Source organism: Hyla sarda, chromosome 6, assembly GCF_029499605.1.
Source record: "Hyla sarda isolate aHylSar1 chromosome 6, aHylSar1.hap1, whole genome shotgun sequence".
NCBI classification, from domain to species: Eukaryota; Metazoa; Chordata; class Amphibia; order Anura; family Hylidae; genus Hyla; species Hyla sarda.
The window spans coordinates 176,498,296-176,600,285 of record NC_079194.1 but is presented as its reverse complement, the minus strand read 5'-3'; the positions used below and the strand labels follow the sequence as shown (position 1 = coordinate 176,600,285).

Genomic DNA, 101,990 nt, shown 5'->3' with positions numbered 1-101,990 from the left:
CTGTGGGCACGCGGCCATAGGTCGCCATGGATGCCTTTCAGGGCACACCGGTTGGCCGGCCATCTGTCTTGGCGGAATGTCTAAAAATGCATACATTTTTTTTAACTTGCGGCTCCGCCCGCTCTATCCCGGGTATCCCCCCTTCCTCTGGCCACTCTATCCCCCCAGTCCTCCGGCCGCTCTATCCCCTCCGGCCGCTCTATCCCCCCAGTCCTCCGGCCGCTCTATCCCCTCCGGCCGCTCTATCCCCTCCAGCTGCTCTATCCCCCCAGTCCTCTGGCCGCTCTATCCACCCTTCCTCCGGGCCCCTCCTCCCCCCTTCCCCGGCCGTGCACACTGCTGCGCTAACGACAGGCGCAGGGGCTGCCCCGCAGCTGCGCACATCTGCTTCCACCTCCTGGGATGATCCTGGCCGCAACTCCTGGCACCGGGTGTCCATTTCTCGGCGTGAGGAAGAAGTGGGCGATGGTGCAAAGTTTGCAGCAGATAGGAGTGGACGCGCCCGGCCTCTGACCCCAACATGGCTGCCTCAGGTGAGAAAAGTGCACAGACTGGGGGTAAGGTGACCGAGGACAGGAGAGGGGTGGAATGTATGTATGATGTGTGTAATATGTATGGTGTGTATTATGTATGTATGGTGTGTGTATTATGTATGTATTATGGATGTATGATGTATTTATGTATGATGTGTGCATGTGTATATTATGTATGTATATGTATGATGTTTCTATTTATGCATTATGTATAAATATATATATATATATACATAATGCATAGAAACAAACATCATACATATATAATACATACATAATATATACATATGCACATCATACATAAATACATCATACATACACACATCCTACATACATAACATACAGTACATATATATATATATATATATATTTTTTTTTTTTTTATATATATGTATATATATATATGTATGTGTATGTGTATATGTATATATGTATGTAGGATGTATGTATTATATATGTATGATGTATGCATGTATTATATATGTATGACACACAGCACCCCGCAAACACACAGCACCCCTCACACACAGCACCCCTCACACACATCAGTATTCTGATTTAATTGCTGTGCTGGCACTTTGAGGGGAAAAAAGTTTGCATGCATTACGGTTTGGTTCGCCATCACTGACCTAGGGGGATCCTGCAGGAGAGCCCTGTGGACTTGAGGGACTCTACCTGAGGGGACTTTAGGAACTGTACAGAACAGTGTTCTGTACCGGGACATGACAGGTTAGTGAACAGTGAACTATGTGCTGATGTATAGAAAGCAGTTGTACCACCACTATATAGGTCAGTGTTTAGTGGTTAGGATACTATGTAAGTTGGTACACTTAGTATAGGCGTTTGTCTGTTAAGAGGTAAGTGTTTAAGGGATAACATAAAGATAGGTATGTGTATAATAGGATACATGGGGCAAAATAAATAAAAAATAAAACTGTGCATGGTATATCAATATAGGGGGGTGAGCATATCTCATACTATATATATATGTGTGTTCCCCAGGCATGATATCATAAGGTCGCATTGGCATCATATATAACCATGTTGTGCTACCGGCATATAAAACAACAGCAAATACAGGTATCTAGAAAAGAGAAAATCCTAAGGGGTACAGTAGTACAGACATGGACCACTATAAGGTGCAATGAGAAAATAAATTAATAGTCTGGTGTGGCCAGATGGAACAAATGAATCACATTAATCACTGTAGCATCAATAGCTGGTGTTAAGAAGTATATAAAAAAAAGGTTACTAGAAGAGATATTAATGAGAAAAAAGCAGAGACACAAGGTAAAACGAGATAAACTGGTCCACAGATATGCCACCATATATATACCGTGCTAATAAATAGATAAATAAATAATTAAAATAAAAGGGTCCACAGAAATGTCCCCATGTTAAAACCGTACTAATAGAAAGATAAATAAATAGTTAATAAATCAATAAATAAACAAATAAATACGGAAACTGGGAGGATTAGTAGAGAAAGCCAGAGGATCACAGGGAACACTCTATAAGGTCATTCAGGCCTGAGGGGACCAAAGTCTGTAATTTATAGATCCAATAGTTTTCACGTTTACGGAGAGTGTTAAATCGCTGAGGGTTGTCTTTTGGTATACTTTCATTTGGGGTCACAGTAATACAGTTAAAATCCTGATTGTGATGTTGGGTCAGGTGCCTTGAGACACTATGCAGTAGAAAGCCATTCTCTGTGTTATTTCTGTGTTTAGTGACTCTCTCTTGAAGGCACCTGATAGTTCTACCCACATATTGGATCCCACAAGCACAATCAAGAAGATAGACTACATATTGCGTAGAGCAGTTGAGGAGAGTCTTCATTTGAAATGTTTCTCCAGTACTTCTGGAGACAAAGGATTTGGCACGATGGTTAATATTGGAACAGCATCTGCAACGAGCATGCCCACATTTAGAGGCTCCAGTAACAGATAAGAATGTACCAGTGGAGCGGGTTTTGGTGTTAAAGTGTACCCGTATAGAGTGTATACTTTTTAAATATATCACTCAGTACCTAATCCTGACCATGTACATCTGATTTTTGTGTCTAGCACCTTTATTTTTTATTACACTTTTAATTTAGCTCACTAGTCTGAATTCCTCTCAAAGGGAGGGGGCGTGGCCTCACTGTGCAGGTCTCCGCCCCCTCCCTCAGTATGCTGTCTGCTCACATCTCCCCTAGCATTAGCAAAACTACAACTCCCAGCTTGTCCTCACTGACAGTAGCGGGACACAAAATGACAATAGGAGGATTTTTCCTCCAGCTGTGAGCCCTGCGCTCACAGCTGTCAATCAAGGAAGTGGGTCCATGATGCATGGACACAGCAGGACTAGTATGTGTCCAAACAGGCAGGGGGGGGGGGCAGTTGTTTGATAGGCTTTTTCAGTATCAAATACTGAAAATTTTCTAATGAAAGCAATTGCAAAACCTGTTGGTATTGCATGCTTTACAACATATACAAAGTTTTTGTATCTGACAGTGGCCATTTAAGTCTGCTGGGTGCTATGATATTAGGGAGTGTTCTTGCTCTCCTAAAGGTAATTCCAGGTCTAGCAGGGAGAAAGTCCTGCAAAAATGGGTCACTTAAAAGAATAGGCCAGTATTTCTGTAGAGTATCCTTGATGTTGTGTTCCCGGGTATATGTGGTGATAAAATTGGTGGTCCAGCTTTGATCAGTATTGTTAGTATTTTTCTTAATCAGACAATCTTCCTGGGATAGGGCGCTAGCTCTCTTGAATGAAGCCTCCACAATGGTTCTAGGATATTTTTTGGTCTTAAAGCGCGCTTTCAAAATATTACTCTGGGTTTTGAAGTCGTGGTCAGAGGTGCAGTTATGCCTAATGTGCTTTAACAGCCTGTAAGGGACATTGGTAAGGGACTTTTTTTTTTTTTTTTTTTAAAGTCTTAGTATTCAATTTACCTAGGCAATTGTGGAAGACTATTATATCCAGGAACTCAGCATTATCCTTGTAAACATGCTGTGTAAACTGAAGACCCCATGTATTATTGTTAAGAGAAGATAAAAATTCATCAAGTAAAAACAGAGAGCCCTTCCAAATAAAAAATAAATCATTAATAAAATGCTTATAATATAAACAGTATTGGAAGAGATGATGTGGGTAGATGGTAGATTTCTCAAACAGGCCCACAAAGAGGTTTGCTACCCGAAACCCCATTGCAGTGCCTGTGTGCTGCGCATAAATATTCTGAAATTGAAAATAATTGTGAGTGAAAATTAAACACAAACCTTTCAGAATACAATTACACTGGACATCAGGTACATACTGATCATTATTTACAAAATGAGCTACAGCATTGATACTAACAGTTTCAACCTTTTTCTTGATGTCAACAATTTTATTAGAAAACTCACTATTAAAAGACATTTTAACATTTACAAGTACAGTTGGGGCCCCCCAATCTAAATTTATCCACACTGACCTTAAACCAAAATCAGGATTTTACCCCCTCCACTCCAGGGGAAATTTCCTTGAAGCTTTTTTTAGCCTGGTATCCCAGGACCTGGTGAACTGACTAAGAACAGTCCTTCCTATACAAACAATCTATCACATCAAGAACAGCGGAGCCTTAAATCATTAGCAAACAAAAGAGATATAGTTACCGTATATACTCGAGTATAAGCCGACCCGAATATAAGCCGAGGCCCCTAATTTCACCCCAAAAATCCAGGAAAAGTTATTGACTCGAGTATAAGCCTAGGGTGGGAAATACATCGTCCCCTCGTCATCATCCAGACTCCCGTCATTAACACCCTCATCATCATCACCCTGTCATCATCCCCCCTTCATCATCATTACCCTGTCATCATCCCCCCCTTCATCATTACCCTGTCATCATCCCCCCCTTCATCATTACCCTGTCATCATCCCACACCACCCCCTTCATCATCACCGCTTGTCAATGTCTGATTTAACAGTGGTCTTCAACCTGTGGACCTCCAGACGTTCCAAAACTACAACTCCCAGCATGCCCGGACAGCCATCGGCTGTCCGGGCATGCTGGGAGTTGTATTTTTGAAACATCTGGAGGACCACAGGTTGAAGACCACTGCCCGGGCCTTCGTCGTCATCCAGACCCCCCCTCCCCCCTTTAGTTTTGTACTCACCTCCGCTCGGCGGGACATTAGGGTGAGCTGGTCTGGGCCATCTGTGCTGCAGGGACCGTCCGGTGGGGAGGGATAGTCTTTCCGGGCTGTCCATCTTCACCGGGGGTGCCTCTTCTCCGCGCTTCGGGCCGGGCCCCGGAATAATGGCGTTGCCTTGACGACGACGCACAGGGACGTTCATGAGCAACGTCACTGTGCGTCGTCGTCAAGGCAACGCCATTATTCCGGGGCCGGGCCCGAAACGCGGAGAAGAGGCATCCCCGGTGAAGATGGACAGCCCGGAACGACTATGCCTCCCCTCCGGACGGTCCCTGCAGCACAGATGGCCCGGACCAGCTCACCCTAACGTCCCGCCGAGCGGAGGTGAGTACAAAACTAAAGGGGGAGGGGGGCTGGATGATGACGAAGGCCCGGGCAGTGGTCTTCAATCTGCGGACCTCCAGATGTTTCAAAACTACAACTCCCTGGATGCCCGGACAGCCGACGGCTGTCTGGGCTTGCTGGGAGTTGTAGTTTTGAAACATCTGGAGGTCCGCAGGTTGAAGACCACTGAGGGCGGAGAGTTCACTCGAGTATAAGCCGAGGGGGGTGTTTTCAGCACGAAAAATAGTGCTGAAAAACTCGGCTTATACTCGAGTATATACGGTATCCGACCAGCAGATAAGGGCGGTGCCATAGTTATTTTAATTACCAATGATTACATCACAGAAGCAAATAGGTTGCTCTTTGATTCAAAATACTACAATATCCTGCCATCTGACCCTACCAAGAAATACGCTAAGAACAAAAAGATTTAGTCAACTAAGTATTCTCAACAAGTCTGAAAGAGATTTTATACTCATTAATGAATCGGCCCTTCCAATATTTTATTACTTGCTGAAGGTACATATAAATAGTACGAATCCCCCCCCGGGCGCCCCATAGTATCTGGGATCAACTCTGTATCTTCAAACCTATCACATTACCTGGATCTTTTATTGCACAAGTATGTTTTTAATCTGGATTCATATCTTAAAGATACTACTGATTTTATATCATCTATTTTAAATGTGGATTGGAAGGATGAGTATTTTTTTGTAACCATGGACATTACATCCCTTTACACCGTAATTGATCATGAACTAGGTATCAATGCTGTAGCTAATTTTGTAAATAATGATCCAGATATACCTGATGTCCAGTGTAATTTTATTCTGAAAGGTTTGTGCTTTATTTTAACCCACAATTATTTTCAATTTCAGAATAATATTTATGCGCAGCACACAGGCACTGCAATGGGGTCGTGGGTAGCACCGAGTTTTGCATACCTCTTTGTGGGCCTGTTTGAGAAATCTACCATCTACCCACATCATCTCTCCCAATACTGTGTATATTATAAACGTTTTATTGAAGATATATTTTATTTGGAAGGGCTCTCTGGTTTTACTTGATGAATTTTTATCTTCTATTTACAATAATACTTGAGGTCTTCAGTTTACACAGCATGTTTACAAGGATAATGCTGAGTTCCTGGATGTAATTGTCTTCCACAATTGCCTAGGTAAATTGAATACTAAGACTTAAAAAAAAGTCAATAGCAATAGCTATCTTTATTTTAAAAGTTCACATTATAAAAAGTGGCACACCAATGTCCCTTACGGACAGTTTAAGTGCATTAGGCGTATCTGCACCTCTGGCCACGACTTCAATATTTTGAAAGCGCGCTTTAAGGCCAAAAAATATCCTAGAACCATTGTGGAGGCTTCATTCAAGAGAGCTAGCGCCCTATCCTAGGAAGATTGTCTGATTAAGAGAAATCAAATGTACAACAAAAATAGAGAAACATAGCCGCACATCCACCATTTGTATTTTGATCAACTTGCTTCTCAACATAATTTCAAAAACTAACAGGTTGTTAGTATACATTGTGATCAAAAAGTACAAGCCCACTCGCCATGTCAAGGCCACCTAGTCAGAGTGGGTCCCTAACCTGACACCGGCGTAGCACCGGGTGGCGACCACTGCCTCCGAGACACCAAGCCCACCAGAGGAATGACCCAGTGGCCAGGCAGCCCAACTGCTGTCCGACCAAGCCCCTGGCTCTGGGCCACCCCACCCCACAGACAAAGCAAGAAACAATGGCCGCCACAGAGAACCACACCAGTGTGAAACCTACCATGTGCTCCCTGCCAGAGGGCTGGGAGAATGCTAGGAGGAATCCCTTATGCAGTCTCCTGCTAATTAAAAACACCTGGGCCGAATGGGTGGAGTGGAGTGCTGGCCATGAAAGGAAGACTGCATAAGGGTTTCCTCCTCACATTTTTCCAGCCCTCTAGTTGGGAGCACATGGTAAGTGTTCACACTGGTGGGGTTCTCTGTGGCGGCCATTGTTTCTGTGATGCTTTGTCTGTTCTGTGGGGTGGTGCGGCCCAAAGCCAGGGGCTTGGTCGGGCAGCAGTGGGGCTGCCTGGCCACTGGGTCGTTTCCACTGGTCTGTGGGGTGGTGCGGCCCAAAGCCAGGGACTTGGTCAGGCAGTGGGGCTGCCTGGCCCCTGTGTCATTCCCCCTGTGGGCATGGTGTCTTGGAGGCAGTGGTAGCCACTCGGCACTATGCCAGTGTTAGGTTAGGGACCCACTCTGACTAGGTGGCCTTGACATGGTGAGTGGGCTTGTACTTTTTAATCAAAATGCATACAAACAACCTGTTAGTTTTTGAAATTATGCTGAGATGTTTCTCTATTTGTGCTGATTAAGAGAAATACTGACAATACTGATCAACGGTGGACCACCAACTTTATCACCACATATACCCGGGAACACAGGCACATCAAGGATACTCACTACAGAAATACTGGCCTGTTCTTTTAAGTGACCCATTTTTGCGGGACTCTCTCCCCTCTAGACCTGGAAATACCTTTAGTAGGGTAAGAACACTCCGTAATATCATAGCACCCAGCCGACTTGCCACCAAAACCCTCTCCACTGGTACATTCCTATCTGTTACTGGAGCCTCTAAATGTGGGCATGCTCATTGCAGATACTGTTCCAATATTAACCATAGTGCCAAATCCTTTGTCTCCAGAAGTACTGGAGAAACATTTCAAATGAAGACTCTCCTCAACTGCTCTACGCAATATGTAGTCTATCTTCTTGATTGTGCTTGTGGGATCTTATATGTGGGTAGAACTATCAGGTGCCTTCAAGAGAGAGTCACTAAATACAGAAATAACACAGAGAATGGCTTTCTACTGCATAGTGTCTCAAGGCACCTGACCCAACATCACAATCAGGATTTTAACTGTATTACTGTGACCCCAAATGAAACTATACCAAAAGACAACCCTCAGCGATTTAACACTCTCCGTAAACGTGAAAACTATTGGATCTATAAATTACAGACTTTGGTCCCCTCAGGCCTGAATGACCTTATATAGTGTTCCCTGTGATCCTCTAGCATTCAAAAGTGACCCAAACATCAGCCAGGAAGCATAGGAACTGAGAAGTGGTCTGTGGTCACCACCTGCTGAACCACTCCTTTATTGGGGGTGTCTTGCTAATTGCCTATAATTTCCACCTGTTGTCTGTTCCATTTGCACAACAGCATGTGAAATTGATTGTCAATCAGTGTTGCTTCCTGAGTGGACAGTGTGATTTCACAGAAGTGTGATTGACTTGGAGTTACATTGAGTTGTCTAAGTGTTCCCTTTATTTTTTGAGCAGTGTACAAATATATCTATAAATGAAAACCTGATCCAGAGTGCGTTGAACCTTAGACTAGACCAAATATTCACCTTCTAACAAGACAATTGGGAGATTTATCAAAACTTGTTCAGAGGAAAAGTTGCCCAATGTAGCGAATCAGCTCGCTTCTGATTGGTTGCTATGGGCAACTGGTAAACTTTTCCTCTGCAGAGGGTTTTATAAATCTCCCCCTATGACCCTAAGCACACATCCAAGACAACACAGTGGTGGCTTATAGGGGTACTCCGGTGGAATATTATTGTAATTATTTTTTTTATTAACTGGTGCCAGAAAGCAAAACAGATTTGTAAATTACTTCTATTTAAAAATCTTAATCCTTCCAGTACTTATCAGCTGCTGTATGCTACAGAGAAATTTCTTTTCTTTGTGCTTTTCTCAGTGCTCTCTGTTGACACCTCTGTCCATATCAGGAACTGTCCAGAGCAGGATAGGTTTGCTATGGGGATTTGCTCCTGGTTGGCTTTTATGTCAGCAAAAATTAGCACCATTAAAAAAAAAAAAAGTGAAAGAGCCTGAAAACTTTACAAACGCACTTTATATGTACCAAAGGGCATATATGGCCTCCTGGCCATGCAAGGGTACGCCAGTAGGATAAATGGCACATGGTATGGTAACTTTTGAATAATTTTCAGAAAGGCAGATGAATGTCGATACCAGTGGAGTCAAGCTTTTACTATTACTGACAGCAGCAGAATGCCTACTAAGGCCAAGTTCACACTGCGGAATGTCCGCACGCAAAATCTTCATGCTGACATTCTGGAGACTGCGGGTGCTAGGGTCACACAGGAATGTGCCATCTCAAAGACGTGCACAGCGCAGCAGAATCCAGTTGAATTGTACGGGACTCAGCTGCAGCGAAATTTCTGTCCAGATTTCAAATGCGGAATTCCGCATGAAAATACTAAGGTGTGAACACAGACTTAAATGGGAGATGTTCATCTGCAAGCTTTTGGAGCAATAATCTTTACATTCAGCCAATCATTAGTCCATGTAAAAGGACCTTTACTTGTTCGCACTAATACAATCTAACCATGTGTGCATTTCTTCCCTAGAAGTCTTTTAGTCTGAACAACTTTCAGAGAATTGTGCATGGTTTAAAATCCTCCACATGAAACTGCTTCTGATTTTATTTTGGCTGATGCAACAGCCTGAAAATGTTGGCAGAAAGCATATGAGGACAGAATTGTTTTATGTGTCACCAGATGTGGTATTTCTTAAAGGGAACCTGTCAGGTGCTTTATGCTGCTCCAAAAACAGCTAACACTGACCCCCAATTATTACCCGGTAACGACTGCCACATGGATACCAGAAAGAGTGGATACCAACAGGCCCGAAGCGTCAAAATTGGCGTTTCTGGGCCTAGGCGGTAATAGGCTGTTGTGATTTAGGCGGGGTAGGGCCAGTAATAATGGTCCTTGCCCACCCTGGTAATGTCAGGTTGGTTGTTATCTGGCTAAGAATGAAAATATGAGGAACCACACACATTTTTTATTTATTTATTTTAAAAAACACGCATGTGGTTCTCCTTATTTTCACTCTTGTGCTCCTGGGCCAAGAAATATGGGTTAGAACAGTTCTTCCTAAGCCAGGCTGTGCCGGATTCTTATCGCCAAATTTCTCTTCTCAATGTACATATAAAAATCCTGGCTAAAATCCTGGCTAATCAGCTTAAGGGGGTCATTGCTTCTGTTGTTCATCCTGACCAGACTGGATTCATGCCGGGCAGGGCTACAGATATTAATGTGAAGCGGCTTCAGCTCAATGTTGTTGCATCGGAGGGGTATGTATCTCCTGGTTATGTTAATAGACTTGATATCTACAAGGCTTTCGACTCTGTGGAATGGCAGCATGTCTGGTACCTGTTGGGTGTTCTCGGGTATGGACCTAAATTGAGAGCTCGGGTAAAGTTGCTGTATTATAGTCCTAGGTCTCCTTCCAATGGTCTCCAGGTGGTTGATAAGTTCCGGTATTTGGGTGTGGAGGCCTCTGCATGTTTGAGTGATTTTTTTGGCCCTCAATTTTCAGCCTGTTGTGTCTTCAACCGCTGACCTCTACAGGTGTGGTCTTCCTTGCCCTTATCGTTGGCACGGATAGTAAATATCTTTAAGATGATCTATCTCCCTAAATTTCTGTATGTATTTCACCTTTCACCAGTGCTTCCCCCCCCCCCCCCAACATTTTACTTCTTCTACTGGCAGGACAAGCCTCCGAGATCGGGTCAGGCTGCACTCCAGGTGCCGAAGCAGTGGCGCAGCTTTTGCGGCTTCGAATATATACAATTATTTTCTCAGCTGTGTACATGGCCTGGTGGATCTGGATCTCTCCAATGTGACTACGGCTCTGGCTGGTGCCATCATGGGTTCGTATGAGACATTAACCAATGTACAGTATAGGTATACTCCTTCTTCCTCCTTGTTGACTCCTATTAAAACAGTGACAGTGGTTTGGTCGGTGGTTTCTGGGTGCTTCCCACAACCAGCAATTTCTCCTAGAGCACCTCTGTGGGGGAACCCTCATCTGGAACACCTGCAGGAGTTGGAGGGGTGGCTGGGATTTGGAGTACCCATGGGGTCAAATTTGCTATGCATTTGTTTGGAGAGATTAATTCTTTCCCATCCTTTGTGGATATCCGTAACCATTATAATGTCCCGCTGAGTGCCCATTACCGGTATCTCCAGCATAGACATGTGGTTCATGCGCAATTTGGCTCCTTGGATGTAGCCACCAACCTCTCCAAGCCGTTGACACAGGTGTATGCCTTGCTTCAGTCTTTGGGTCCTGATCCATGTGCCTTGTAGTGGGTGGAGGATGTGCCTGAGCTTTCGGAGGAGCAGTGGAAAGAGCTTGTATTGACGTACAGTATTATGCCACTGTGGTTAGTGCCCAAGATATGCTTATTCAGTCACGTTTTATTCTCTGGCTTTATTACACCCCTGTTAAACTCTTTCGTATTGGTGTTTCCCCTACGGATGTGTTTTTGCTGTATGATTGATAGAGGGTCGTTCATGCATGCGGTGTGGAGTTGTCCTTGTGTTGTTCCCTTTTGGAGAGTAGTGATGCAATTTCTGGTGAATTATTTCAATTTGTGTTAAACCCTGAGGCTTGTTTTTGGGGCTGATTAATGGTTTAGAGTCAGGTTCCCATAGGCATATTCTCATCCCATTTCTCAGCCTTTGGCTGTCTGGGAATGATGGAGGTTGTAGTTTAGCAAACAGGAGGCTCCCTGTTTGGGAAGACATTGCCAGAAACGGTCTGTTTACATTATGCAAAATGCATAATAAGGACAGAGCCATACTTATCACCCTGGCTCTGGGCTGTAGCTCTGCCTCTAAAGATGTCCTCACTAGGGGTGGGGCTTCACCGCATTAGGTCGGACAGGAGCCAGGTTAATAAATGATCACCTGGTGACTGTATACAGTATATGCGGTACACACAAAGAATTAACCAGAGCTGCTCAGCAACACAAATTAACTCTTTGCTTGGTGGGCTGGGGCATAGTGTTTAACTCACTCCTTACCTCCTTACATTTTGTGTTCCACGCGCTCTGCATCCATTCATGGAGTGTTACCCTGAAGGTAGTGAAAAACTGCCTTATGGTCTATTTATACGTAGAGTATCCTGCGCAGACTTGGTGCGCAGGATTTGTAACTGCAAATTAGAAGCTGCGTTCAGTCATTTAGATTATATTGAGATTGCATTAAATCCTGCGCATCAAATCTGCGCAGGATACTGTACGTGTGAACGTACCCTCAGGGTACAAAATTGGCTGTTTCCACACATCAACAAAAATAAGAAAGCCAGAAAAACAAGTCAGAAAAACTGCTACAACACAGGAAAAAGCCGTGGCGGTTTTATATGGCGTTTTATTGCTGGTGGCAAAAGTTGCAGAGGAAAAGTTTCCCAGTTGCCCATAGCAACCAATCACATTGAGGGAGATTTATCAACACCAGTGTAAAGGAAAAGTGGCCCAGTTTCCCATAGCAATCAATCAGATTGCTTCTTTAATTTTGCAGAGGCCTTGTTTAAAATGAAAGAAGCAATCTGAATTGTTGCTATGGGCAACTCAGCAACTTTTCCTCTTTAAAGGCTTTGATAAATCTCCCCCATTGCTTTTTTCATTTTTATAATGGCTTCTGAGAAATGAAATAAGTGATCTGACTGGTTGCTATGGGCAACTGGTAAACTTTTCCTCTGCTCAGGTTTTGATAAATCTCCCCCTATAAGTAAACAGTAGAAAATAAATATATCCTTTTATAACATATAAAGTCAGTAGATTGCAGTTTAAACTTTACCCAGTTACTTGCATAGACAGTGAACAATGCAGTATAGATACAGAAGAAAAGACTTCACCAATACAAAGCATCACCACAGTGGGTGTTTTTTTATTTTTATTTTGTTGGGTACCAAAAAATATAATGTGGTGTCCCGGTACCGTATAGTATACCGTACCTTATATGGTGGTCCCCAAAGCCAGAGTTACTTCGTTCCAGTAGGATCCTCCTGGTGGGATAGCCCCTAGTCACCTTTTCCTTCTTTAATTTTGTGATGTTGGTATGTATATTTAATTGTATATTTAATTGTGTATATAGTGTCGCAGGACCTTAAGTCATGTGACTAATGTTAATTCTATTAAGGTATGTTAAAGGACCTTCCTAGGTCACGTGTGTGGTCAGATGTCTAGACCATAATTCCTTGTGTAAAGTGATTGACAGATGGTATGGACCAATGAACTCAAGGCCAGCCCCTGCCCATACAAGGGAGCTGCCAGCCAGTCCTCACTCTCTTGGGTTCCAGAACTAGCAGAGAAATCCGTGCAACTTTCAAAGACAAGACCAGGCCAAAGCCTGATAATGCTGCAACTTACCAAATCGTGACTTACAATACAACTCCCCGCTAAAGTCTGCATGACTGCTGGACCTAAACTCAATCCCCCAAATCCAGCGGAACAGCGCATATAAATCTCCTGAGCTTAAAACTCACAAGGTCCCAACCAACTGTCAAGCTCCTAATAGACTCTTCTTGTATAAAGACTGTTCCTGTTTAACTGTGCATAAAACCTGCAGTAAAAGTTCCGACAGTTTTCTGAAACCTCCGGTTGTGGACAATAATTTATTATTCCTCCCTATCGCTCTTGGGACGGGTCGCAATAGGACAAGCATGTACAGAGGAGCCCTCACCCTGGCGTCACAACAGTTAAGGGTTAAACCAGCACCCTTTCATCACTGCACAGCTACACCCCATATACCCTATACCCCCACAAGCTTACCACAATAAAAACAATCATAATAATTATAATAAATGATGCATGCAGTAGGGATAGAAAAAAGAAGAAAAGTTGATCCCTGTGAAGGATTGAGGTGCCTTATTAAAATGTAACTTTTAATAGTTATACGCTTAAAAATCTTAACCAAATAATAGTGCTCTAATAGTGCAACCAAAAAAAGAAAAAAACGCTAGAGAGCTAGTTGACTAGCGTATGGCGCTCATATATCAGCCTCGTGTCACTACAAAGGCTAATTAATACTTGTCAAACTGCTTCTTAGTACTTGTCAACATGTCACCATATCAACACTATTACTGAACGAACAGAATAATTGTATTTAAAATAACTGTTATAGAGTCCCTTGTCCCAACGCGTTTCCATGGGTGGAACTGATAAGTAAATTTGTTCCCACCACTTCATCAGGGGACTAGAAATCAACTTATTGTGTTCATATATATCCAAGTAATAGAATGGAGAGCAGATACATTGTACTCCAAATGATATGCAAAAAAAGAAAAATGGACTATCACTGCCCGTGTCTCTCTAGAAGCTTAAGGCGATCAGTAATCCACCATTCATTGCCCTCAGGGTCCTGGGCGCAACCTAGAATAAACATAAAATTCTCCCTTAGCAACATATTGTAACTCACCAGGGATCGTGCCTGACGGATATAGTGCTTGTACTCACGATTAAGTGTGGATACTGGGCTAATTTGAGAGACCACCGGGTGCTGTAAAGGCAATATGCCCAAGTTAGATAACTATAAAGACGCCATAGGTGTATAGTAAGGAGACCATAATATGGTTACAGACGCACTTACAGTTTGTTGATGGAGATGCACGCATAAAACGCTGCAATGGCAGCGAGTGCCGGAGCGGTGTCCGGAGCTGGTGCGTGTATGGTGAACACGCCGGCGTCTACCTGAAGCCTGCGCGCACCTTATATACGTCAGCGGAGGGCGCTCCCCATGACGCCGTCAATAGGGGCGCTGCCTCCCTGTCAATCATTAGAACTCCGTTCCTACGATTGGAACATGTTCAGACGTCAGGTGCGGTAGGTATCAGAGGTACGTTAAGTAGAATAAATTGTTATACTAGCAACAATCCTGACTTAGGTTAACCATTAGACTAGTAACTATGGGCAAACTTTTCTCCGCAAAAGCATATGTCGGGTAGATAGTACATACATATGAAAAACCATCTCCTTCTCAAACAGAACTCAAGTGCCAGCTTTTATGTAGTATAGCTACCACTAATTCCTTTTATTTTATTTATAGAACGGAATATGTCTTATATCTAGATCTTATATTTGTTCTTTTGTTTATAGAGCATTTAACTAACGGAAATCTTGGTATGATACCCAATTGTTAGTGTATAACGGCTGGAGGTAGGGACACAGGTGTGGTACTAACACGTGAACAGAAAAGGGGGGGGGGGGGGAAAAGGGGGGGGGGGTTTGAAATGAGGGGAGGGGGGGGGGAAGGCAAAAATTGGAGTGTCATCTGACGTTACTTTTTTAGATCCTAGTATGGAAATGACGAGACATCAGTAAAAGGCATATTAAGATTCCAAATTATAAGTAGAGGAGTTCAGGCAGTGATAATAACTACCCATGGTGTAATCTCAGCTCTCTTATGATTAGATGGAAATATGGGAGGGGGGAATTAAGAGAGGTGGCTCACTATCTAAAGAATAGGGGGGTGGGAAGACCTGTCAGGATGTGAGGAGAGTATAGAACAGGGCCTAGTGAGACCTAACTGTTCCCTATTATGATCTATTCTGTTTGACCTATGCCTAAGCGGCATGGACGCCCTAAAAAGGGCGGTACCGGATTGTCAGGAACCTCCTATACGCCCTACTTATCCCTAGCTGTAATGGTGGCTTCTAAATCATAAGGCCCACTGGGACCTTCCCTCTCTACCTAATGCTGCCACCTCGGGGATTTTGATAGATAGTAAGCCCGTTCCTCCATGCAGTTAAATAAAACAGGTATAGGACAATTGCTCATTTAGACCTCCTGGGGCCATAGTTTGAAGTCTATAGATCCATCTGCATTCACGTTGCAGAATGGCTCTATCCCAGTCTCCACCCCTCTGTGATGGTTTGACCAAGTCAATGCCAATAAATTTAACTACTGATGCGTCGCCATTGTGTCTTAGGTTAATATGGTTAGCTACAGGGGTATTCCTGTTATTGCGGACATCTCCCACATGCTCCAATACTCTGCGTCTAAACTCTCTTATTGTCTTTCCCACATACCTCTCTCCACAAATACATTTTGCCAAATATATCACCCCTTTTGAGCTGCAGTTCACAAAGTGTTTAATAGGCATCTGTGTCCCTGATACAGTGTCATCAAAGGTTTTGGTCTTCAGTACAAAAGTACAGGCTCGACAGTGGCCACATTGATAACATCCCACTGTTCTTCCTACATCCAACCAGGTTTGTGGTGTAATGCTTGAAAGATGACTATGAACTACTTTGTCACCTACACTTTGACCCTTACGGTAAGTAATCAACGGTCTTGGGCCTATCACTTCTCTCAGGTCAGGGTCCATTTTTAATATATCCCAATGTCGCTCTATGATGTTTCTCACTTCTTGGGACATGTGGTCAAAGGTACCAATTATACGTGTGAAATTGCTCCCCTCATTTTTGGGTCTCGGTACCAAGAGGGATGTTCTGTCCTGGGAGAGAGCATGTTTATATGCTCTCCTCAGGATGTGATCTGGATAACCACGTTGATGGAATCGATTCCGTAGGTCTTTCGCCTGATGTTGGAATTCTTCCCTGGTGGAACAATTCCTCCTGAGACGGAGATACTGCCCCCGCGGAATGCCCCTTTTGAGGGGCTCCGGGTGGCAGCTCTCCCATCTCAGGAGGCTGTTCGTGGCGGTAGTTTTTCTAAATACGGTGGTGTCCAGACTGCCTCGTAAATTCTTACTTATCAAGACATCCAAAAAAGCTAGTTTCTGTTCCTGAATCTCATACGTGAAACTCAAACCGATTTGGTTTTTGTTAAGATGACATACAAATTTATCAAAAGTTTCTTTAGTGTCAGACCATAATACAAGGATGTCATCAATATATCTAGACCAAAAAGTGGCCTGATTTGACAAGGTCTCCTGCTCACCCACAAATGCGATGGTTTCCTCCCACCAGCCTAGGGTCAAATTTGCATACGATGGGGCACATGGACTCCCCATCGCAGTGCCCCTAAGCTGGTGGAAGTACCGCCCCTTAAATAAAAAATAATTGTGGGTGAGTACGAAGGAGAGGAGATCAAGAACAAATTGGTTATGTGTCTGATGTTGTAGGCCACGTGACGACAAGAAGTGGGCTACCGCTCCCAATCCCACAGTGTGGGGGATTGAAGAATATAAAGCCTCAACATCAAATACTTAGGCAATTTGTCAGTTCCCTACCCTCCTACACTCGCGACACTCTTGACTTATTGGGTAAACTAGAAGATCTCACAGTAGAGGGGGAGACTTTATTGGCCTCGATTGATGTTGAGGCTTTATATTCTTCAATCCCCCACACTGTGGGATTGGGAGCGGTAGCCCACTTCTTGTCGTCACGTGGCCTACAACATCAGACACATAACCAATTTGTTCTTGATCTCCTCTCCTTCGTACTCACCCACAATTATTTTTTATTTAAGGGGCGGTACTTCCACCAGCTTAGGGGCACTGCGATGGGGAGTCCATGTGCCCCATCGTATGCAAATTTGACCCTAGGCTGGTGGGAGGAAACCATCGCATTTGTGGGTGAGCAGGAGACCTTGTCAAATCAGGCCACTTTTTGGTCTAGATATATTGATGACATCCTTGTATTATGGTCTGACACTAAAGAAACTTTTGATAAATTTGTATGTCATCTTAACAAAAACCAAATCGGTTTGAGTTTCACGTATGAGATTCAGGAACAGAAACTAGCTTTTTTGGATGTCTTGATAAGTAAGAATTTACGAGGCAGTCTGGACACCACCGTATTTAGAAAAACTACCGCCACGAACAGCCTCCTGAGATGGGAGAGCTGCCACCCGGAGCCCCTCAAAAGGGGCATTCCGCGGGGGCAGTATCTCCGTCTCAGGAGGAATTGTTCCACCAGGGAAGAATTCCAACATCAGGCGAAAGACCTACGGAATCGATTCCATCAACGTGGTTATCCAGATCACATCCTGAGGAGAGCATATAAACATGCTCTCTCCCAGGACAGAACATCCCTCTTGGTACCGAGACCCAAAAATGAGGGGAGCAATTTCACACGTATAATTGGTACCTTTGACCACATGTCCCAAGAAGTGAGAAACATCATAGAGCGACATTGGGATATATTAAAAATGGACCCTGACCTGAGAGAAGTGATAGGCCCAAGACCGTTGATTACTTACCGTAAGGGTCAAAGTGTAGGTGACAAAGTAGTTCATAGTCATCTTTCAAGCATTACACCACAAACCTGGTTGGATGTAGGAAGAACAGTGGGATGTTATCAATGTGGCCACTGTCGAGCCTGTACTTTTGTACTGAAGACCAAAACCTTTGATGACACTGTATCAGGGACACAGATGCCTATTAAACACTTTGTGAACTGCAGCTCAAAAGGGGTGATATATTTGGCAAAATGTATTTGTGGAGAGAGGTATGTGGGAAAGACAATAAGAGAGTTTAGACGCAGAGTATTGGAGCATGTGGGAGATGTCCGCAATAACAGGAATACCCCTGTAGCTAACCATATTAACCTAAGACACAATGGCGACGCATCAGTAGTTAAATTTATTGGCATTGACTTGGTCAAACCATCACAGAGGGGTGGAGACTGGGATAGAGCCATTCTGCAACGTGAATGCAGATGGATCTATAGACTTCAAACTATGGCCCCAGGAGGTCTAAATGAGCAATTGTCCTATACCTGTTTTATTTAACTGCATGGAGGAACGGGCTTACTATCTATCAAAATCCCCGAGGTGGCAGCATTAGGTAGAGAGGGAAGGTCCCAGTGGGCCTTATGATTTAGAAGCCACCATTACAGCTAGGGATAAGTAGGGCGTATAGGAGGTTCCTGACAATCCGGTACCGCCCTTTTTAGGGCGTCCATGCCGCTTAGGCATAGGTCAAACAGAATAGATCATAATAGGGAACAGTTAGGTCTCACTAGGCCCTGTTCTATACTCTCCTCACATCCTGACAGGTCTTCCCACCCCCCTATTCTTTAGATAGTGAGCCACCTCTCTTAATTCCCCCCTCCCATATTTCCATCTAATCATAAGAGAGCTGAGATTACACCATGGGTAGTTATTATCACTGCCTGAACTCCTCTACTTATAATTTGGAATCTTAATATGCCTTTTACTGATGTCTCGTCATTTCCATACTAGGATCTAAAAAAGTAACGTCAGATGACACTCCAATTTTTGCCTTCCCCCCCCCTCCCCTCATTTCAAACCCCCCCCCCCCTTTTCCCCCCCCCCCCCTTTTCTGTTCACGTGTTAGTACCACACCTGTGTCCCTACCTCCAGCCGTTATACACTAACAATTGGGTATCATACCAAGATTTCCGTTAGTTAAATGCTCTATAAACAAAAGAACAAATATAAGATCTAGATATAAGACATATTCCGTTCTATAAATAAAATAAAAGGAATTAGTGGTAGCTATACTACATAAAAGCTGGCACTTGAGTTCTGTTTGAGAAGGAGATGGTTTTTCATATGTATGTACTATCTACCCGACATATGCTTTTGCGGAGAATAGTTTGCCCATAGTTACTAGTCTAATGGTTAACCTAAGTCAGGATTGTTGCTAGTATAATAATTTATTCTACTTAACGTACCTCTGATACCTACCGCACCTGACGTCTGAACATGTTCCAATCGTAGGAACGGAGTTCTAATGATTGACAGGGAGGCAGCGCCCCTATTGACGGCGTCATGGGGAGCGCCCTCCGCTGACGTATATAAGGTGCGCGCAGGCTTCAGGTAGACGCCGGCGTGTTCACCATACACGCACCAGCTCCGGACACCGCTCCGGCACTCGCTGCCATTGCAGCGTTTTATGCGTGCATCTCCATCAACAAACTGTAAGTGCGTCTGTAACCATATTATGGTCTCCTTACTATACACCTATGGCGTCTTTATAGTTATCTAACTTGGGCATATTGCCTTTACAGCACCCGGTGGTCTCTCAAATTAGCCCAGTATCCACACTTAATCGTGAGTACAAGCACTATATCCGTCAGGCACGATCCCTGGTGAGTTACAATATGTTGCTAAGGGAGAATTTTATGTTTATTCTAGGTTGCGCCCAGGACCCTGAGGGCAATGAATGGTGGATTACTGATCGCCTTAAGCTTCTAGAGAGACACGGGCAGTGATAGTCCATTTTTCTTTTTTTGCATATCATTTAGAGTACAATGTATCTGCTCTCCATTCTATTACTTGGATATATATGAACACAATAAGTTGATTTCTAGTCCCCTGATGAAGTGGTGGGAACAAATTTACTTATCAGTTCCACCCATGGAAACGCGTTGGGACAAGGGACTCTATAACAGTTATTTTAAATACAATTATTCTGTTCGTTCAGTAATAGTGTTGATATGGTGACATGTTGACAAGTACTAAGAAGCAGTTTGACAAGTATTAATTAGCCTTTGTAGTGACACGAGGCTAATATATGAGCGCCATACGCTAGTCAACTAGCTCTCTAGCGTTTTTTTCTTTTTTTGGTTGCACTATTAGAGCACTATTATTTGGTTAAGATTTTTAAGCGTATAACTATTAAAAGTTACATTTTAATAAGGCACCTCAATCCTTCACAGGGATCAACTTTTCTTCTTTTTTCTACCCTTAATTGCCGTGAGGTAATACCCAACTAAGGTTTTTGTATAGCCCCATACTATATACAATCTATCTAATCTATGCAGTAGGGATAGGAGAATTTTTAGGGAATTAATTTTGTTTTTGTTTTTATACGAAATGTGTTTTATTTTGCTATCAGGAAAGGAATTATATGAATGAATTATGAATGGGCAGGGAACTAAAAATGCAGCAGACAATAAAAGAAATGTCAAAGCGGCCCATGTGATTTTTTAATTAAACTATTTTATTCTATTTTTTAGTTAATTTTTTTATTAATAATATATTTTCTTCCTTATAAATTTTCTTTTTAAACAATACACTGTAATATTATTTCCCAACTATATGTGCGTATATTGTTGTGGTATTACTACTACTGAGAGTCTGTTTTCATGCTGGGACCTGTAGTACCTTCACTAAAGCACAGATCGCGCCAAGTCTCACTCTTGAGAATAGAAATTCCTATCACTGATTCATATTTGCCGCTGAGAGTTGTGATTGGCCAGATGGTGCCGATATTTATTCAAAAAAGCTTACTCCATCCCTTTTTTACATCGCTTAAGTAAAAAAATAAAAAAAGCCCGCAAAAATGCCAATGTTAAAACCCACATGGCGTTTTTGATGGCCTTTTTTCACTCCCATAGACTTCTATGGAAGAAAAAAGCCACTTTTTTTTTTTTAAAGAAAAACGCCATAGTCTCAACATGCAGTAATTTTTGAAAAACTGGCACGGAGCCCAAAAAATCTGAAAAAGACCAAAAGGATTTTAAAAAAAACACTAAACTAAAAAATGCCAAGTGGGTATGGCATTTTGCAATTCCCTATTGACTTGCAGCTAACATCTGTCCATTGTGTTTTTTCACTGAAAAAATACTGGGGGAAGTCCAGTGTGTACTTTATGCCAAAATCCAGGATAGAAGCACAAGGAAGTGGCACTCCAAATAATGCCATTCGCATACGTGTCTTTATTCACACATCCATCTAGTGTTTTGATCCTACAATTTGGATCTTTCTCAAACAGCTTGAGAAAGATCCAGAATTGAAACGTTGCACTAGGTGGATGTGTGAATAAAGACACATATTCGATTGATGTTATTTGGAGTGCCACTTCCTTGCTTCTATCCTGGTTAAATTTGGGACTGTGAGTCAAGTCCTTTGAAGTTGTGCACCTTCTGGGACTATAGGGCCATGTTCATACTGCAGAAATTCTGCGCATCTGCATGAATTCTGCATCTGCATTGGTTCGGGGCAGAATTCTGCAGATTTTAACCAGATGTGGAATTGATGCAGAATTTGTGCAGAAATGTTCGCACGGATTCCGCATGATTTTGCCACCAGGACTCCCGCACTGCTTTGGTACTACTACTACTACTTCCATCATGGACCCGACTCATTTCCATAATGGGAATAGTAGTTCCCTCGGCTGGGGGAGTCTGCAGGTGGCTGGGAAGACTACTGTTGTACTAGTACTACTACTTCCCTCATGGAACAGAGTGCTACTACAGCTCCCATCATGGAGAGTGTCTGTTCCATGATGGGAGCTGTAGTAGGATAAATGGCTCCTGCCAGGGAAGTGAGAAGCATTGCGCTGCGATCACTAGCCAGCCATCTCTATAAAAATATAGAATCCCCATTGTAGAATTTAAAAAACCTCACTGGGAGCTCTGAATGGCCACTTGGTGTTGGCCATTCAGGGCTCCCGGCGGGGTATTAGAATTTCAAGTTATGAATATGAAATATACAATGCTGGGGAGCCGAATGGCTGGCATGCCGCTCGCTCCCCAGCTTAATAACTTAGGATTGCAGTGGGTTTTAGAATTGAGACCCAATGCGATCAATCTCTCAGCCCCTGTACTACTATCCCCAACATAGAACAGACTATGTTCCATAATGGGAGTAGTAGTACGAGCGGTACGGTAATCTCCCCAGCTGCCCGCAGACTCACGCAGCCGGGGGAACTACTACTCCTACCATGGAAACGAGACTGGTGCATGATGGGAGTAGTAGTACCTCCAGCTGCGGGGGTCTGTGGAAAAAAATATTGGATTTTTTTAAAACTAAATGACAGTTTGTGCAGATTCTGCCTGGAACCTACATGCATTCTGCATAAATTCGGCACAAATTTGGCAGAAAGTTGGCCCCATTAACTTCAATGGGATTCCGCAACCGAAGTCCGGAAAAATATAAGACCAGACTTATATTTTTCCGTACCGTGGAAAGCAGAATTTCAGCAGCGGAATTCTGTATGTGGAAATTCTGCTGTGTGAATGACAGTGCACATGGCCTTAAGTCCTTCACTGTACCTATCCACCCTACTGGATCTCATGGCAAATTCCATGTGTCATCTGCAATAAATTTTTGATGCACATTTTAGGGGACATTGATGAAAAGCTGTGCAGAGGAAAAGTAAAGCATTTGTGTATAGTGACCAATCAGATTGCTTCTTTTCCCTTTCTGAGGCCTTTTTAAAAATTAAAGAAGAAATCTGATCATTGCTCTGGGCAACTGCTCCACTTTTCCTCTGCACAGGTTTTGATCAATCTCACTAGTAGCTGGTCTAAACTTAGACTATAAAGAGATTCATCAAACAACATGTCCCACATAAATCAGGCCCATTTGTAGCCTAAGTGTCTAAGAATTAGACAGCTTTAGTAAATCTGTGCAGATAAAAAAAAAATAAGTTTATGAACAAATACCGTATTTTTCACCCTATAGGACGCACCGGCGTATAAGACGCACCCTATTCTTAGGTGCAAAATCTAAAAAATTTAAGATTTTGAACCCAATAGTGGTCTTCAACCTGCGGACCTCCAGATGTTGCAAAACTACAACTCCCAGCATGCCCGGACAGCCGTTGGCTGTCCGGGCATGCTGGGAGTTGTAGTTTTGCAACATCTGGAGGTCCGCTAATTGAAGACCACTGCATAGGAGGTAATACTCACGTGTCCCCGCCGCTCCGGACCCGTCACCGCTGCCCTGGATGTCGCTCCATCGCTGTTGCCGTCGCTCCGGAACGTCTCTGCTGCCGGCCGGGTATCCTCGCTCTCCGTTGCCGTCATCACGTCGTTACGCATGCCGACGCACGTACGCGACGACGTGATGACGAGGAAGGAGAGCGCCGGCCATACAGGGGATCCCTGAACGGAGAAGACACCGAGAAGGCAGGTAAGGTCCCTCCCGGTGTCCTGTAAGCACTAACCCGGCTATTCAGTCGGGCTGTTCGGGACCGCCGCGGTGAAATCGCGGCGGTCCCGAACAGCCTGACTGAACAGCCGGGTTAGTGTCACTTTCCCTTCAGATGCGGCGGTCAGCTTTGATCGCCGCGTCTGAAGGGTTAATACAGGGCATCACCGCGATCGGTGATGTCCTGTATTAGCCGCGGGTCCCGGCCGTTGATGGCTGCAGGGACCGCCGCGATAGGGGTGTATTCGCCGTATAAGACGCACCGACTTTTCCCCCCCAGTTTTGGGGAAGAAAAAGTGCGTCTTATACGGCGAAAAATACAGTAGTCATTTTTGGGGGAAAAAAACCTCTGCTGACATCTGGTGGCTAACAACAATATGGCATATCTGCAGGATGAAAACATGAATCTGTTACAAAGAAGAACTGGTTTTGGGGACACAGCGAGATAGTGTATTACAGCAGTGGTTTACAAACAGTGTGTGTTCAGCTGTTGCAAAACTACAACGCCCAGCATGCCCGGACAGTCTTTGGCATGCTGAGAGTTGTAGTTTTGCAACAGCATGAGGCGCACTGTTTGGAAAACACTGTATTACAGGGTTACCCATTGACTTCAATAAGCAGCACATACTAGTATATTTTTCATTTAACCGGCTCAATGTTTCTGCGGACGCCGGAATCGGCATTTCTGCAGCAGAAACATCTGCCGCAGAAATTCTGCTGTGTGCACAGTGCAGCAGAATCCCACTGAAACCAATGGAACTCTGCTGTAGCAGAATTACCGAGCAGAATATTCCTACTCTAAATATTAAATATAAATATTCCCACAGGAAAGACAGCAGATTTTGTTGGAGACAGCAACTATACAGAAATGGGACACAGAAAAATACACAATTGCAATTACAATAGACATTTTCTAGAATCATAGACATCATATATACAGTCATGGCCGTAAATGTTGGCACCCCTGAAATTTGTCAATGTTACCTGGGAGTCACTGTAATTCTACCCTATGATCAAATCAATCTTCAGATGTCACTGATGATGTTTATGGACTTTTTATTAAACACGCCTTACAGTCATGGCTGTACATTTTGGCACCCCTGAAATTGTTCTAGAAAATTAAGTATTTCTCACAGAAAGAATTGCAGCAACACATGTTTTGCTATACACATGTTTATTCCCTTTGTGTGTATTGGAACTAAACCAAAGAAGGGAGTAAAAAAAGCAAATTGGACATAATGTCACACCAAACTCCAAAAATTATTGGCAACCTTAACTTAATATTTGGTTGCACACCCTTTGGTAAGAAGAACTGAAATCAGTCGCTTCCTATAAGCATCAATAAGCTTCTTACACCTCTCAGCTGGAATGTTGGACCACTCTTCCTTTGCAAACTGCTCCAGGTCTCTCTTATTGGAAGGGCACCTTTTCCCAACAACAATTTTAAGATCTCTCCACAGGTGTTCAATGGGATTTAGATCTGGACTCATTGCTGGCCACTTCAGAACTCTCCAGCACTTTGTTGCCATCCATTTCTGGGGGCTTTTTGATGTATGTTTGGGGTCATTGTCCTGCTGGAAGACCCAAGATCTAGCACGCAAACCTAGCTTTCTGACACTGGGCTCTACAGTGCGATCCAAAATCTGTTGGTAATCCTCAGATTTCATGATGCCTTGTACACATTCAAGGCCCCCAGTGCCAGAGGCAGCAAAACAACCCCAAAACATAATTGAACCTCCACCATATTTCACTGTAGGTACTGTGTTCTTTTCTTTGTAGGCCTCATTCTGTTTTCGGTAAACAGTAGAATGATGTGCTTTACTAAAAAGCTCTTTCTTGATCTCATCTGTCCAATAGACGTTTTCCCAGAAAGATTTTGGCTTACTCAAGTACATTTTGGAAAAATGTAGTCTTGCTTTTTTATGTCTCTGTGTCAGAAGTGGGGTCCTGCTGGGACTTCTGACATAGCGTTTCATTTAATTTAAATCTCGTCGGATAGTTCGCGCTGACACTGATGCTCCCTGAGCCTGCAGGACAGCTTGAATATCTTTGGAACTTGTTTGGGGCTGCTTATCCACCATCCGTACTATCCTGTGTTGACACCTTTCATCAATTTTTCTCTTCCGTCCACGCCCAGGGAGATTAGTTACAGTGCCATGGGTTGCAAACTGCTTGATAATGTTGCACACTGTGGACAAAGGCAAATCTAGATCTCTGGAGATGAACTTGTAACCTTAAGATTGTTGATATTTTTCCACAATTTTGGTTCTCAAGTCCTCAGACAGTTCTCTTCTCCTCTTTCTGTAGTCCATGCTTAGTGTGGCACACACAGACACACAATGCAAAGACTAAGTGAACTTCTCTACTTTTTATCTGCTTTCAGGTGTGATTTTTATATTGCCCACACCTATTACTTGCCCCAGGTGAGTTTAAAGGAGCATCACATGCTTGAAACAATCTTATTTTTCCACAATTTTGAAAGGGTGCCAATCATTTTGTCCAGACCATTTTTGGAGTTTGGTGACATTATGTCCAAGGGAATAAACATGTGTATAGCAAAACATGTGTTACTGCAATCCTTATCTGTGAGACATACTTCATTTTCTAGAAACATTTCAGGGGTGCCAACATTTACGGCCATGACTGTAAGGCGTGTTTCATAAAAAGTCCATAAACATCATCAGTGACATCTGAAGATTGATTTTATCACAGGATAGAATTACAGTGACTCCCAGGTAACATTGACATAATGGATTAGTTATAAAGTTTCACAATGCTATGTTATGAAAGTTTCTACATTTCACCATCTGCCCTATAAGTAATCAAATGTGAACATAATCCAATCTGTAGGTAACAATCAATGCTCTGGAAACAACAGCCTTAGGCTATGTTCACACGGGGGGAATCTGCAAAGAAAATATCTGTGTGGATTGCTGACAGAACATGCAGAGCACTGGCAGAACATGCCAGCACTAGGATGCTCGGAAATGGGCCTACTCATAGATGGCAATGCATTTCCATGTGGAGTCTGCAGAAAGAATAGACCTGTCCATGCTTGTTGCAGACACCAAAATTTTAATTTCCACAGCAGATGTTTCAAGCGCAGAAATTCTGCTATGTGAACAGAATCCCAGAATCATCTGCTGCGGAATCTCCGCATGGAATTTCATTGTTTGAACATAGCCTTAGGAGCCAAGGGGAGCAGGCAGCAGATTTGCCCATGTGAACCAACAATTGAATGGGTGGTCTTAGTAAAGTATCACAGAGGGACCATAGAAAAGAATGTAGGGGTAATTCTGCACAATAAAATTATTTATAAATGGACTCGGGGTGCACTAGAAATAAACAAAAAAGTCATACTCACCTGTCCAGATTCCCCACAGCTCTCAGTCTGACATTGATTTAACCGAGTAGCATTTGTTTTGGGGACAAAGGAAGAAACAATGTCAGCGACCTGCAGAAGAGGGAACGTATTAAATACAGTATACAAGGGGTAGAGGACTGCATTACATGGGACCCACTGAAATACTTGGAGATGTTGGGGGGTATTAGGTATGTTGCAGGCGGGAACTCTGCCCTTTATATGTCCTGCAAAAAGGGACAGTGGCAGACAGGGGCCAGATTAGCCTTAAGTCACTTTCCATTATTTCAGTTTACATTGAGATGAGTCGGACACTAGAGTCATGCTGTGCAGCCTCTAGTGTCCGATATTTGGCTGCACTGCCACTGTCCCCTCCCCCCATGGCATGTGTACTCCATCTTGTCGTTGGGCTGGTACGTAATACATATGTACTTACAGCACAGTGCTGTGCTGCTCAGGTTCACCTTATGGGTTAGGAGTACTTCTGTCAATAGTAAACTTAAGGACCACAAGGTACACAGCTGCTTTAGTGCCTATCAGTGGACTGTGCTAACATAAAGTCATCTACTGTACTGTATAATACTTGAAAATGCCACCATATACTGTCTAACTGCTAAATATGCCATTCAGGAGCATAGAAAAGCTAGGTTAGAATGTCTTACCAGACTCCTGCATGGCATATCTGCTAATAGCTGTGTGTGTGAGTGCCAGTGAGACCCTGTAATAATTACAGTCATGAGTCATTATAGGGTCTGACTGTCACACACAGCCTTTCTAGGCTCCTGAATGGCACCTAATTTGCTATGTACTGCAACCAACATAGCCTCCATTACTAGATCTGGCATCATTACAGGGACCATTGTATGAGTTCTGAAGTAATCCTGTGCATAATGTGAAACAGCTATACGCAGATATGCCATTAAGAAGCATTAAAAGTTAGGTGAGAAAATCCTAGCTAATCTATACTTCTGAATGGCATACTGCTCATAGCTGTACCAATTTGTGCACAAGCATACTTCCGAACTCATAATAGTCCATGTTAATTACTGGCAGCCATACTGGTTACAGTACTAAGCAGATGTACCATTTAGGAACCTAGAGAAACTGGGGGATAGTGTTAAGCTGCCTGCACTGCACCTATACCACTCAATAACTAGGTAGTAGTCTTCTTTCAAAAAGCTGTGACAGACTGAGGGAGCAGGCAAGATTGGACACACACGTTGCTAAAGCGGGAAGAATTGGACCCACTTAGTGGGAGCCAGATATTCATCTGTAGTGCAGCCTGCAGTGTAAGGCTATGCTCTTGTAAATACATTACGTATGTCATTGATGTAATGTACATACAGAAGCAGAGGACTGCAGTATTCAGTATTCTGCTTCTCTGTGGGCGCTGCTGCAAGGGGGCGTCGCAGGCCACCCAGACCCCTTACTGGGGTACTGGCTGTACCCCCTGACGGCTGCCCTATGGGGCCCTTTTGCAGCTGCACCCTTGAGACCCCAAAGGTTACACTACAGGAGTCAAGTCATTTACACCTATCATCTCAGGTACAATAGCATCCAGACACCACATTACAGTATACCCTGAGATCAGAGGCGGCTCTAAAACTCAAACATGAGGCCCCACATTATTTTCTGAAGACCCATGGTGATCCAATCGGCTGTGGGATTGCGGTGCAGTCGCCACAGCACAAAGCTCAAGTGGGGGGGGGGGGGGGGTAACTAATGTCCTATGGACCCCATGGCAAATTCTGTCCAGTACACAGAGACCAAATCACCAATATTACTAATATAAAAGTAGGAATATTATCACCATACATATTACCATCATACTGTTACTGACCAATAATACCAGTATACAAGGGACAATATTATCACCTTACATATTACCCTCATCACTGTGTGTATTATCCCTGTACTGTGACATCACTGTGTGTATTATGACTGTACTGTGACATCACTGTGTATTATCCCTGTATCGTGACATCACTGTGTGTATTATGACTGTACTGTGACATCACTGTGTATTATCCCTGTACCGTGACGTCACTGTGTGTATTATGACTGTACTGTGACATCACTGTGTATTATCCCTATACTGTGAAATCACTGTGGATACTAACCTTGCACCGTGACATCACCGTATATATTAACCCTGTACTGTGATGTCACTGTGTATTATCCCTATACTGTGAAATCACTGTGGATACTAACCGTGCACCGTGACATCACCGTATATATTAACCCTGTACTGTGATGTCACTGTGTATTATCCCTATACTGTGAAATCACTGTGGATACTAACCATGCACCGTGACATCACCGTATATATTAACCCTGTACTGTGATGTCACTGTGTATTATCCCTGTACCGTGACATCACTGGGTGTATTATGACTGTACTGTGACATCACTGTGTATTATCCCTACACTGTGACATCACTGTGGATACTAACCGTGCACCGTGACATCACCGTATATATTAACCCTGTACTGTGATGTCACGTCACTGTGTGTATTACCCCTGTACCGTGACATCACTGTGTGTATTATGACTGTACTGTGACATCACTGTGTATTATCCCTGTACTGTGACATCACTGTGGATACTAACCGTGCACCGTGACATCACTGTATATATTAACCCTGTACTGTGATGTCACTGTGTATATTAACCCTGTACTGTGACATCACTGTATATATTAACTCTGTTCCGTGATGTTACTGTACATATCTACCTTGTACTGTGAGTGACAATACAGGGTTAATATGCACAGTGACGGATATTATACACAGTACTGGTAAAGAAGACAGGACTGCACTCACCAAATAAACGGAGCTTTATTGCAGTGTTCCAGGCATGACAAGCAGGTGCACCATTGCACCTGCTTGTAATGCCTGGAACATCGCAATAAAGCTCAGTTGATTTGGTGAGTGCAGTCCTGTCTTCTTTACCAGTATTGTCCAATTTTCTTGTCGGACTTTGCACCACCGTGGTCAACTGCATCCTGGTGTCATCTACGCATTCCACTATTGCACCCTCTCAGATAGTTTGTTGCCTTAATCTTGTTAGTGCTGGACCTCTCCTGTTTCTCCTCTGCATCATATTATACACAGATGTGGTGCCGGGGTGTTGCAACGGTGAAGCAGGGTCTGGTGGTATTAACCCTGTGGGGTAAGGTGTTATTAACCCCTGATTAGTCGTGACGCCACTATGTGGTTGTTTTCTGTATAAGGCCCTGCCGACAACCAACCCAGAAACGGCAGGCAATAAAGGAATGTCCACAGCAGGAATTGTGCAAATAACTGGAACTTTTACTTAAACTTCTTATGGAACAGTCTTTACAGTTATGCAGTTTCTCTAGAGGCAACCGGGATGCAGGATACCTCACAGGCTTGCTGGGACTTGTGGTATTGAGATTTATGCAGGCCACTGTGCTACTAATTGTGTTCTTGAGTTGAGTAGTAGTCACTAGAATTGTAGATAGAGCTTGATGACTCATGTTTTGAAGTGGCTGCAGGTTCTTTAGGCTTTGGCCTAGCGGAGATGAATTTAGATAGTACAGGTATTGTGCATGGCTGAAATCCAGGAGATAAGAGACTACAGCCCCTTATATACTAGGGGGGCTGGACTAAAGCCCATTGGTTGCAAAGCCACTAGGTCCTGTACCCAGGGAACTCTGGGTACATCACATGGCAGTAGATCACATGACCCAGGAAGGTCCTATACATTTGTACAACTTTATATACAAAGAACAATATGTACAATACATTTACAATGCATTTATGGAAGGTGAGCAAGGGGTGAGCCCTGCACGAGAGCCCTATGGACTGCAGGGACTCTTCCTGAGGGGACTTAGGAAGGGTACAGGACCATGTCCTGTACCGGGACACCACACAGTGATGTCTCCGTACAGGGATAATATACAGTTTTGTCACTACAGGGTTTATAAAGGCAGTGATGTCACTGTACAAGGATAATATACTGTGATGTCACTACAGGGTTATTATACACAGTGACATCATATTACAGGTTGAAGCACAGTTGAAGCACAGCTCTACTATTGTACTACTACCCTACTACTCATGTACATGCCTGTGACTGTGCTGTGCTTACTGACCTGGCTTTTCTATGCTATATGTATATAGCATGAGCCAGCCAGGGCAGTGGGAACAGCACAGTCAATGGTATGCACATTGGCCCTGATTTACTAAGAGTGGAGTGTAGGTTTCTATGTCAGTTTTAATTCCCTACAATCTTTTTTTCTAAGCTTTCCCTACATTTTGCACTTTCCCTACACTTTGCTTTTTTTACACATGCTCTGATCTGTCTGTTTTTCCTCAGCTCAAATCCACATTTTCTGTGGAAATCTTAGTAAATATGTTGGGTTTTGTGAAAATGTCGGGAACACGCCCCTTTTCTGTGCCCACACCCCCTTTTCTTGACAACCACGCTGCTTGTTCGAGTTTTCTGGCGCAGACAGAATTCTGGCGAAATGAGACAGAATTCTGGTGCAGACAGAATCTCTGGCACACAACCCAACAAAGTATTATCTTCAAAATACTGGATGAGTTATATACAGCCAGGCACAGGGGGCCGCATGTGGACTGAACATCACTTGACCTGGACAACAGGCACGGAACATTAAACACTGACGGGACTCACAGGAGGGAGAGACAGACACTTCTTCTAAGATTCCGGTGAGCAGCCGGGGGCACTGTCTTAGACAGCGACAGTGTCTGGGGCACCCAGTAGGGGTCACACAAGGACTGTCTTTAAGGTTGCTTGCACGACCCTGATACTGTTTCCCCTCCAATCCCTGACTGGCATAACCTATATAAGGGTGCTCCGCCCTACAATGTACCTGAGCAAACATTGTAGCTTGTCTACTTGTCAAGGTTCTGCTGCTGTTTTAATCTGCTGTGTTCCTGACCATTGCCTATTTCCTGACACTGTTTCAAGCCTGATGCCTCGGTACCTGCCTGTCTTTCCTGGATAAGACTTGGATTGTCTAACATGCCTCTGCATTTTAGCAAGCTTATTACACCTAGATGCACCTGGGCTATTTGTCTCTGCTTGTAAGACTCACCGCAGTCGACTGGAACTTGTGAGGTAGTAGATCCGCTGGATCACAGTAGTCTGGAACACGAGAGGTAGTATATCCACTGTACCTGAGTGGCAGATGATGCAGGCCGTGCCAGGGAGTGAAGTCTAAGGTGCTGCTGATTTTCACAGGAGCCCGCCGCAAAGCGGGATGGTCTTGCTGCGGCAGGCGGCACCCAGGTCGCTACCCCTGGCACGACTCGACCACACAGGCGGCTGAGGTGAAGTGAGGCACAGAAGGGATGAGACAGGACATAGTCAGGATAGCAGGAGGTCAGGTCAGGCGGCACAGGACCATAGTCAGGAACGTAGCAGTAGGTCAATAGGCAGGCAGAAAGGAACACTGTCAGGTCACGGAATGCAAGGTGAGGAACATGAGAAGACAACACAGGAAACACTTTCTCTTAGGCACAGTGGCAAACAATGATCCGGCAGAGGTATGTGGGAGGTGCAGAAACTTTTAACAATGGGACAGGTGAAACCCATGATTATGGGCATACTGGCCCTTTAAATTTCAGAGCTCTGGCACGCGCACACCCTAGGAGGCAAGGACACGCGCACCAGAGCTGAGAGACGGAGGCAGAAGGCGGAGGTGAGTGACGGGCTGGGACCGCATGCGAGCGTGTCCCGCAATGCGAATCCCAGCCCCGCCGGCAGAAGACATGAGAGGGGAGATGCGCTCATGGCCTGCGTGTCCGGCCGGAGCGTAGTGTGTAACACTGCTGTTCTTACAGGACCAGCTCTAAAAGCAATAAAAGTTGGAATTTTATCTAGTCAAGCTGAAGTCACTTTCTTAGCATTTTGGTCTACATATACCCTTGGGTCTGTGGGAGTTCTATCATACTCCACACACACAGGAGAAATTAGTGGACAGATAAAAGTGATAGATTTTCTCTTTATTACCATGAGCACATAGACTTTGCTTAGTGTACTACCACCCCCAGGTGACAATGCACTACAACTTCCATTCCCTTTGTGGGCACCATGCACGACTGCACTCTGTTAATGGTAACTATTCCAATGTTCTGCGCCGTTATGTTATAAAACACAATGGGGGAGATAAACAAAAGAGTGTGTACCAAAATTTTGGTGCATATTGTGCCAAAAATGGTGAACATGTCATTTATAGAACAAATTAGATTTATAAAACAAACCAAAATTTTAGTTAAAGTTTTGCACCAATGGGCAAAGGCTTAGTGAAAACTTAGTGGGGCCTTATATAAGGGTATAAAAAATTTTTTAAAAAAGGGACAGATATCAAAAAATAATGCACAACCAAAATGGTAATTAGTGGTAATACAAAAAAAATAGAAGTTGAAAAATAGTAAACACCAAAAACAAAGGGTTAAAAACTCTAAAAAATAAAAAAGACTTGAAGGAGCCACACTACAACTGGACGGGACCAGATAGTGATCACCCTCAGGACATATGCATATGGTAAGGGAGCACTCCCGCCTTCTGACCAAGTACAACACTGTGACAGTGTCACAGCCCTGTGTTATACAAACTATAATAAATGATGTACAATAGTGCAGTGTAACATGCATAATGAACAACATCATATTTAATGACACAATATAGTCTGACCATGTAGCGCAATGCTAGGAAACCTGCACAATATAAGCAAAAATCACAAGAAATATAACAAAAGGGCTGAAAAAATAAGTGTGAAAAATAGAGCAATAAACATAGTGGAAATAAATGAAAAAACAATGGACAAACTGGTCTGAAGATGGAGGCTAATAATGACGTTAAACACCTGTCCTCCAAAAACCCCCCACGTTCCGTTACACAATGGGACTTCCTCATGGGTGTAGGCAGGGCTGTTTGAAGAAATTTGGGGGCCCCAAGCAAAATAGACATGGAGGCCCCCCCCCCCCCCCGCCGCACGCAGAGCCTACAGTAACCACAGCATAGCCGTACAGTTTATGTTCACGCACACTTTATATAAATAATAAAAGGAGGTTTACAGTGCAAATACTGCTGTTGTATTTAATGTGCATGAAATTTGAGAATTTTTAACAAATTAACATTTGCAAAAAACTCCACTGTACGATACAAATTGTATGATACAATACAAATATAAATTAAAACAGTGCAGAATAACAAAATTCAACATACTTAAAGCACAACCGTTATGAATTTTTAGCCCCCCCAGACTGCTACAATGTTGTTACAGATGTCCATAACGTGAGTGTAAATCATTTGCGCTTTAAAAAACACACATCAATGCTCAAAAGACCAATATATGGCGGGTACGATCGCAATAATTTCCTATAGATCACTAAGTGATCCAAAAATACCCTATTTCCCACATATAACTAAATTATCTTTATTGATTAATCTATAACACAAATTGCCAGTGTTTTTCACTCCATGTAAATGTTATTCGTCATGTAATTAATGCCAGACTGGCTGCTGTATCTGTCATCAAGTAGTTCCCCTATGCATCTGCAGTATGCATATAGGGCTCTGGAGCAATTACTGTATTAAAATCACTGCTCGGCCCTCCTCAACATGTTTTGCTGCCTAACGCAGCTTTGTCAAGAGGACAGAGGGCCCGCTGTCCTCTTGACAAAGCTGCGTTAGGCAGCGAAACATGTCGAGGGGAGCAGAGTAGTGATTTTAATACAGTGATCGCTCCAGAGCCCTATATGCATACTGCAGATGCATAGGGGAACTACTTGAAGATCCAGTCCTGTGAGCCTTTTTTGGCACATGGTGGACCTCATGTAACTTTTTATCATCTTCAAAGCTGAAAAGCTCCTCTCACCAGAGGCCACTGACACAGGGAGACTCAGGAGTATACGCAAAGCAATGCATAAATTACTATACAAATCTAGTAACTTCTCACTGTATATGTAATTAAACATGTCAAATGGGGAAGTGGCTACATGGTCTGGAAAAGTGTAGAGAGATGAATTGATCTCAAGTGCCATCAGCATCAATGTCATGGAGTGTTTGTTCCAATTTTTTGCATCGTTCATGAAGCTTTCCATTCTTTATTGTCTGCTTCATGTTGTCCTTTGAGAACAGAAAGTCATAAAGGTCATAAACACCCTTCAATCTTGAAAACCTGTCACTTAGGCTTGTGAGGGCTGTGTCAACCATGGGCAGAAAGAAGTCTCTTCTGAAAGTCTCATCTGGAGAAGACTGAGTATCCTCTGTACCTTCATAGAGAGACTGTCTTTTCTTTTTACGCTGCCTTTTCTCAGGAAGGGTCATTTCCATATCCAGATTTTCTGCAATATCTTTTGCATCAGTTTGACAGGAGGCAATCCCATTTTCCCTGAAGTCTTCAAGGTAGTCTTTTACTCCTTCTGTTTCTGACCATGGAAACAATTGGACTTTGTAGCAGCTTGCTGACATGATTGATGTGGTACAAAACATTGTACCAGGTCATTGTGCAAAGCAGAAAAGACCAGGTATTCATCTCACCATGTAAGCTTTTAGCACTGGACATGGTCTCTGAGTCCCCTTCTCTATAGCAAACATCTGGAGTGCAGACAATGCATCCAGGATCTCTGGTAACTGGTATCGCACCACCTTCACGCTGTCAATTCCAGCTTCCCATCTTGTTGACAAAGGTTTTAAAGTGAGCTGCTTTACATGTTCCTTTAGAACTGCCCAGTGTTGCACAGAGGAACTGAATAAGTTATAGAGTCTTTGCAACACACCAAAGAAGGAGATGGACAGCACTGAGGACTTGGCAGCATCTGCCACAACCAGGTTAAGTGTATGACTGCTGCATGGAATGCAAAATGCTTTGCTGTTTAATTGCAAAATTCTTGCTTGAACACCCTGTTTATGGCCCATCATATTGCTGCCATTGTCATAAGACTGACCACGGCAGCCAGAAAGACTCAGGCTGTGTTTCTGCAGGTGGTCAAGCAGGACTTCAGTCAGGCCCTTACCAGTTGCGTCTTCAACATCCAAAAATCCAAAGAAATGTTCTGCAATGGACACAGATGGTTCACAATTCTCAGAACAATGGAAAGCTGTTCCTTATGACTGACATCAGGAGTGCAATCCATAATAACAGAGTAATACTTTACTCTGTGTACTCTTCTCACAATCTCTTCCAGTACCTTGTTTCCAATTACTGCAATTATTTCATTTTGAATAGTTCCACTCAAGTAATGCACTCTTGTCTCTTGGTTTTGTATCCTTCTTATGTGTTCAGTCATAACTGAATCGAACTGTGCCATCAGTTCAACTTGTGCCAGAAAATTCCCATTGTGTGGGTCATACAACTCACTTGTGGTCTTTCTTAAAGCCAGGTTGCGTTCTGCTAAGTGACAAATTATAGCAATCACTATCCTTATAACACCTTTCCAATGCTCAATCTCAATCTGCATCAAGCTTTGTTGTCTTTTATCTATGGTTGTATTGGTTTGCAGTCTCTTCTGCAGCTCATGCCAGTTTCTCATATTGTCACAATGCCCCTTTGAATATTCATGTTGTTTTCAATGATGAGCTAGGTTCCTCCATTTACGGAAGCCACAGTTGCTTAAGGCAATGTCACGCTTCCCAAAAACAGTGCAGACAAAACAGAACACTGAGTCTGTGCTCATGGAATATAACATCCACGACCTAAGAATTGTCTCCCCATTTTTCATGCTTCTCATGTAATTGTCATTTGTGAGTCTTCTAGGTGGATTATCAGAATTTTGGGGGAATACCTAGTTTTTGACTTGCACTGGTCCTTTTTTTAACAATTTGACAGCGCACACTATCAGTCAGGACTGCTGGCCACTGCGCAGGGTCATCAGATATAATTACAGTGCTTGTGATCCCTTGAGCTGTAGAGGTAAGCTCAGTGTAGAGAAGTGGTGCAGACTCCATTTCTGTTCTGGATGCAGTGTCTTCCACTGTGAGAGATGCTATTGACGGTGTAGCTGGGAAAAATAAATGTTTTTTATTAATATAATGCATCTGTCCAGGTACAGAATGCATCACCGAGTATCTGACACTTAGAAACTTGACAAGCACTACTGTATATTAAAAATGTCCATGGGCAAAAGTGACTGGTAGTATTTACACAGTTTGGTGGGAATTCAATAGCGGTTTGCACTGTTTTTTTTTCTAACCATATGCCAGCACACACTTATCTGTTTAAACTCTGGGCTGTGCAGGATATCAACTATAATTATAGAGCTTATGGTACCTCGTTCTAGGGATCGACTGATTATTGTATCGGACAAAATTATCGTCCAATATTCGCGATTTCCTGCGTTATCTGCTCTAAAAAAATCAATATCTGTGGATCCCTACCTTGTTCTATAGAGGAAACATCTGCACTGAGAAGTGATACATCTGTTGATGTTGAGGAAGTTGAAGGTATAGCTGGGAAAATAATTGGAAAAAAATCTGAAATTAGTAGCATATTGAACAAGGTCACTATTAAAAGCTCAGACGTCACATCATCGCGCCGGCACTAGGAGATTGTGTCCACAAAGCTCGCACAGTTCAAGCCAGGAAGCTGCAGGCTGGGCTAGGTAAGTCTTTAGTGTAAGTGTGTAAATGTCTGTGTGTACGTGTGTGTGAGTGTTTGTGTGTGAGTGTGTGTGTGAATGAGTGTGGGATGAGGGGCCATGATGAAAGGGGGCCATGATGATGAGGGGGCTTGATGAGACAGTGGGGGGGGGAATGATGTGACGGGGGGGGGGGGGGGGAGAGAGAGAGGGAGAGAGAGAGAGAGAGAGAGAATGTGACAAGGGGGGGGGGGAGAATGTAAAAAAAAGATTTACAAAAAAAGCTAAATGTTAACAATGAACATGTTCATTTAACTGCCGATTTGTGTAGAAATGTTTTTTCCCAAAAAGTTAAAGTACACACGGAATATCTGTATAAGTTATCACTTTCGGCCTGAAAGTTCAAAAGTTATCGGTATCGGCTCTAAAAAAATCTATATGGTGGATCCACACCTTGTTCTATAGAGGAAACATCTGCACTGAGAAGTGATGCATCTGTTGATGTTGAGGAAGTTGAAGGTGTAGCTGGGAAAATAATTGGGAAAAAATCTGAAATTAGTAAGTTTTTCCATTTCTATTAGCATACTGAACGAGGTTCCTATTAACAGCTCAGCTCAGTGAGAGAAATTCACTGTACCTTCATCAGTGGAGGTGTCCTTAGGAAGAGCCTGAGGCCTGAGAAATTTAAGCAAAGCACCTTGAGGGAGAAAGAAAAGATGGTAACACTTTATAATAACAATCATTAAATGGTTAATAAAGAATACCAGTAAAACAGGGGGGTTGTCCTGATACTGTAGTTGCACTAAGTGTTTGTCACAAGCAGCATTTGCCATCAGGCAGTGGGACGACTCGCTCTTGATGTGAGGCGCAGATAGCAGTATTGAGGTACGAAGACAGCGTTTTTAAAGCAAAGGTCCAGTGTTTTATTCACACTCAAATAAATGGCAAACAGTCTTTATCCTTAGGAAAATGAACCAGCAAAATAAAGTCCAATTAACTTTAACTTCCTCAGGCACTGTTCAGACCTGCGTTCACGCCACGCAGCAGCAACACAGCTCTCACGTCTTTTCCAGGGCCCCAACCTGGCAGCCCAATCACTTCCACTCTGAAGTTGTCCCCCACCAAGGAGACTTTACATCCACACAGCCCTTCCTGGCACTACCGTATGTCCTCCAGCCAGCCACCACCAGCTAATCACTTTCCTTCTCCACCCAGCTGGTGAAAACCGCCTAATCTTAAAGGCAACAAAACCCGGCCTGGATTGTGGGTTATGACTCCCACCCTACACTAAGTCATTCCCGGTAAGAGCCGGCCTGGATCGGCCTTCTAGCCATACTATGACCACAGTATCCGGCTGCATCGTAGCACAGATGCTGTAAATACCGGCTCATATCTCACCAAGGCCAGGAACCTTGGTGACACATACCTTTCTTCAACCACTTTATCACAGCAGGTAGCTAACAAACATATTTTTGCTAGCTTAGGGTGAGTTCACACGGCTGTTTGCCCCCGTTCCGTTTAAAAAAAAAAAAATGCATAGAAACGGCTAATCAAACGGGTATCCGTTTTGAACCGTTTGTAACCGTTTTTTTATTTTTTTATGAAAAAATCAGCCACCTGCAGACTCCCGCAGCCAGGACTAGTACTACTCCCATCATGGAACAGACTTGTTTCCATGATGAGATTAGTAGTAGTCCCACAACACTGTAGGAGTCTGCTGATGTCACCTCTTCTGAGCATGCTCAGATGTAATTACGGATATTTTTAACCCGGGTGCAAACGGATGACATTAAAGGTTCATCCGTTTGCCATAGACTTCAATGTTAAAATTATGATGTCCATGTTTTCTTCCATTTTTTTCACAGAAGAAAAAATACTGCATGTGCTGATTTTTTCTTCCATGAAAAAACGGAAATGAGTGCAAACGGGTGCACAGGGATGTAAACTGATTGTAAAAAAATCCCATTGACATGAATGGGATTTTTTAAAAACCGTTTTTAATCTGTTTACAATCTGCAAAAACGGAACTGAAACGGGGATAAAAGAACGGGGACAAACGGCCGTGTGGACGCAACCTTACCTGCTTCAAAATGACACCATTTATTTATACAAGACAAGTAGAGCTATTTTATCCAGTGTATGTAATTTATCACTTACCACTATCTTGTTTTTTCTTATCCTCCTCTTCCTTTCTCTTCTTTCTTTTCTGGCTTCCTGAAGCATAATTCCGCATGATGACTGTCTACTCTGAGGAGATTTTGTATTTTGCCGTCAGCAGAGATAACGTGGATGGCTGGCTGCTGTCAGCGAGACAGTGGCCCCTATGAGTAGGCAGGTAGTAGCCTCAGATTATCCCATTCCCCCACCCCCCCAGTAGGCAGGTAGTAGCCCCATATTAGACCCCCCCCCCCAGCAGGCATGTAGTACCCCCAGACTAACCCCCTCACCCAGCAGGCATGTAGTACCCCCAGACTAACCCCCTCACCCAGCAGGCATGTAGTACCCCCAGACTAACCCCCTCACCCAGCAGGCATGTAGTACCCCCAGACTAACCCCCTCACCCAGCAGGCATGTAGTACCCCCAGACTAACCCCCTCACCCAGCAGGCATGTAGTACCCCCAGATTAACCCCTCCCCCAGCAGGCATGTAGTACCCCCAGACTAACCCCCTCACCCAGCAGGCATGTAGTACCCCCAGATTAACCCCTCCCCCAGCAGGCATGTAGTACCCCCAGACTAACCCCTCACCCAGCAGGCATGTAGTACCCCCAGATTAACCCCTCCCCCAGCAGGCATGTAGTACCCCCAGACTAACCCCTCACCCAGCAGGCATGTAGTACCCCCAGATTAACCACCTCCCGACAGTAGGCATGTAGTACCCCCAGATTAACCCCCAGTAGGCAGGTAGTGACCCCCATACCCAAGGAGGGGGGGTTAATCTGGGGGTGCTACCTTCCTACTGGGGGAGGGGTGGGGTTAATCTGGGGGTACTACCCTCCTACTAGGGGTGAAGGGGTTAATCTGGGGGTACTACCCTCCTATTGTGGGTGAGGGGGTTAATCTGGGGGTACTACCTGCCTCCCCAGTAGGAAGGTAGTACCCCCAGATTTCCCCCCCTTGTAGGAAGGTAGTACCCCCAGATTAACCCCCCCTTGTAGGAAAGTAGTACCCCCAGAATAACCCCCCCCCTTGTAGGAAGGCAGTACCCCCAGATTAACCCCCCCTTGTAGGAAGGTAGTACCCCCGTACCCTCCAGATTAACCCCTTCTACCCCCCCCCCCCCCCGTAGGAAGGTAGTACCCCCCAGATTAACCCCTTCTACCCCCCCCCGTAGGAATGTAGTAGCACCCCCCAGATTAACCCCTTCTACCCCCTCCCCCCCCCCCCGTAGGGAGGTAGTACGTCGGTAACGCAGATTAACCCTCCCCCAGACCCAGTAGGTACTTTAGTTTAGAACTTGAAATCACATTCAGTGCATTCACTCACTGTCACTGTCTGTCGCAGCACTAATTGCCGCGCGCGGGGATCCAGTGACTCACAGTCTGCGCACCGAGCACGTCACGTCAGGCTCTAGGGCCAGCGTTAGGACGCCGGCCCTTGAATTATTGGACTCAGCGCGGTGACGTCATGACGGCGAAAAAAAGAATCCTGGACTGAGTTACTGAAGGTGAGCTCCAGGCAGGGTCTCGCACTGCTGGCCCGGCAGGCTGACAGGTCGAGCTGCCTGCCGAACAGTATAGCGTTGGAGGACAGGCAAAGACCGGCTCTGCTCGGGGGCCCCGGGCCAGCTCGGGGCCCCAAGCAATTGCTTGGTTTGCCTGTCCTCTTGCGACGGGCCTGGGTGTAGGTGGTGTACAATACAATGTGTCATATATTGTATAAGTATATATTGCAAGTAAAAATATGTGGATACCTGTCAGGTAAACAGGGCATGAAGTGGAATCTTGCCTGTTAATAACATTATTCCACATGAGATGGCTGAGGGTACTTTGCATCATCTATTATTTTGCTGATCTAATATTCGTAGCCATCATGTTATTGTAAGCATTAGTATTTTATATAGGACTGGCTAATGTGTTATTCATACACTGTTTTGAGTCCTCTTGCAATTCATACTTATTATGGTAGCACGTGCCTTGTAACAAGCTGGTTTACCACTATAAAGCATGTTGCTTTGTGGTATCCCAGTACAGGACATGGTCCTGTATCCTTCCTAAATCCCCTCAGGAAGAGTCCTTGCAGTCCATAGGGCTCTCCTGCAGGTGTCCCCCCCATGCTCATACGTTAATGCTTTATATAAATGCATTGTAAATGTATTGTGCATATTGTTCATTGTATAGAAAGTTGTACAAATGTATAGGACTTTCCAGGACCTACAGGCTTTGCAACCAATGGGCTTTAGTCCAGCCCCCCTAGTATATAAGGGGCTGTAGTCTCTAAATTCTCTCTCTTAGTTCTTGGCTACAAAGCAAGCACAATCTCAGCATATACTACTAAATTCATCTCAGATAGGCCAATCCCTAAGGAACCTGCAGCCACTTCACAACGTGAGTTATCAAGCTCTCTCTACAATTCTAGTGACTACTACTCAATTCAAGTATACAATTAGTAGCACAGTGGCCTGCATAAATCTCAATACTACAAGTCCCAGCAAGCCTGTGAGGTATCCTGCATCCTGGTTGCCTCTAGAGAAATGGCATAACTGTAAAGACTGTTCCATAAGAAGTTTAAGTAAAAGTTCCAGTTATTTGCACAATTCCTGCTGTGGACATTCCTTTATTGCCTGCCGTTTCTGGGTTGGTTGTCGGCAGGGCCTTATACAGAAAACAACCACATCCTGGTGTCACGACAAATCAGGGGTTAATCACATCTTACCCCACAGGGTTAATACCACCAGACCCTGCTACACTGTTGCAACACCCCAGATACCACAGCTTTTTACTGTATTATATTTCAGATTGTATGTACTAATTGCACAGTGCAAATACAGTGTTATAAATTCGCATCCGCATAAGAAACGGGGTCTGCCCCCGCAACGCTGTTACTTCATTGGTGGAGAGCTTTCAGTATGGCCAAGGACTGCAGTTCGCTGCTACTGTTATCTACCTTTATGCATTTCAAGCGCAACTGTGATGAACTTGGGGCTATATAACCTACACACAGCCTTTGTACTGTGTGCGGATTGAGTTTACAGTAGTGTTTTTACCTTAGTTTTCTCTGCTTTTATCACCCCAAAAAACGTTTATGATAGCAGCCGCACACAGTCGGATAGGCGTGGTGCAAGATTCACTATGCCCCGTCACCAACACAGCTATCCCCTGTACGTCAGCGCTGGGACCGCTGGGTGATTGACACACAAGTCCCAGTGCATGCGCATCTTAGCTTATCCCCCGTGCGCGCCGCAGCGTGTTATCCTGGCAAGCGCTCGCTCCCACAGCCTGCCTCCTCAGTGCGCCTGCAAGCACGCCTCTTTGGGGTAATAAAAGCAGAGAAAACTAAGGTAAAAACACTACTGTAGACACAATCTGCACACAGTACAAAGGCTGTGTGTAGGTTATATAGCCCCAAGTTCATGACAGTTGTGCTTTAAAGATGCTGTGTATGACAAGACTGAACTGAAGAAATAAAAAGAGAAAAATGAATGAGTTACTTCTTCTGAGGTTAAAGGGCTTATCCAGGAAAAAAAACTATTTTTTATAAATCAACTGGCTCCAGAAAGTTAAACAGATTTGTAAATTACTTCTATTAAAAAATCTTAATTCTTTCAGTACTTATGAGCTTCTGAAGTTAAGTTGTTCTTTTCTGTCTAAGTGCTCTCTGATTATGCGTATCTTGGGAACCGCCCAGTTTAGAAGAGGTTTGCTATGGGTATTTGCTTCTAAACTGGGTGGTTCCCGAGACACGTGTCATCAGAGAGCACTTAGAGAGAAAAGAACAACTCAACTTCAGAAGCTCATAAGTACTGAAAGGATTAAGATTTTTTAATAGAAGTAATTTACAAATCTGTTTAACTTTCTGGAGCCAGTTGATATATATATATATATATATATATATATATATATATATATATATATATATATAAGTTTTTCTCATGATAACCCCTTTAATGCCTTTATGGTATCTATTATCTGAGCTAATCGATTAAATCGCCGTTACTGGTCCTATGTTGTGTATGTGAAGTTTGATAAATTCACATCCCTCATCTTGCCATGCAGAGTTGAATACTTATCTGCTTATAACATTATCAAACATGGGATGGCTGAGAATGACAGTACCTTATATTATCTAGCATCAGTACTGGCTAATGTGTTGTTTGCACATAATATCTGGTAAATATCACCAATGTTTTTCTCTTGAGCGATAGCTTTTTTAGGTGATTGTTAAAGCTGTCTGGTATGTGTCATCCTTTTTTATTCTTTCGGGACAGCCTTTTTATGTGATCGTTGTCTGCCATAGAATATAGCTACATAGTTACTCCCATCCTATTGGGTAGGAGAGGTGGGAGCTTTGGTCCCACCCATGGTAACGATTGCGTTACCTTGTGACGTCTATATTTTTTCTGTAAAAATATAAGGATACCTGTCAGGTGTGGTGAACAGGGCATGAAGTGAAAGCTTAACTGTTAATAACATTATTCCACATGGGATGGCTGAGGGTACTGGTACTTTGCATCATCTATTATTTTTTGGATCTAATCTGTGTCACCGTCATGTTATTTTAAGCATTAGTAATTTATATAGGACTGGCTAATGTGTTATTAATACACTGTGTTGTGTACACTTGCAAGACATTCATCATTGTAGTATTCCTTATAACAAGCTGGTTCATCACTATAAAAATATTGCTTATCTGTTATAAATTCACATCCCTCATCTTGCTGAGCAGGGTTGAATACTGTGGATTTGCTTATCTGGTATGCGCCATCAATGTTTTATTCTTTTGGAATAGCTTTTTTAGGTGATCATTGTCTGCCACAGAATATAGCTACATAGTTACTCCTATCCAATTGGGTGGGAGCTTCAGTCCCACCCATGGTAACGTTTGCAACAATTGAGTGTGGCCCTTTTTTGGTGACTCTCTTTCCTTATATATTGACAAAGTGTGGCAGATTCCATCTTGCGCATGCACTCGGTGCAGCATCACAAAGCAATGCACAGCGCCCTGTTTGTATGCCATCTTGAGACACTCAGCAATGGGGGGGGGGGGGGGGCTTCTACTTTGATTTGTAAATTACTTCTATTAAAAAATCTTAATCCTTCCAATAGTTATTAGCTTCTGAAGTTTTCTGTCTAACTGCTCAATGATGATGTCACGTCCCGGGAGCTGTGCATGATGGGAGAATATCCCCATAGGAACTGCACAGCTCCCGGGACGTGAGTCATCAGAAAACAGTTAGACAGAAAACAACAACTCAACTTCAGAAGCTAATAACTATTGGAAGGATTAAGATTTTTTAATAGAAGTAATTTACAAATCTGTTTAACTTTCCGGAGCCAGTTTATATATTAAAAAAAGTTTTGGCCTGGAATACCCCTTTAATTTCCTATGTACTTATGTACCTATGTGCATTTTCCAGTGATGTGTATAGTACCTCTGTTTTATGGATATCTTTTAAATTCTCTTTGATTTGCTATAAAGATTGATTGTTTTGTTTTTTTTTTGTTCAATTTTGTGCATTTTCTTTGGAGGTTTTTTTTTTGTTCAACAGTTTTTTTATTAAAGGATTTTACTTTAAAACAGGCATTTCACAGTAAAGAAACTATAAGTACATAGAATAATAAATAGAGGGCATTACATATTAACAAGACCAGGTTAAAATATGGTAATCTGCATAGATCCAGCTGTCAAGACATTGGGACATTGAGCATAAATAGAAGCCGTTATCTGATGGATTTTAGGAAGTGGTATTAGTGGGTACTTTAATGCAAACACTCATCACTGAACCTTGTACAACATGTCAACTGGCATCTACAATTTTTAGAAGACAAGGTAGGGTCATAAAAAGCTTATAACTGTACAAGTACACAGAGGCAGGACCAGTGAGACACGTCAAAGTGCCAAGCCTGTTATAAAACAAAGGTGTAGCTGTTATAACAGTGGGACACAGGAGGAAGTGGGATCAGATACACAGCTGCTGCTTATCAGATTCAGATCTCACACTGACTACAGGTAGGACGGAGTTAATATAATTGTATTTTATCCTAACTAGGATGCCAGGCAACTGTAATCCACAATTAATAGAAATACTCTACATTGCATATTTTATCCTGTAAAAAATATATTACAAAATTAAAATCAGAGACATGGGGTAAATTCATCACTTGTTTTACCATTGTTGTGGTGTTAAATTGTTGCACATTTTTGGTAATAGGTAAAATGTATTTGCAGATATTTACAGATATTTGCATATTTCCTATCAGTCCAGACCACACTTAGAAACTTGCATACATCTAAGCTACTTTACGAAGACCGCGCACCTCTTTGATAAGTGTGGGGAAAGTACACATGACGTATGCCTAGGCAAATGAGGGTAAATATAACTTTGTTTAAACAGACAATAATAAATTCCCCTCACAGCCTGAAGAGTATAGGGTCCAATAAAATCCATCCCAGCGATGTCCCCCACTGTGAGCCTATTATAATGCTGCGGTGAGCCCATTATAAGGGCTTTGGGCATCCTCAAACAGCAGGGGCCAGGTGAGATTACAACTTCTACTGCACCCTTTATACTGTAAATGGATATAAAAATAAAACAGCGTTATGAGGCATTACTATAGAATCTGTAGATCTATAAAAATCTATAAAAAAAAAGGTGTGCTTGGTAAACAGGTGCGTCCAGAAGATAGACAGGTGGGAAATACAGCTTAATAGATAACAAACACAGATACAACATGTTGGAGGATTACACAGGAAGAAATGACATTTTCCCTTGCTCGGTCTATGTGAGAGATGATGACTGAATATTAAAAGGGTTTTCTCAACTTGTAAAGTTATCCCCTTTACACAGGATTGGGGATAACTATCTGAGGTCTGATCATTGAGTCTCAGCTTAATCTTGAGAATGGAGAACCAAATCTCGTATTAGGATGGGGCAGTGCTATAGAAGCTGCTGGAGACAGCCTTTGCCCCATCCTGTGAATAGGCAATACATTTTCAAGTTGGGAAAACCTTATTAAGTTAAACCCCTCTTGACCTTTCTCTCTTTTATATTCTTCCAGTGTGTGTGTGTGTGTGTGTGTGTGTGTGTGTGTGTGTGTGTGTCAGTCTTCCATGCAATCCTGGTATTTAGTTCATTAAACAGAAACCACTTAGTATTTTGATCCATATTTGGTCATTTTTTTGGAGCTCAATTTTAGCTAAAACCTAGAGTGGGTCAGAAAAAAATGCTAATCATTTTCTGATGATTTATAAAATCTGTGGGTGAAACTTATCCTTTTCTATTCAGCTGAGAGCCTTGGCAGCACCTTCTAATAGTTTTTGCCCATCTTGACACCTAGCTACACATTAAAAGCTGTGGCCAACCATTGTTGTGGTTGCAACCAATCGTATCTTCAATGGAGCAATGAATGATTAAGGTAAACTAAATAGCTAGGCTAGTGGAACCAACCAGCTGGGAAACTCATTCCTAATATGAAGATCCCTGTAAACCTTGGCTGACCTTCCACGATTCTTGTTAAAGCATGGGGGGGTTTCAGGTATCAAAAAATGTTTACTTTTTCATACCTTACAGAATGGTAATTTGGATTAAAAAACAAACCTATCCGGGAGTACTCCTTTGATAATATTACTCGATTTCTTTGTCTTTTCTAACCCAACCTCCCCTCCTATTATTTCACTTTCTGTTCTTTCTTTTCTGTTTTACCTATTCCTATTTCATAATTTACTCTCTCCTCCTTTTATTAATCTGCATTTAAAGTTCATGTATCTGGTATGATTTAAAGGAAGAGATGCACCGTCTGTGAGGTTTTTTTTTTGTATGTTGGTATTTCTTTTGATAAAAAACCAGGAGTGGAGCTGATATTATGCATAATTATATTGTATTACTTTTTTTAAATTTTTTTTGTCATTTAAAGTTTTTCTTTAGAAAAACTTTAAATGACAAAAAAAATTTAAAAAAAGTAATACAATATAATTATGCATAATATCAGCTCCACTCCTGGTTTTGGCTGAAATTGACCCTAAACACCAAATAGCACTGGCAAGCATAATAAAATGCTGTGTAATAGTGCACTGTAGTGTATTATATGTGCGATCAAGAGATTGATAAGAAATTATGTGGATAAAGTATAAAAAGTAAAAGAAAATAAAGAAAAATTAAAAGAAAAGAAAGAGAAAATTGTGCAAGTCATGTCATGCCCATACAGAAGCACATTCATTATGGTGGTCCCTCAGAAACACTGCAGTCATTAGTAAGTGTATATACAAAAAAATATACACAGCCCATCTGTGTGAAGATACTATAAATCTAAAATGAGTGTCTGTGTCCTTGCAATAATCCAATACCATTATACTAATCATACCAATATGTAAAGATATAAAAAGCCTCCTCTACATCATTGTATCTAACCATTAATTGAAACCAACATTTCTGATCATTCCCATCACTGTGAGGTATGGGTTACCCTTTTTGGGGTGAGTGCTCCAATTAGGCAGAGATAGTGGAGCTAGGGTGGTGCAGTTTAGGGGAAGGGTCCCATTTTCACCTGTGAACAGTTCCCTTTACTCCATCACCAAAACACGTAGGAAAGGATTTATAAATTTGACTACACCGTAGAGACTACTAGACCACACTTGACCTTGGTATTTATTATACGGTTATCTGCTTTATTCGGTTTTTACATGTCTTTGATATGAATTATGGGGAATTATTTTAATTTAAAAAAAAACATTTATGAAAGGTTATGTTTTATCATATAACTTTGGGCAGAACCCTGAACCCATTATGGTGAATTTGTGGGTGTATTAACCTCTTCAGAACCCAGCAAATTTTGATTTTTGGCTTTTTCCTCCACTTCTTCTAAGGTCCATAACTTTTTTGTATTAAGGCTTATTTTTTGTGGCACAGGTTGTATTTTTCATTGGCGCACTTTTTATCATATAATGTATAAAGCCAGAAAAAAATTAATATGTACGGCAAAATTGAAAAAATATGGAATTGCACAGTTGTGTGGGGCAATCATTTTTTCAGAGTTTACAATACAGTAAAACTGACATTTAAACTTTATACTATGGGTCAGTCTGATTCCAATTATACCAAACTTGAATTATTAATTTTTTCGTTTTATGAATAAAAAAAACTTGAAAATGAAAAAAAAAAAAATCCCCCCAAGGGCTTATCATGAGCAATCAGTAGATGGTTTACATAGATCAATGTAATACTATTGCATTACATTGATCTATGTAATCAGCACTCGATTACTAAAGGCTGTCTAAAGCAGCCTTCAGCAATCACCTGTCCATGAAAGCCAGGAAAGCAGAGGTGAGACCCCAACAACTTATCGGCACCTCGCGATTACATTGTGGGGGTAACCAATGGTTCGCCTAGACACCAGAGATTACCAGCATTTAATGTTTAAATACCGTGAACGCTATTGATTACAGCATTTAACCAGTAAAATTATGAACACTGGAGCGATCTTCAATGTCCATCATTACCAGCAGGTGTCATCTGCTGATGACAGCGGGCATCTGCCGGTTATGGTGCGGACCCGAAGTGTGGGCCTGTGGCTTATTTCCCTTACCTGATCCATAGTGTTTTTTTTTTTTTTTTTTTTTTAATGACAGTGTTTATTCTCGTGTCACAGTCTGGGGTTTGATCGCGGGGGGTCCATGTAGAACTACATGGAGGAGGCGTGTCGGCCACGATGTCACGCTGCTGCTGGCACGCCTCCTGCCCGGGAGAGCGTGGCCCCATGCAGGAGATCGCAGGGGGTCCCAGCATTCAGACTCTCCCCCCCCCCCCCCCTGTGATCAAACACTTATATATCCTGTGGATAGGGGATAAGTTGTTTTTTTGCTGCAGATGTCCTTTAACCCCTTAAGGACCGGGGGTTTTTCCGTTTTTGCATTTTCGTTTTTTGCTCCTTGCTTTTAAAAAATCATAACTCTTTCAATTTTGCACCTAAAAATCCATATGATGGCTTTTTTTTTGGCGCCACCAATTCTACTTTGTAATGACGTCAGTCATTTTGCCCAAAAATCTACGGTGAAACGGAAAAAAAAATAATTGTGAGACAAAATAAAAAAAAAACGCAGTTTTGTAAATTTTGGGGGCTTCCGTTACTACATAGTAAATTTTTCGGTAAAAATGACACCTGATATTTATTCTATAGGTCCATACAGTTAAAATGATGCCCTACTAATATACGTTTGATTTTGTCGCACTTCTGGAAAAAATCATAACTTCATGCAGGAAAATTAATACGTTTAAAATTGTCATTTCTGACCCCTATAACTTTTTATTTTTCCGCGTATGGGGCAGTATGAGGGCTCATTGTTTGCACCGTGATCTGAAGTTTTTAACCGTACCATTTTTGCATTGATAGGACTTATTGATCGCTTTTTATTCATTTTTTCATGATATAAAAAGTGACCAAAAATGCACTATTTTGGACTTTGGAATTTTTTTGCGCGCACGCCATTGACCGTACGGTTTAATTAATGATATCTTTTTATAAATCGGACATTTCCGCACGCGGCCATACCATATATGTTTATTTTTATTTTTATTTACACTGTGTTTTTTTTTATGGGAAAAGGGGGGTGATTCAAACTTTTAATAGGGAAGGGGTTAAATGATCTTTATTCACTTTTTTTCTCCTCTTTTTTTTTGCAGTGTTATTGCTCCCATAGGGACCTATAACACTGCACACACTGATCTTTCACATTGATCACTGGTTTCTCATAGGAAACCAGTGATTGATGATTCTGCCGCTTGACTGCTCATGCCTGGATCTCAGGCACTGAGCAGTCATTCGGCGATCGGACAGCGAGGAGGCAGGTAGGGACCCTTCGACTGTCCTGAAAGCTGTTCGGGATGCCTCGATTTTGCCGCGGCTATCCCGAACAGCCCACTGAGCTAACCGGCACACTTTCACTTTCGACGCGGCGTTCAACTTTGAGCGCTGCGTCTAAAGGGTTAATAGCGCGCGGCACTGCGATCAATGCCACGCGCTATTAGCTACGGGTCCCGGCCATTGTTAGAGGCCGGGCCCGACCCGTTGTTAGTGCATGTGTCCTTAAGGGGTTAAACAGTCTAATACATTTAGTATCCCCAAAACATAAAAACATTTTTTAGAGGTAACTACCACTTTCAAAAACTGTCAGAGTGAATACCTTGTGAAATGAAACATGTCTAGCTAAAGCATCATATTATGGCTAAAAAAACATCTGTGGGATCAAAATGCTCACTACACCCCTGAATCAACTTGAGGAGTGTAACTGAGACATGACACCTGAAAACCATTGCAGCAAAATGTCTGCTTAAAAAAAGCCACATATTGCTTCATCCGTTTTCGAGCTGTGCCCAAACAGCAGTTTACAACCACATGTAGGGTATTGCCAGAAATTGCGTAATTGCTGGAGTAGGTTTTCTCCCAGACCCCAGACAAAGCCATTGGGTGTAAAACATTGGGTCCCAGCTATATCTTATATCCACATGGTATGACACCCACACACACATATAATATATACATGTATATATATATATTATATTTTTGGACCAAAGTGATGCTTATGTATTTCTAATATAAAATAAGCCATGTTTTCCTTATTCAGGGGATGTTTTTCTTGTATTTGTGTCATCCACTGAAATTTACCATAACTACATAGGAGCATTCTACCTCATATGTTTTTAAACCATTTATACAGCTCAATTTTTCGCCTGTATTACTCACATCCTTTGCAATTTTTGCATCATGGTCTTTTTTATACTTCAGTCTGAAGGAACTCCACCATGTTTTTTTTTTCTTGTGTGTGTGTGTGTCAGGATTTATGTTGGGGATTTATATTTGCTGCATTATTGCACTTTTATGTCATTTTAAATGTACTGTCCATTTCTGTAAATGTTCCAATAAAGTATATATATCTGTGGTCTACATACGCTTGCTTATTTATTTTTTTTTTTTCTATTGCGAATCCCCCTGGTAACCAAGGGGGATTTTGTGTTGGTATTCCCATTATTAAGTTGAATGTAGAAAAGCCACGGCACTCGGACCAATCCAATGCACTTAAAACATTATAAAAAAGATATTATAAAAAGGAGGAAGAATCATTACGATCATTCAAGCCCAATACTCCTGTTGCACCATCCGAATGATTCATACTGCCTCCGTCTGGAGGAGTCTGGTATGACGGTCAGTTCTGCTATCTGCTTGCATGATTCGCTGGAGCCCCAGGAATCTTAACCCTTTAGTTTCACCTGCATGTACTGTTTTTACATGAGAGATCAATCTTGGGCATCACTTGTCTGATTTTATTGAATAGATGTGTTCCCGAAATCTGTGAAATAGTGGACGAATAGGTTTGCTTTTATAGAAGTGACTGCATGGACATAGAATTGCATAAACCGAACAACACGTAATGAAGGCCATTACCATGTGGTTTATGCAGCCCAACACTCTGAAATCATATGTGGAGTGTAACCGTTCACCAAGGGGCCTTAGATTATATAAAGAAGGTTTATCAATTCCAAGAAGACAAAATCTTTTAGGCTAAATGGCAACCAACCCATTTGAAACATGCCACGAATTTAACCTGTTTGATCCTGGATCGTTCAATCCTGGAATACACCATGGTACAATCTAACTTGGAGCTAGCCCCTAAAGAGTTAAGGAGCAGGATGACTGAAGCTCAATGGACAGTTTTCAATGCAAGATTGAGACTCCCTTGGTTCCAATTCAAAATTAGATAAAAGAGAGAAAGTGCGTTAAATTCCTGGGGGATAAGATGGAATTTGACTTGGACAGAGTATTTTCATGGAAACTTTAACAACCACAACAAAGACAAAGGCACCCGAGACGTAATCCACGTCCTAAAGCGGACTATTGGACTACCGACTTGGGGTCAGATTCTAGTAACACTGAAGATTGCTGTGATGTCTGAACCTCCCAAGGAAAGGTGGGAGGTTCAGGTTCCTCCACACCTACTGCCCCTTTAGGCGAAGGACTCGCGCAGAAAGAAATCAAATACCCCAGGGGGCTGGAGCCAAGCGGAAACAGGTCTCTTGAAGATAATAAGAGATTCTGTACCCCAAGACTCCAGGACAGGTAGTTTTGCCAAAATTTTATCAATTTATCTAATGTTGCTATCTCGGAGAACTGTATGTCTTTATTATCAAAAGGTCTTAATAATTGTATCACCAAAAAATTTGATGAGGTGCGTTTTCAAATTGATTGATCATTACGCAAACTGAATTTATATAAGATGTTTTAGCATAAACCTGCTCAAGACACTGCACTTTCTACATTGGGAGAAATCCCAGTAGATACTGGACCATTATGTTTTTTGTGTAATGATCAATACTCTGCAGTTGATAGAACAATAGTCACAGATTTATTTGAATTGCTAAATGAAGGGTGTGAACCTAGTGATCAGCATGAGGATATATTTATAGGAGGTGTACAATCCAAATTCTTCCCCCCTTTGTCTCCAGCTTCCAGTTTGGAAATCTTCAGGGAAGTAGTCTCATCTGAGATATAAAGCTTAATTTACCCTGAAGTTCCAGACAACCTGTCACAAACAGAATGTAAAGCACTAATATGGTTGAAAAACAATGATAGTCTTAGGCTAGGATTCCAGTTGTTTTTTTTTGTGCTGCGTTTTTTTTGGATTAAAAAAATGCCTGAAAAAATGCATAAAAAGTGCAATGTCCTGCATCTGGCGTTTTTTCATTTGTGTGGAAATTGCATTTTTGGCACCTTTTCACGTTTTTTTTTTGGTTCCCCAAATTTGTTGGGTACCAAAAAAATAAATAAAAAAAAGCATGCAGCAGTGATGGAAATTTTTTTACTAAACTAAATGTATATATTTTATAACAACATTTTTATTATTTTTTAATAAAGTGTGTGTGTTTCACTTTTTTTCTCTATTTTTTACATTTTTTAGGTAGTATTACATGTAGTAATAGATGTATCGCCCCGAGTCTCAGTCCTGACACACGATGCAATCTTATTTATTTATTTTATCTATATAGCGCCTACAGATTCCGCAGCGCTTACAATCTGTCTATTACTGCAGGTACTACAGCTCCCAGCATGGAGCAGAGTGTGTTCCATGTTGGGAGTAGTAGTACTTGTAGTTATGGAAAGATCACAGCGGGTATCACTCCTGACACCCACTGTGATCCTCCTGTATAATGTATAGATGCGGCCGCTCTTCTATGGTCCCCTGCACGGCCGTATATATACATATTCCTAGAGCTGTGATTGGCTGGAACCATCTGGCCAATCACAGCTCTCTGCAGGAAATATGAATATGTGTATATATATATGGCAGTGCAGGGGACCATAGAAGAGCGGCCGGCCGCATCTATGCATTATACAGGAGGATCGCAACGGAGATCTGTCAATTAGTACAGGTACTACTACTCCCATCATGGAACAGTGTGTTCCATGCTGGGAGTAGTAGTACTACCTAAAAAAATTATTAAAAAAAAGAAAAAAAAGTGAAAAACACATACACACTACATTTTTATTATTGTTGGCTACATTTTTAGATCCCCACCCGCCCACATAAATTGATTCCTGTTTAAAAATTAATAAACATTTTGTAATAAAAAAGATATATTTCATTAGATACAATTCTTTCCTTGTATCTTTTTTATTTTGTTTTTTTAATGGTACCCTAAGAAATTTTATTAAAGGATCGCTAAAGTCCAAAAAAAGAATAAAAACCGCATGAAAAAACGCCAAAGTTAAAACCCACATATTGTTTTTCTTGGCGTTTTTTCACTCCCATAGACTTCTATGGGTGAAAAACGCCACGATTTTGAATTAAAAAAACGCCAGTGACTCAACATGCTGTGATTACCAACGATTTAAAAAACGCAAGAAAAGAGTGAAAAACACCAAAAGGATCAAAGAAACGCCAAGTGGAATAAGAATTTTGCAATTTCTCATTGATTTATAGCTAACATCTGGCCACAGCGTTTTTTGGCCGAAAGAATGCCATGCGGCAGAATTTGTGTTTTTCTTGCCGTTTTTGCAAAAAAAAAACAACAAAAAAACAAGTGGAATTCCAGCCTTATACTGAAGCCTGCGGACAAAGGGGGCAATACAGTCATCCTTAATAAAAGTGACTATATCCGGGAAGCTCATTGTCAATTGGAAGATACAGTAACCTATGAAAAGTTAGATAGGGACCCCACCAATGCATATTCCAGCAAATTACAATCACTTTTACGAAGAGGAGTAGAAAATACTGTAATATATAGAAAAATGGCAGAAAAACTATTCCCAACACGTCCACAAAAACCATACTGGTATCACTTACCAAAAATACATAAGATGCGAGACAACCCCCCTAGCAGACCCTGCCCTGTCCCACTACCTAGATTGGTTTCTACGACCACTATTGAAGTCTGTCTCTTCGTATCTGGAAGATACTAAATCTCTCCTACAAATGGTTGAGTTCGGAATACAGCCTGGCGACTGTAGATATCGTTGGTCTGTATGATCGAATATGCCACCAAGATAGGGTCAATGCAGTGCGGTCCCTATTAGGGAGGTCAGACATGAAAAGAAATGCATAGACTTATCTGTGACGCGTTACTTTTTGTACTTGAGCATAATGCCTTCCGTTTTGGTGACACCTGATATGCCCAGAGCACCGGAATGGCGATGGGCACGTCAGTGGAACCAATGCTTTCTATCCTCTTCCTGGCCCTATGGGAAGAACAGTACATCTATAACCCTGGTAATCCGTTCCATAGTTAGTTGATACACTGGTCGAGATACCTAGATGATTGCTTGATTGTGTGGGAGGCTGAATTGGATGATTTCTGTATCTATATTAACAATAACAATGTGAACATGCAATTCACTTCATATTTTGGTAATATAGCAAATTTCCTAGACATAACTGTATACGCATGTAATGAAGGATTGAAGGTTTAAGGGCTATCATAAGCCTACCTCCACAAACTCTCTACTGCATTACAGGAGTTTCCACCTGGGCCATGTATACAAAGCACTACCGTACGGACAGTTCTTGAGACTCCGTAGAAATAATTCTGATTATGAATCTTTTTTAGAATAATCATGTGAACTAATGGATCGATTATGTGAGAGGGGATAGGATGAATAGGTGATTAATAGTGGATTTGAAAAATCATCAAAACAAAACAGGAAAGAACTAATCTTTAGAAAACGCAAACAGAAAACATCCAAGGTACAGAATAGACATGCTATTTTTTCATTTGAACATAGCCCTATGTCCGAGATAGTGAAGAGTACTATTAGAAAGAATTGGCACATTATAAAAGCCGACAAGGATTTGTCTGAAATAACCTGTGAACTCCCGTTGATATCATTCCGCAGATCAAAAAATCTGCGGGATGTGAAGGGACAGTTGGTGACATGGAGAGATGACTGGATTCAAAAAGGGTTACCTAAAGGCAATCATAGTTGTAAAAATTGTTCATACTGTACAATTGGGCTACATAAACCACGTGGTAACGGACTTCGTTACGTGTCATTTGGATTACGTGGTTTATGTGATTCTATGTCCATGAAATCACTTCTATATAGGTAAAACTATTCGTCCACTTTTTCACAGATTTCGGGAACACATCTGTTCAATAAAAATGGACAAGTGATGCCAAAGATTGATCTCTCATGTTAAAACAGTACATGCAGGTGAAACTAAAGGGTTAAGATTCCTGGGGCTCCAGCAAATCATGCAAGCAGATAGCAGAACTGACCGTCATACCAGACTCCTTCAGGCGGAGGCAGTATGGATCATTCGGACGGTGCAACAGGAGTATTGGGCTTGAATGATCGTAATGATCTATCCTCCTTTTTATAATATCTTTTTCATACCTCTTTATGTATATCTATCTATTTTGATTCTATTTGATACCTTGTGATTGTTGTTTTTATCTATATATATGTGATCTTGTATATTTTATGCTATGCATGTCGGGTAATGGATGGGTTTATAGACACTGCTGTGTCTCCCCCTACCAGACCCTGATGATGCGTCACATGACGTTAAACCAGCGCTTGTTGGAGTGCATCTCACACTGACTGCTATGTGAATTGTGTGCCGGAATAAAGTTTTGCATTGGATTGGATTGACTGAGTGCTGTGGCTTTTCTACATTCAACTTATTGATTGCTGCTGCGATTCCTTCGCTGAGCACCGGTCCACAGGGACGTAGCTGGAAACCACCAGTTCCCGATGCAAAAAATTGCCCTGGGCCCCCTGACCATAAGGTACCATGCACTCTAGCTTTTCTAGGCCTGAATGGAGCTCTTCATCAGGCATGAAACATACAGATAAAAAAAAGCATTAAAGGTGCCAATACGGAAGAGTGATTCCAGATCACGAGTGAGTGTGACTGAAATGCAAAAAAAAAAAAAAACAATAGGTAATAACACAGAAAGATAAATACAACATAACATGAGGTAGATTCTTATCATGGATAAAATATAAGGTAGATCCGTAGCTAAACACCATAATACCATAATAAAATTCATGACCATTATAAATAGATAAAATAAAACTCACCTCAACCTATGGCAATTCCATTGGTGCATTTTCATTTTGAATGTACCTTTATATTTTATCCATGCTATGAAGCTACTTTTTTCTATGTAGTATTTATCTTTCTGTGTTATTGTTACTTATTATTTTTTTACGGTTCATTTACACTAGTGACTTGGAACCACTCTTCCGTATTGGCATTTATAATGCTTCCTTTCATCTGTATGTTTCATGCATGATAAATATCCCTGTTTGGGCCAGAAACGCTAAAGTGCACATGCATATACCTTATAAAACAAAGCTAATTTTATTCTCCATATGAATTGGCTCATCATCTATTCCTTGGAGAAGCGCCTTGACAGATGTCCCACTTTTCCATGTGATTTTCACACTGTTCCTGCACATTTACCCCTGCATGATATTGACATAGTTCTGGATCTGTGAGAGATCATCGTATACAATTAATCGTTCTCCATATAATTTGTAATTGTGCAATGTTACTAATGTTCTAGTGACTAAGGTGCATTAATTGAAAAAGCAGAAAACCATTTAAAGGTATGTTAACACAAAAAATTTCCACCTGTACAAATTCAAGGCAGAGATTCTTAGTGCATCAGGTAACACTGCCACTAGGATGGAAATTCTGCAGTTGCAATTCAGCAGCAGAATCCCACTAACAGCAAAATGGGGCTGTTGCAAAGTGGATTCTCAGTGTATACTGGCCCTAACCCTACCAGTTAGGGTGCATGCACACCACATTTTTGCAATACAGTTCCCGTATTAGGTTTTTGATGAAAAACGGATTCCTCAAAACCTGACTAAATTGTATCAAAACGTGTGTACAAATTTTAACCCATATACGGTTGAAAACCGTATAAGGTTTGAAAATGATGTCCGGTTGCATCCGTTTATTAAGAAAAAAAAAGTATACGTTTTTAACTTTTTATTTTTTACTTTTCACTCCATTTTCAAAAAAGTTTCACTTGTTTGATTGAAATTCCAAGAAAAAAACTGTGCAAAGTCAAAAACCGTATGGTGAAAACCAGATGGAACCGTACGCACATACAGTTCTGTTCGGTTCCCATTGACTCCCATGTGAATAAAAAAAAGTATACGGTTTAATACAGTTTTTCACCCGGACCAAAAAACATGGTAGACTACGTTTTTGGGTACGGGTAAAAAAACGGACAAAACCGTATAAGACGCAAAATGGACTAAACCGGATGATGCGTTTCACATACGGTTTACAATGTACCTGTACCCATTCCTATATATTAGTCTTATTGGCAGAATGTTTCCCTCCTGAACTTTAGTCACTTTTGTACCCTAATATTTACTGTACCCTAATATTTACCCTGATCTGCCTGCAATGTAGTTTTGTGTGTTCGTTTTTTGTCATGGGTAGAGAAAAGTCAGGGGTGAGCAGACTGCTTGGTGGGATAGACGCTCAGAGGGTCAGTAGTGACGGGGGGGCCAAGGCTGCCTGAATTGTGAAGCCAAGCTCCAGGGAGGAGGAGGGTTGTGACTTACATGGGGCTTGCTCTTGTGACTCCTGCATACACCCTATATAATAGTCTCTCCCACAAGTAAATAAATAAATAAGTTTATGCTCCGGCTCTGCGCTGCTCCTCACACACTCCGAGAAGGACGTCTCCAATTAGCAGTGCACGTAACCTTCGTGCATCTCCAATACAGAGAAGCATATGTCAGGAATACTTAAAATGAACCCCCTGGCTGCTGGCAAGTACTGTCTCCTTGCAGCAGCACTGCTAATCTCTGCTCTGCAAGCAAACTGTGCAGAGCCGGGAAGCGTTACATGGTAAGGGTTTTCCATTGCGGCCAGGAGATATGGTAGTGGCAGGGGGGGGGGGGCTCTGCTGGCCCCTGGCTACGGGGCTGGTCGCAATTGTGACCTTGAATGCAGCAAAGAAAAACAGGCATCCTGCACTCACCGTCCAGATACTGAGATTTCAGCTCCCATCTCGGGCTGCTCAATCCGGCAAGGAAGACAAGAGTGGCGTGGGGCGCTCAGAGGCGACTGCCAGCGGTTTCACGCATACAGGTGCGCTTCTTCCGGCCTTGATAACGTCATTGCTCCGTGCAATGGTATAGTGCAGGTGTGCGGTCTTGTGATCAACAGTGCATTGCCACAAAGAACATAGGAAGAAGAAAAACAACAAAAATTAATTAACCCTATGCTCCAAGGTAAGTATATCTCTTACATGAATAGAACAGCAAGGGAAAAAAATGTATTGCCAACATCCGTGCTTTCTGGAGGTACATGGATGATGTACTGGTTATCTGGGATGGTACACAGGATAGCTTTCAGAAATTTGTCATATATTTAAATACAGTTAATACTATGAATATGGCCTTTACAAGTGTGTTCGGGGGCTCAAGTCTAGAATTCTTGGATCTGCGTTTATATGTGGAGGGGGAGCCAGTTAAAATCCCAAGGCTTTCGCAAAAGTATAGCAACGGATGCATTGCTTCACTACAGGAGTTCTCATCCAGCGCATATGAAAAACTCTATTCCCTATAGTCAATTCCTGCGCTTAAAGAGGAACAATACTAAGGATTCAGATTTTAGGATCCAAGCAGAAGATCTTTTTGAAAGATTTAAACAGCGTCAGTACCCGGAAATCATTGTATCCCAGGCATATGAGAGAGCATGTAAAAGAGAGAGATCCAGCCTGTTGATAGAAAAAAAGAAGGTTGCTAAGGGGGATGACAGCAACAAGAGATTTGTTTTTGCCTTCAAAAATAGCCCTTTAAATAACACTATTAGATCAGCGATTTCAAGAAACTGGCACTTACTTTCAGCTGATTCAGATATTGCCGTTGGCAACCGACCGATTGTGACTTTCAGAAAAAATGGAAATGTTGCTGATTACATCAAAAGACACAAAAAATCTAAGAATAATACAGTCAGTACCTGTTGGATTGCCTCGTCGGCCCCTAAGGGGAATAAGAAACATGGTTTTTGCCCTCAAGGTCCCTTTAATATCAATTCATCCATAGAGACCCTGGGAGGTTACCATTTCACAGTTAACACCCTCATTACCTGCCGCAGTACATTTGTGGTGTATTTTATATGCTGCAGTTGTAAATTTTTCTATGTTGGCAAGACGGAAAGACAACTCAGAATAAGGGAGCATATGTACTCCGTAAGGAAAGGAGGAGGGGCCCCTCGCTTCGTTAGCCATATGCAGGAGTTTCACAAAAGTGATTGTTCATCCCTGAAATTTGGAGGTCTGGAACATGTCAATAGAAATGTAGAAGGAAGGGACCGACGGCAGCTTCTTCTACAAGCTGAAGCCCCTTGGATATTGCTCACTGAGGCGCAGGGCCCGTTAGGTCTGAATGATAGGTTAGACCTATCCCCTTTTCTATGAAATGTGGTTTTCTTATAGTTTCTTTTTTTCCCTTGCTGTTCTATTCATGTAAGAGATATACCTACCTTAGAGCATAGGGTTAATTCATTTTTGTTGTTTTTCTTCTTCCTATGTTCTTTGTGGCAATGCACTATTGATCACATGACCGCACACCTGCACTATATCATTGCACGGCGCAATGACGTTATCGAGGCCGGAAGAAGCGCACCTGTAAGCGTGAAACCGCCGGCAGTCGCCTCTGAGCGCCCCACGCCACTTTTGTCTTCCTTGCCGGATTGAGCAGCCCGAGATGGGAGCTGAAATCTCAGTATCTGGACGGTGAGTGCAGGATGCCTGTTTTTCTTTGCTGCATTCTTGTATTTACTGGGTTTCCCTTGTCCTAGCACCGCCGCCAGCTGAGTTGATCTGGTTGGAAGCCCGAGTGTTTATACTGTCCATCTCGTGTAGCTGCATATACAGGTACCGGTGCCACTATTCCTTTATCCTCCTTTTTGTGCAATTGTGACCTTTGCGACCTCTATAGCCAGGGCCAGATTAAGACTGCCTGGAAGACGGAGCACTTCATTATGATGGCTCCCCCCCCCGATAGTCCCCCTTCCCTTCCACTGAGACTTGTTGCAGGCCTGTCAAGTAAGGAACAGACTGTGACCAAAAATAGGCCTGGGTATATTAGACTATGTCCCCCCTTTTTTTTTTTTGTGGGTCTCACAGGAGTCAGGCCCCCTTTAAAATAAAATGGCTGCATGGTCTAAAATCACTTCAGTTCAAGTCACTCTTTCCAGCTGTTGCAAAGCTACAACACCCATTATGTCTGGAGGTCTGCAGGCGTTATAGGAGTTGTAACAGCTGGAGCCTCAAATTGGGGTACAGGGTAAAAATCCATTATTACTGCAAAACTTAGAAGTGACGAGAGATCTAATAGGACAGTCAGGAGAAAACACAAACATAAAATGACTCACAGGAGACGTCTTCTTGTCTTTCCTTTTCTTCTTCATCTGGTCCAGACGCCAGGTCTTCTTCCAGCTCCATCTTCCTCTGTAAAGTTTGACGCCTGAACATCATTGGTTCCTCACTCTGCCAGCCGATCCTCACCCTCTGTATAAAGACAACAATCATTATAACCCTTCAAGAGACTGTGCTTCCTAAATATAATACTGCAAAACCGTGTGTACCCTGTATATTATACTGCCAAACATCATGCCCTCTACAAATAATACTACCACACACTGTCTTCTGTAGTGTGCACAGAGCGGCAGCATCCCATTGAAAACAAGCAAAATTCTGCTGGCGGAAGTTCGTAGTGTGGACGAGCCCTAATTCCCCCAGACCCCTCTGCCCCCCAGACCCCTAAGTCCTCCTCCAGACTCCTGATCCCAGAGACCCCTAAGGCTAGGTTTCCCCCTTTTTTTACCTGCAAAAACACAGAAAACTGCTACTGCTTTTTCCTGTGTGATGGTAATTTTTTGGCATTTTTTTCTTGTGCTTTTGCCTTCTCTGGAAACTTAGCCGTAGTCCTACCCTGGTCCTTAAAGGGGTACTCCACCCCTAGACATCTTATCCCCTATCCAAAGGATAGGGGATAAGATGTCTAGGGGTGGAGTACCCCTTTAAGTCCCCCCCTTCAACACTCCTGGCCCTTCTCCACTATTCCACTTTTCTGCACCCCCTACCCCCCCTCAGTCCCCTTCACACTCCTCTGCCCCCTTTACCAAACCCACACTTACCTTACCTCACCCCCCACCCCACTCCCCCCAAACAACCTCACTTCAGCCCCCCATGCCCTCCTGGTCCTTCTCCGCTACACTTTTCTCCACCAACCCCACCCCCAGTTCCCCCACATTAAGTTGTAGTTCCCCCACATTAGGTTGTATTTCCCCCACATTAGGTTGTAGCTCCCCCACATTAGGTTGTAGTTACCCCACAGTAGGTTGCAGTTCCCCCGCATTAGGTTGTAGTACCCCCACATTACGTTGGCAGTGTCCCCCACAGAAATACAGCCTCCAGCCATATACAGTGTATGGCTGAAGACTGTATGTCTGTTTACTGCCCCACTTCAGTGCTCCGACCACTGCTCCTCTGGTCCGGGGTCATGATCTACTGCAATGGCCTAGGGGCCATAGCAGCAGGTCCCGGGACCGGAGGAGCGGTGGTCGGAGCACTGAAGATGACGTGTAGGTAACTTACCATGCGTGCATCCTCGTTGCTCCGCTCCTATGGGTGCACGCACGGGACGTCAGTGATGTCCCTGCGTACGCTACCTCCTGGCGGCCCCTGCGTTTTTAAAGTTATTGCGGGGCCACAGAAAGGTAACCGGGACCTCCTTGTGTCCTGAAAAGATCTTTCAGGATACAGGGATGTCCTGCTGAATGTGAGGGGGGGGGGGGGGAATTACAGTATTTATCTGCGTATAACACACACTGGCATATAACACGTACCCTCATTTTCACAGGAAAATTTGAGGGGAAAAAAATAAATGTAAAATAAATTACTATAGCTCTGAACTATATGCCTCATCATCCCCCCAACTTTGATTCCCCTTGATCCTCAGTTCCCCCTCCTTCCTCCCCCTTTTATCAGCCTCTGTGCCATATTTAACCCCCCCCCCCGTCTCCTTTCCCATGTTTTCCCCTGCTCATCATTCTCCCCCCCTCCTGCTCATCATCCCCCCTACTCATCATTCCCCGCCTGCTCATCATTACCCCCCTGCTCATCATTCTCCCCCGCCCTCCTGCTCATCATCCCCCCCTACTCATCATTCCCCGCCTGCTCATCATTCTCCCCCCTGCTCATCAACACCCCCTGCTCATTATTACCCCCCCCTGCTCATTATTACCCCCCTGCTCATCATTCTACCCCCCCTGCTCATAATTCTCCCCCCCTGCTCATCATTACCCCCCCTGCTCATCATTACCACCCCTGCTCATCATTACCCCCCTGCTCATTATTACTCCCCTGCTCATTATTACCCCCCCTGCTCATCATTACCCCCCCGCTCATTATTACCACCCCTGCTCATCATTCTCCCCCTGCTCATCATTACCCCCCCCCCCCCCGCTCATCATTAACCTCCCCTGCTCATCACTACCCCCCCTGCTCATCATTACCCCCCCCCCCAACCCCCGCTCATCATTAACCCCCCTGCTCATTATTACTCCCCTGCTCATTATTACCCCCCCTGCTCATCATTACCCCCCTGCTCATCATTACCACCCCTGCTCATCATTCCCCCCCCCCGCTCATCATTCTCCCCCCTGCTCATCATTCTCCCCCTGCTCATCATTACCCCCCTGCTCATCATTACCCCCCTGCTCATGTTCCCCCTCCCTGCTCATCATCACCCCCTGCTCATCATTACCCCCCCTGCTCATCATTACCCCCCTGCTCATTATTACCCCCCTGCTCATCATCACCCCCCTGCTCATCATTACCCCCCCTGCTCATCATTCTCCCCCCCGCTCCCCCCATGCTCATCATTCTCCTCCCTGCTCATCATTCCCCCCCTTGCTCATCATTAACCCCCCCTGCACATCATTACCCCCCAACCCCCGCTCATCATTAACCCCCCCTGCTCATCATTCCCCCCCGACAATCATTCCCCCCATCATTGCTCCCCCCCTCTTCCTCCTTTTTCTATATTTCATATATACTTACCTGGCTGCGCTCGGCAGGCTCACGTAATGCGTCAGGTCTTGTTGGCTGTGACGAGTGACGTCTCCTGCGGCTCCTCTGCACAGCGTCAGGGACGTCACTCGTCATTTCCTGCAGCGCTGGGGTGTAATGAAGAAAACCTGCAGGAAATGATGAGTGACGTCCCTGACGCTGTGCAGAGGAGCCGCAGGAGACGTCACTCGTCACAGCCAACAAGACCTGACGCATCACCTGAGCCTGCCGAGCGCAGCCAGGTAAGTATATATGAAATATAGAAAAAGGAGGAAGAGGGGGGGAGCAATGATGGGGGGAATGATTGTCGGGGGGGAATGATGAGCAGGGGGGGTTAATGATGAGCGGGGGTTGGGGGGGTAATGATGAGCAGGGGGGGTAATGATGAGCAGGGGGGGTTAATGATGAGCGGGGGGGGGGTAATGATGTGCAGGGGGGGGTTAATGATGAGCAAGGGGGGGAATGATGAGCAGGGAAAAAGCAGGAGGAGTCCGGGGCGGGCCCACAGGAGCTGTTTTAAAGTGGCCGCGGCCGGGCTATCGGGGGTGCCCCGATCCGCTACTGAGCAGCCCGCAAGGATGTCCCGAATGTGACGGGGCCCCCTGCGGGCACGGGGCCCGGAGCAGGTGCTCCATGAGCGCCAATGATGATCCGGCCCTGTCTATAGCTACGCCACTGCCGGTCCACACTATTACTGTGAGTTATACCCCTCTGGAAGTGCTTTAAAGGTGGTGCTGATCCCCTATACCTCTAAGCCTGTGCATTCCTTTATTATTTGTTAAAATAATACATTTGGGGCTCAACCAATATAGTTATATTTAATTGTAAATAATAAAAATGAACAAATCTGCGAACCCCCTTTAATTCCGAGTTGTCATAGCACCGGCATGTTCCAGTCGGCACCTGCTATTTGTGGAATGTCTGCCTGTGTTTTCCTGGGAGGACATTCCGCAAATCTTCTGCTGTGTGAACATAGCCTAAGCGGGCCATAGATTTCAGATATGCAAGTACTCTGACATAAATAACAGTAAATGCAGTGGGTACAGGAGGTCATGCCCCTTTGTACCAAACTCCACCCAATTTTTTAAAACCTGACAAGGCTGGAGTAAAAGGGAAAAAAGAGGAGACTTTTCTATGTAAAAACACAGGTGTAGATTTTTGATAAGCTCCCCCCTTAGTGTATATCTGTATCCTATTTTTCAGGACGTCTGGTTATTTCTCAGGACGGTTACTTAGAAGCAGCTACAGCCTTGGAGTAGTTATGCATTTTCTGGTTGACTTCAGCTGACTTTTTTTTGGGTCACTGAACGTTCATGACTTTCCTATACAAAATAAGATTGTACACATCCTACTGACTGGGTCTGAGCTTTCCACATAGTACTGTGGGGTTCCAGCACCAATAGCTGTCCTGTGGCTTTGGACTCTTTCGGGCAGCTTGGCAGCATACGGTGTTGGGCCCACCAAAGGACTTGCTGTAGTATTAAATATGATTACATTCTATTGCAAAGTAATATATATTTTTCTAAATCAATTATATTCTTGTTATGTGTATACCGTATATATGTTTTATATGTTACTTTACCCTTAAATGAGAGTAGTGAACCCCATGTGACCTTGCCTGCCAATGGGAACCCCTAAAGTCTCCCCTGTATAATGACGTTGGTGGGGGTGGGGGGGGGGAGTTTTTCAGTGAAGTTCAGTCTGAGCTACAGTGTGGTTCAGGTGTGTTGTGCTGTATGCTCTGAGGAGAGGCCTAACTCAAATCTATTCTCAAATGGTCATCCTGCAAGGATTACTCGTAAGAGGGAAATTCATGCCCCTGCGGAAAAGGCTTCAGCACCTTGTCTCACAAGTTAGTATTAATCTGTTTGGTGAAAGCACCACAAGTCCCAGCAAGGCAACAGGGCTCCCAAGGAGTTAAGCTGTACTCTCTCACGTAAAGCCAGCTGTACGTGTATTACCATCTGCACCCAGCTCAGTAAAGACAGTTATCCGTAACCTGACGTCGGTGTGTTCATTTACTCCCCGTGTCTGTCCCAGGAGAAGCTGTCTCCAACCTTGAACCGTGTATAGGATAACGGTGCCCTGGCATCATGAAGTGATCAGGTATTTCTGCTAACACCCTGTGGCTACCACAGTACAACACTTTGTAAGCAAACATATGATTATGTCAGGGTTGAATCTAGATGACTATACATTTACCATGCAGCGGCAGAAGAAATGTTGCACTATATGGCTAAGGGAGATGGGTCCCTTCAATATTACTCATATGCCCTTTAAGATGTATGTGAACTAGGATTGTCCTGATGGACAACATCAACAAAGCCAGTAGAATAACCAAGTGATGATTGAATAATATCAGATTGTTATATCTCTGTAATAATCAATCTATCTCTGTAATAATCAACTAAAGAATGCAAATAAACAAGCATTGTACATTCCATTTATATCCCATTGAAAAAGGTTACCAGGCATTTCAACATTTGTGTACTATAATTATGTTTTCATTAAGATACAGTAACTCTGCCGACAGCCTGAACTCTGCTTTTGTGGCAGAAATTAATTTCTCATTGTTCTCTGCCCTTATCTTATATAGCGGGTCAATGAATGCCATTGTGCTTGCAGCTAGGCTGAAGTGTGAAAGTGTTTTATAAGGGCAACAAATAAAAAAAACGTGTCAGATTAACAAGCTGAAACTTTCTTTCAGAAGTTTAGTAAGATTTATCTTTCTCAACATATGGAACTGGGTCATTCATCAGGGGAAGATAAGGTTACCATGGGCCCTAGGCCATAGAAGAGTGTAATACTAATTATAATACATCCATAATACAACATTCATATATATATATATATATATATATATATATATACTGCTCAAAAAAATAGAGGGAACACTAAAATAACACATCCTAGATCTAAATAACTGAACTAATCGTAAGAAATACTTTTGTCTTTACATATTTGAATGTGTTGACAACAAAATCACACAAAAATTATAAATGGAAATCAAATGTATCAACCCATGGAGGTCTGGATATGGAGTCACACTGAAAATCAAAGTGGAAAACCACACTACAGGCTGATCCAACTTTAATGTAATATCCGTAAAACAAGTCTAAATGCAGCTCAGTAGTGTGTGTGGCCTCCACGTGCCCATATGGCATTCTCTTGATGAGGTAGTGGATGGTCTCCTGAGGGATGTCCTCCCAGACTTGGACTTAAGCATCCGCCAACTCCTGGACAGTCTGTGGTGCAATGTGCGTTGGTGGATGGAGCGAGACACGATGTCCCAGATGTGCTCAATCGGATTCAGGTCTGGGGAATGAGCGGGCCAGTCCATAGCATCAATGCCTTCCTCTTGCAGGAACTGCTGACACACTTCAGCCACATGAGGTATAGCATTGTCTTGCATTAGGAGGAACCCACGGCCAACTGCACCAGCATATGGTCTCACAAGGGGTCAGAGGATCTCATCTCGGTACCTAATGGCAGTCAGACTACCTCTGGCAAGCACATGGAGGGCTGTGCACCCCCCAAAGAAATGCCACCCCACACCATTACTGACCCAACGCCAAACCGGTCATGCTGGAGGCTGTTGCAGGCAGCAGAATGTTCTCCACAGCATCTCCAGACTCTGTCACGTCTGTCACATGTGCTCAGTGTGAACCTGCTTTCATCTGTGAAGAGCACAGAGTGCCAGTGGTGAATTTGCCAATCTTGGTGTTCTCTGGCAAATGCCAAACGTCCTGTATGGTGTTGGGCTGTAAGCACAACCCCCACCTGTGGATGTAGGGCCCTAATACCACCCTCATGGAGTCTGTTTGAGTGGACACATGTGCCATCCTGGATGAGCTGCACTACCTGAGCCACTTGTGTGGGTTGTAGACTCTGTCTCATGCTACCACTAGAGTGAAAGCACTGCCAGCATTCAAAAGTGACCAAAATGTCTGGAAGCATAGGAACTGAGAAGTAATCTGTGGTCACCACCTGCAGAACCACTTCTTTATTGGGGGCGTCTTGCTAATTGCCTATAATTTCCACCTGTTGTCTGCTCCATTTACACAACAGCATGTGAAATTGATTGTCAATCAGTGTTGCTTCCTGACCCCTACCCCCGCTGCCTGGCACCACTTCTATTCCTTATTCCTTCAATTACAGCACTATCATTTTCCCCATAAGTTCTGAACTACACTTCATTGCTTATCTCCCATAACTCTGGTCTTCTCATATTTCTTAATTTTCCCAACTAATCCTTCCCATTCTTCCAACCTTGGTGTTTCTGGGGCAAACCAATGTCTCAGTATAATAGTTTTGGCTAGACATAATAATTTTAATATTATTACCCTTTTTTGTATTTTATCTAATTTCTTCATTGAATCCATATATTTTTCACTCTATGGTCTAATCTCTCTCTTTTTGTTCACCTCTACTACCTGATTCCTACTTCTTCCTATTTCCCCTTTCCTCTCCCTCCTCCTTTTCACCCCCTCCCCCCCCCCTCTCCCTAGATCACTTGAGGACTGTTACCTTATTTTTCACACATCATGTTTTTAGCCAAGCACCTTGGGTATTAGGTGCTATACAGTTAAACTCGGTTATCTAATTTTCTACCTAGTCGAGCTGCACAATCCCCCTGTTAATTTTAATATATGTTCTTTATACTCCATTCCTTCCTTGTTCAAGCCTAACACTGCCATTTTTATGTGAAATTGTATCTCTATTTCATACTGTCTTTTTATTTTTTTACATACCTCCTTGCAAAATTGCTGTACTTTCCTACAGCTCCAAATCATATGTGTAAATTCAGCGTTTTCCATTTGACATTTAGGGCACTTGTTGTTTTCCCTAACCACCATCTTATTCAACAGAACTGGTGTATAATATAATCGATGTACAATTTTACATTTAATAATTCTGTGGTTCATATTAATTGAGGATCTTTTTATGTTCTTGCATTTTTCACTCCACTCCTCCTCTTGCATTTCCCCTAGGTCCTTCTCCCATCCTTTTTTTTACATCTCGGAATTTGCAACCTATTTCTCCTATTTATTATTAACCTATATAACTTTCTCAGAAATAGCTTCCCATTTTTCCCTTCTTTCATAATTACATTAAATAATTGAATATACAGAAAATTCAGTTTCTTATCCAGTGAGAACAACCATGCCTAATCCTCCCATCCCATCAACCTTCCTTCCTTAATTATCTGATTTAAATTTTTATTCCCTTTTCCCCCCCCCCCAATATTTGCAGGGCCGGATTATCATTGGAGCTTTTGGAGCTCCTGCTCCCACCCTGCATGGCCAGGAAAGAAAGGGGGCCACGCTTCCTCTGCATCAGGTCCTGGTCGTCAGTCACTAAAAAACAGGGATCTCCACACAGAACATAATGGCAGTGACTGCCCAATCAGGACCTGCTTTGTACCTTCTGAATGCTGGAGGGGGTGATTGCTTTGAGGACCCGTGGTGATGTCACGATCATGTGACTAGGGGGGCAGTGCTAAAGTTCCCAGAGCAGCCAGGAGAGTAGTGTGGTGGGTTGTTCCTGCAATCTGTTGGTGAGAAGTTACTGTATACAGCAGTGTTTCCAAACCAGGGTGTCTCAGTTGTTGCAAAACTACAACTCAAAGCATGCCAGAGTCACCCTGGTTGGAAGACACTAATATACAGTATATGCACATGAGCTCCAGAGCTGCACTCACTATTCTGCTGGTGGGGTCACTGTGTACATCAGTGTTTTCCAACCAGGGTCCCTCCAAGTGTTGCAAAACCACAACTCCCAGCATGCCTGGGAGTTGTAGTTTTGCAACATCTGGAGGCTGGTGAGGTCACTGTGTACATACATTACTTACCATGTACTGATCCTGAGTTATATCCTGTATTAAACTCCAGAACTGCACTCACTATTCTGCTGGTGGGGTCACTGTGTACATACATTACTTATCCTGTAATGATCCTGAGTGATATTCTGTAAATCTTTTATTACAATTTTAAACATAACAATAAATAAGTACAAAACATAAGCATACCATATCTGACAGAACATATCAATATAATGAATCATAAAACCAACATCATAGCATAAAATACAACACCGGTCAACCCCACACTCATTCCTCCACACAAACAAATATTTACAAGACATTTTCCTATAATAACCATAACATACTAATAAACTATATACACCAGAGCTGTACTCACAGTTCTGCTGGTGGAGTCACTGTGTACATACATTACATTACCTATCCTGTACCCATCCTGAGTTGCATCCTGTATTATACCCCAGAACTGTACTCACTATTCTGCTGGTGGGATCACTGTGTACAGACATTACATTACTTATTCTGTACTGATCCTGGGTTATATCCTGTATTATACTTCAAAGCTGTACTCACTATTGTGCTGGCTGGGTCACTATGCACATACATTACATTACTTATCCTGTACTGATCCTAAGTTATTTCCTGTATTATACACCAGAGCTGTACTCACTATTCTGCTGGTGAGGTCACTGTGTACATACATTACATTACTTATCCTATACTGATCCTGAGTTATATCCTGTATTATACTCCAGAGCTGTACTCACTATTCTGCTGGTGAGGTTAATGTGTACATACATTACTTGTTGGGGGTTGATGTCAGTGAGCACTTAGTGGTGATATTGGGGGTCATGTCACTGGTGAAGTCAGGGGGTGATATCTGAGCACTCAGTGGTGATGTCGGGGGGCGATGTCAGTCAGCACTAAGTGGTGAGATTCGGAAAAGTGAATGGCGTAAATGTAAAAAAAAATTAACAAAGTCTAGAATTGCTCCTTTTTGGTCACATCATATACCATAAAAAATTTATAAAAAGCGATCAAAAATTCCCATCGAAACAAAAATGATCCTGCTAAAAACTACAGATCATGGCACAAAAAATGGTCCCTCATATAGCCTTGTATGCGGAAAAATAAAAGTGTTTTAGGGTTCAGAATGGGAAAATTTTATGCATGTTAATTTTCTCACAAAAAGTAGTAAAATATAACAAAACCTACAATAAATGGGTATCGTTGTAATCATATGGACCCACAGAATAAACATAATGTGTAATTTTAACCATAAAATATATTGCGTAGAAACGAACCCACACCCCCAAAAACTTTCCAAAATGTATGTGGGCAGGGCATCTATATGGGTGTGGGTGCATGGGGGACCCTATGAGTTGTCAGTCCATCCCTGCTAGCCGCCAACAAGTCTCAGTGGGAGGTGAGGGGGGGGGGGGACTGTCTTGGGGGTGTTGTTTGGGTGCCCCCTCATACTGAATTGCTCCGTCTTCCAGGCAGCCTTAATCTGGCCCTGCATATTTGATAATTTGTGATTTTTTTTTTAAATTCTAGTAAATACATATTGTCCCATAATGGGGTAAACATGTAATTCCCTTTACTACCAATTATTTTTCTTAAATTCACCCAAGTGTAATTTAATACTTGAAATATAGCTATATTTTTCACTAACTTATTCTTTATTCTTCCACTTTAGTGGCTTTTATCCCCACATTATTTAACAATTTCCCCAGCATTTCTTGTACTATATATGTTAGTTGTATTATAGTTGTTATACTTTTCTTTGATCCAAATTGTTGACACCCTTTAATAGTGCAATATCATAGGTAAAATTACCATTTTCACTAACGCTAATCTATCTGACATATTTGATCCTAATCCACTCCATATCCTACACTTATTTCCTACTCTTTCTAATAAGGGTTTCAGGTTTAAATTCTCATATTCCTCAGTCTATTTGGACACTACTATCCCTAAATATTCAAAGTTACCAATTGTTCTAAGTATTTTCACTCTACCGATGGGTTCCACAATATCTTCATCCAAAGGCAATAAGAATAACTTTCCCCAGTTTATTTTAAAACCCGATAGCTGCCCAAATTTCTCAACCATAACTGGAACTTTTTCTACTGGATTCACCATAAAAATGACAATGTCCCATTTACCCCAAAGCCTTCAAAAAGGTCAGTATGACCAATAGAGCAAATCCTTTTTGCTCTATTCCTATAATATCTCCCAATAGCGTTGACAGTCTTCTGGTCCAGAGCTTTGCAAAAATCTTATAGTCTACGTTTAGCAATGATATCGGACAAAATGCTTCTATCTCACTGCCGTCCTTCCCTTTTTTTTGGGATCAATATAATTATAGCCTCTGTCATAGTGGGGGACAAAGTCCCTATTTCCAAGGATTCATGTTTTACTGCCCCTAGGAAGGACAGCAGTGGATCCATAAATCTCCTGTAAACTTCAAATACAAGGCCATCAGATCCTGGTGATGAATTCCCAGTAAAAGATTTTAATGTTTCCTGTAGTTCTAAAAAATTAATACCAGCATTCAGATACGGTTTCTGTTCTTCTTTAACTCTCGGAAGATTAAATTCTTTTAAATATTTAATCCTTACTTTCTAATTTCCCCTAATTTCAGATCTATATAATTCCTGGTATTAATCATATACCACCTCCTCTATCTCTTCTTTTCCTTGTACCATATTTTCATCTTTATTTCTCAGCCCAGTAATATAACTGTTTTCTTTTTGATTCTTAAAAATACTTGTTAACCATTTATTAAGTTTGCCTCCTTCTACAATTTTTTTTTTTGCCCCCAGAGGAACACCCTGTGTTGCGCTTTTTCTATCATCAGATCTCTATAATGCTTCTGTACTTTCACCTTTTCCTTCCCATATTTTTTTATCTCTTTCCTTGGCATATTTCCTCTCCAACTATCTAGTTCTTTCCAGGAACTCCATTTCTTCATTCTTTTTCCTAAAACAAGATCCCTCTGAAATATGCTTTTAAGGCATCCCACACAATGTGCCTTTATTTATATTCCAAAAATTAATTAATTCCTCCTTTACTGCCGATGTTGCCTCCTCTATACTTAGCCAGTGAGGATTAATACAAATTTTCCTTTGCTTCTTGTTCCTTCCCTCCCCTTTTTTCACACAGCACACTATCATAGCATGATCAGAGACTCCTCGTGATTCATAACTCATACTTTTAATTCCTACTTGAGCCTCTTTGTTAACTAGAATCAGATTAATTCTTGATGCCGAGCTACTTCCTCTTGCTAAAACCGATTGACCTCTTCTGTTTTGTTTACTACTTGTTTACTATCTCTTTCACTATCCATTATGTTGTTAAAGTCACCCATTACATATATTTCTTTATATTGTTTTCCTCTGGTAAATTCAGTTAATTTGTATAATACTCCTAAAGTGAATGGTGGTGGTATATACACAAAAGCCAATACTACATCAACATTCCCCCAATTTGCATACAGAAATACATATCTCCCCTTCTGATCACATATTTAACAGTATATCTGAGGCATTCTGGTCTGACACCTCTGTGTCCTGCAATGCTGCAATAAAGAAGCCTTTTACTTGCAATTTATACCTGGTGCCCCGGTCTTCTTCTTCATCTGAGGATTTCTAAACACTATGGTTTTTCCAGCTGAGCACGGGTTTACTGGATTTGGTCTCTCCCTACATCCAAGATCCAACTTGAACGTGAGTAGTGCGGGTACAAGTTTCTCTCTACTGCCTCCATATCTGAATGTTTATTTTCTCGTTATTCAATACTGAGACACCTACTGAAACGTTGAATGAAATCCAACTTTTACCCATTTTTTCTTTATTATGTGTAACATATCCTCAGTGAGGTGAGTCTCAATTAAGCATATTATTGCTGGCAAATAATTTTTTATTCTATCAAAAATTTACACTCTTTTCAATCTCTCCTTTATTCCTCTGATATTCCATACTATCAATCTATTTTCCATGTTGTAACTCATTTTTACCCTTTACCCCTTTCCTTCGTATTTCTCCTTCCTTTCTTTGGTGCCAGATGTCCCTCTCCCACCCCCCCTACCCCCCCCTTTAACCTCTTAAGGACCCATGACGTACGCTGCGTCATGAGTCCGCTTCCGATCTATAACGCAGGGCCACGCTGTTAGAGGCCAGGACAAGTGGCTAATAGCGTGCGGCATTGATCGCGGTGCCGCGCGCTATTAACCCTTTAGACGCGGCGTTTAAAGTTGAACGCCGCGTCTAAAGTGAAAGTGAAACCATGCTGGTTAGCTCAGGGAGCTGTTCGGGATCGCCGCGGCGAAATCACGGCATCCCGAACAGCTTACATGACAACTGGAGGATCCCTACCTGCCTCCTCGCTGTCCGATCGCCAAATGACTGCTCAGTGCCTGAGATCCAGGCATGAGCAGTCAAGCGGCATAATCATCGATCAGTGGTTTCTTATGAGAAACCACTGATCAATGTAAAAGATCAGTGTGTGCAGTGTTATAGCCCCCTATGGGAGCTATAACAATGCAAAAAAAAAAAGTGAATAAAAAAAAAAGTGAACAAAGATCATTTAATACCTCCCCTAATAAAAGCTTGAAGCTTTTCCCATTTAAAAAGATAGTGTAAATAAAAATAAACATATGTGGTATCGCCGCGTGCAGAAATTTCCGAATTATAAAAATATATCGTTAATTAAACCAAGCGTTCAATGGCGTATGCGCAAAAAAATTCCAACGTCCAAAATAGTGCATTTTATATCATGAAAAACGATCAAAATCAAACCTACATAAGTAGGGTATCATTTTAACCGTATGGACCTACAGAATAAAGATAAGGTGTCATTTTTACCGAAAAATGTACTGCGTAGAAACGGAAGCCCCCAAAAGTTACAAAATGGCTTTTTTTTTCAATTTTGTCTCACAATGATTTTTTTTCCGTTTTGCCGTAGATTTTTGGGTAAAATGACTGACGTCATTACAAAGTAGAATTGGTGGCGCAAAAAATAAGCCAACATATGGATTTTTAGGTGCAAAATTGAAAGAGTTATAATTTTTTAAAGGTGAGGAGGAAAAAACAAAAATGCAAAAACGGAAAACCCCCTGGTCCTTAAGGGGTTAAAGGGGTACTCCGGCCCTAATACATCTTATCCCCTATCCAAACGATAGGGGATAAGATGTATGATTGCAGGGGTCCCGCAGCTGGGGATCCCCGCAATCTGTCATTCCGCACCCACCTTTGTGAGCTCACCGCAGCGCTGGAGGCTCCGAGTGTGAAGCGTGACGACCTGATACTCTGGCCCCATGGTCGTCACGCTTCACACTTGGAGCCGCTGCGGAGAGCTCACAAAGGTGGGTTCGGAATTACAGATTGCGGGGGTCCCCAGCGGCGGGACAAACACGCTCATACATCTTATCCTCTATCCTTTGGATAAGATGTATTAGGGCCAGGGTTCCCCTTTAATGATCCAATCTATCGCTTCTTGGATCTCTCTACTTTACGCCAATCCACCCTCCCCCTCTCTCTCTCCCTCCCTTTTCTCATCTTATAAACCCTGGGCATCAAACCAACTATATAATTCTTCTGGCACATAAAAAAAATTTTTTTTCCTTTAAAAACAGTCCTCATCTGTGGTGGAAACAATGATCAGTAGGGGACATTTGCATTCCTAAGTCTTCTCTTCCCCTCTCTGAAGGACATTCTCTTTCTCTGCGTATCCCTGGAGAAGTCTGGATATATGTAAATATTAGAGCTTCCATATTCAATTTTTCCCTTCTCCCTTGATATTTTCAGTAATGCTTCCCGGTCTCTTGAACTTAATAATTTAATTATCATTGTTCTGGGGGCGTGGCGCCAACAGAGATGGCCCACACTAGGTCTACTCCCGCTCCTCCGGCCATTAATCTGCCTAAAATTGCGGGTGACCCTGCTACCTTCCATGGGGAAGACATCCCAACATTATAGGAAGCTCTCCTCCGCTGCCCGACCTCCTTCTACCCCACCTGGAGGCATTCTCCGGTATCTCCGAACGCCTCAGCACCCGCCTGCCTGTCGGTCATTACAGACCTGTTGTATGGTCTGCGTTCCCGCTCCCGGGTACCTCCCTTGTTTCCGGCCACAGACGCTCCTACCTCCCTGCAGCCAGCTCCAGAGCCCACACGGAAGCCGTCCCGAAAGCTGTCGCCTCCTGCTACTGTTCTGCCTGGACTCAGTGCAGCTGCCAGGTTGTCTATGCGCTATGCTGAAGCGAAGTCACCGGAGCTTCCGGCACCTGACGCGGCTCCTGCAAAGAAGCCTGCAGCCTCTCCACAGCTCCCGGACCTGGTGGTGAGTACATCCCATAGCCAGCCAGCAAGGTGTCCAAGTCCCCTGAGCGCTGATAAGTTGCCCTCCCAGGTGGGCAGTCTGATTTCCTCCCCCTGCCTGTCTACAGGGCCACCATCTTGGGCTGCAGTAACACGTGGTCTGGCATCCCCTACCTCACTGGGGTCTGCAGGGGGGCGTCCTCACCTTGCACTCCCCTCATCTGCATCTCCTGACTGGGGAGCTGGCACATCTTCTGCTCTGCCCACCCTAGAGACTGAATCTGTGCCTGAAAACCCTCTGCTCCCATTAAACCCTGGTGTCCACTCTGCATGCTGCATTCCTCTTGTCTCTCCCCAAACACAGAGGACTGTGAGATTCCTTAAAATGGCTGCCATTTCCTTCCGTCAGCACTCTCATGGGAGCCCTAGGCCATCTCCGGTGCTCCCAATGCCTCCTCAGCTGGCATCTTCACCTGCATCCTGGGATGCACTGTCTGATACAGATCTGGCCTGCTCAGGCTTCCCAGCACCCTCCTCTGCAATACCGACCTCAGCCAGCTCCTCTTTCAAATTCCAACTAAAGAGGACTTTCGCTCGCTCATTGCTGAAACTTTCATACCTCCGCCAAGATTTACAGCATGTCTCTGAAGGAGGCTACCAGGGCCTACATCGCTCAGCTCCATTCTACCATTGCATCACAAATGGACTTTCTCAGTGACCTGCAAGCCCATGTAGAGGATTTGGATAATAGAGGGAGATACAACAACATCCGAGTGCAGGGGGCTACCGGAGGCGACCTGAAAACCCTGCCCCCCCCCCCCCTCCTTACTGATACTGTCACTGTTCCTGGTCGGGACATTAATTAGTTGGTTTTGGTCTTTCTCTACCTGTATCACAGAGTTAGTTAAATACTGTACCATAATGTTTTTGCATTTATTACTGCTCTTAAGCTGAGGCATTCTTTGATCACCCATAGTTTCTTTTTTCATGATATTTTCTTCTGCCATGGCCTTGGGGTGGAGTGCTTACCTGTTTGTGGTGTTCTCCCATTTTGTCCCCCTTGAGGCTATAGCAATGGACTGCCCATGCTTTGGCTTATTGTCCACTTTTTGGTGTCCTTGGCCTCCGCATTGGCTATTATGCCAATGGTTCAATTGACTGCTCATTTTTGTTTTTGTTCAGTCTTATTTAGTCTAGTCTGTTTGATGTTTGTCTGTCGGTCCCCATGTTGCCTCCTCTTTTTCCCTCTCTCTTGGCTATGTCCTCCCTTAGGTTCTGTTTCCCCGCCTTTTCTCACTGGAGTCCTGGGTTCTCAGTCTCCTCCTCCTCCGCGTTCGGAAGGTACCTTTTTGTGAGTATGGCTCTTCATTGGCTGTATTTCCCTCAACTCATCCATCATGGTTAGGTGTGTCTCCATAAACGTTAATGGCCTCAACTCCCCCTCTAAGAGGCGTTTGTTACAAAGGGAGTTAGTTTTTTTTCCAGGAGACACACTTTGACCACTCTGGATCCATTCAATTCCTCAATCATCTTTACCCACAGGTATATTTGGCTGTTTCTGATAGGAGGGTGGCAGGGGTAGCTGTTCTCATCTCTCGATCCTGTCCACTTCAAGTCTCTTCTTCCTTTCTTGACTCACAGTGGCGCTATGTGGTGGTAGAGGGTATTCTGGAGGATCCCATAGCTTGGTCGGATCACTGTCCAGTTCTCCTTTCTTTCTCACCTTCTTGTTTCCGGAACAGTCACTGGCGCCTTAACGATTCCCTTCTTAAACCATTGCCTTCCCGGGAGTCAATCCAGAAATGTTTGAATGATTACTTAACTACAAATGAGGGTTCAGTCTCTTTGCAAGCCATTCTCTGGGAAGCTCATAAGTCGGTTGTGCGGGGACATTGTATTGCCCTGGGCGCCCGCCTTAAGCGTGATGTTCTGGCTTGCTCCCGGGAACTTTGTTTGCAGATTACACACCTTGAGGCTCTCTTAGTATCCTCTCCCTCTCGATCTGTCCTGAGGCGCTTGGTGGCTGCTCGGGCCAGTTGGGCAATCTGGTTCTCCACAGAGTGGAGCGACAAGTACTGTACGCTAAACAACATTTCTATGAAAAAGGTAACAAGACCCACACTATGTTAGCCAGGCGCCTACGTGAACGTGCAGTCGCTCAGTCCCCCTTGGCTCTAAAAGACTCCTCTGGTGGTCTCTGCTACCATCCCGCTGATATATCTTGTCTACTTGTCGACTATTATTCCGGTGTTTATTCCCTTCCTTCCCAGCTTCCATCTGACATGGTGGAGCGTGCAGCTGCTTTTGAATCCTACCTCTCCCGATGCGGCTTACCTACTTTGTCGGGGGCTGATCGTGAGATCCTAAACGCTCCTATTACTGGAGAGGAACTCCTAGAGGTCCTTAAACCCCTTCCTGTTGGTCCCCCCCCCCCCGGTCCAGATGGATTTACGTACTTATATTATAAAACTTACTCCTCCATACTTGTACCTAAGCTTGTTCCACTTTTGCTACTATCACGCCCCCTCCCGTCGGCTCGCATTGAGGGGCGGAGCGTGATGTTACATGGGGCGGAGGCGTGACATCACACGCCGCCGGCCCTGTAGTCGCCCGTAATCAGACCCGGAGCGAACACGCTCCGGGGACTGATTACAAACAGAGTGCCGCGTGAATGATCACGGGCGTCCCCAGCTGCGGGACTCCCGCAATCAGGCATCTTATCCCCTATCCTTTGGATAGGGGATAAGATGTGTAAGCACCGGAGAACCCCTTTAATTACCCTGATACCTAAGCCTGGTAGGACCCTCGTGATTGCTCTATTTATAGACCAATTGCCCTTCTCAACTCGGACCCGAAACTTTTTTCCAAGATTTTAGTGGTTCGGCTCAGCTCCTTTCTTCCTTCCCTCATCCATAAGGATCAGGTAGGGTTTATCCCTTGCCATCAGGGTGGTGATAATACTAGAAGGGTGGTGGGTCCTGTCGATTTAATCAATCGGAGGTCCGAACAGGCATTAATTCTTAGTTTGGATGCTGAAAAGGCCTTTGATAGGATGGGTGGCCGTTTCTTTTTGCTACCCTCCAGAAATTTTATATCACGGGTAATTTTCTAACTGCATTGCGGGGTCTTTACTCCTCTCCTACTGCTTTGCTCAAACTTCCTCACTCATCTTCTCCGACTTTCCCTCTGTCTAATGGTACACATCAGGGTTGTCCGCTTTCCCCCCTGGTTTTTGCTTTTTGAATTAAACCTCTGGCTGCCATGATCAGGTGGGACCCAGACATCACTGGAATTTCCCTCCATAGTAGGGAATTTAAGATCTGCATATTTGCTGACGATGTACTTCTCACACTTTCTAGCCTTTGCTTACACTTCCTAATCTTTACAAAGCTTTCCACGCTTATGGTGTGGTCTCTGGTTATAAAGTGAATCTTTCCAAAATGGAGGCCCTTCCCCTGAACCTTCCTGTGTCTCTATCTTCCCTCTTACGCTCTATTTTTTTAAATGGTCCTCCTCTGCAGTTAAGTATCTGGGTGTTCATATTACTTCCCGCTACACCTCCCCTTATTCTACTAACTTTCTCCCCCTTTTCCGAGAACTTAGGGCTCTTTTGGAGAAGTGGAGGTCGCAATACATCTAATTTTTTGGCCATATTGAGGCAGTTAAAATGACGATCCTCCCAAAATTACTTTCTTTTTTCGAGATGATACCAATTCGGGTGCCTCTTTCCGCCCTTCATTTTTTTCAGTTGGCCATTTTTCGTTTCATATGGGACGGGAAGTGTCATCGTCTCCCGAAGTCTGTAATGATGGCTAGTAGAATCATGGGGGGTTTGGCAGTTCCTGATGTGACAAAATACTATTGGGCTGCTCATCTGCGCCATCTTGCGGCCTGGTCCACGTATCATGCATATAGCTGCTGGATGGAGCTGGAAAAGCTGTGGCTGACCCCCTTCCATCCTAATACCCTCCTGTGGAGCACTCCTACATCTGCTATTTCTCTTTCTCCTCTTCTGGGTCCTATGTCTTTCTCCAAGTACGTGTGGGGGTATTGCTCTAGGAAGTTCAAACTGTCTTCTTCTCCTTCCCCTCTGCGGTCATTCCTTTATCATCCTGATTTCCCTGCTGGTCTTTCTTCTGATATGGTACGGGAGTAGAGATCTTGGGGCTTATTTTGCTGGGAAGATGTAGTTGACCCAATCTCTCGTTCTCTCTTACGTTTTGAAAAACTGGTCTCTCGTTGGGATCTCCCCTTGTCTGAGTGTTTTCACTACCTATAAATGAGACATTTTATGTTCTCTATGCTTGGTTCTACAGGGTGGGCCATTTATATGGATACACCTTAATAAATTGGGAATGGTTGGTGATATTAACTTCCTGTTTGTGACACATTAGTATATGTGAAGGGGGGGGGGTGTACTTTTCAAGATGGGTGGTGACCATGGAGGCCATTTTGAAGTCGGCCATTTTGAAACCAACTTTTGTTTTTTCAATAGGAAGAGGGTCACGTGACATCAAACTTATTGGGAATTTTTACAAGGGAGTTAGTTACAAGTTTCTGACCACTTATAAAATGTGTTCAATGTGCTGCCCATTGTGTTGGATTGTCAATGCAACCCTCTTCTCCCACTTTTCACACACTGTATGCAACACCGCAGGAGAAATGCTAGCACAGGCTTCCAATATCCATAGTTTCAGGTGCTGCACATCTCGTATCTCTACAGCATAAACAATTGCCTTCAGATAACCCCAAAGATAAAAGTCTAAGGGGGTCAGATCGGGAGACCTTGGGGGCCATTCAACTGGCCCACGACGACCAATCCACTTTCCAGGAAACTGTTCATCTAGGAATGCTCGGACCTGACACCCATAATGTGGTGGTGCACCATCTTGCTGGAAAAACTCAGGGAACGTGCCAGCTTCAGTGCATAAAGAGGGAAACACATCATCATGTAGCAATTTTGCGTATCCAGTGGCCTTGAGGTTTCCATTGATGAAGAATGGCCCCACTATCTTTGTACCCCAAATACCACACCATACCATTAATTTTTGTGTTTCAACAGTCTTGGAGGGATCTAGCCAATGTGGGTTAGTGTCAGACCAATAGCGGTGGTTTTGTTTGTTAACTTCACCATTCACATAAAAGTTTGCCTCATCACTGAACAAAATATTCTGCGTAAACTGAGGGTCCTGTTCCAATTTTTGTTTTGCCCATTCTGCAAATCCAGTGCGCCGATCTGGGTCATCATTATTGAGATGCTGCAGTAGCTGGAGTCTGTAAGGGTGCCATTTGTGAGTAGCTAATATGCGCCGAAGGGATGTTTGACTAATGCCACTCTCCAGTGACATGCGGTGAGTGCTACACTGTGGGCTCTTGCTGAATGAAGCTAGGAGAGCCACTGATGTTTCTTCATTAGTGACAGATTTCATGCGTCCACATGTTGGCAAATCCAATACTGAACCAGTTTCACTAAACTTAGCAGTTTGCTAAGTTTAGCATGGGAGATGGGTGGTCTCGTAGAGTGTCTTGCATTGAAATCTGCTGCAATGACCCGGTTACTGCGTTCACCAGACATTACAATTTCTATCCGCTCCTCACGTGTTAACCTCGACGACATGTCAATGGCTGTAAACAAAGAGAAACTTGCAAATAACTCATGAAAGAATAAAGTTACGTTAAAACCAAGCACATCATTGTTTTTCTTGTGAAATTCCCAATAAGCTCGATGTGTCACATGACCCTCTTCCTATTGAAAAAACTAAAGTTGGATTCAAAATGGCTGACTTCAAAATGGCCGCCATGGTCCCCACCCATCTTGAAAAGTTTCCCCCCTCACATATACTAATGTGCCACAAACAGGAAGTTAATATCACCAACCATTCCCATTTTATTAAGGTTTATCCATATAAATGGCCCATCCTGAGGTTGAGACTTAACATACACTTAACTCTGGATAAAGAGGGGATATAGTCTCCCAATATACTTAAGTTGGGCATATACCCCTTGTGATAATTTAGTAAATCTTGCGCATATTTAATTCAATCTATGTATGTATACAATCTGGTACCAATCCCCTGAGAACATCCCTGGTGAATAATTTATTGGCACCAAGGGATAGAAACGTATGTTGGGAACTGGTGAAGATTGGTTATGTTATCTTGTCCAGAAGCAAGCATTTTCTAGAGTGTACATTTTGTATAAAGATGCATGCCCAAACGATATTATTGGGCATGCTATATTCCTGTGTGCATTACACAGCATTGTGCTGCTGATTTTTTATGGAATATTTAGGTATATACCTTGCTTCAATCTTTATTCTTCGGGATCCACCTTTCTGATTTGGTGATATTTTAACGTATATTAATTAAAAATTTTAGGCACTTCCCCCATTTTTGTCTGTTACGAGTAGCTTGGATCTAGCAAAATAATTGGTGTTGGATATAGTCATTTTTTGCTAGCTAATCTAGCTTCATAAATGTGGCATATTATTCAAGCTCCAGAATAATCACTGAACAATAATGGCTATACTTGTTGTACCCTGTGGCCACTACCGTAATCACCACCAAAAAGAAGGCCACACAGTAACCGATGAAAATACAAATATAACACCTTTATTGTTTATACATAAAATTAAACAAACATTATTAAAATGGCACAGGTATTGCAGATATCAGAAAATAAATATGAGGGGTATACTCAAAGAAAAATACAAATGTATCAGGGACACAGAATAAATTAGGGAACATAGTGCATATGACTCGGAACAGCTGCATAAAGCAAGCAAAAAATAGTATATAAACACACAATGGACCACTTAATAAACAATCAAACAATATAGCAGTTTGTGCACCCTGTGTAGAGATACTTCACCCCAAACGCACGTTTTCGCCCTTTTGATTCGTCAGGGGGCGTGTATAGAGTCACATAAGGTAAGGGTATATATATGCTGCAGTATCCAATCATCCATACCTCACTCATAACGGACGTCCCACTCAACCAATCATCCACCCTATTAGTCCTCATATAATCAACATATGTGGTAGTCATTGTAAGGTAGTATGCGTCATAGGTGTGCGCATGTGAGCGGATATGTGTTTCCGGCATACCGGGATAATAAGACCCACATCACGCGAGATGACAGTGACGTCACTGTCATCTCATGCGATGTGGGTCTTACTATCCCGGTATGCCGGAAACACATATCCGTTCATATGCGCACACCTATGACGCAAACTACCTTACAATGACTACGACATACAGTGCATAGTGAAAGTATTCGGCCCCCTTGAACTTTTCGACCTTTTGCCACATTTCAGGCTTCAAACATAAAGATATAAAACTGTAATTTTTTGTGAAAAATCAACAAGTGGGACACAATCATGAAGTGGAACGAAATTTATTGGATATTTCAAACTTTTTTAACAAATAAAAAACTGAAAAATTGGGCGTGCAAAATTATTCAGCCCCCTTAAGTTAATACTTTATAGCGCCACCTTTTGCTGCGATTACAGCTGTAAGTCGCTTGAGGTATGTCTCTATCAGTTTTGCACATCGAGAGACTGAATTTTTGGCCCATTCTTCCTTGCAAAACAGCTCGAGCTCAGTGAGGTTGGATGGAGAGCGTTTTCAGTTCTTTCCACAGATTCTCGATTGGATTCAGGTCTGGACTTTGACTTGGCCATTCTAACACCTGGATATGTTTATTTGTGAACCATTCCATTGTAGATTTTGCTTTATGTTTTGGATCATTGTCTTGTTGGAAGACAAATCTCTGTCCCAGTCTCAGATCTTTTGCAGACATCAGTTTTTCTTCCAGAATGGTCCTGAAATATCCAATAAATTTCATTCCACTTCATGATTGTGTCCCACTTGTTGATTCTTCACAAAAAATTACAGTTTTATATATTTTTGTTTGAAATGTGGCAAAAGGTCAAAAAGTTCAAGGGGTCCGAATACTTTGACTATGCACTGTACCATTGATTATATGAGGACTAATAAGGTGGATGATTGGTTGAGTGGGACGTCCATTATGAGTGAGGTACGGATGATTGGACACTGCAGCATATATATACCCTTCCCTTATGTGACTCTATACATGCCCCCTGATGAAGCAAAAGGGCGAAAACGTGCGTTTGGGACTGAGGTGAGGTATCTCTACACAGGGTGCACAATCTGCTATATTATTTGATTGTTTATTATGTGGTCCATTGTGTGTTTATACACTATTTTTTGCTTGCTTTATGCAACTGTTTTAAGTCATATGCACTATGTTTCCTAATTTTGTAGTTTCCTTTGAGTATACCCCTCATTTTTCTTTTCTGATATCTGCAATGCCTGTACCATTTTAATAATGTTTAATTTTATGTATAAACAATAAAGGTGTTATATTTGTATTTTCATCTACGGTTACTGTGTGGCCTTCTTTTTGGTCGTGAAGCTCCAGAATAAGCTTAATACATGACCCCTTTATGTTTGATCAAGATACCCAGATACAGGGGGAGCTTTGTATCAAAGTAAGGGGTGTATAGGTAAATTGTACTGATGTACTGTATATCATTGCACTATAACCCACTATTACGGACCATTAATCTCACTGAAAACAATTATAAGACTATAAAAAAGTTTTATAGTCTCATCTGTATAGATAAAATAAAGAAGAGAGACAACAATGGGAATCCCTGATTATTCAAGTGAATAGGTAAGTTAGTGGTATACATCAGGTTACCTTTTTGTCTGAGAGAACATAACATATTTATTTACATAAAAAGACACACAATCCATGTCCAAAATAATTTGCATTGGTGACAAGGCAGATGTCAGGCTGCTAGTTCTGTTCTGTCCAGATGGTTACCAGATCCTGTGGCGGGGGGGGGGGGGGGGGGGGGCTAATGCACCTTGATGTAACTCCACTGAAAAAAGTTGTGTTAGATCTGTCAACCAAGGAGACCAGCACAACCTTGGTGAATCATTTCTAGTGCGGCTGACCCAACGTCCCGATAGAATTTCATTCAGCTGTCGTGAACATCCAAATGGAAATGTGAAGGTGGACCATCCTGCAGTTATTTTGGGAGATCTTCATCTATCTTTGGGATTATCCAGTCCAGGTAGGTGTGGCCTGTCACAGTATCCTCAGTAAAAAAGAAGTGACCATAGACTGTTCTTTTTGCACAGAACATGTTTACAAGTGCTCAATAAGGGCACATGGTTTTTCAGACCCCCCAAATTCTAATGTTGTGACAATTGACCTTACCATTGAGGTACAAGGTCACCTCATTGCTAAACATAAGCCTGTCAGCAAATTTGTCCTCTTCCAATTGGCCCTGCAAATCAATGCAGAAGTCATGGCATTTCAGTTTCATGGATGATTTCAGCTACTGACAAAGATGTAATCTGTATGATTTACAAAGCATATTCTTTGCATGTGTGAATATACCCATAATGTAGAGGAGTGCATGTTTTAGGCGAATGGGTGCCTGCAGACATTTTTCCAGTGGGAGCAAAGTGTTAAAATCATCTATGATTTGCCTCTTCTTGACAACGTCAGGTTAAAGGGGTACTCCCAGTGGAAAACATTTTTTTTTTAAATGAACTGGTGCCAGAAAGTTAAACAGATTTGTAAATAACTTCTATTAAAAAATATTTACCCTTACAGTACCTTTTAGCACCTGTATGCTACAAATGAAATCTTTTCTTTTTGAATTTCTTTTTTGTCTTGTCCACAGTGCTCTCTGCTGACATCTGATGCCCTTATCAAGAACTATCCAGAGCAGGAGAAAATCCCCATAGCAAACCTATGCTGCTCTGGATAGTTTCTGACACGGACAGAGGTGTCAGCAGAAAGCACTGTGGACAAGACAAAAAAGAAATTCAAATAGAAATTCAAAAAGAATTTCCTCTGTAGCATACAGCTGCTAAAAAGTACTAGAAGGGTAAAGATTTCTTAATATAAGTCATTTACAAATCTGTTTAACTTGTTGGCACCAGTTGATTTAAAAAAAAAAATGTTTTCCACCGGAGTATCCCTTTAAAACCATAAAAATGTTGTAGAAGAATATAGCATTTCTTACAGCTTTCCCAGTTCTAAAACCACCAAAAGTCAATTCTTTTTGAGGGTCTTAATCCTGTGCTTGGTGGTTGAGCAGTTGCTTAATACTACATTTCCCAGAATGCATTGCTTTCTCCAGCTCTTCATCACATTCCTCCTATCCTTCCTACTCCACTCCCACAGCACTCCTGCCAGTTCCCTACCCAGAGTTGCAAAACAATAAATGCATTTATTGACTGTCGGCTCCTTTGCCTTTAGCTGTGACACTTCTCTGAAACTGCATCATAAATTACGCTATTTCACTATGATTATGCAGATTGTAGTTAAAATAATGTGCTTCACGATTTGCATAATCACATTAAAATAGTGCACCTTTTGTCATGATTTTGACAAGAATTGGACATAAACCAGCAACGTGTGAACACAGCCTAAATGTTACATAAAAAGGTATGTGTGCATATAAGAGGGAGATGGTGATGTAGACTGTAGGGAATGGTCAGAGGTGATGACACCATGAGGGACCAAAGCTGTCACGCCCCCTCCCATAGGCCCCTTTGGATAGGGGATAAAATGTCTTAGCGCTGGAGTACCCCTTAAAGCTTTCAGTCAGGTGCGAATCACACTAAAGCATTCTAAAGCCAGTACAAATTGTGATAACATTATATTGGTCAATTATACATCTTGAAGCAACCGTCTTTTTTTTAAATACAAGTTTCTGATACCAGAATTCCCCCTTTTAATTCAAAATGCACATGACAGGCACGCCAAAAATAAACCATGTCCACTTCCGCTGACAAAAAAATATTAAAAAGTAGGTGCAAATCAGATAAAAGGTGCAAATGATTGATAAACCTGCCAGGCACAGAAAACGAAACCAAAAAGTTACAAAAAATTGTACAACATACATTTTGTGGCATAAGGGTGCGGTATAGTCGTTGCAAGAATAACATAATTAAGCTATTATTATAATGATCCTTCCTTTAAATGGTTTTTTTCTTTTCTTTCCTTTACATAGGGCTCATGTAGATTATGTTGAAGGTCTATGGAGGCAAGGTTTCTCTGTTATTCCTAATAATAGCTCAGACAATGGGATTCATTTGTGTTATGATGAGTCTGCAATACAAGAAGACTCCTCCTGTAGAGAAACCTGAGAACATGCACATCCTTATAATATCTACTTGGAGATCGGGTTCTTCCTTTACTGGTCAAATCTTCAGTCAGCATCCTGATGTCTTCTATCTGATGGAACCTGCTTGGCATGTGTGGGCTTCTTTGCCAAATAATAATGTTAAAGTCTTACAAATGGCTGTGCGGGACTTGATCCGTTCTATCTTTTTATGTGACATGTCCGTATTTGATGCCTATATGCCACAGGAAAGGGTTAAAACAACTTTGTTTCAATGGGAGACCAGTCGAGCTTTGTGTTCTCTACCTGCCTGCAATCTTTTTAAGCGTAATGACATCATATCCCAGACTGATTGCCGTAAGCTTTGTCGTGGATACCCATTTGACACCATTGAAAATTCATGTAAGACCTACAGCCATATTATAATGAAAGAAGTGAGAATATTTGATTTGAAGAGCATTTATCCATTATTTAAAGATCCATCTCTCAACCTCAAAGTCCTACACTTGGTGCGAGATCCCCGTGCTGTCTTTCAGTCCCGGGAGAAAACATCTCAAGAGCTCTCTTATGATAATGATATCATTGTAAAGAGCTTACCAAAAAGCAAATTTAGTAATGAAAGGAAGGACATTCCCTATAAACTAATAGAAACAATATGTAAGAGTCAAGTAGACATCTATCTTTCGGTTAACAATGGCAGACACAGTGCCCTAAATAGTCGTTATATGATGGTACGTTATGAAGACATAGTAAGGGATCCTATTGAAAAAGCTAGGCAGATGTATGAATTCGGTAAACTAAATTTCACCCCGAAACTAAAAAACTGGATACACAATTTAACCCACGGGAAAGGCCAAGGGAACAGTTTTGTTATCAACTCCAGAGATGCAGTCAACGTCTCTAAGGCATGGAGGAAGTCTCTACAGTTTGAATCTGTTCAAAAGATACAAGATTTGTGTGCCGAGGCCATGGAAGTTTTTGGGTACAAACGTCTTAAAAGCAAAGAGGCACAAAATGACTTAAATTATGAATTATTGCTGCCTATACCAGAAAGAGCAAAAACAAGTGGGAAACTTTCTGATTCTGAATCATGAAGAGACACAATTTATTATACTGTAATAAGTAAGCTTCTAAAATAAAGACTGCTAAATAAAGTAAATAATGTGTAAACCCTGATTAATATGGCAGAACAGTAGTTTTAACACTATTCCCCCTCTGTATTTTATTTAGCTTGAAAGGGGTTATCCCATCTAGTTAAAGTACTTTTCTTTAGGTTAGGGGATAAGTATCTGAATGCAGGGGGGTCCAACCGTTGGGACCCCCGCAATCTCCTACCCGGCGCCCTGAAGTGTTCTGAAGATTTGTGTTGAGAATACTGGCTATCCTTGTGAACGGACTGGCGGTGGTCAAGATGTACCCTTCATGCACTGTCTATAGGAAGGCCGGAGATACATGAGTACAGTGCTCATGTATCTCTGGCTCTCCCATAGAATGCTGGAAACCCTAGAACTAATTGTCTCCAGAATGAATGGTGAGGACCATGCCTGTGCAGCCACAGCTTCATTCATTGTCTATGGGGATGCTGAACATTTCTGAGCTCAGCGCTTGGAAATATTTGTCAGCCCAATAGACAATGAATGGAGCTGTGGCTGCACAAGCATGGTCCTCACCATTCATTCTGGAGACAATTAGTTCTAGGGTTTCCAGCATTTGGATCCCAAACAATCTGCTTGTTATGCCCTATCCTGTGAATAGGGGATAACTTATTCAGATGGGAAAACCCTTTTAACCCGTTGGAGACAGAGGGCGTAGGGATACGCCCTCGCGTCCCGTCACTTAAGGACGGACGGCGTACCTGTACGCCCTCCACATTTCCAAACACTGCCGCTCGCTGGGCGGTGATGAGAAATCATTCAGCAGGCATCCCGTGCCAATGCCCATGGAGGGTCCTGAGACCCCCCAATGTCGGCGATTGCCGCAAATCGCCAGTGAATTCACACCGGCGATTTGCGGCCATTCCGGGTCATACGGGTCTATGGTGACCCAGAAAATAAAGCGGATCGGGGTTGTCCAAGACACCCACGATCCCCCTAAAGGGATAGGAGTGAGGTGGCAGGGGTGCCACCCTCCTATCCCTGCTATTGGTCGTCAAGAAGCGACAACCAATAGCAGATCGGGGGCGGGGGGTTAACTTTTGGTTTCCCCGTTCTGCCCACCCACAATAAGCAGGGCAGAACGGGAAAACCGAGGAGGACCGACGCCGAAGATCCACTTATCCATTGGCGGCGGCGGAGGTGACGATCGGCGGCAGAAGAGGACGGCAATGCGGCTCCCTGGATCCTACGGAAGCCGGTGAGTTGCCTAGCAACATCTGGAGGGCTACAGTTTGAGACCACTATATAATGGTCTCTAAACTGTAGCCCTCCAGATGTTGCAAAACTACAGCTCCCTACATGCCCAGATAGCGGTTTGCTGTGTGGACATGCTGGGATTTGCACTTTTGCAACAGCTTGAGGGCTACAGTTTGGAGATCACTGTGCAGTGGTCTCTAAACTGTTGCCCTCTAGATCTTGCAAAACTACAACTCCCAGCATGCCGACACAGCAGTTTGCTGTCTGGGCATGTTGGGATTTCTGGTTGTGCAACATCTGGAGGGCCACAGTTTGGAGATCACTGTGCAGTGGTCTCTAAACTGTAGCCCTCCAGATGTTGCAAAACTGCAAATCCCAGCATGCCCAAATAGCAAACAGCTGTCTGGGCATGCTGGGAGTTGTAGTTGCATACCTCCAGCTGTTGTATAATTACATCTCCCAGCATGCCCTTCGGCGATCAGTACATGCTGGGAGTTGTAGTTTTGCAACAGCTGGAGGTAGACTGGTTGGAAAATACTAAGTTAGGTAACAGAACCTAACTGAAGGTTTTCCAACCAGTGTGCCTCCAGCTATTGCAAAAGTACAACTCCCAGCATGCATGGTCTGTCAGTGCATGCTGGGATTTGTAGTTTTGCAACATCTGGAGGACCACAGTTTGGAGATCACTGTGCAGTAGTTTCTAAACTGTGGCCCTTCAGATCTTGCAAAACTACAACTCCCAGCATGCCCAAACAGCTGTCTCAGCATGCTGGGAGTTGTAGTTGTGTACCTCCAGCTGTTGCGTAATTACATCTCCCAGCATGCGCTTCGGCGATCAGTACATGCTGGGAGTTGTAGTTTTGCAACAGCTGGAGGCACACTGGTTGGAAAATACTGAGTTAGGTAACAGAACCTAACTGAAGGTTTTCCAACCAGTGTGCCTCCAGCTGTTTCAAAAGTACAACTCCCAGCATGCACGGTCTGTCAGTACATGCTGGAAGTTGTAGTTTTGAAACAGCTGGAGGTTCCCCCCCCCATGTGAATGTACAAGGTACATTCACACGGGGGGGGGGGGTTTACAGAGGGTTTCCTGCTTCAAGTTTGAGCTGCGGCAAATTTCCACTGCAGCGCAAACTCCTAGCGGGAAACTCACCGTAAACCGCCGCCAGTGTGAATGTACCCTAAAAACACTACACTACACTAACACATAATAAAGGGTAAAACACTACATATACACCCCTTACACTGCCCCCCCCCCAATAAAAATGAAAAAGTATTGTACGGCAGTGCAAAACAACAACTCCCAGCATTTCCGGACAGCCCCTGACTGTCCAGGCATGCTGGCAGTTTAGCAACAGCTGGAGGCACTCTGTTTGGGAATCACTGGTGTAGAATACCCCTATGTCCACCCCTATGCAATCCCAAATTTAGTCCTCAAATTAGGGATCGACCGATTATCGGTTTGGCCGATATTATCGGCCGATAATCACGATTTTGGGCAATTACCTTGCCGATAATGCCCGTCAGTGCGCAGTGACAGCTCAGGAGGACGCCACCGGAGCCAGATGTAGAGTGGACCCCGGGCCCCGGGAACAGGTAATTATAAAACCGGGGATGGGGGAGGCAATGGGGCCGGTGCGGTGCGGTGGGGGGTGTGACGCAGTGCGGTGGGTCGGGGGGGTGGTCGCGGTGCGGCGGGTCGGGGGGGGGGGGGTCGTTCGCGGTGCGGCGGGGGGTGGTCGCGGTGCGGCGGTGGGAGCGGTGGCGGTGATAGGACCCAGGACCCCGGATAGGCAGGGGGAGAGAAGTGGGTGGCGGCGGCGGCAAAAGCCACTACAGTGTATTGATTTAAAGCGCCCACTTTAAATCAATGATCTGCAGCAGTGTCACGGGGGGATAAATAGCCGATAACTTATACCGGAATATCGGTATAAGTTATCGGCTATCGGCACTAACCTCCACCGATTATCGGTATCGGCCCTAAAAAAAACTATATCGGTCGATCCGTACCTCAAATACGCATGGCGCTCTCTCAATTCGGAGCCCTGTCGTATTTCAAGGAAACAGTTTAGGACCACATATGGGGTATTTCCGTACTCAGGAGAAATTGCACTACAAATTTTGGGGAGCTTTTTCTCCTTTTACCCCTTATGAAATGGAGAAGTTGAGGTCTACACCAGCCTGTTAGTGTAACACAATAAAAAATTTTACATTAACATGCTGGTGCTGCCCCATACTTTTTATTTTCACAAGTGGTAAAAGGAAAAAAAGACCCCCAAAATTTGTAACGCAACTTCTCCTAAGTACGGAAATACCCCATATGTGGGCGTACAATGCTCTGCGGGTGCACAACAAGGCTCAGGAGTGAGAGCGCACTATGTACAGTTGAGGCCCAAATTGGTGATTTGCACAGGGGTGGCTGATTTTACAGCGGTTCTGACATAAACGCAAAAAAATAAATATCTACGTGTGACCCCATTTTGAAAACTACACCCCTCACGGAATGTAACAAGGGGTATAGTTAGCCTTAACACCCCACAGGTGTTTGATGAATTTTAGTTAAAGTTGGATGGGAAAATGAAGAAAATAGGAAAAAAGACCCCCAAAATTTGTAACCCCACTTCTTCTGAGTAAGAACATAGCCCACATGTGGATGTAAAGTGCTCTGCGGGTGAACTACAATGCTCAGAAGAGAAGGAACGACATTGGGATTTTGGAGAGAAACTGTGTCCGGAATTGAAGGCCACGTGTGTTTACAAAGCCCACACAGTGCCAGAACAATGGACCCCACCCACATGTGACCCCATTTTGGAAACTACACCCCTCATGTAATGTAATAAGGTGTACAGTCAGCATTTACGCCAAACAGGTGTCAAACAGATTTTTGGAACAGTGGTCCAAAGATCTGTCAAACGCCAGTGGGGTGTAAATGATCACTGTACCCATTATTAAATTCTGTGAGGAGTGTAGTTTCTAAAATGGGGTCACATGTGGGGGTTCACTGTTCTGGCACCACGGGGGGCTTTGTATACGCACATGGCCCTTGACTTCCATTCCAAACAAATTCTGTCTCCAAAAGCCCTATGGCGCTCCTTCTCTTCTGAGCATTGTCGTGCGCCAGCAGGGCACTTGACATCCACACATGGGGTATTTCCATACTCAGAAGAAATGGGGTTACAAATTTTGGGGGGCATTTTCTCCTATTACCCCCTGTAAAAATGTACAATTTGGGGAAAAAAATAAATGTTTTCATTTACACATCCGACTTTAACAAAAAGTAATCAAACACCTGTGAGGTGTTGAGGCTCACTGTATCCCTTGTTACGTTCCTTGAGGGGTGTAGTTTCCAAAATAGTAGACCATGTGTTTTTTTTTTTTGCTGTTCTGGCACCATAGGGACTTCCCAAATGCGACATGCCCCCCAAAAACCATTTCAGCAAAATTTGCTTTCCAAAAGCCAAATGTGACTCCTTCTCTTCTGAGCATTGTAGTTCGTCCGCAGAGCATTTTATGTCCTAAAAAGGGGTATTTCCATACTCAGAAGAGATTGGGTTACAAATTTTGGGGGGCATTTTCCCATTACCCCTTGTAAAAATTGTAAATTGGGGGGGGGGGGGACTGCACTTTAGTGAAAATTTTCTTTTTTTTTCATTTACACATCCGACGTTAACAAAAAGTCGTCAAACACCTGTGGGGTGTTAAGGCTCACTGGACCACTTGTTACGGGCTTTGAGGGGTGTAGTTTCCAAAATAGTAGCCATGTGTTTTGTTTAGTTTTTTTGCTGTTCTGGCACCATAGGGGCTTCCTAACTGTGACATGTCCCTCAAAAACCATTTCAGAAAAACTCACTCTCCAAAATCCCATTGTTGCTCCTTCCCTTATGAGCCCTCTACTGTGCTCACCGAGCACTTCACATACACATGAGGTATTTCCTTACTCGAGAGAAATTGGGTTACCAATTTTGGGGGGCTTTTTCTCCTATTACCCCTTGTAAAAAATAAAAAACTGGGTCTACATGAACATGCAAGTGTAAAAAATTAAGACTTTGAATTTTCTCCTTCACTTTGCTGCTATTCCTGTGAAACACCTAAAGGGTTAATAAACTTTCTGAATGTCATTTTGACTACTTTGAGGGGTGAAGTTTTTATAATGGGGTCATTTATGGGGTATTTCTAATATAAAGGCCCTTCAAATCCACTTCAAAACTGAACTGGTCCCTGATAAACTCCAATTTAAAAAATTTGGTGAAAAATTAGAAAATTGCTGCTGAATTTGAAGCCCTTTGATGTCTTCCAAAAGTAAAAACATGTTAACTTTATGATGCCAACATAAATTAGACATATTGTATATGTGAATCAATATATAATTTATTTGGAATGTTTATTTTCCTTACAGGCAGAGAGCTTCAAAGTCAGAAAAATGCAAAATGTTTAATTTTTTTCAGCAAATTTTGGAATTTTTCACCAAGAAAAGATGCAAGTATCGACAAAAATTTAACACTAACATAAAGTAGAATATGTCACGAAAATACAATCTCGGTATCAGAATGAAAAGTAAAGGAATCCCAGAGTTATCAATGCTTAAAGTGGCAGTGGTCAGAATTGCAAAAAATGCTCCTGTCCTTAGGGTTATAATGGGCTCCGTCCCCAAGGGGTTAAAGGATACTCAACTGGTGCCAGAAAGTTAAATAGATTTGTAAATTACTGCTATATGCTCCACATGAAGTTCTTTTCACTTTGAATTTCCTTTGTGTCTGACCACAGTGCTCTCTGCTGACACATTTGTCCATTTTAGGACCTGTCCAGAGTAGGAGCAAATCCCCAGAGCAAACCTATCCTGCTCTGAACAGTTCTTGATATAGACAGAGGTGTCAGCAGAGAGCACTGTGATCAGACAGAAAGGAAATTCCAAAAGAAAATAACTTCCTCTGTAGTATACAGCATCTGATAAGTACTGGAAGGATTAAGATTTTTATGTAGAAGTAATTTACAAATATGTTTACCTTTCTGGCACCGGTTGATTTAAAAAAAAAAAAAAAAAAAAAAAATTGAAACTTGAAGATTTTCAGACAAGCTGGCTGGCGTAGCATACCATGCTTGTATAGTATGTATGTGATAGCTTTATTACAAGGAAATACATACATTTTTTATGTGAAAAAATGTATAGAAACGTATAGCTATATGTTAAATGTAGATGTAAAAAAAAATGTAGATTTGTGCATATGTGTGTCTATGTCTTTTAGGTACGAGTTTATGATGTACAGATAAAAAGTGATGTGAAGCCAGCCTAACGAACACCTTTTCTTAGTACAGTTTATGCACATGAGTTAAAGAATCTAAGCTGTTTTTCTGTCTTTCCCAAAATTAAAAAGTTAAAGTAGTCAGAATAGGGTGATTTTGAACATACTAATATTTGTTTAAAAAGTTTTTCTTTTAAAGTACAGTAATAGAAAAGCACATAAACATGGGTATCGTTTTAATCATATTTAGATACAGAATAAAGAAAACATGTCAGCTTTAACGTAAAGTGCACTGTGCAAAAATGAAATTCTCCAAAAATTGCTAAATTATGGTTTTCTTTTCAATTTCTACACAATTTCTACACAAAATATTTTTGGGTTGCGTCATACATTTTATGGTAAAATAAAAGGTGTCATTAAAAAGTACAATTCGTCACAGAAAAAAAACAAGCCTGCATATAGTGGAAGATTTGCAGATTTTCTGTGGACCAAATAAATGGTGGCAAAATACAAACTAAATCTGCCTAAACTAAATATGTGAAGGGATCCTATTCATACATACAGTATCCTGTGCATATTTGAGGCTGCAGATTTCAATGTAAAACTAAATGAATGAACAAAGCCTCAAATCTGCAGGATCAAATATGCACAGAACACTGTACATGTAAATACACCCTAAGAATACGTTCACTCGTATAGAATCTTCTGCATATTTTGTGCAGCTGATTTTGCTATCCATTAACTTCAATGGATAGCAAAGTCAGCTGCAGAAAATATGCAGCAAAAAATATGCAGCAAATCCTGTACGAGTGAACATATTGTTAGGGTGTATTTACATGTAATAACTATAATGCCCCAAACTGTAATAATGCCACCCTTAGTATAGTGGGTAACAGCAGATGACCTGCACATTAGGTAGGCAGATGTCCTCCACATTAGGTAGGCAGCAAAAGTCCCCCACATTAGGTTGCCAGCAGATTCCCCCAGAGAAGGCAGCAGATTTCCCCCTCATAGTAGGCAGCAGATTCCCCCCAGAGTAGGCGGCAGATTCCCCATAGGAGGCACTAATATCCCCATATTAGGCAGCAATTTCCTCATAGTAGACGCCAGTAATCCCATAGTAGGGGCCAGTTTCCCCATAGTAGGCGGCAGTTTCCCCATAGTAGGGGGCAGTACCTCCATAGTAGGCGGCAGTACCCCCATAGTAGGCGGTAGTGTCCCCCATTGTGGGGGGCAGTGTACCCGATAAAAGGGGGCAGTGTCCCCCATATTAGGCAGCAGTGTCCCCCACAGTAGGCAGCAGAGTACCTCCCAGTAGGCATCAGTGTCCCCCACAGAAGGCAGCAGTGTCCCCCATAGTAGGCAGTAGCAGTACACCAACCCCCTGCCCCGTCCGTATGCAGGTATACTTATATGCAAATGGAGGTAATAGCAGCATATTACACAGTTTAATAACTTGGCATCATGGGCTCAAAGGCTGAAGAAAAACATCCTGGAATAATCCTTTAGGGTGCGTTCCCACAGGGCGTATACGCAGCGTATTTGACGCTGCGCAAAATGTATGGCAGCAGCGGGAAATACGCTGCGTATCCCTTGCTCACTATACACACAGGGCTTTCCGGCGGCAGCCCTATGTGTGTAGTGAGTTTTGGAGGCGGGGCCGCGCGTCACAGATACGCCGGCACATGGCCCCGCCTCCAAAACTCACTACACACATAGGGCTGCCGCCGGAAAGCCCTGTGTGTATAGTGAGCAAGGGATACGCAGCGTATTTCCCGCTGCTGCCATACATTTTGCGCAGCGTCAAATACGCTGCGTATACGCCCTGTGGGAACGCACCCTAACAGCTGCTAAAGAGTGAAGCAGTTGTCCAGCACTCTTACTTTACATTTACAGAAGTAATGCCGAGACCAGCAGTAGTTGAGAAGACAGATTACGTAAGTAGGTTACATTAACCTAATGTGAAGTGGGACTGAACACTCTTTAGCAGTCCTTACTATGTCTGAATTTTCGAACAAATAAAAAATACGGCAGCAAAGTCCCCCCCCCCCAATAAAACATGGAAAAGTTACAAGAATAGGCTGCATTACTTTACCAATGTGAGACCTTTACAGTACATAAAATGGAAAAGGTTAAAAGATTTTATGGACCATGACACATAGCCATTACTATGTGAGTTGGCTAGATCTCATCATTCATAAAGACCTCAGCAGTATGACACTTTCACAGTATATTACACATGGAAAAGGTCTTATAAAGAATGCCACGTAGCCATCTAGTGTATGTAAGTTGGCTAGGTCCTATCACTCATAGGGACCTCAGAAACGTCAGAGCTTCTCCATTTTCAACACTTGGAAAAAAGTTCTGATGAAGGACAAGAAATAGTCAATTCACTGTGAACTTAGTAAATGTATTCAGGACCTGGCCACCAGGGGGCAAACAGGTCTCACTCAGTGATAGTAAATAGAAAGCTGATGTTGAATATTTCATATCATTGATAAGGCTGTGGCTACACAGAGATTTGGTCACAACAGGGTTTAAGTGACCAAAACTGCTGTGTTGCACTGTGTGGATCGTGCTGCATCTCACTTAAGGTAAGTCAATGAGGGTGATCTGCAACTCAGGAGTGGCAGAGACCGTGAACAGTCGCAAGAAATCCATCCGAGATTAATTTCCTTCAAATGGTGAGGGAGTTATGGGTCACAACACCACCCCATTCATTGACCTTACATACATGCAATGGTGTGTGATCCAAATAATGTTATACAGCAATTTTTGTTCATGTTACCCCTGTCGTGTGGCCCCACATTGGTTTTGCCCTGGGTTTTTGGTATAAAAGTATGCAGATCAAGTTGCAACATGGATGGAAAATAATGGATGCAAAAATATGTTCTTTTTTAATAAGTACGGTAGTTAAAGAGTACCTGTCATCAACAAAAACTTTTAATATGTTATTCATAATCATTAATGAAGAGATATTGTAATATATCTTCATTAAAAAATATTAATATTTATACCAGTTTTTTCATTTTATACTTTTGGCCACTAGGGGTCACTCTTCTATGCCTGGTCTGTAGGCAGCTTCCTATGCTTTTCATAGTAAGTGTACAGCTTTTAGGACTAATGCTGAAAGGGTTCTGGTCCTTCCACCGGAAGTTCAGTACTCTGAGCTCAGGACTCGCTCCCAGCCTGTGAGCTGAGAGTACTGAACTTCCGGTGGAAGGACCAGAACCCTTTCAGCATTAGTCCTAAAAGCTGTACACTTACTATGAAAAGCATAGGAAGCTACCTGCAGACCAGGCATAGAAGAGAGACCCCTAGTGGCCAAAAGTATAAAATGAAAAAACTGGTATAAATATTAATATTTTTTAATGAAGATATATTACAATATCTCTTCATTAATGATTATGAACAACATATTAAAAGTTTTTGTTGATGACAGGTACTCTTTAAGTAGTGTGGTTGAAATCAAAAGAGCTTTCACCTTGACAATGCTAGCCAATTTATAATTTTCACAGCTTACTGCCCAATCTCACTTTAGCCAAGGCAAAGTGGTATACCTACATATTGGCAAAATCATCCCACGCCTGGGGGGGCTGGGGGATAAGGCCGCGAAAGCATAGGTAAAGCACAGGCATGCACTTGCTAAGGATGGGTTCACACCACATTTTTGCAATACAGTTCCCGTATAAGTTTTTCAATTTGAAAACCGTACGGAACGTATTGAAAACTGTATGCATTGACTCTCCATTGAAAACCTTATGCCAAAAGATGCATCAGGTTGTGTCCGTTTTGCCTCCTGTACGGTTTTGTCAGTATTTTTCCTGTACCCAAAACCTTAGTCTACAACGATTTTGGGTCCGGATGGTCCGTATTGAAACGTATACGATTTCTTTTACATGGGAGTGAATGGGAACCGTAGAGAACCATATGTGCGTAGGGTTCCATCCGGTTTTCACCATACGGTTTTTGACTTTGCACAGTTTTTTTCTTTGAATTTTAATCATACAAGTGAAACTTTATTCGTAATGGAATGAAAAGTTACAAACGTATACGTTTTTTTTTTACATGGGTCAATGGGAACCGCAGAGAACCGTATGTGCGTAAGGTTCCATACAGTTTTCACCATACGGTTTTTGACTTTGCAGTTTTTTTCTTGGAATTTCAATCAAACAAGTGAAACTTTATTCGTAGTGGAATGAAAAGTTAAAAACGTATCCGTTTTTTTCTTAAAAAACGGATGCACCCAGACATCATTTTTCAAACCGTATATGGATTAAAATTTGTACACGTTTTGATACAGTTTAGTCCGGTTTTGAGGAATCCGTTTTTTTAATCAACCTGATACAGGAACTGTATTGCACAAACGTGGTGTGAACCCAGCCTAATCGGGATCCAGGACACCTGTATCGCCAGGTGAGGAAGCTTTCCACTGTTTGGCATACAGCAGAAAGTCTCCCATAAGTGTGAGCCGCAGGATCGGCATCCCTTATGCAATGCAGGCACAGATTACATCATTCATCGGCAAATGCACTCTGGAGAAAAAAAAGACGCAGCCAGGCTGTATAAGGATATGGTTTTTTTTGTTGTTCAATTTTGACATCTGCATAGCTACTTACCTACTTATACACACCTAATTATCTGCATAGCTACTTACCTAGATATCCTTCTTATCTACGTTGGTTCTTGGCTACCTACCTCATTACTTATCTGGCTACCAACTTAGCTACCTACAAAGCTAGCTACCTACTTCCTACCTACCTAGCTAGCTACATACCAACATATTTACCTACTTGGGGGGGATCTACCTACCTAAGGATGTATTCACCTACCTGTCTATATACCTGCCTATGGGGAACTACTATTTTACCCACTTTTACTGTTCAGGACACCAAGGGGGCAATATTACATTCTGGGGACAAAATATTGGGAGATAGTATAAAGGGGGAAGGGCACTGGAAAGATTTGGAGCTCCGACAGAAAAAGAATGGAGAGGAGGATGCCGCCAATCAGAAGATATGATAATTGTGAGCCACTTGATTAAACTGTATTGGAAGTGGGGAGGGGAAGGGTGTTGACGCATGATATAGGACCTCCCCAGGGATGCAAGGGGCACTAGGTAAGCCTCTACCCAGACTACATTATAAAACTTGCTTAGATCTAAGATAATTGTAAAGAAAGTGGGCCTTTTTATTTAATTAAGCCCGAGTATGTTGTGAGAGATTTATCAAAACCTGTGTAGAGGAAGAATGGTGCAGTTACCCATAGCAACCAATTAGATTGCTTCTTTCATTTGTAAAGAGGCCTTTAAAAATGAAAAAAGCAATCTGATTGGTTGCTATGGGCAACTGCATCACTCTTCCACAACACAGGTTTTGATAAATTCCCCCTTTGTTTGCACAGGAAAATTGTGGGGAAAAAATAACTTAACCCCTTAACGACGCAGGACGTATATTTACGTCCTGCGCCGGCTCCCGCGATATGAAGCGGGATCGCGCCGGTCCCGGCGCTCATCAACGGCCGGGACCCGCGGCTAATACCACACATCGCCGATCGCGGCGATGTGCGGTATTAACCCTTTAGAAGCGGCGGTCAAAGTTGACCGCCGCTTCTAAAGTGAAAGTGACCCGGCTGCTCAGTTGGGCTGTTCGGGACCGCCGCGGTGAAATCGCGGCATCCCGAACAGCTGACAGGACACCGGGAGGGCCCTTACCTGCCTCCTGGTGTCCGATCGGCGAATTACTGCTCCAAGCCTGAGATCCAGGCAGGAGTAGTCAAGCGCCGATAACACTGATCACAGGCGTCAGTGTGTGCAGTGTTATAGGTCCCTATGGGACCTAGAACACTGCAAAAAAAAAAGTAAAAAAAAGGGTTAATAAAGGTTATTTAACCCCTTCCCTAATAAAAGTTTGAATCACCCCCCTTTTCCCATAAAAAAAATAAAAGTGTAAAAAAACATAAAAAGAAACATATGTGGTATCGCCGCGTGCGTAAATGTCCGAACTATAAAAATATATCATTAATTAAACAGTAAGGTCAATGGCGTACGCGCAAAAAAATTCCAAAGTCAAAAAAGCGCATTTTTGGTCACTTTTTATACCGTTAAAAAATGAATAAAAAGTGATCAAAAAGTCCGATCAAAACAAAAATCATACCGATAAAAACTTCAGATCACGGCGCAAAAAATGAGCCCTCATACCGCCCTGTACGTGGAAAAATAAAAAAGTTATAGGGGTCAGAAGATGACATTTTTAAACGTATAAATTTTCCTGCATGTAGTTATGATTTTTTCCAGAAGTGCGACAAAATCAAACCTATATAAGTAGGGTATCATTTTAACCGTATGGACCTACAGAATAATGATAAGGTGTCATTTTTACCGAAATATGCACTGCGTAGAAACGGAAGCCCCCAAAATTTACAAAATGGCGTTTTTTCTTCGATTTTGTCGCACAATGATTTTTTTTCCGTTTCGCCGTGGATTTTTGGGTAAAATGACTAATGTCACTGCAAAGTAGAATTGGCGACGCAAAAAATAAGCCATAATATGGATTTTTAGGTGGAAAATCGAAAGGGTTATGATTTTTAAAAGGTAAGGAGGAAAAAACTAAAGCGCAAAGACGGAAAAACCCTGAGTCCTTAAGGGGTTAATTAACACGGACAATGATAAA

General features: G+C 42.8%; 1 protein-coding gene across 1 annotated transcript; it reads left to right on the top strand.

Annotated features, from left to right (window-relative positions):
* The first annotated feature begins 395 nt into the window (after positions 1-395).
* CHST4 (carbohydrate sulfotransferase 4) lies at positions 396-88,822 on the top strand. Its single transcript, XM_056528146.1, has 2 exons — positions 396-533; positions 87,618-88,822. Exon 2 carries the CDS (start codon positions 87,632-87,634, stop codon positions 88,820-88,822), a length of 1,191 nt encoding a protein of 396 aa, XP_056384121.1. The 5' UTR covers positions 396-533; positions 87,618-87,631.
* Positions 88,823-101,990: the final 13,168 nt, after the last annotated feature.

Coding starts and splice junctions, on each gene's coding strand:
- CHST4 (XM_056528146.1), top strand. CDS start 87,632: ATGTTGAAGGTCTATGGAGGCAAGGTTTCTCTGTTATTCCTAATAATA.